The sequence below is a fragment of the Enoplosus armatus genome, chromosome 11 (assembly GCF_043641665.1).
Source record: "Enoplosus armatus isolate fEnoArm2 chromosome 11, fEnoArm2.hap1, whole genome shotgun sequence".
NCBI classification, from domain to species: Eukaryota; Metazoa; Chordata; class Actinopteri; order Centrarchiformes; family Enoplosidae; genus Enoplosus; species Enoplosus armatus.
The window spans coordinates 18,853,974-18,998,152 of NC_092190.1; the positions used below are offsets into that span (position 1 = coordinate 18,853,974).

General features: G+C 40.9%; 6 protein-coding genes across 7 annotated transcripts in view; 2 read left to right on the top strand and 4 right to left on the bottom strand.

The window, feature by feature from the left end:
* The window catches only part of wnt10a (wingless-type MMTV integration site family, member 10a), a 22,316-nt gene extending 17,403 nt beyond the window's left edge, over positions 1–4,913 (top strand). Inside the window, exons 4-5 of the mRNA XM_070914907.1 lie at positions 4,350–4,525; positions 4,637–4,913. Of these exons, the coding sequence (XP_070771008.1) occupies positions 4,350–4,525; positions 4,637–4,913 (453 nt within the window). The remainder of the gene's footprint in view (positions 1–4,349; positions 4,526–4,636) is intronic.
* Positions 4,914–50,879: 45,966 nt separating this feature from the next.
* On the top strand, positions 50,880–51,767 carry cdk5r2b (cyclin dependent kinase 5, regulatory subunit 2b (p39)). The gene has a single exon (XM_070915154.1). It carries the CDS (start codon positions 50,880–50,882, stop codon positions 51,765–51,767), a length of 888 nt encoding a protein of 295 aa, XP_070771255.1.
* An 11,186-nt stretch (positions 51,768–62,953) lies between these two features.
* fev (FEV transcription factor, ETS family member) lies at positions 62,954–65,532 on the bottom strand. The gene is made up of 3 exons (XM_070915132.1): positions 65,484–65,532; positions 64,774–64,845; positions 62,954–63,495 (listed from the first exon to the last, which is right to left on the bottom strand). The coding sequence occupies exons 1-3, from the start codon at positions 65,530–65,532 to the stop codon at positions 62,954–62,956; spliced, it is 663 nt and encodes a 220-aa protein (XP_070771233.1).
* A 4,127-nt stretch (positions 65,533–69,659) lies between these two features.
* LOC139292139 (beta-crystallin A2-like) lies at positions 69,660–72,041 on the bottom strand. The gene is made up of 4 exons (XM_070914320.1): positions 71,884–72,041; positions 70,633–70,774; positions 70,257–70,399; positions 69,660–70,006 (listed from the first exon to the last, which is right to left on the bottom strand). Exons 1-4 carry the CDS (start codon positions 72,039–72,041, stop codon positions 69,859–69,861), a joined length of 591 nt encoding a protein of 196 aa, XP_070770421.1. The 3' UTR covers positions 69,660–69,858.
* A 10,247-nt stretch (positions 72,042–82,288) lies between these two features.
* umps (uridine monophosphate synthetase) lies at positions 82,289–88,346 on the bottom strand. Its single transcript, XM_070914874.1, has 10 exons — positions 88,197–88,346; positions 87,440–87,593; positions 86,990–87,114; positions 86,626–86,813; positions 86,407–86,504; positions 86,003–86,163; positions 85,802–85,919; positions 85,531–85,706; positions 85,332–85,446; positions 82,289–84,507 (listed from the first exon to the last, which is right to left on the bottom strand). Exons 1-10 carry the CDS (start codon positions 88,344–88,346, stop codon positions 84,329–84,331), a joined length of 1,464 nt encoding a protein of 487 aa, XP_070770975.1. The 3' UTR covers positions 82,289–84,328.
* Positions 88,347–89,531: 1,185 nt separating this feature from the next.
* On the bottom strand, positions 89,532–120,908 carry LOC139292900 (fibronectin-like). 2 transcript variants are annotated; one of them, XM_070915300.1, is made up of 49 exons: positions 120,625–120,908; positions 119,490–119,615; positions 119,213–119,350; positions 118,728–118,859; positions 118,435–118,572; positions 117,499–117,657; positions 116,717–116,914; positions 116,372–116,554; positions 115,812–115,988; positions 112,748–112,903; positions 112,088–112,216; positions 111,515–111,658; positions 108,074–108,195; positions 107,762–107,930; positions 107,249–107,434; positions 106,902–107,030; positions 106,544–106,633; positions 106,225–106,419; positions 103,930–104,208; positions 103,388–103,651; positions 103,153–103,247; positions 102,588–102,756; positions 102,351–102,437; positions 102,066–102,257; positions 101,162–101,434; positions 100,417–100,531; positions 100,191–100,267; positions 100,012–100,101; positions 99,564–99,830; positions 99,342–99,458; positions 98,988–99,152; positions 98,701–98,856; positions 98,434–98,547; positions 98,049–98,318; positions 97,645–97,856; positions 97,038–97,125; positions 96,678–96,863; positions 96,435–96,524; positions 96,017–96,208; positions 95,815–95,904; positions 94,547–94,652; positions 94,155–94,374; positions 93,465–93,635; positions 93,220–93,358; positions 92,773–92,940; positions 91,715–91,840; positions 91,316–91,422; positions 91,066–91,185; positions 89,532–90,893 (listed from the first exon to the last, which is right to left on the bottom strand). In XM_070915300.1, exons 1-49 carry the CDS (start codon positions 120,752–120,754, stop codon positions 90,825–90,827), a joined length of 7,515 nt encoding a protein of 2,504 aa, XP_070771401.1. In that variant the 5' UTR covers positions 120,755–120,908; the 3' UTR covers positions 89,532–90,824. The 2 variants fall into 2 exon arrangements, with proteins under 2 accessions (XP_070771401.1, XP_070771402.1); XM_070915301.1 differs by having other exon boundaries at positions 116,372–116,545; positions 116,708–116,914.
* Between the last annotated feature and the right edge of the window lie 23,271 nt (positions 120,909–144,179).

The following is a 144,179-nucleotide window of genomic DNA, read 5'->3' on the forward strand; positions in this document are numbered from 1 at the left end:
CTCCCCGACAGCTCCACCACCCAGCCCCTCCTCCACCGGCCCTGACTGTCCTCAGGGGCTAATTCTCAAGATCCACAACAAGGCAACAATAAATCACTGCGTCAGTTTTCTTCCTTTTTTCCGCAGTAGTCAAAGTTCAATATCGCAAACACCGGCGAGACAGACTCACAACACTTTTCTGTGCTCTCTCTCTCTCGCTCTCCTCTTTGTTGCACACTGCCATAGCCCCAGGTAGAGATGAGAAGAAACGGGAAGGAATCAGAAAATCACAACCTTTCATCTGATCATCAGTTAACTGATCTTGACATGGGAAAATACAGCCAAAATGTTTTGATTGATTCAACAAGTGAATGATCTGAGCTCACTGCTCCAATGTGTTTCCTTGTTATTGGATTAAAAACAATTTCATGCATTTAAACTGGCAAACATGTTTCGATTATTTTGTCAGACACTTTAAATTTAAAATGTAATGTGGCATTTACTTTGAATTAAGTTAAACCAGGTGCTCATTTGTAAATGTTTTTCTTTTTCTGCCTCTTGTGCAAAATGTACTCAACTAGTGTTTCCTCCAGCTCTTTTGCCAGATGGATGTCACACTGACAGACCACTTCTAATACAGCAAGAGCAGGCATATTCCCCATTTCCTATTACCTGTTAAGGGTCTGGATTGTACCTGTTTGACTTTCAACTACACTTCTAAAGAATATTTGACATTTCCCCCGCACACAAGTGCTTGTCAACCGCAGTTATGCTCTTTTGTTGAGGTTTTAGGAGCCTGCAAACTTTTCTTTCAGTCAGAGCACAGGGTGTGCAGCATGCCTCGAATGTTTTTAAATGGTGTGGTGTTCCTCTATAAATCTGAAAGGCTGTTGCAGGCCTTGCCATTGGTTAACAGGTTGGACTTTAGCTGAGTAGGTGTAAACCTAATTGGCTGTGTCTGACAGAATAAATCAAACGTATAGGATGCAGCATTATCCATTTATAGTGACACATAAGGCGTTACAGGGGCAAAATTAAAGTTTTGCAAAGCCCCGCACCCCTTAGTTACTGTTACTACGCCTGTCAAGCTTTCTGTTCCCGCACAGCACATATGCCGTTTACAATTATAACAGCGTCAGATTTATCAATCAAAATTCTTAGTACTTGAGTCCCTGATTTCAGATAAAAGTAGACAAAAGCTGCATTCTCAACACTATAAATTTTGCAGGCTGAAATGACAAAAGTCACCGGCAGAGTTTATCAGCTGTAGTGAACTAGATAATTAAGCTAATGCTAGCTCCATGAGTAGATTGAAATCACTGTCTCCGTTTTTAAATGTGCACTTGATGGCTACATACATGATATTGGACTAAATAAACTCTGATAGCATCCAGGTCCAGGGTCCACACAGTGGGGAGATTTTACATCATATATATATATATATATATATATATATATATTGTATAGTCGATGTGCTAGTTGTGAATGATGCTTTTTTAACATAACCTGTAGCCTCACAAAATGTAGTGAGTGAATGATTTGCTCCTTAACCTTGGTAGTAACACTCTGTTATTACTGTAGGTAGTTAAGCCAGTTAGCCGGACAAGCAAGACACTGAACCCTAAGTTGCTCCCGATGGAGACCAGCACCTTGCATGGCAGCTCGGTTGCCATCAGTGTGTGAATGTGTGAGTGAATGGGTGAGTGAATGGGTGAATGAGACTTAGCTGCAAAGCGCTTTGGGAACCGTGAAGGTTGAAAAGAACTATATAAGGGAGATCATTTACCTTTTACACACTAATTTTGTCAGAGCAGATTAACAAGCTGTTGAATCCATTGTGTTTTGAGTTTTGGAAATGCTCAAACAAAGACAACACCCTTTAAATGCAGAGTTTCGCTCTTACTACACGCATGTACACACACATTTGGCTTGTGGAGAAATCCAAAGCCTGTTGGGCCTGCCATGTTACAGTTGCTAAGCTAAGATTGGACAATCGCTGTTCAGGGGAGGGTGTTTTGTAGGCATCACAGTTCATCTCCATGCTTTTTCTGCCTTAGGAAAATACTTTTATGTAAACTACTCTGCTCTGGTACACATAAAAAACAGTTCCTCCCAACAGTTTGGCTTTTTATTTTTTCCCATGCACACCCCACAATATGCCATTAGAAATAACACTTTTCCCCTGTTTTTGTTGTTTTACTGTCCTTTGAAACCCATATCCTGCTGTGAATGTACCTTCAAACAGTAGCAATGTGGATGCAATTATAACTGCTAGGTCCGTTTGTCTCTTTAAGGTTTAAGTGGGTTGGAGAGTTTTATGATTACAGACTTTGCTGTGTGTTTAAGGCCAGCACATTTGTGATTCTGGGGTAGCCTCTGTGTAAAAACTGAACCAAACGCTGCCATCTGAACTCAGCGCAAGCGCTGTTTGAGCCAATATAATGTTGTTTACTATAAAGTCTTAGAGGCCTCTAGTATCTCCTCACCACTGATCACAGCTTCACAGAAAACTCAGCGCTCTCAATAGCAGTAGAACCATGTTTATCCAAAATGCATACTTCTAAGTCGCTGTTCTAAGTAATGCATTCTTTGTTACTGTTGTAATACACCATCAAAATGATTTTAAGCTGCATCACTGTTCCTAACATTTCTTTTAAATGCTCTACATTACTGGCGGGTTTGGTGAATGATAGCAACATAATCTCTTAGCAAAAACATATATTTGCAAAGATTGTATACATTTGTCTAAATAAGTAAGAAACCATTACTTATATAATCTAACCCTTACCTCTATGAACACATTTGCACTGCCTTTAAGTTTGAGTAAAACAGTATTTCTGTAAAAATTGTTGCAGCTCTAGATGGATGCATCATAACCTTCCCTGCTCTACAGCTTTTGCAACCATTTTTTTTGTTGACTGGTCACTATTAACTTTGACTCGGTGGCAAACAGGAGTGTTTTCTTTTGCTGCTCTTTTTCACTTGCTCTAAACAGATGAGTCAAGTGGTTCCACTTATCACTATTTCATTCTCTCATCCACCTGTCCGCTCATTCATGCTCCAGAACAAGGAAACATTTTCCCTTCTTTACTCTGCATGGCTTGCTCAATTGGGGAATTCACTGTACTTTATCCAAGAACTTGTTCTTGCTCCTTTTGAGAAAGATGGAATCAAACAACAAAACAGGAGAAGTAAAATATTTGATTTCGGTCCAAATTGACCTTTACCTGTAGTCCCCCATTTCTGTCTCGTTCTGCGTAGATGACAGCGAGTGTGTGGGTGACAGTCATATTTTGCGCGAGTTTGTGCGTTATTGCGAGCACATGTCTGGAATGTGTTAAACTGTGCAAGTGTCCAGCATGTGTGTGTATGCGTGGGTGTGTGTGTTGATAGGGGTAGCAACAGCAGCAGCATCTGTCAGTACTCTGGGTGGCTTGGTGTTCCTGTGGGTAATTGGATCTTAAAGTTCAGAACAGGTGATGACTGATAAAAACATGGACACACACAGGCACACACACACACACACACGTACCCTTGGGGAAATATTACTGGGATGGACAGGGTTTGTGCTATAGGATGTAACTCTGTGTGTGTGTATGTGTGTGTGTGTGTGTGTGTGTGCTGCTGAAAAGGGTGAGTGTGTCTTGCAGTTTTGGTCATGCTCTAACAGGACATATTTTGTTTATGTATGCAGACATACTACAGACACCAGAAACATTCTTTTAGGTTTTAAAGACCCTATGTGAGATTTCAATTGTAGTACTTGCTATATCAGGACCTACAGTGAGCCTAGTTAGTTAGTTAGTTGAACAAGCCCATCTTGTGTAAAAATGGCTTTCACTGAGTCATACTTTTTCCTGTTGATATCTGTGTGGTTCCATTGTCCAGCAGTTAACCAGTATAGTGAAAATATGTAAATGCTCCCATGCCTAATGTGCCCCTACATGTGTGTCATGCTTGGAGTCATTACCTGATGCCAAAAGATGAATAATGACACTCTCTGTTTGGGTAATGCCTGCATCCGTCAGTGTTATTTGATATCAGTATGTTTGGCAACAGACAGAGTCAGACCACCTGGCTTTTTAAATACGGGACCAATATTCCTTCAGGGCACTATGTGTCATTCACTATACGGTGGAATAGTGGCTTGCTTAGAAGAACAAACACAAGAAAGTTAAGCCAGTATGAAATATGATGTGCAGTCTGCATCTCTCCCTGTACCTGTACATATCAAACTTCAAATGTAACCAGAAAAAAACGAATTAACCTTCTTCTTTTCCTCCCCTCCTCTCACTTCCTCGCCTCTGCTCACTTCCTCACTCCATCCCACTCTCTCTTTTTTGTCTGTCTCCGCCTGTTTTTTTCCGCAGGTGGTGCTCGACCACATGAGAAGGAAATGCAAGTGCCACGGGACGTCGGGGAGCTGCCAGCTGAAGACCTGCTGGCAGGTCACCCCAGAGTTCCGGGTGGTGGGCTCAATCCTCAAAGAGCGCTTCCACATCGCCACGCTCATCAAGGCTCACAACCGAAACACCGGACAGCTCGACCACTCCCACAACAACAACAACCACCACAACCACCATAACCATCACAACCACCACAACCACCACCACCATCACCATCATCAGAACAACCACCACAATCACCACCACCACACACACCGGCGGCGGCCAAGCATCAACGAACTGGTTTACTTTGAAAAGTCGCCAGATTTCTGCGAGCGGGACCTGGGGTCGGACTCGACGGGCACGCAGGGCCGGATCTGCAACAAGACCAGCCCCGGCATGGACAACTGTGAGAGTCTGTGCTGCGGGAGAGGCCACAACATCCTGCAGCAGACGCGGAGTGAACGCTGCAACTGCAAGTTTCACTGGTGCTGTTATGTGGTGTGTGAAGAGTGCAGGATAACAGAGTGGGTCAGTGTCTGTAAATGAAGAAACACACACTAAAAGACTGTACACAATAAAGAAAACAAAGAAAAAGAGACATTTTTAAACCAAGACTAATTAATTTGAAAGGGGAATATGACTGTAATATATGTGCCCCATACCTGTTTGCGGTGGACTGCTGAATCCCAGAAGAACAAGGACAGAGTGTGAAGCAGTTGAGCCAGCAGAGAGATAGATGTGCATGTTGGTAAAGAGTGTGCACATGCGGCATATGTCTAAAGCTACCAGAGAGCTTGGATGTTTACTGCCTTCCTCTTGAGACAAAGGAACATAGTTATATGAGAGAAATATCTGAAAGCTCCAAATATGAAATTTGGGCTCAGCATATGTTGACTGACATACAGCTGCGTGAGATTCAGGTTAGCGAAGAGGAAGTTGAGAGTAAGCAGTAGATTGCATGCAGAAAGAAAATGATATTGCTTCGTAGCACCAGCAATACATAAGGTGAAAAGGCTGATGTCTTCTTCCCATGAAACTTAATTTAAATGGGGCAAGACATTTGATATGTTTTTCAAACACATCATACATTATACAATAATGTCCCTCCATCACCTATATGATGACTTACAGCATAAACACAGTCATGTTACACAGTATTTGCCATGTCTCCTATCTTATACATACTGTACATGGACAAATATAAAACCTTTCACACATCAGGATTCACAATACACAGCACAACACACCTGGAGCACTTAAGGATTTAGTGCCTTGTTCAAGGGCAGTTCAGAAGTTTCGATATTTATAGCAACTATGACGTTGCACCTAAAAGTACATCAGGGGATTGTCTGGCTCAACTGACACACGGTAGATGTGTCAATATTACTATGTTGAATGCATTATGTGAAACCCTGCTAACCGTGATGACACCCCTCAATAAACACATTCACGCATTTTGGTTAAAAAAACAAAACAAGGTGGAGTCCAGAATTGAGTCCCACGACAGACTGGACTATTCAAATTACAAGACTGCATTAAAGGGGCATGCTTTTATAATGAATGATGGCCACTGGGATGGAGGACGTTACAGCGTGGCTGAAGCTGTAGTCAGTCAAAAGACCAATCTGAAAGGCTGATTGTTGGTGCTGCTTCCTGGGATTCCTCATATCAGACTCTTACAACTGAAACCATTTCCTTCCCTGTACAAGAGGGTGTTGAAATAAAATCTACACAAATCAGCTTCCAGTAGAGTAAGAACAAGCACTAGCCCTACACACTATAAGGTTCTTTTTGTGAATCCATGTGAAAATTGCTGCCATTGTGACAAGACAGCTGTTTAGAAATAATGTATTACAGCCTCCCTAAAACACAGCACAGGTACATTATCCTGAGTTACTTTATCCAAAATGTCCCATGTGTTGTTTGTGTTGTGTGTGGTGTGTAACGTAAGAGGACTGTCAGAGTACAGTGCACAGTAGACCTTAATTTATAGTATGGTTTTCATCATCAGCATGATCTGAACAGCATTGTAAATAAAGCTGAATAATGCTGTACAAATACCATCAATAAACTTAAAGTGCCTCAGAAAACTGAGCGCACATGAGCAGGCTTCAGTTCCTCACACTATAAACATCCTAAGCTGTCATCAATCAAAGTGTTTCCTGTTTTGTGATGCAATGTACTGTGCGCGACACTGTAAGCTTCTTGTGATATATCTACACTCACCTTCTCCACACTTCTTCGATGTATGCCAATAAGGACGTTCTGATGTCAACTTCAGAGTACATAAATAACAAAATTGATATGGACTTCTGCCTACGCACATTTTGAAGATCATATTTGGTCTCATGAAATGTGTAACAGTGAGGCTTCTCATCAGACAGTGTAATTTATTTCAAGCAAATATGTTTCTGTGTTGAAAGCAGAGAGAAAAAAAAACAATCTGGAATTATGTTTCCAGTGTAACAGATTATTTTGATTATGATAAGTAGTTTGCACATACAGAACTGTGTCCAGGAAAACTCTGGGAGAAAATCAGCAATATGCATTTTTTTCATGTCATAAATGTAATGTATGTATGTATTTTTATGTTTTAATATGGTTATTATCTAAGTTATTTTATTTTTGTGGATAACTTAATATTTGTAAGACAATAAAGAAAGACCATAATAAGCCGAGAATATGCTTGCAATTGTTTTGTGTTTTTTTTGCCTTTTAAGGAGATCACGTGTTAATTCTTCCATTATCTCGAAATAACAAAGCTTGTTTTCTCGTGATAGCAGGTTCATTTATCTCATAGTCTTCTCCTTAGATGACCAGGACTGATCTAAATGTTATCTCTCGCAGAAAGACACAATGATATTGTGTTAGACCTTGATTGAACTATAGTCTGATGTGTTGATCAATAATGGATACTCTTTGATTTGACATTTTCAGCTTAAATCAGTTGCTACAGCGGTCAAGACGCCATCTATGCATGCTGACATGGCACTCCTGAACTCTAATGAAGCTTGTATTCTTGAGGTAATGGAATAATTAACTTGTGATCGAGAGATAAAGGCATAAAAAAAAATACATTATCGCAAGCATGGCCGTTTTTTGGCTTCCGTAGCAAGGGGCTTTAATGTGATGAATAATAAAATACATGAAAGCAGTCTGTTCGGAACAGTTTTATCTTTAGTTTGTCACAAGTCAGCTGCCGTCAGCATACTAATGATGATGAATCTCTCAGTTACTGAATGCTGGTATATTTATGGTAAGATTACATCAGAGCTCATTCGCTTTCCAGTTTCCATCCCAGGGGAACACGCATTTCCTAATTATTATTGCTACTTTATTTTGTAACACAGCTATTTTGTATAGGTAGAAGAAGAACAGTTTGGCCATTGCAGATTACATATTTATTAGCTGATCTTTTAGTCACAAAGGAATCAGGCAAGGCAGTCCACCGTCAGAAACATCAAATCTCTAACATGCTGCATTAGGTACAGCTACAGAATGTACCTGGGATGGTCTAACATTTGATGTTTTTGACAATTTACTGTCTTGCTGTTTCTAATGCCTTTTGAAGGGCCACTCCTGAGAGTTAGTTCTGCACTTCCACTTCCTTAGCACACTCACAAGAGAAAAAAAGGGTCAAATTTGAAGCAGCAGAGTTTGAGATATCCTGACTTTTATCCTCAAGAATAGAGAGCCAAAGTCATGACATCACGTCCAGGTTAGCCTCTGTTCAACTAGCGTCTTTCCAAAAAAAAGAAGCATGTTCTTTGGGTTTACTTTCCATATTCTAGAACATATCGCCATCCACTACAGCAATTCTTATTAGAAACTGAAACCTTCACGATTGCAACAAAGTTAAACAACAATTACTGTATTAGCACAAAAATAACTACAACTCCTACAAGCATGGCAGGTACTGAGGTCATTGTGTCTTCATTTCATCCTCAAACTCACCAACACTCTGCTGTTATTACAGACATGTCTGAGTGAGCCGACTTGCTCATGGACTCTTTCTCCAAGCTGTGACATTTCGCCCATCTAGGAAAACATAAATACTGAATAAATTATATTTGATTTTCTCGTCCTTATCAATATATGAAGTGAGCCACACGACATACTGTAAAGAAAGGCTCTGTTCCAAGGCTGGGTTTTTAGTTATTAGTAGTAGTAGTAGTAATGAGGTTTTCTTACCTCTTCTTGCCCCCAAAACACTGGATCCTACATTTCCCATAATACAACCCAACAGTGTTGTTAGATCCTCCTTGCCTATTAAATGCTCATATATCTCAAACTCCACAGTTTCAGTTTGTAGCGCAGGCTTTCTGTTATATATGTGTAGTCTCCAAGCCCAAACCGAGATAACCCTTTTGACATCATCAGGGTTATTTTTTAGACTTTAGGAATCCCGTCCAAGATTATACAGCTGAATAACACTCTCTGTGGCAAGTAAACTGAACTCGATGTGAAACATTGTCCCTTTAAGGCCATACAGCACACATCATCTGCTACTGTCTGTGTCTGGGTATGCTATTTTTATGTTATGTAATGTTTTTGTCTTTTATTTCTTGTCTTATCGTTAAAATATTTTTATTGTCTTCATTTTATTTTCCATATTTATATGATTATAATCTAAAAGTATAATAAAAAACAGATACTTTATTTGACATATGCTTGTAACTGGTTGTTGCCCTCTTTACTGGGAAGATATACAGTATACAGTCTGGGTACAAGTGTTTCTTATGCTTTAAAGAAGGTCTTTGACAGAAAGCTCAGCCAATAAATGTCAAATCTGCAGTGGAGAAAGTGAGCAGAAGCTTTTATTCTTTCCACATTGACTGAAAAACCTACAAAAAAAGACCCATCATTAGAATAGTTGGCCTCCATATTGTAATTACAGTGATTGCTTTTGACTGCACATAGCCTGAATGTTTTGTTAGGAACCTTAAGATATACCCAGACCAGATAAGACCACAAGTCTGTGGTGGAGACCCTCCCTTACCAGTTGCTGCTTGCGTGCAGAGAGAAATCCTGTTGAGCGTCCTGAGTCACTTATATATTCCGTGCCCTGAGGGAAGTGATGAAGTCACCAAGTCAAGTGTAAGAATGCAAGAGATACACTTTCAAAGTAAACAGATGGCTGTAAAAAGGTGCTATTTCAGAGTCATGTGTTTCTATTCTTATCCAAACACACCGCTCACATTCAGGGAGAGAAAAAAAGAAAGCCTCCTTGGCCGCTCCAGCCTCTCTCTCTGGAGCACCATCTGTATGTTGAGCTTAGCGAGCTTAGTGCATCTTTTAGTGTGCTGATTTAAGTGAACATGCTCTTCATCTCCCTCTCCACATGTATAAATAGTTTATGTGTGGATGTGTCCTTGGGGTGACAACACCGTGTGTGAATTGCATGTGCGTGTTTGTTTACGCAAGCATGCGTGTCTCTTTTTCGCGGGTGCATGCGTTTAAGTGACATGGGGTGTGTATGCATGCTTGTAATATGTGTTGACAGCGACCTGATGCAGACGATGAGAAACCCTGCAGGACTCTTCTACCAGAAGGCTTCAATGGCAGCCAAATCAAAGTTCAGATGGTCCTCTATAGTATAATAAGAAGTAATTGTACGGAAATTAATCTAATGCTCACCTTTCTTTTTTCTGTTTTAATGATTACGTCTTGCATGGAGCAAGAAACAAATGCCAAATGGTCATATAAGTAATTCAGAACCTGAACAGATATAATAATCCTTGATAAATACTTGTTTAATATCAGATTACTCGAGAGAGAAAAAAAAACAAAAAAAACATTGATCTTCATGAGAATGGCTCTTGCCTGTGAAGAAACGCCAGGCCTGGACTTGTGTCTTCAGTTTATTTGAACAGTGGCTGTTATTTTGATAGAGAGCAGGTCCCAAAGTGACTGCAGGTTTGAGCTGAAACAACATTATGCTGGTGAATGAGATTTATTATGTTATGATCCCTTGGCATGAACTAGCAGGTCTGCATCACTCCTTTAATGTTTTCAAGGACAAGGTCAGGTTGTTGTGCAATGACGCCGAAATCTACAGTCACTACACATGTAAATACCATGTAGTGACATGTGTGTGTTCACTGTGCACAGTGAAATGGACTGTAAAAACCATTGCATTACCTTGTAAATCAACATCTGTAAGTTGAAATGTATACATGGAAATACTGTCATTCTTTACCTATTTGCATTAGTGGAGAAAATACACTAGTATCTCTCAGTTGTTTTGAAAATGAGAGGTTTTCCTAGGACACTGACAAGTTTAGCCCTTTGGCACTGCATACCTGTCAGCAAGTATATTAATGTTATCCTTAATTGCCGAATTGATATTGTTGTTTTCTGGTATGACTGCTAAAGAATGTTTTAAGTAAACAAACTAATTAAAATCATACATTTTGCGTATTCCTACAAGCAACAAGACCACAGCATGCAAACTGTAATCAGTGTTTTTGTAACTGCTGGGCATGTGAGTGTAAAATATTTGTGCAAGAGATAGCAGGAGCGAGAATACCTCTGTCTTTCTAGCATAGTGTATGTTTGTGTATGAGCATTTGTGCATGCAAGTGTTTATACATCATTTGTAGGCAGGTGTGCATTTGTTTGAGTGTGTGCATGGCTTTTCGTGAATAATCTTTTGTAATACCCAACAGATCTAGTGCCTGTTGTCTGTCCTTCTTGAGGTTTAAACCTTCAGACCCTGAGCTGTATCACTGGCCACATAAACGCAGGTTAGGTTGTTAGTTTAATCAAAAAAATGCAGAAACCAACCAAAAAGGCTAAGTAGGTGCATTACTGCCGTGAATTGAACCAATGCCCTCTTTGGTAACAAACTCTAGAAAGCAGTAAGGTGCAGAGACAGAGAGATGATCGGGCAGATTTACAGTACGAGCAAGCAAACAATATGATAAACAGTACAGTAGTAAGTGCAAAGATGGAAAGAAAGACATGTAGGAGGCTGAAGATAAGGAGACAGACAGGCAGCTAGCTGCTACAAGCTTGATGGAGGATAAATGTTCTCCTTGCCTTTTCCCTCAAGGGTGGATTGAAAAGAACAAATGTCAGGGACCAGTCCCTACAAGTAAACTCAGGTAAACGAACATTGAATACTGAATTATAACAGCAATCCACTTGTGTCTGGGTGCATGCCACATGCAGCAAACAGTATAAGTCATGCAAAACGACAGCAGCAGTATTAACGACTAGCAGTGCGAGCTGCAGTATCACAGTGTGTGACTGATCATCCTAAGAGTCAGCTGATCATTGTTGTCATGAATGACTTCAGTGTTTTTTTTCCCACTTTGAGCAACAAACATCTGCAAGTTTTCACTCAGATAGTAAGAGCGTCGTGCAAACAGATCCATGATTTGATTATCTGTAGGTTCTGTAATTTGTTATCAGTTTGTGAACCACCAAATCCTCTCAAGAAAATGATTGCTCAGAATACTATCAAGCTATATGGGGAGTTGTAACAAAGTATTATTAGCTAGTGCTTTTTCTGTTGCACGGCTTACTCCTAATAGATTGCTCATGACCAGTCACTCCAAATTCAGCAGGGATTGCTTAAAATGCATGTTACGGTAAAGTTTGGAAGCATTGCAGTCCCTGACTTTCATTTGAGACATACCACATCAGCAAAGATGGCCTTTATGAGGCTAGATCAGAGAAGACCACACAAGTGGACAGTTTAATCCAATTAGCTGAAGCAGACCAACGCTCTGAGGTTAAATCAGTTCGAAGTTACCTGCTATTGAGTGATTTGTTCACTGCCTTTAAAGATATAAATGTGCTCTCTCTAGAAAGCTTTCCTTTTTTTGTGGCTGCAAATATTCCAGTTTAAGCTTCATGGAAACAGCTTTTTAAAACTCTTTTTCAAAACATTTCTATCTAAAGATAGGTTTTGTGTTTTGATAACTAATTCATCATTCTTATACCTTGTAGAATTGCTCCATTCCAAATTAAAATTCAATGCGACAGGAACAGGGAACATGCAAGGCACATCCACATTATCTCACAGGACCTCTCTTGTATATAGTCCTTTCAGCTTCTTTACAAATACTTGATCTGCGCTAACACTGCAGTTTGATCTGTATTACTAATTCATGCTCTCTTCCACCAGGGAAGGATCGAAGAGGAAACAGGGATCATTTTTTGTGGGCCTTCTCTCATTAATTATTAAGAGCAGAGGCCAACGAGTACATGCTTTTAACACCATTTGCAACATGTTCCGCTCGACCTAAGCTGACACTTGCTCCACTGGATTTGAGTTCCATTTTCTTGAAGCCCGACAGGGAATGAGATGGTGGAGAGAAATGCTATGGCCCTGCTGACGGATTCACTTTAGCTCAAGCCACACACACACACACACACACACACACACACACACACACACACACACACACACACTGCAATCACATCCTTGTCAGCCTGGGAGATGGGGAGTGACACAAGGAGCAATTTCCTAAAATATTGATCAGTGAGGGTCAAACATTTCCTCACAAGAAGGGCTATATATGGAAGAGGGCTAACCCCTCTGGTCCAGTGGGTTTCCCCAGGAGGAACCTTTAGTTCTACTGATTCACCTAGAACTGGTTGAAATATTGCACTTTGAGCTCAACAAAGTAGAAGACAGTTTGCAGGTATTGAGTCATACTTGGCTAAACGCAGACTTCAGGATCGGGACAGTACAGCACTTGGGCAATGACTGTGTCTCATGTGTTTGTGAGAACAAAAGTACAGAAGAGAAAGCAGATCGAGAAAGGCCTAATTCAGGTACATATTGATGCATGGCTCAGTAATCATTGCCTTTTCAGCAGTTCAAAAAGATTCCTTACCTGAAGGCATCTACAGCAGGATCACAAGAAGGAGTATATTTCCCTTAATCTTTTCACATGGTCTCATCACTACAATAAGCAACGCTCATCTTTTTATTTAATTGCTGAAGTTGTTGATCCATTTAAATTGATTATTGCAGAAATTTGATTCTACAAAATGCCATTTGATGATTTGATTTGATTTGATGCCATTTGAACAAATAGTCCTGCAAACAACCTCCCAAAAATCACACATTTTTCTACGGATTAAACAAACGTGTTAGCACCAGGGTAGCTTGTCTCCCCTTTTCCATTCCTTCATATTGGAGGAACAGACATGAGATTGGTATCATTCTTCTATCTAACTTTCGGCAAGAAAGCTAATAAGTGTATTTCCCAAAATGTCAAACTGTTCCATTAACCTCAGAGGACTGGCCACAGCTGAATTGAAACACACATCTGAGGATGGCTGATTGACTGATTATTGCCCCCAAACAAAGGAATGTACTTAATGTGCCATTAATGTTTGGTCTTTTATCTCTGCATTCCTTCCTCATCTGTCATGCATTCTCTTGAATTGCTGGAAACCCTTTCCCGCCCAGCGTCCTGCACCACCACACGTAATACAGCCATCAAGAAAGTCCTCATCAACATCCATCTACTGTTTTCTATGTATCTGCAGAGGGCTTCTCTGCTGAATTGACATACCTGTATTAATCTCATACTATTCATGCTTTGTCCATCAAGAATCTCGGATTTAGAAAATTGTGACTCAGCAGGCAAAGACGCCCTCTATCCACCCACACTGTTGACAGCTAGACAATGTGCCTGTCTTAGGTAATGCCACTCAGTTCTTGTTAATCAATAATATTTTTCAACTTGGGTCTTAATCTCACAAATGTGGCCATTCTGACATTGAATCACATCAATTTTGCACTTTCCCCTTCCTCCAGCAAAATTAGTATATCAGGGCAAGCAGGGCAAGCTTCCCAAAGCTTTCCAAAACTTCTGTTTCCCCCATTACATTTCAACGTGTGCCTTTGTCTTGAGTTTTTTAACCCATTGGAATAGGAACTGCAACTGCATAGTAATCTACTTCCAGGGCAACTTGTGCTAACCACACTAGGTACCTATGTATATCTGCGCATGCCTGGTTTTACATGTGTGAAGCTGTGGGTCGCTGTCAATTTTGTGTGTGTGCAGCAAGGTTTGCTGACATTTTTGTAAACAAGGAGCTAAATCAAAGGGAAGAGAAAACACAAAGAATGGAGGCAAAAAGGCAACAGAGGACCATCCACCAAGACAACGTAGGCCTACCTCTGGAAACTGGTAGTGTTCCTGCAGTCACTGCTCTCAAATCTGACTGAGTTGGAAAACATTGCTTCAAAGAGTGGAACCTTTTTCTAGACATGATCCCAGCTGCTACAACAAAAGAATTTGCTGCTCTGATCAACATTGCCATGGTGGATCCTGTGCTTCACCTCCCCGAAATCAACTGGAAGAAAAGGCAGGCTGGATGTTCAGCTCTCCATATGGTGAGCACCAGCAATTATAGCCCACCCAATGCTTATAAAGCCTTTTAAAACATTATGTAATCTTTACCTCTTGAAATAGACTCATGCTACATAGGAAACAATAAGTAATATTACTGTATTACTGCAGATGAATGGAAGCTTGGCAGTTAAATGAATGGAAAGCTAGCTTTGCAGTTTTGGCAACAAAAGCTAACCCAATCTCATTTCTGTGATTATTTGCTGTGATATAAGTTGTTTTGGTTGAGGGGTGTTTCACGAATTGCAGATGTCGAGTGCAAATTTAGCATGACCCGTCGGTCAGAATGGCACAATCAATTTCCATATTGAAACACTGGAATCTCCTTTAAGCTAAGCACACTTGCCCCACTCTGTGGTCTTTAATTCAGGTAGCTAAAAAAAATGCCTTTTCTCATCAGGCTTCAATTTATTGATGACTTGACTTCACATTGATGAGTTAGTCACATCTTCTAAACTCAACTTTAACTGTCTCATACATGTACAGAAACCTTCCTCTCTCTCTCTCTCTCTCTCTCTCTCTCTCTCTCTCTCTCTCTCTCTTTCCCTCTGCTTATAGTTGTAAGGACCTCAGCCCTCCCCCTTTACGACCGAGGCTGGTGTCCTGCTTTGATCAGTTATCTGCCTCAAACAAGTTAAATTGCTGCATCATCAACCAAGCCTTAAAAACATCTGAGACAGTATAATTAGTAATTTCGGCATTAATAACGCAACGAGGGACAAGCAGCAGTACCCTTTAATCTTAAGCTTTTAAGAGGGTTGTTTTATGTCCCTTCTCCTCTTCCACCTCCTACCTTCTCCTTTACTTCTACTGACCCATGATAGACTGCAACCCACGGCCTTTTTAAGCCTCAGAGAAAGGGTGTGTATGGTTCTATAGACAGATCTGAAAACTAGTGGTTAGCCAAACGACTTCATTTGTGGGTGATTTCTCATTTGTAGTCTTGTAATGCCTCAGATATTCTCTTGAGACCTGTAGTGCATCAAAGGATTATAATGAATTTTAAGGATCAACTGAGGAGTTAAAGTAATTCAGTGGAACTGTGTCTTCTGCAGAGTTGGTGGTCTGGCCTGATTGGCTGATCCAGCGTAAATTGTATATTTTGTACCGTTGTGCTCAAGTTAGTGAGCCGCCTGTGGTCATGGACCAAGAGTTACACTGTGCAACCTTCATTATGCCATCAGAAACCATGCAAATAGACAATACATATGGGTGTTTTGCTTACATGTAGCACTGTGAAAACACAATTTGACTAATTCACGACCCCATAAGGATACAGGTATTGTTCAGGAAGGACACCAACATACCAACAATCATTTTTTTAGGGCAGTGCCATATAGACAATATGGTGCAGTTTTGCTAGAGATTCAACACAGCAGAGGAATTCCAGTTATCCGTTGCAATGAAGGTCAAAATTGTTATCGTCAACTTCATGGCCTCGGCCTCAATCATGGTAATTACCGAAACTGTTCTCAGCTGTATATATAGCCTTGATGAGGACTTAAAAGAAAAGAAAACTGAGTTTTCCTCCTTGTCTTCATAGTTGGTATATCAGAAGCTGTGTTAAAAAGAAATCTTAACAATTAATGCCCATGTCAGTCTCTACTTTAAGATGTTATGTCTCCTCCAATCCTCCTGTCTGTGAGAAGTTAGAGGTAGCCACGAGGATTCCTTTGCCACTAAGACCTAATCACAATCAGCTGGCTGCTGCCAGTAACGCTCCCAGTTGTGTCAGTGTTTTGGAAAAATACAATAACGATAAGCAGTATCAGTTCCACCATGAGTGAGGTTATTTCGATGGTTGAGGAGCTATGCACTAATCCCCCCCCCCCAAAATACCCCCCCCCCCCCCACACACACACACACAAAAAAAAGAGAGAGGACGGTCATGTACTCTGGGGACAGACTGGAGAAGGGCTATGCCCATTTACAATTTTGTAAGTCATCAGAAGCACTGTAAAGTCTGATCTGACATGGACAAGGAGTCAATTAAGTGAAGGTAAAATTGGTGTAACATGGTTAGATTCTCTAGTTTTGCAGAAACTCCAACGGCTTGCATTTCATTAGCTCTATGCACGTCTACATGCAACCCTAAGTTTTCCTTCCTGTGTGTTCTCTGAGTGCTGCCAAAACGCGGGGGACCTACAGTCAGTACTGTGCCTGGATGCATCCCATGTAGACATGGAGCACTGAAGCTGCTGCCCGCACTACACCTTGCTGCTCACGCTACCCCTCCTGTACAGACACAGTGTTCATAGAGTCTGACAGTGATGTCTGGGCTTGAGACCAAATAGTACATCTATTACCTTTCAACACTTTTCTTCCAATAAATTCTTCTAAATTGTTTTACTGCTGTTGAGATAGACAGATACATTCTTTCTTTTTTTTGATAATTAAAATCAGAGAGCTACAGATGGAGACAGAGTCAAAGAATGGGCGTAGGAGCTGATTAGATGTAATGTTAATCAGTAGCAAGTTCTTTGTGCAGAGGCAGAGGCAAAGATGTGTCCTTAGGCCATTTCTAGTACTTTACATAGAGTTCACTGCGCATGCTGTCTCTGCACAGACCTGCCAGGCTGAGCTCACCCTTCATTCCTCACATTCCTCCCTCCTCCGATCCCTCCTGTCCATCCCTCCTTTTTCTCTCCCATGATACCGCAGGGCAACCCTGTCTGCAGACTGTGGTACAACGTGGGCAGATATACCGGGAACAGGCTGGATAACCTGGCTTTATTTTACTTACTATGTGCTTATCCTCTTTAGTTAGTGCTCTCTCTGTCACTCACACACACACACACACTCACTGGTTCTACTTGTACTGTATGTTTATACTGTATAGTGCACTTTCTTACTTTCAATATCTGAGACTGTGAAATGCAGTCAATCACTGACGTCTGAGTGCACATCTCTATTGCTTTTTGCTATTTGTTTTCTTTTATTTTGTTCTGATATCACTTTTGCTGTTGTCAGAGGTTGTCAGACGTGATCTGTTGGCTGCAATGTCTATGCCTCTAGCTGCTACCTCTGAAAAACACACACTGTCCCTCACTCTTTTGCATACATACAGCATCTACAGTACATTCCATGTGTTTAACTAAAGGGAAGAGTGTAAGGAATGTAGCTTAAAACTTTCACCTTCTGTTTCATACAGGTGTGACAGGAGCTCACAACTCCCCACCCCCCCACCACCACTTGAACCTGCAGATGCTGTTCCCTGTTCTTCCAGTTTAGTTCAAAGGTGCCTTATTGACCTTTAGTATTAAATTATAGAGGCAAATTATATTAGGACACACAGAATGCCACTCCTCCCTTTTCTTTTTGATGTGACAGACAGAGGTGATCAGGTGCAGATTAAGTGGAGAATCAGTGATGAGGACAGATTTGAACATGTCAGACGGGGAGTGCCAAGGCTGCTAGCACAGTGTTCAAACCTGCCACATGCTGAGGGCGGGTGTGCGAGTGCACATGTACTGTATATGTGCATGTACACACATATACAATCATTTCCAAGTATGTATTTCTGCAGACCGGCGACCTCCCAGTGGATGAGACCTAAGCTAGGCAAAGTAGGCAGAGACTTCCAGACGCACAGCCTTTGTCTTGATTAGGGTGGTCATTAATAATGGTCATTAATGTCCACACAAAAGGGGTTAAATATGAAATGGCTTTTTTTCTTTTTTGGCCTTCCATACACACTAAACCAACTTCATTCCCACCCAAAATGGTACTTTTCACAAATGCATTTTTGAAATCTTTGTGCTAGACTGTGATGTGGACAGGAGAAACAAAGCTTTTTGAAAGTGTGGATATAATGCCTTCACGGAGTAGGTGCTGTGTAGGAGAATGTTAAGAAACAAACTTTCTGTGACCTCTGATTGTGATTGCTGCCATTATAGCGGCTCTGTGCTTACGGTATGCATCAGCATGCTAACATGCTCGGAGTGACAATGCTACGCAGGTATAGTGTTTACAGCATTCAGTAATTTAGTTAAGCATGTTGGCATTCTAACATTAGTCAATTAGCACAAAACACAAAGTACAGATGAGGCTGATGGTGGCGCTAGATAAAAAGTCAGGGGGTCGCAGGTCATCCCGAGGGGGACTTGAATGTGTGTAAGAAATTCCATGGCTGAAGCGGTGGACTGACCGACTGACAGACCAACCAACATTCCCAGCCTTAAAGCCAAAAAGTCAAAGCTAACTAACATCAACTGCACATCACACTATTATACACAATATTTGTATATTATTTTTTCAGTAACATAATGATAGCCTTATATTTAAAACAAATCTTGTCACAGTAGGACATTATAATCACCACCATTATTCATAGATGTCAAGTCAAAATGTATATAAATGTTTATGTGTGGAATAATGTTTGTGATCTCTAAGTAATCCATGTGGCCGGCCGGTCTCAGATGAATTAGTCATCATTACATTTTTTGAGTCACCATAATGGATTACCGTAATTTTGTTTTCCATTGCGTTACTGAAATGTCACGTATGATGTGTGTGCTTGTCTGTCAAAGAGAATGAGACAACTGATGTCATTGTGTGATGAGTGTTCGCGAAACATCCCCCTTCTTCATCACCAGCACCTGAACATGATGACATAATATTTGACCATGTAACCTGCACCAGATGTCTTATGAACAGCATTCCTTTTTGTATGCGGCAGCCACTGCTGGTATCTCACCACCTCTCTGCCACTGACATGATCACACCTTCTGGCTGGATGTGTGTGTGGGGGGGGATTGAGCGAGTGGGCATTCATCTTACGTAATTTGCCCAATACAATGATATACACACCAGACATCTGGAGGGCTGAGCTTTTATTGGGTTATGACTTAAAGAGTATACTCTTACATGGACCAACAAATGTCGTGTGTGTGTGTGTGTGTGTGTGTGTGCTCTTTCAGGTACTTGCATTTATTCACGGGTATTTGTGCATTTCCATTCATGTACGCGCGTGCCAGTGTGTAGGGAACAAAGAGATCAGACACACAGAGGGAGCATTTAAGAGTTCGCCTACCTCCCAGTGTCACAGCAATAGCCTTCATCTCACCCAGAGAAACCACAACAGAGGATCAGGGGGGATACCTCACTGGCACATGACTGATAGCTCCCGCCTAAAGGGGAATTCCACCCTAAAACTGATTTTACGCACAGGTGGGATATACAGCAGACACCTACTCTTTTATAGCAGCCCTTGTGCAGCTGGCATCCAAATTCAGTTTGAACACATGAAAAACACCATTGTATAGGAGCAGCTGATGTGTGATGACGTGACTTGAGATGCCGATAGAGTCAACTTCATCCCAGCTAGCTTGTAATATAGTTATAATCAATGATAACAGTAAACCAAAGGAGCAGGTATTTGGCCCGTTAAAGTTTACACAAGACTCTGCTTTACTATGTCATCAAAGGAAAATGAGTGAGAAAAGGTCTTTGTGGATGGTCATATCCTGTTTATAGTGATGATTTTACTTGCATTGAGTCATATTATCTCAATATTTAGCACTAAACCAAAGATTACGTTTGTGTAGAAAGGCTCAGACATCAAATGAGCCACTAAGCCTATTTCCTATTCATTGATGTTGTAATAATTTGTTTGCAGTGACAGCATTTTATCAACAATAAAGGAAGACTAGAGTATTAACTGAATTACACTTTTGTCCAGACATTCAACTATATTGCTCTGTCTGAGATAAAAACGATAAAGAATTAAAATGCAGGGTGGATTTTCATTTATACCTAAACTGATTTTTGACCTGGGGGATCTGAGAAGCTTTAATATCATTATACTGGCATGTATCAAATGAGTCTTTTATTGAACTTCTGTGGGATGGTTTAGTCATTTGGCAGTAATTCTGTGAGAAGTAATTACACTGTGTTTATGCGTTTTTGTGGTAGTGGAGTAGAATGAGTCTTTGTGTCAAGCTGAAACACAGATAACATAACTGCCAAGAAGAAGCTTTGCTGTTTTTTTGCTGCTGTCAGATCGAAAGAACAATTAAGAATTGATTTCCAGAGAAATCCATTCCATTAGTCACATATTGTACTTTGAGCCACTTTCAATTCCAGCTTTTATAAAACTGAATTAGTACAGTCTGGTGAAGGTAGTGTAGCTGAAAACTTATGGAGGAATAAACATAATATATCGGAGAAAAGCTGCCCTTTTTTGATTTATTTCAAAGAACAGGCAAATAGAACAAAAAAAAGATGCCTTAAGTAACCTTAAAAAAGAGCATGGAGTTAATTGAGTTTGGCAAATTATTTTATTTGACTAAGCGATGTACATTCATAGCTAAACAATTAACTAACTAACGTAAGAGAACTTCAGCAAGTAATTATCTTAGGTTGAGGTATTCAACTGATTAAATTCTGCCATTTATATCCCCTAATATTGGTTAAGTTGTTGGAAAAAAAGGGGAAAAAAGGGTCAAGCACAGAATAGTTTACTATATTTTTGCAACAGCTATTGTTACTAACAATTCTAAACCCTATGGTAAAGTTTAGGTAACTACAGCTACTTGCGTTATGTAAAGTTTGTGGTTGGAGTGCACTGGTACCCAAATTACAGTTACAGTGCATACCACATAACCAAAATGTCCCTATGAACTGTCCAATGAAGGCAAAATGTATGGGGCAAATGCAAAAGGCACATGTGGCTAACTATCTTAATACTTGCAGCAGTAACTTAGTATTACTTCCAAGGCCAAGAAGGAATCATGACATTAGCTAGCACTAGCTAACTATATTATTGTATGGCGTTACAGGTCACAATGGAAAAAGCCCTGTTCAGGACTGGCACACTCACTGGTTGGGAGTTGGTCCTATTCCGAGTTTAGGGTTAGCGGCTTTATTGGATTTGGGGAAGTATACAGAGTAATAAAACTAGAGCTGACTAAAATTAATTTTTAAATATCAAGCTGGCTAAAACTGATCAAATCTGCCAGCAACAGTCATCATTTCAGGCTGACAAATTGACAAATTGAGAAATCATCTTTTTTCTACCTCTGTCTGAAATCTAGGACCAGAAAATTGCGATGAATTTTGAGTGGTAAATGTAAATGTACGTGCCGTGCTACAATGCAAAGCTTGGCAGGTGTCTTAGTGAACGGTCAGTTCCCAACCTCTCACCACCATCCATTCATCCATCCATCCATCCAACCATCCGTTCATTCATCCATCCATCTAACCACTCACTGAGGGCATCCAGTGCAGTGCAGGCCTCTAATCTGTGGGCCTGAGCAGCTGCTGCCTTGTGGCTGACAGGCAGCAGGGCTCTTATTATTGTACACACATGCATGCACTCACACACATGCAAGCACACACACACACACATGCATACACCAAAGTCCTCTAATGTGGTAGGCCAGCTGCCAGTGGCGTGCCTTCCCCTCACCAGTGTGACCCAAACACTGCTGCTGCAGCTTCTGGTGCCACTGCTAAACTCAGGGGACTTTCCAATAGAGAAGTGAGAGAGAGTGGTGGGATCGAGAGATGGGGGATATTAAGGGATGTAAAGATACTAGGAAGAGAGTGCAAGGTGGCTTGAAGACAAATTAGGAGATAAAGAACAAAAAAGGGGGGGGAGTAGTAGTGATAGTGTAAGTAGATAAGGTGGGAAAGGACAGCAGATGAGAAAAAAAGGATGAGATGGAAGCAAAAGTGCAGAAGCATGGAGAGACATTTTTTGGGGAAAAAATCTAATATGTGGTTCAATTTGATCACAGTTGGACCCAGAAATAGGCAAAAAAATACCTATCTGCAAATGCAGCTCATATCTAAGGCAATATTCTGTGAATTTGTAAATTTGTAAATTATAGTTGTTTTTTGGTTTTAGTAGCTTTTTTTTATAATGGTCTTAATTGTTTTAATTATTATATCTTGATTTTCTACTTAAGTCTCTGCTATTGCACTATCCTGTATGCTGCTGTAACAATGCAAATTTCCCTGCTGAGGGATTAATAAAGGATTCTTTTATCTTATTTAGTGATGTTTGGCCAACAGAGGCAATGTGGTAAGTGACTGAGTCTTATTGCTAACTCTAACTACTCATATAATATGCTACAAGATCTGGTTGGGATATCAACAGAAAGTGACAGAAGTCAGAACTGAGTACAGCACAGTCATTGTCGTTACTACATTATATTCACCTCAATATGAGAAAGTTACTGAGCCAAATAATGTCATATTCAAGAGTTATACACAGACCAGTTATTTCAGGAGAGTGTTGCAGTCTAGAGTTTTAAATGTTGAAAATCCAGAGCTCAGTCCAGATCTGATAATACTGACATGGCTAAAACAGATTCTTATCTTTTTCCAGTGTAATGATATCAGTACACCGACATGGTGGATGCCATATTGTAAATCAGCCTTACATCCTCTGGCACAGAGCAAATACACATTGATCCAGGCCAGTGGTTTTCAATCATGAACAGTTGTCAGGTAAACACTAAACTTCCTTTCTAACCATTACATCACTTTTCCTTTGTCGTTTTTTCAACAAATCAGGCGAATTTCCACCTCATTTCAACATGTTCAACTTATACAAATTAAGTTTTTCACGTTGCTGATCAGTCCTGCGTCGCATGGAATCCCACAATGCCTTGTGGAGTGATTTGCTTGTATCCCATAGAAAATGAATGGGTCGAACTTTGCGTCACCTTCAGTGAGTCATATGCTGTACAGATTGTAAATCCCCTTGAGGTACATTTGTGATAATAAGTTATATGAATGGCTTGATTTGACTTGACTTGACTGGGGTTTAAGTGCTGCATAGCACGTGTGGTTAGGCCTAGGCTACTAAAACACTTGGTGGTGGTGTTTTTGGTTAAATATTGAAGAAGTCAACTCGTTCCGTCTTATGCTTCAAATCAGCGTTGACGTTTTCAAATATTTAACCAAAATAGATATTTAGTGATTTGATTTTGCTAAACATAACCATGAGAACAACAACTGCCAGGAGTGGACGTTGCAAGGAAAACAAATATGTTGACAGTGAACGATTTGCTGATATGTTCAATATATGAATATTCGTCTCAGTGGTGTATTGATATAAAATGCATACGCTGTTGCATTGTAATATGCGCCCAGATTAAAAGCTGTTTATTCTCTTTATACTTTGACTCGCTCCTCCCCTCTGTGGTGCTGCGGCCTTTTGTTACCCCTCTACATTTCATCAGCCTTGGTTCTCATGACAGTTCACATCCCTCTGAGAAGTCCCTCTGCCTGTCTGTGGTCTCACTTCAAGTCTTAACACCTGACCAGTTGTTACACTTTCTGTTAACGTTACATTGTTCAAGATTCAGCTTGATGAAACATATTGGAAATTAACATGATTACATGTGCAATAAGGTATTCAAAAATTGTTATATGTGTAGTATGTGTAATTTCCCTTATAGCAGTGTTTGCTAATACAAATTAGTTGTATAGGAACATAGTTTTAGGGAGATAGTGTTGGCTCAATGGACAAGCTGCTCCTTGCTTCAGAAGTTATTTACCAACCAGCTGGATTTACCATTTTGACTAACTTTCGGATTTGAGTGACTGACACCAGGAAAGAAGTAATCCCAGTTAGGCCTTACTGTGAAAAGAGGCCTAACTTACTGGGTTACACATCCCAGATTCAAAAAGCATTGCCCCATTTGGCTTCCCCTTCCTTTTCCACATACAGTTAGCATTGCCTGTCTTCACCTTTGTATCTTTTCTGAAGCTCATTAGCCTGCTTTCCTAAACAACCCTAACTAAAATATTCCCCTCCCTCAGCATCAGTGAGCTCGCTGACCGTTCTGTTATACATAGACAGGCTGAATGACCATTAAATCACAAGTGTTCTAGCAAGATGACCACTCAATTATAAGCATGCTAACTAAATGGCCATTGAAGAACTTGGATGGGAACATCCATGTAAATGCATCAGTCCAACCCGTCTCTGCCCAACCTTGGCCAGCCCTGCCCAGCCAGCAGGCTGCACATCTGCTGGTGAGGTCAGCAATCTCTTCCCATCGCTGTAACACAAGGATGATGGATGCTTTGGCCACAGAGGTTTTCTCTGTGGTTTCTTCCTCTATGGAGCTCAGATCCAGAGTCACTCTGTCCATCTCTCTCACCTTCTCTGATCTCTCCTTCACTTATCTACAGCGATGTCATTCTCAGAAACATTTTGTTTATTATTTGCTCCGTCTCCTAATGCATGTCTCTGCGTCCCTTTTTTTTGCTTGTCAGGTTTGGGGCAGTGAGGAAAGCTTTGGGCAGGGCTAGGCAGGGTTAGGTCTATATAAAGAAAGCCGGGTAATATCTGTCATATGTTCTAAATCGTCATGGGTTGGCAGTGGCAGCAAAGGGTTTTTAACAGAGGCCCAAAATTCTCATTAGGGCTGAACTGTGAGAACTGCTTACTGGTTTGTAGCACTGTAGACTTCCACAAGGTCAAATATAATAATATTGTTATTAAACTTCTCTTCTCTTTTCTGCAGTATACTTCATGGCTATTTAACTTTTGTCTCTGTCGTATCTACGCGAGTGATCCATGTGTTATGATGACTTTTTCAGTGTATGTGCTCATTGAGTAACTTTCATAGGAATGAATTTGGCGCCATCTTTGAACGCAATATCCAGTTCTCCTTAATACATGTATGGTTGTAACTAGTGGGCTCAGTTGCAGGTTCGTTACCACCACCCTCTGGTCATGGAAAAGGGCCAACGCTGAGTTGCATGTAGACTGGAAAAACCAAGACGGATTAAATCAGATTTGTGATCTGGCTAATATAGACACATTCAAGTGTAACCAAAAGTGTGTTAAATTGCATGTAGATTTTATCCAGATATGAGACACTTGAAGTGACAAATGGAAATGGGGGGGGCTTACTGTATCATAGTTTACTGTTGTTGTCTTATTCAGCAGAATGAATAAATGTTTGAATTGAAGCATAAAATCAAGGCCACATGTTGGTATTAAACCCCATGAGCAGCAGTGAGTCTGTGCTGCTCCGTCATGTTCTGTGTGTTCCACATTCCAACAGCATAATGCTGCGTTGAGGACAGTGTTTACAACGGAACAGAGACCTTTGTATCTGGTTACAGTATGATCGGTGGTAGAACAATGTGCAGATTTGTAAAAGCTGAATCACTGGGGCCAAATGCAAGCTGACCATACAGAACTATGACAACATCTGGTAAGACTAACAAAACAGCTCATTTGTCATAGGCAAATGAAGCACACTGCACAGATATTCTTTGTAATATCTCTTGTTCTGATTCCTTGATTAAATGAATAATGCGTTGCTTTAAATGTGCTTTGTTTTGAGGCTTTTGTTGTTTATGAATTGAATGCAGAGAAGGATCAATGCACCATAATGTTTTGAAAAGGTCATTTTGAATCACACATTTTTTACCTGACCTCAGTTTCACTGTGGGGTTTGAAAAACATAAACATGACTTTGTAAAGGGTCAATGGGATGAGCACCCCCTCCCCCACACACACATACACACACACACACACACACCATGTATTAGATAATACAACCCACACACACATACATACAGTACACCCACCATGGCCAGCTGTGTCTGTTCATGGGAGGTGATGGTGAGATCAAAGCAGTCATCTTGTCATCCCACATCAGAACTGATCACACACACACAGGCATCAGGATGTTGTTAATCAGTAGCAGTAGGAGCTACTGGGGAGGGGAAGGAAGGAGAACTAACGGAGAAAAACTTTTTTTCCTGCGATGTTTACATGACTGTTTTATGAAGCCTGCAGGCCTTCAGGTGTCAGTAGTCACTTCTTTTTACCCTGTGCACACAAATTAGTAAATGATGTTCTCGAATTAATAACGCATGACACAAATGCAACAATAAATGGCTTTAACTACATTTAACTACATCCAGACCTCAGGCAGCTTAGCTATGACAAATGTCTGATATCTGTGTATATACCTATGAAGGAAACATAGGAATAGAATGAATTTGAATGTTTTCAAATTTAAATATCCAAGTAATTCAGAACCCTACAGTCATATAGGTCTGTTGTATAAACCTACATACATTTCAATCACACAAGGAAGACAATGGCTGTAGGAAAATGTGTATAGATTTCATTGAATCTACAGATTATATAAACTTTAAATACTGTTGATAAAGAGCAAAGACACAAAACTACCAGCTACCCCACTGGATATTAAGCCAATACCCAAGATCCAACATGAGTCACAGGCTTGTGTCTGGAGGGTCACCACATGAACAGTATGATTCAATAACCCTGTGTCCCAGGATGAGACTGTATTTCCCAAATATAGGTGCCAGATTGAAAAAGTTAAGGAAACCTTGTGAAAAACAAGTCTTCTGCGCGCTGATCATCTGCTTTATTTATGAAACTGATTTTTGTCTTGTTTTCTCAATAAAATCAACTATATTTATGCTGTGTCGCCAGTCTAAACCTTTCTGACCGTTAAGATGCCTTAAATGGCCATAAATTGCCCTACATGTGGGGCTAAGTCTTTGATTCTAGGGGCAGACTAAGTAATGACTTGGGAGTCATTAGATGAAGAAGTTAGTACTGACCCGCAGGGGGAGGCTATTTGCTGTAGCTAAATAATAGGGTGAGGCCGACTCCCAGGTCAGGTGAATGAGTGGTTGTCACTTTTGAGGATCAAGAGAAAATTATTTGTTAAATGATCTACACATGCACTCACAAACACATGTGTGCCCACACTCATTTGCATGAAATCAACACCGTAAGCACATAGTCATAACATGCTGAAGGAAAATGAGAAAATCTCTATAGTTATGTTAATTGAGTCATTTTCTCTGCTAAGATTACCAATCTGCTAAGAATAGATAACAGCCTCTCTCTTTTCACTACTGGGAAAATTACAGGCATTTCGGTACAAAGAGGCCGGTGTACCATAAACTATTTTCAAAACTTTTATAATGCTGCGCTCTAGGAACGATCATGCTGTGCTATCATAAAGTGTTCCTGATGTATAGATATTTGAAACCAGGTGATTTTACACAAGCCAAACATGCTTTTTCATTAGTGTTTCCAGTAAATCTCCTGCAGCTGCTCTATGACATCCAGCACTTCTAGCAGCTCTACACAGTCTCACTTATTTGAACATGTTACGGGAACAAGAGCCTTGAGTTACGGTAAGTGTTTGTGTGTGTCTGTGTTGAGTCACCATTCTTGAGCCAGTCACAAAGTGAGGTCAAAGGTCAAATGAGGTTCCACTTGCTCTGGTGGGAGCAAACTTATTTCCTTCATTCACCAGCTTCTTGTGTGGCTCTTGAGATTGGATACAGAGGAGAGGGAGTCAAGCGAGGAATGGATTGAGAATATAAAAGTTAATTTCGAAGCCTTATCGTCAGGGTATTTAACAGCCCCTCACTCACAGACAGGAGTCGGCTGTAATGACACAATTGTATCCAGATGATCATGAGGGGAGGATCTCTTTAAAGTCCTCTCTCACAGGAACTTTTTTACTTGCTGCACACATAGACTTGACAAATTGGCTCAGAGCTTCTGATTGAGATAAGCATGATTATTACGCTTTCATCATCTGTTGACCAAACAGACTGAACCCATGTTACTACATCAGGGTGTCCAGAAGATAGCCTCAAAGGGCAATGATTCTTTGATTGCACTATTGCTGAATTTGAATCAATTCATTTTAATTTCTGCCAATTCAAAATTCTCATTGGAGCTACAATTTCCCTGCAGCTAACTGCTTATAGTACCTGAGTGTCTTGAAATACAAATCAAAGAAGAAATTCACAGTGGATTGGTGCTTTAATTTCCATTAAGTTTCCATGACTTTCTTTTGAGTCAAGTTGCTGTTTTCCTCAGAGATTTCTGCTGACCCTACCCCTAATCTTGACCAAATTCTTTAAGTGGTTTAAGGTTCTTAACCATAATCATATCTTTCACCAAAGTTGTTTTGACTGCATAAGTGGAGCCTTTACACGTAATGAAGAGTTGAAAGTGGCCTGTCCAATTCATAATGTAGACATATAATCCCTTCATGCAGGGGAATCATAATAAGAATATTTTCTGTTTCAGATTTGATGCGCACTTCAAAACTTATTTTGACACTGCGGGACTGAGAGAATCGTGACATTTCATTTAGGCCCTCTACTGAAAAACAAATTTTGCACTAACTTGGAGTAAAACATACCAGCCGTAAGCCAGCCGTCTAGCGTAATTTCCATCTTTTCTCATTTTCTCGTGTTATTTTGAACTTTAAATCACTGCACTGGAAAGAAGAACAAAGCTGACTGTCTCTGAAATATACAGTCACTGGTTATCATGATGTTTTTTTGGTCTTGGATCTCTGCGAGGGTTGGTTACGGTTGAAATCAGGGCCATTCATTGCCATAGCAACCATACAAGACAGAGACGCTGATGAAAATGCGATCATGGCTGTGTGTGTGTGTGTGTGTGTGTGTGAGTGTGTCTGTGCACATGTGGTATCATGGGAAGGTTTTATCGAGCAGACAAGAGGTCCAGACTGAGGGGTGAGACGTTGACAACTTGGTCAATATTTCCATTAAGTCAAACGGTTACTTCACTCCACACTGGCCCGACATTCAGCTACCATCAGTGTAGTGAGGTTTTGTTCCTGGAGTGCTGCCAGCTAACGGAGACCGATACCTCAATACATTTGGGAACATGTAATAATTTTATATATAATATAAACTTAATAATTACTACATACAGTACAACACAAACATAGCATATCACTGTTATACATAAAGACATGGAAATAGTACAGTTTTGAAGAATGTCTGCTTTCTATGTTTATGTTAAATATAATAATGTCAAGAAATATAGTGCGGATATTTTAATCATTCACCATCAACCAATTGTCAAATTTGTTTTTATTATAAAAATTAGTCACCAACCACTTATTGTACTGGAGAGTTGTAGAGTTGGTTTCAGTCCAGCTCATTATTTTTCACTTTTTCCCTTCAATCTTTCCTGCACTCTGCGCTACACACTGTGTAATAAAGTAGAAATATCATAATCACAATGACAATATTTTTTTAAGGAACACAATCAGAAAATTATAACGATTATGTCTTAAACAAACAAAAAAAAATCTTAAAATCTGCATAATTATTCAGTTTAATTTAAGTGCATGTGGGCTGAATGTGCATGACACAAATGAATGAATAAACTATTACATATTTAGAAATAAACTACATCTAAAATCATTTTATAACGTGTACGAAAACCATTGTCCATAAGACATCTACATCTGCCCAAAGGCGGCACCTGCATGTTATTGGCCCCATAAAGCCACCATTAACACCCTGCCACCATCAGCAGGTAATTTATTGCTTTAATTACAGACAGAAAGAATACCAGAAAGAGTTTATAACCACTCTAATAGGTATGACCCCTGCAGGTCCTCTACAGGGTCGAAGAGGGTCACCATCACTCTTCACAAAAAGAGTTCATGGCCTGGGAATCTGAAGTGGATGCAAAGCTTCAGAGCTTTGAGTTTGAGGTGCTTAAAACATCTGCAGAGGCTAAATGTGATATTGAGTACTTGCTTTTTTATATCTAAATGATAAATGACATGAAGGACTCCCTTGTAGAGATTAAATGAAAAGTTTTTACTTGTTTTGGTCTAAGTTACCAGAGAGTGTTAGAATACCATTTTCAAATGTGAAAAATGAAACCAGGTGTAGCTCATGAACACATCCATGCAAATTAATATAAAAGGTAGACGCTACAGCAATATTTCAAGCATATACTTGTTGTTGAAGATAATTATTAGTGGCATTTAATAGTGAGTCAGGAGACCCTGAGATCTATAGGATAATATCACACTTTGTGGTTCTGTAAACAATATGGTTAGTTAGAGTTAACTACTGTGATATTCTAAAAATATTGAAGATAAAGTAGCTGGAAAATCACATTAGGGTCTTTAAATGAAAGAATATTAATAAAGTAAGTCGAATCTGGAGAGTCCTGCAAAACAGAGCTTCTGTCACCGAGTCAAGAAATGGAACTACAACACAGTAGCACAAGCAGCTGCCGAAAGCTCCAAACAACATCCATTAAACATTTGAAAAATGGTATTTAATGCTTGTCTTTGATGACGATTCAAATTCTAGCTGCATTCCTTTCCCACGACATTTTTTTTAGATTTCCGAAAATTTCCAAAACCAACCCAAACCACAGTAACATCAACCAGATTCAACCAGCAAAAATGTCTTAGTTGGAAAAATATTATTGGTTTGAACCCCTGCATGGTTCCATATGTCTATGGTCAACCTGAGCATGCAGCCTGAGCGTGCATCTGTTTGTGTGTGTGTTTATGTGGTTTGTGAGTGTGTTTGCATATATGCAGTTAAAAGTCCTGTCTGTGTGTGTGTTGTACTTTCATTCATGTTACATTTATGTTACAAAAGACTCACAGACGTGTGTGTGTGTGTGTGTGTGTGTGTGTGTGTGTGTGTGTGTGTGTGTGTGTGTGTGTGTGTGCTTGTGTGTGTCTTGGATGCTGTGGGTGAACAGGGTGGGGCAAAAGACCCTGATGTGGTTGCCTCTGCGCTACTTCAACACATGGCGACGGGGGCATGAGGCTCCACGCATCACCAAGAATGTCTGGGAACCTTCTTGCTGTGTGTGTGAGTGTATATGGGCACATGTGTGTGTGTGTGTGTGTACAGTATGATTTTTGATGGGCCGATGTGGCCATACTGATCATTATGTATTTGTGTGTCATGACGATGGCCTGGGAATATTTGCTCCAGATACTAGGAACAGCTGCCCTGCTAACCCCCAATGGTACACCGCCATCACTATCAATCTTTGTGGGAATGTATCTCTCTCTCTCACTGTGTGCATATGGATTTCTCCTTGTATGTTCATGTGTTTCTCAGATGTGTTTTCTGATAAGAATTTTCCTTTTAATACGTTACACTGCTCCTGTACTAGTATTGTAGTGTTAGGAGTGTCTAAATAGACATTAAATACAACACAATAAATCACAGTAAATCTATATTGCTCTATGTAGCGATTTATGTCAATTTCACAGACATAGAACAAAATCACCTTCCTTTTTTCTTTTTAATTCTCTATCTTTCATACTTAACTTTCATATTTCACTTAAATATTGTAAATGTGTATATTTCTATTTTCTATTTCTTATTTTATATATTTTGTACATACTTTTATTTCTAAATTTTATGTTACTTTCTACTCTTGAATGGGAGCACCGGTACTGTATAATTTCCCCCGGAGATCGATAAAGTACTTCTTATTCTGATTCTGATTCTGATTAACAACAGTTTGCCTGGGTCCTATAAGAAAACAGCGCAGTAATGTCTTCCAACATTACTGATTCGATTTCAGTTGGTAATATTTTTCACTCATTCCATTGTTTTGCCTTTTGTTTAGTTGTGTTGTGTTTCCCCATGTAGCAACAGCATGACTCAAGTACAGCTTGTGTTAGTTGTGGCAGAGGTAGGTATGACATCCCATGTTATAATCCCTGGATGACTTCTTTTTTGTCCCACACATTGTCTGTATTACTACGCTGACTTGTTTGTTTAAAGTTTTAGTTGTTGTGACTCTGTAAATGACATGTGCATACACTCAAACACACTCTCCTTGGTGAGCTTTTTGTAATACAAATGGAACATTAACAAACAGAAATGTACAAGTACAACACGCACATACAAGACTTGTAACTGTACATATATACAAATACACTCACAAATTTAATAACTAATGGAGGTTTACTGTTTTGGGGAAAAGATCTACATAACAGCTGTCATGTCTGTATTGCAAAAATACACTCTGCATTACCACAGACCAGTGGGACTGACTGATACTGAGTGTATTAGTCATCCATAGTGGATGGAAACCAAATAACAGTTAGTAAGTCATGACTTTCAGTTAAGCATTTGACTACATCCTGCACTTCAGCGAGCAATAGCATCCCTGTGTGTGCTAACAGAGTGCACATTACAGTGTGCAGACTGAGTCCCATTCATGTCTGGGTATACATGTTTGGTAAGGCCTCAAGGCATGACAGTGTGATGTGCAGAAAAGAAATTGAAATTACTGCAACTGCATGTGAACGAAAGCAGAGAGCATGCTTTAATGAGAAACTCCACATGGCTGCAGCCAAGCTCGTAGTTGGTAGGACTTATATACCATTTCCAAAATAACTTTGTTAAGTGTCGTGGTATCATATATCTGTTTCACAACACACAACTCTGTAAATTGTGGCTATGACACATGTCGAGGTTCTCCACGCGGTTCCGTGGCGGTTCCCCGAGCGGTTCCTTGAGCGGTTCTCGTGGTGTTCGCTCTCCGAGCAGCTGCACAGACTCGGGGCCAATCCGCTGCTGACTTGACTGTTCTGCTTCCAGGAGTCAACCAACCCAGGCAAATGGAGTTCAGCTTTTCCAGGGATCTCGGGCTCCCGGGATCAAACATCGTTGCTAACAGGCGGCCCCGGCAGGCAGGCAGCGGTCACCACAGCACCGGCCCCTGGGCCAGAGGGAAACACCCTCCCTGTGGCTTCCCTCTCCTGACAAATATTAAAGACCTGGCCTTCCCCTTTGGCCATTTCTGCAATCCTTTATTTGCGTGCCATTTTGTGGTGGCGTAAATAAAATAAAATAAAATCTATATAATCTTGCGCTCCATTATTTGTGTTTAATATCTAAGAATCCGTTGAAATCCAAAAATACAACAAAAACAGAAACACATTGAAGCGTCAACATCTGTTGAAACACTTTCAGTAGCTCACTTTTATTGATTTTTTCCTGTTATGTCTCCCAACCGTTAAAATATGAGAATGCTGAAAAGGTTTAACAACAAGCATTGCAGAGTTTTCCATCATCGGCTACGAGTGAGTGCTCTCTTGTCCCTTGTCTCTCTCCCTCTCTTTGCCTTGCTGTCCTTCTCCCTCTTTCCTCCCTCTCTTTCTCTGACAGGGTTAGGGGATTAGTAGCTGTATCTTCAAAGGCAGGGCCATATGCGTGCAGATTTACTACAAACACACGGGGGATAATTGCACCGAGAGCAAAGGATTTACACTCCAACAACCTAGAATCACAAGACGCTTCACTGACTGCTGTTAAAGTTTCATTGTTACCTTTTGCCGGCTTGACAGAAACCCACATGTAGCACTCTATCCATTGTTCAAGTTAAGACTAATTTTCTCTCTGAATCATTATGTGACTCATAAAACATTTTGTGTGTGGCAACTCCCTCCTTCTCTCCATCCCCCCAAAAGAAAAATAAACTAATTACACAATTCAGCCACAGTGCACTTAGGTGCTGAAGTGTATAAAAGAGGCATTAAAAACAAATACCTCATCATTGTCAGTTCACGGGGCTATATTGAGCGTGGAGAGGGCATATGGGAGGGTGTGGCGTAATGGAGTGATGTGAAGAGGTTCCCTTGTGTCTCTCATTCAGACACCAGGTGATGTTTCAGTTCCTTCACTTCACCTTCGCTTCCAGCAGCTTGGGTATAATAAAGACTTGTGTAAACAACCATGGCATGAGACAGAAAGTGAGAGGTGAGAAGAGAAAGGAGTGAGGGGAGTTCACGAAGAAGGTTGCCTTTGTGAGAGCGTTTTGGGTTTTTTTAAGTATAGTAAGAGAGAGAGAAAGAGAGAGAGAGAGAGAGAGGCCCACTGAAAGTACCACAAAGTTTGAAAGTCGAGCTCATTTTCTCCTCTTGCGGAAGAAGACATGTGGAGAGCAGGTGTTAGAGCCAGCTGTGGTAGAAAGAGGAGACTGTGCAAGAGCATAGGGAACTGCCCCCTCTACAGGTCATTCAGAAGCATTGCAGCTCAGCGTTGAGGACAGGAATAGGTCAAGACATGCCCAGGCAAGGACCATTCAGTGGAGGGACTGATCGCCCCCCACTAGGTAATGTGAATCAGGTGTCAAATAGACCTAAACCAAAACATGAATGAAGATCAAAAAGGTCATGTAGCATCACTATGCTGAGCGGTTTTGAAGAAGTAAAGCATAGTGTGTAGGCAGCCTGGTCCCAGTGCCTTATGGGGAGTGTAACACCAATGTGGTAGCAGTCAAACTGTGATTACACAAAATCTGATTGTTTTAGTTTGAGATGCTATTGACGCCAGAACTGGCTGTCACTGTGAGGGATTTAATGTCAATGTTATACATCCCACCAGAGGGAAAATATAACATAAAATGGAGTGCAATGTTGTAAAACACAATGGAGCATTTTTTATGGCTTCATGAAAAATGGCTGAATGTTACGGGCATGTGGCCTTTCTGCCTCACGCCAGACCTTAGTTGATGTACACTGTATGGCACTGGAAAATGGAATGAACTATGTTGGGTGCTAAACAAAGTCCTTTTTCCCCGTTCTGTTTCCTTTATCATGAACATGTCTCGTTGCCCTGGCAGCAATGCTGAGACACAAGCAATTCACATTAAAGTCATGGTGAAAAACTATCTCAACATGATACCTAAGGTTGGTGATTTATTCCATCTTGTAAAGATTTCATCCTTGTGTGTGTGTGTAAGTGTGCTTGTGTGTGTTGTTTCTCTCCTGTACATATATATGTCATGAAACTGGTGAACACACTTAGTTTCAAAATGCTGTAATATGTGACTACGATACTTTTTAAGCAATCACTGTCATAGCATCAAGTATAAGTGAAGTCAGTCTTTTGGACTTTGTCTTTTTAACAATGAAACTGTCACATTTAAGCATTCAGAGTTACTGTTTTGTTGGTGGTTGTGTGAGCATGCGTAGGTCCCCAGACAAAACAACAAAACAGTCATATTCAATCATCCAATTATTCCCTTTAATAAGTGGTTTGTGATGGTGGTTTTGGTCAAGACACACCAGCCAAACATTGAGCCTTTTGTTTTGTTAATGTCTGAATTTGGATATTTACAGTGTGCAAAGCAGAAAATACATTGAGAATATCTTGTTTTTTATGGTTGCTGACCACAATATTCATTCATCTGTTGAAGAAAACCCTCAAACTTACAAGGGAAAGATGGAACCAATTTAAAAATTGAAACGATCATACACACAAGACCTCACATACAGAAAAAAAATAAGGACATGTGATTATCCTTCCTGTGTTATGATCAGTAATCTATCTAGTATCTAGTATTCAAAGCTCTAAACCTGACTTTTTCACTGTACATCACAGAGATAATCTCCAGATGAAGACGTCTTAGCAGTAATTATGTTTAATCCACTCCTCAGTATGTGTGGATAATAACCCTGAAAGTTTTTACTGCTCATTAAATACTGACAGTCAAGATGTTACAACAAAGTGCAGTGTGTGTGTGTGTGTGTGTGTGTCTGTTTGTGTGTGTGTCTGTGTGTCTGTACACACCTATATCACAAGTACAAGAAATACTTAAGGGTATATATTATATATTTTGCAAATCATGTCTGCGCATATATGTCTACGTGTGTGTGCCTCCGTACGTGTGTTTGTGTACGTGAATTAGTGTGTTTGCACATTCCTGGGCCTCCGAAACCATGAATAATAAGCTTTACTTTGACGTGCCCTAAAGATGAACTTGAGAATCAGCATCGTTTGACTTCTTAGTTTTTGACATGGCTGCCAGTCAGCATCAGCGGTTGGATGAAACCAGAGCTGCTGCCCTCAGAGGATCTTCTCTCACCCTTTCTCTGTCTCCCTCCCTCCCTCCCTTTCCCTCCCTTTCCCTTCCTCTCCACTCCCTGCTCTGGCCAGGTAAATCTGTTTCATATGACTTTGCAAAAGGGGCCCTCTGCAAAGGATAACAGCAAAGGTGGAACTCCATACTCGCAGAAAATTAATCTATACCTTCAGCAAATTATTGATTCGTATCTGATCTAATGTTGAATCAAAAACAACGCAGTTATGCAAGATAATGTAACATAAGCACGTAACCTAAAACAGAATATTCATCTATACATGTTGGGTGCATTTGACTCACGAATCCACACTAAATTTGGCATTTCTTGTGTTATGAATACTTGAAGAAAATCTTTGGAAATGTGCATTTTTCCGAGAGTTAGATGAGGAGATCAATACCACTATCATGTCCGTATGATAAATATGAAGCCACGGCCAGCTCTGGTTAGCTTAGCTTAGCATAAAGACTGAAAACAGCTAGCCTGCCTTTGTCCAAAGGCAACAATATTAACACGTTAACATTAGCAAACAAGATATTATGTGTTAATTAGTGAACAACTAAGAAACTCATAGCAAGAATTTTTTCTTTGGACTTTGGACTCTATATGATGGATATACTCAATATTTACTATTATAGTATTTGTGTTTGTTTGAGCATACATTTGTGGGTTTGTCACTGACGCCGTTATGTGCATTCCTGGTTATAGTATATCTTAATGATCCCTAAAACGTCCGACCTGTATACGTTAAACAGTTCAAGCAAACCTCATAATCCAAACAGATTAGTTTGGATTCTCTGTTTTCAGAGATTTGATTTTCCCCAGCCATGAATTGGCAAATGGGAGATGATAGCTGGCTGTTGCCAAGTTACAAAAGGTGAAAGGTGGAGGAATGCCTCTCCCTGTGATGGTGTTTTCAGAGAACACCAGTGAAAGTACTGCTCGCTCCTTAGAACATGCTTGTCTTAGCAAGAAATCAAACAGTGATGATTTGGCTCTGTCTTTAGTGGACTCTCGCGCTCTGTGCCTTCTCTCTCCCTCTCAAGGTTTCCTCTGCTTCTTCATCTCTGGTGTGTCTCTGTCTTCACTTTCTTTCTGTCCTCTTAACTGCCTCACATTTCACTGGTTCAGTTGCTGCTGTGTGCTTTAACAGATTGTTCTGTCTAAAATAGTCTACTGCTATGTGAAAGCCAACAAAATATTACTTGTCCAAGAACATATAGGCGCACAGATTTGATCGGGTCGGATGTTCATTTATTTTCTTAAAGGGCAAGCTGACAAAAAACCTGAAACAACCACACCTATAACATCCAACATCCTAGAACCAAAAAAGATCTTTGGCAGCTTTTCTCTGACCAGAAAATAAATGACATTTAGTCCCTGCTTGGTGTCAGGTATCATCCACATTTCACTGATCAAGAAGTTAAAGTTATCCAGAAGCTCATCTCTGTCTTCACATACACACAACCTCTTTCTGCTTCTGTCACTCTCCCTCTCTATCCATCTCTTTTATCCACACACACACACACACACACACTCACAGAGATCCAAGGTCATTATGGAGAGCCACTGAGCCAAAGACGATCAGAGAACCCATGGCACCAAAAAACCCAAAGAGCATGATAAGTAGCCTTTTACATGGTCTGATATTATCATGTTCATGCCTCATTCATAACAGACAAACTGATCAAAAAACCTCGAGTTGTTCCAAAAGGTCATCTCCGGGTTCACTGTAGGTCAACCTAACCCATGAAAGCCGAGGGTCATGGGAAGCTGCAGTTCTTGGCTCGACTGGATAGGAACTTCACTGACAGGTTCTCTTGGAGGATGTTTGTAAAATGGCCGACCACTGATACCACAGCAAAGAGCAGCACTCGGTGACTGTGCCGTACATCCTGGGCCAAGGACATGGAGAGCACATCATGACCAATGATCTGAACCAGGGAGGAGGCACTGAGAAAGGAGTGGAAGAGTGTGGCCTTTACTCTGGGTTTGGAGTAGGAGACGATATGTGCGTGTGTGTGTGTGTGTGTGTGCGTGTTTGTGCGAGGGAGAGCAGAGAGAGAGTATGTGCCTGTGTTTTAGTGGGTTGAATTGGTTTGATTACATTTGGAGATAGCAATCAGCTCCATTCCACTTGCTGCTTTATTGTGTTTGATGTCCGATGGGCATCCAGACGGAGCAACTCAACACGCATAGCCTGCTAATGTACACACAGACACGCACACACATGGTGGAGAGGAATCTCAGACAGGGCACGTATTCTGAGTGAGGTCTCATGTTTTCTCTCCATGATGCCGACACTTTGTATGCGATGCTAGCAGCACAGGTGAAAAGAGAAAGTAGATGCCATCTGCTAGCACCCTATCATCTCTTTTCTTGCTTTATATTCTCCTTATTTGTCTGTATCAGACTTAATATCTCTCACTTTTTGGTGGCAAGTGGTTTTCTTTGTAAGTAAACACATTTGGAAATGCTGTCACTGTTTAGGGTGGGAAAGAAGTGTGTGTGGTGTATGGGTATGTCTGTGAGTGATTGTGGTGGGGAGGTACAGCTTACACACACACACACACACACACATGCAAATGTTTGACTCGATGCCGTGGAAACGGGCGATGTTTGGTCCTGATAGTTTCTCTCTCTCTTTAATTGCGGGGAAATGGGTTTCAGATGTTACTGCGCGACTGATCACTTTGGGCCCCGCTCTGCCCCGTCATGTCCTCCCAAACCACATCAAGGAGCCCAAGGCTGATGTGGGACGATAGCAGCCCAGCGAGGGAGGCCCGCTGTGGGGCTAAAATGCTCCTCTGGGTGCCCTTGCAATAACAAGATCCACATTAGCAGTAGCCGTGTGATATGTCTGCTAAGCTAGGCTGTGTTGCTGCCTACCGCGTGATATGTGATGCTACTACACAGAAACAACAAATCAAACATGATTGGAGCAAATGCTTTTCGGCTGTAGTGTGTAGAATGTAGCTTGTTTCAGATGTCATTTGCTCACATATTTGTGATGTCTTTGATATCTGATGAGAATAGTTTTTGATGCAAAAAAATTATGCTGGTGTTGAGGGCTTCTTTGTTTGCTTGCCTGCTGCACAGGAGGGGTCAGATCAGGGTAATCTATAGAGCTGTATATCAGGAGCAAGTGAGCAAAATGACATTTAAGCCGGCCAAATACTTGACCACACAGGAGACCTGAGTGTAAATTTTACTTTTTAAATGTTCACTTTTGTGGTGTCAGCCAATTCAAAAAATTCTGTGAAGCTATATTAAAAACTTTATGAGTAAAATCAAACTAATGAAAACTGTTCCACTCCACATATTTTCAGCACCTGTTGAAGAGATGGTTGATCACTGTGGGTGTGACAAACCCACATTCCAGTTATAGAGCCTTTTGGTTGCTTTGGTTTGTTTTCCTCGGATGACTCCTCACCCCTGGGTGAGGACTCTGGTAATTCACATGGGTGAATGTAGGGGTTGATGTCATGTGTTCCAGCACTGAGAGCGGGGAAAAGAGAAAGACACAAAGACAGAGAAAGATGGGAATTTGGGAAGCAATGCTGCCCTCTGCTGTTACGTAACGTCTGACTTCTGGACAAAGAAAAAGCTTTTTTTTACAAAATTATGACTGGCTTACCTCCCGTGCACAAAGCCCATATGAAAACTAACACAATGTGTGTCACTTGAGTAATTACCCTTTATTCTTTATTCCTCTGCTGCATTTCAGAGGGAAATATTGAACTTTTTACTGCTCTACGATTTTACTTTATTATTTTATCTTTAGTTTATAAAATACAATGCATTTCTAAAGATGAATCCATTGGTGAGGACCACAAGTTATAAAGCATTTCATTATTTAAAAACAAATTGTTCAATAAAGATATACATTTGTGTACAAATTAATTTATTAATCTATAAATAAATAGACTAAATTACAAAGCAATTCATAATTTGATATAAATGAATTAGTTAATTCAATTTAGTAGTCTCCCCTGTAAACACACCTGGCCAGCCTGCTGCTCCTCTGGGCCAGGACCGGAGAGAGAAGACTGACCAGTCTGGCCAGTCTGGGAGGTACCGGTCCAGGTCCAGGTCCAGTCCGCCAGAGAACGAGGCACAGAAGTGCTAGGTGTGAGTGGAATTTAATTAATTAGATTCAGTTTTTTTAGTTTGAGTTAATTCCATTTAATTTGAGTTGATTCAATTAGATTTATTTCAGTTTGTTCAACTCAATTCATTCTAGTTATAAGTCAACTTGTTTTTTTTTACTAGATTCAATTCATTTAATTTGAGTTAATTCAATAACATTTTTTGGAATAAATTGAATTTATCTAAATTATTTGAGTTGATTGAATTTAATATGAGTTGATCCAACTTAATTAATTTGAGATTCATGCTTTGTATTTCCTTGGTAATTTCCAAGGGGATTGATTTTCATCTATTACACCAATCTTTCTACAGTAGGAATTTCATGCCACTTATTTGGCATAAAATTCATGGGTCACCTTGGCAACAGGATGAGATAGGCACCTGGGAGGTGTCGTCCCTCAAGAACGAATTCTCTATCTGTCTTGGGGGCTCCTCCTTCCATGGATCATGCAGTCGTGGACCCTCCAGAGACAACTTGACCCATATTTTACCTCATGTTATCTCTTTCTCTCCCAAGATTTGTTCTCATAGATTGTCATGAGTTCATCTGCAATGCATCTCTCTCTAATCAAAACAAATGTAATCTGTAGAAATAACACTGAAACACAAGAATTTTATTCAATAATCATCATTTTAATGCACTCATCATGCTTTCTACTGAATATCCGCCTTGCTCTGATCTCTATCATGACAGCTTACACACACCAACAGGGGTTTCAGAGGAGGCCGGTATTGTTCAGCCCGAGGATGATACTTCTAAAGTGAGCGTATTCCCTCAGCTAGGAGGTTTTTCCTGTATGATTCACATCCACAGACACATGGTATTTGTCTATGTGTGTGTGAATGCGTATCCCTTTGTGTGTTTTTGTATTGATCTGATAGTGGGGAAAAAGGGGGTGGGGGTAGGAGGGAGGGGAAGTTAGATAGCCACCAGTTGATAGAAATGTATCAGCCAGCTGGCCAGCAGCCGCAGAACTGTGGAGCTCTCCCTGATCTCTGGCTCAGAGAAAATACAACAGCCAGAGGCTAGAGGGGGGCTGGAAAGGGTCTATTTGCATTGAAGCTCACAGAGCAGTTGTGTTTTGTTGCAGTTAAAATGAATATTACTACAAGAGTTTGTGAGTTTACAATGGAAGAGCTAATGGTTTTCTAGTTTGCATATGCAACTTTACAAACGTGATACTTTGTGTGGTGAGCCCTTAATGAATGTCTGACATACAATAAAATCCAAGTCAACATTCTTTACTCAAATAAATATAATGCAGAATCTACAGTTTTTGTCTGTTTTATTTGGAAATTTACACACAAATTCACAAAAACCAGGACAGATCACAGTGCCTCTGCCCTGTGGGCATGATAAGCCTAGAGACAAAAACATAAAACATCTGTTACCCATATTTTGTGAACCCTCCAAGAGGAGCGATCCGAGGTTACTCTAAGAAGGTCATCATCACTTCAATCTCTGTCTCTCTGCAACTGAACTCTCTTTCCGTCCTCCTCCTGCTCTCTTTCAGTAGCTCCTATTGAGCATCAAAGCCTCAACACTCTGGTCCTATGGAGCAGGAATCTCCCTACTGTGTAAACAGCGCTCCAGTCCTTCCCAACTGTGAAACAGATTGAATTTGAACCTGCGTGTGAACCTTAACATCTATATTGTACCATTCAGCCAAAGGGAAATTAGGGTGTGGGCGGAAAGAGGTTTATCTTCTTTTGGGTCTAATTTATCTAAAGCACAAAGAAAGCAGGGGTGGAGACTGATAATCAGTTTTCAAGACAAGATGTATGGTATCCACATCCAAATTGTAATGTACTGGAATGGCTCTGCAGGACAGATACACACAATTCATTATACAGAGATGTATGTTTGAAGATTTCTAGATCAGTCATGGAGCATCCTGTCAGAAATATTGTAATTTAAACTGATTTCTGATCACTGAATATTTGCTGTGATCACTGGGGATGAAATAGACCCTTCTGTAAAGACAATAAAAAGATGCTACTAATTGTCACTGTTATTTAATCTGTATTAAATAATCGGGTTATTATTACTTAATTTTTGAAACAAAAAATTGACCTTTTGTGTCCTCCATGTCTGTCTTCCAAACACAGAGGAGAGGATGAGAAGGGAGGAGAGAGGGGTTTATTTTGGAAGAACAAAGAGGGGTTGGTAGGACTTAGACAGCATGCCTTCAAAGGCAGGGGTTGATGACAAGGAGAGTGTGTGTGTGTGTGTGTGTGTGTGTGTGTGTGTGTGTGTGTGTGTGTGTGTGTGCGTGTGTGTGTGTGTGTGTGTGTCTGTGCAAAAGTAAGGGAGTGTGGTTTTGTGTCTGTCATGGTACTATCTACAGTACGTGGGCACTTTTATGAAGTGTGGGTTTTGTCTAGCGAGGACTTGGCATTGAGGATCAACCATGTCTATGAATGTACACACGTCATGCACACAAGTGTACAGGTATACACACACACACACACACACACACACACAAGGCTGTGAGGCTTTTCCTGATAGAAAAATATTGCTAAACAGCCAGACAAGGACGCAGCCTGGTGGGTATGAAGGGTAGTGTCACCTAATCTGCGTCACAACATCTGCACTTGATGAACTCCAGGGCTGAAAAGAACATTTGCACAGTGAACACTTTCACATCAATTCTCTTTCATTTTCTCTTTAAATTTCTACATCAAGTCTTTCTCCCTTGTATGACAGTATTTGCAGTATATAATGTGTCTCCTTCAACACTTTGTTAAAGATAAATGGTGTTTAGGATTTACATAATCTTAGACACATTTCCCATCAATTCATCTTGAGAGTTTAGTATCTTTGGAAACTTTGGATCCTGCCTAGAATTTCAAGTTCTGCAGGCTTGCACAATGCTTGGCCACAACATGGGTTTGTCAAGATGGAATCACTAGAGGATCCATCAGAGGTTAATACGTTAAAATATAATGTTCACTCCATACTGTACACTATAAGAAGGTCATGAGATAAGATCTTTAGATCTTAAGGGTTTCCATACCTGAAAAAAATGACATTATATCATACAATCACATTATTATGTGATGTTTAAGTAAAAATATAAAGATTTATTTGGAATTCGGGCATTAATGAGTGATAGATTAGCTAATATTTCTGTCTGATCATAACAGACCACATAGTCAGCTTGACATTGTACAGTAAATATTGTTGTATTTTAAAATTATTCCCAGATGAGCATGTCTGTTTCTGTCTGTCTGATTTTGTGTGTGAATATGTTCCTCATCATTATGCAATGATAATACATTTAGAGCAATATATTTTTTTATACCACAGTGTGTGTGTGTGTGTGTGTGTGTGTGTGTGTGTGCATGAGTGACTGCTGGCTGCTCTAGATAAGAGCATCAGAGCATCTGAATGCTTATCGTCCCTTGTTCTAATTATAGCAGTGAGCCACAACAGTTCAGGACAAAACTGCAGGCTGGTTATATGTGAGAGGAAAGACTTACATCCACCCGTAACTGTGTGTGTGTGTGTGAGAGAGAGAGAGGGATCATAGCCTTTGATGATCTGCCTGTGTTTAATTGAATTGGTACAGGGTTAAAGCCTTGTTTTGATATCGCTGTTTTTGTCTTTTGTTACATAATTCAACAGGAAGCAGCAGGTGAGCTTGTTTAACACCAGATGCTGCTTTTGTGTCGTTACATGTTACATGTGCCGAAGAGGGTGGCCGCATTAGCTTTGTCAGCCCCAGCTTCAAAGCCGGTCATTTGTTTTTCTTTACAAATTGTTAATATATCCAGCTGTGTACTATCGTAAAACAAACCTGAGCATTTAGTGTGGTCAGAGCTGCTCTCTGTTATATGTTTCGATCATCGTGGTGTGTTGGCTTGCATTCGTCCTCGCTGACTCAGAAAATCAAAGTCCTTTCAAAGCAGAGCCAGTTTGCATCTTGTTTGTGTTTTCTCAGAACAAAGTCAAGCATCAGACCAGCAGAGCTCTTGCTGCTCTGAATATGACAATTGAAAAGATTATACGTAAAGCCACTACGCCTTTGTGGTGATAGAAGGACTTTTTAGATCATTACTGAAGCAGGAAGAGTAGCATCAACACTGTAAAGAAAATACTCAATATTCACGTTATTGAGTAAAAGTATATCAGAGAATAGAATGTACTTATCAAAAGTAATGCAGACTGATTAAGAAGAATGTAATAGTATTGTATCTGGTATGTATATAACTGTGCTACTAATACTGATACATTAAAGGTTAGGCAGAATTCATGTTGTAGCTGGTGGAAGTGAAGCTAATTCTGACTACTTTATACACTGTGTGATGGTTTAATCCAACAATGCATCCTATTTCAGAAGATCATCATACGTTTCATCTGTAAAATCTTTATCTGCAACCTAACTTGCAACTATAGTATAGTACAGTAAGTAGGTGTAGTTAGTTATTTTCCACCACTGTGCTTTTTCCTTTCTATGGCATTTTGATGGCATGGAGATGCAGCCATACAGCTCAGCTCAAACATATCTTCTCAGTAAGTGTATGTTAGTGTACGCAGCTTGACAGAGCTGCACTGACTACTTGCATATTTCCCAATGAGAGGATGACTCTTTATGATATATGAACTGCCCCATTCAGTGGTGTTAACAATCCTGCTTTGTTATGGAGGGGAAAATATGTGAATATCTGGTAAGGGCGTGTGTGTGTGTGTGTGTGTGTGTGTGTGTGTGTGTGTTTGTGTGTGTGTGCACCATTATCAGTAACTCCATGGCCATGCAGCTGCAGACAAGAAGAGGAGAGGCAGCTCTTTTACAAGTCTGCGACATTCACAGTGACCCACCTGTTTGTGTGTGTCTGTGTGTGTGTGTGTCTGTCTCTGTGTGTGTGTTTGTATGAGCCCACCTGCCTCTCTAGATTGTATTTTGTCTCCACCTGCCCGTGTCAACCGTGCTAATCCCTCCCACCGGCTTTGACAGACATGTCTGCGATAAGACACGACACCCAATCCCTTTACTACTGTTTGATCTGCACAAACACACACACACACACACACACACACACTGAATGCTTTCAGGCAGACCAAAACAGTAAAAAAAAATCTCTTCTCTTTAATTTACTGCACTTTCATCAATATTTGTCCAAGATTGTCAATTACTTACATGACTGTAAAACAAACAAACAAACAAACAAACCTACCGATTCCAGCCATGTTTTATCAAATGATAAGGGCAGATGCATGCTGGGAAAATCTTCTTCAGAAAGTCAACCTCTCAATAAGAAACAAAAAATCTTTTTTTAATCTCTTTTTTGTGTGAATGTATATGCATGACTTATATGCAGTGGTTTACTTTGTTTCTTACTGGGCTCTAAACGTCCACTTTGGAGCCGATATTCAATCATAATATAACAACATTTTATTCATACTGTAAGGTTAGGCACTGCACTGTGAATGAATCAAAGGAGGTACACGAAATAACTCTTTGTGATAAACCAGATCTCTGTTGGTTAATTTCACCTTGTGCTCGATTTTGCTTCCTGTTTATCTTGTTTATGCTGACATCATTGTTTTGTTGTTTTTCCCTTGACAACATTGTAATTGTGAATATATAATTTATAAATGATAGTGAAGCATTCTTGCATGAAATGTTACCATCATTTTTCTATTTCTATTGCATATCACAACCATGTGTACAACAATGAAACACAAAGGACTTAAAGCAGTGCGGTATCTTTTCCCTGCTCACTCCCACTGTCCTGCTGGCAGACCTTGAGCTAGTTGATGGGAGAATTCTGTCACTGAAGCTAATATTAGTCAGAGGTCTCAGAAACCTTCACTCCTCCTCTCTTCAGTCATCTGCCTGATATGTCATCCCACGGTTTCACTAGAACTAATTAAATGCTAGGGCGAGGTGGAGAAGACACCTACTGACAGCAAATGTCACCAGCAAACCCCTCATGACAAATATTTCCACTTTGCAGTCAGCTGGATGTGACTGCCCTCCAGTGGTCAATTCGTTACTTGTCCACCCCAAATTTACAGATTGAGAGTGTTTGTTTTAGATTGGTTTGCTGTTTGAAAAAAACATTGCTCTGCTTCCAGTACTGATAAATCATAACAGATTCTGAAATAGACTAATTTATAGGGTCTAATTTGACTGTGTTGTGTGTGTTCAAAATAAAATGTTTTAATCAAGCTTTCAAAAACCACCTTTGAACTTCTCAAGGTACTTTTCTTAACTTAACTTTCTCTTACTCTCTCACTTACGTGTAAATCATCTGTAAAAATGTGACATTTTTATAAAAATTAAAATAAATATATAAATAAATAGAATATCTGCTTGGAGATCCAAAATGGAAGCTTGAAAACATGAAATTAATTTTATTAAAACAATCAAGCTGGTATCATTGGTGAAGGAAGTACCCTAAAAAAAGTGTATCTAATTACACATTTTGAAACAACAGTCACAAAGGTCTTTACAAAAAAAGTGTTTTTGAAGATGCTTTTTTCTAAATAAAGATGAATTCGAAGTTCAATGAGAGGCCATAACATACCATTTCCATGTTATGCTGGCAACAGTGTGTTCCAACTTTGTGCAGCATAATATGATAAACCAATAAAATGCTACATCACTATGTTTTGTGTCGCCCTGCTAAGTTAGCTGAGGTTTCATTTTCTAAAAACAAGAACCACAGGCTGAGATGGATTTTGTGACACATCCAGATAAAGTGCAGTGATTTGAGAATGAATGTGTTATGGTCAGATCAGGTTCAAATACTTCAAAATGTAATGTTGTTGCAGCTTCTACAGTTGCACTAAAACACCACCAGGAGGCAAACTTGCCACAGGAAATGTAGAGAGAGAAACATCCGAATGTCCTGTCCTTGAATATGCACATAGCAGCTGAAATTATTGACGATGTTTTGCTCTTTTTCCATTCAGCTCAGTCAGCAGTAGACTTTGATAACCAAGGCAATACACCATAGATGAATTTGATATTGCTGTTGTGCAATATGCAGAAGTCATCCCATTTACATATTGTGGGATAAGACAGTGTTTCATAAAGATTTAATGAAAGAAAATATTATATTTACATAATTGTTTTGGTTTCCAGACACAGCAGGCAGCAAAAAGCACTGATAAACCCATGACCGTACCAGTCCAGTACCAAACAGTAGACCAGTTAGAGACTAGCTGGTGAACATATGGAGCTTTTAGCGGCTAAATAGCCAGAAATTACCTTCAGGAGTTGGTAGAGACAAAAAACAGAACTACAAGGAGACTTAGATTATACAACTCTAAATAAATGGTAATGTCGCTCAGTGTCTGCTGGATGTAAATGTCAATAGGCAATTGTTTGCTATGACATTCGCTATAAAGGTGATAATTTTAATAGCTTTAAACTTTACATGCTTTGTACATGACATGCATCAATTTAATATTCAAAACATATACTGTACAAGGCTTTTAATTACTTAACTAACCATTCAACGTCCCATGACTCTACTAAGGGTTTGCTTTGGTATCTAAATACTGATATATAATAGAGGCAGAAAAGCCGGATGCCTCATGTCTAATACATTGAGATTATTCCTCAGCCACATCCTGTGGCGTTTTGTTTGATTTGTGATGAAAGAGTTTCTTTTGTTCCTTATCTGATTTACGATGAGTTGGATCAAACGTTGGCATGATCAAAAGAGTTTGTGTGAAATGGGTAGCACTTTACAGTTTTGGGACATTATTGTTTTTCATCATAATTTGGTTTAAATGACCTCCCTTACTTCAGTCTGTCATCTTGTCACAGCTGTTTTGGTTGACAATTTTAACCTGTGAATCAGCTATAAGACAGCTTATAGATGACGACTTTCAGGCCTGTATTGAGTTTGATCATCATTGTGATAAACAAAAGAGGATGTTGATGATGATTAGATTATGCAGAGGGTGTCGGTTGTGGTAACTATGATGACGATGATGACAATAATAGTTGGAGGAATGTGCAAATGATTTGTTTTTATATTGTTGGAGCAAAACTATTAAAATCCCCAACAGATGTGACAGACCATCACCTTCCTACCTCTTCTGTGTTACACTAAACCAGTAAAGGCCAACACACATGATTTAACTCTATTGTGCCACCCATATTTCTCCTGTTTGTAACTAGACCTACTGTGTGCAGCTCATAATATGTATATATTGTATGATCCTTGCATCCAATTGTAGTGTTTTTACCAACAGAAGCTTTGGACAGTTCGCTGGATCCTTTCTTACCTTTCAACACGACTGTGTATATTAACTGCTGCAGATTTTTTATTTCACATTGCCAAACTGTTAGCTGTATTGTGCTGAACTGCACTGCATCTCTCGGGCATCACAGTTCCTCACTATCCACTATCCAAACTGACACAAGATCAGATACAAGTTGAGGAACTCAAACTCCACAAACTCCACAAAGAATGACATCAGAGCTCAGGTTTACTGACTTATTTATCCCTTAATCCTTCACAATTCAATTGAGTAGCAAAGCCCATTCCAAAGACTCCATAGACTTGCAATGCTATTTGTATCTGTTTCCATTTGAAGCTGAATGGAAAGATCAGACTGCAGTCATGTAACTTAGAGGATGGGTGCCAGTTCAGCTGAGGCTAATTGGATCACCCGTGGAGTTTCCTGAGACATGCATGCTCTGCTACAGTAGCTGGGTGGAGGATTAAAACTGGTCTTTACTACTACGACATCGCTACTGCAGCACGTCAGCTGTGATTTCATGGTAGATCAAAACACTTTGATATTATTTCAGTAATAATAATAAAAGCTTTGCAAACCAAATCTTGACCAAAAGGGATATTTAGGTACAGGCAATCAGCCATGAAATAACTTAATAGATCAACGTTGTTGAAACTATGTAATGCCACCTGTTCAGTGATCATACAGCAGTATTTTAACATTTTGAAGGTCCAGAGAAGTCAAAGATTACAACCTGAGGAATGGACAACAAGTGAATGTATTGCAAGTAAAACAGGTGCAGGTGATGTTTCTGAAAGTGCCTGGCATCAGGAATACTATGCATAGTTCACATTCTACTTTTGGTTATCCCAGAGCTGGCAAAACACTTGGCGCAGATTTATTTCCAGCAACTCTTCAGGGAACATTCTTGTATTAACGTTTGGGTCGAAGAGTGCTTATGTGGTTTCAAACATGTTAAAAATAATAAGTTAGAAAATTGTAGATCCATAACCACTGTGTGACACCATTCCCAGAGTTGTTTACATTTTGATTTTATGGAGAGGTTAAGGATATGTTTTTCACTTTCAAACTAATTAGCTTGTTTGTGCATTAACACTTTTTAGGGACATTGCAGTATGTGACAGCTACTGTCTCCAGTCCAAGAAATCACTACGTAAACAAAACCAGTGGTGGAGCAATTTAGTTTGACCACTGTTGGTCAGTGATACCAGGAGGTTTTTTTTTTTTATTTGAGCTTTATTTAAACAGGTAATCTCATTTAGACACAGGTCTCATTCTCAAGAGAGACATGGTAAAAGGTGGCATTAAACCTGAATAGTGTATAGTTCCACAAAGTGTCACTCTCTGCCTGATTCTCATGCTTGATTTTCATGTGTGAAAATATGTGAAATGGAAGAGGACTCTGATTTGAACATACCTGTAATGAACAGGTCTTAACAGTGAGCAAACAGGCCAGTGTAGGTACTCCACTACACAGATGGATACATTAATCATTCATTAATAGAAAAAAACAAGCATTAAGGACACCAACTTAATGACTGATAATGTGAGGTAAAGTCAGTGAATAGGCCTATACATCATTCACCATTGTTTATGAGTTTGCGGATCTATTTTGCTGATTAGCACTGAAGATTAAAGGGACCGGACTAGTGGAGAAGAATAGCACAGGAACCGGAATAGTGCTCGTTACCTGTGCGCATACAGGCCATCAATGGCAACCTAGAACTAAAAACAACACCCCTAATGATTGGATCATTGATTGGCTTTCTCATTGGCTGGCTCGGCTGTCAGTCAGCGGCAGCACTTGCTGGTTCGTTTAAACCCATGATTTACGCAGAGCGACTAATCTTCATTGAGGCTGCAGCCGTAGGATTGTGTCGCAGCGTTCCCCTGCTGAGCATCTGCTGGAATACAAGTTCACTTTGAAAAACCAGCTCCATCGTCGTCCCCCTTTGCCGCCCAGGAGACACCCAGACGTGTAAATGGAGTTTCAATCATTGTCGTGACTGTTCTTCGCCGCCTCTCACCCTGCAGAAGACTGCGTTGAAGTTGCAGCAGCATCCATACCCCCGCGGCTCCCTCCTTCCTCGCAGACATGGGAACCGTCCTCTCTATATCTCCGGCGACGAAGAAGGCATCTATCATGGACTCCGAGGTCGCGGGAGACGGACTCAAAAACGACAAGAGCCTCAAGCGGCACTCGATGTTCGTCTCCCTCTCCTGGAAGAAGCTGGTGGCCAATTCGGCCAAGAAGAGTGCCAAGAAAGTGACCCCGAACCCGCTGCCCGCTCGTGACCTCCCGTCCGGCCAGGTGGCTCAGCTCAACAGCGAGAACATCAGGAAAACGCACCAGACCGAAGAGAAGAAGCCCAAAGCCCCGATCCCGGTCCCGGTGCCCACGGTCCCCACGCAGAACAAGGACGCTGTCGTCCCGAACGGGAGGCTTTGCTCGGTCCAGAAGCAGCCCAGCAGCCTGTCTCTGGTGTCACCGAGGCGGATAGTTATCCAGGCTTCAACCGGGGAGCTCCTGCGCTGTCTGGGGGACTTCATGTGCCGCAGGTGTTATAAACTGAAAGAGTTAAACAGCGGAGAGGTGATCCTCTGGTTCCGGAACATTGACCGGACTCTTTTGCTCCAGGGCTGGCAGGACCAAGGCTTCATCACGCCGGCCAACGTGGTGTTCGTGTACCTGCTGTGCGACGACACGGTGGCGGACAGCATCGACAGCCCGGCCGAGCTGCAGGGCACCTTTCAGGCTTGCCTCTACCTCGCCTACTCCTACATGGGCAACGAGATCTCCTACCCGCTCAAGCCGTTCATGATCGAGGCGAACAAGGACGTTTTCTGGGAGACTTCGCTCCGGATCATCAACAGGATGAGTGCCAAAATGTTGCAGCTGAACGCAGACCCGCACTTTTTCACCGAGGTCTTCCAGGACCTGAAAAACCAACGAGACACCTGCGAGTCAAACCTGGACCGCTGACATGGAAACAGCCGAGACACTGGTGTGTTTTTTTAAAAAAAAGATGAATGTTCCTGCAAAATCACATAAAGGTGGTTTTGAATGTAAAGGCCAACGTGGAAGGCTTCTCACGTCTGGGCTGAATATCTCTCTAGTTACACAACTTCAGTGTGGTGTTTAGGCTACAGTGTTGGAGATTTCATAAATGCATGCCAATGGTATATTGTCCTCTTTCGTCTTGTCCCTTGAGAGACGCGGGGGTTGACTTGGTGGCACTCAAATCCCCCGTTTCGTTCATGATTAGCCTACTTTCCGGTTAAAGTGCGTGGATGTCGCAGTGAGGTGATCTTCCAGGCGGGACCAGAATAGATGCGTGTTTGTGAGGGTGCCGAGAGGCGGAGCTGTCCGAGGTGCTGACCTGTGCAGCCATTTCTCGTCTGCTCCCTGCTATTTGAGTCACTTCGCCACAACAGGAGCCAAGAGTGGCTTAAGAGGACCAGAGTCAGCCCAACACACCCTCAGCACATAAGCCTAAGCCTTGTGAGAGGAGGTGTACACTATATTGTGCTTTTTTAAATTCTCTACCAGCTGATAGTTAAGCTGTTAAACATGCAACATATATCAGAAGCATGCTTCTTTAAGGGGACAAAACATATGACTTGGTAGAACTGTAGATATTCCTCTAAGGGTAACAGGTGGACAGCTAGTTTCAATCTGCAGACTTTGACTGCAGAAAAGCATCCTGCTGTGTATGTACAGTGTCTTCATGCCTGGTTGGAATGTAACTGTTTTCAGCTTCTGTTGTGTGATTAAAACCACCAATTTCTTCATATAAATCACCTCATTTTGAATTAAAAATAGCTTTTTTTTCTTTTCTTTTTTTTACCAGCATGACGTTGTAGGGATGTACCTGTAAGTGAGCCGTTGGTTCAAGTTTAAACATGAGGGTAGGGAGCAGAAATGTAAAATTAGTGTGGAATGTGGTAAACCGCACTAAATGGGCCCATAGGTGGCCATACAGCCTGAGTATCAACCCAAGGCCTCTGTCGTGTATTGCTTTCCAATACATTGCGGAGGCCAACATAAGTAGAGACTGACTGGAATGTACACTTTTTCTCATTATGTGCCAACTATTTAATACTCTTGGCCTGTAACTATATGGTTTACATGTACATATCCCACATTTTAACTTTGCTCTGTATTTATTTTCTCTGCCTGTTTTGAAGGTGGCTGTATGTGATGTAGTTCAAGCATAACACAACAAAAAAACAACTAGAGCTTAATGGTCAAATGGTATTTTTGCCCTGCTCTGTAAATGTGCTGTGGGCATCAGTTTGCTGGGTTCAACTCACTCTCAGTGCAGTCAATTCAGGAAGGACGTCTCCTGGTGATGGAAGTATTGAATGTGAGGGTCTCAGAAGACTATCATTTGCGCACATCAGTGCAGTTTCTATAAGCTTAACGTGACACTCTGAAACCAGGTTTATAGGGCAAACCTGATCGTCATTATTCAGTATTATGCTCCTTCAAAGTGATCATTGTGATGTTGTGTTGTGAGCCCATTGCTTGGAAAGTGGAATATAATGCTGCTATTTTGCACAGTTCTGATCAAACCCGTTGATGTTTTGCACAGTGGTATAACATAATGGTCGTGTACCGGTGTTTCCTTTCAGGCACTGGCGTGTTTGCCATTAAGTTTGCAGTTAATGTTTCTAGGATGACCATCTGTGAATTAGATCTTTTGTACAGTTCATTTTTCCTATATGTCAGCTACAGAAAGTGATGTGTGTGTTGCCTGTGGTGTCGCACCGCAGTTGCATTCATTCTCTCCACATGTTAATAAAAGGACAATACAGTACTTGTTTATGGTGACCATGATGAAATAAATCCAAATTTAAGTAGGATCTCATCTCTCTTGCACTGTTTTGTTCATTTAACACGTTGTCTTGATGTTTAAGTGTGGGTGCACTACCGTGTATACCCTTAATATATATCTCATGCATGCAGCCCATCTTATTTTACAAACCTTGGAGTTTTCTGGAGCAGTAATTAACTTGGACAGCCTCTCATCCACTCACACCACCCACTAATCCTTTGATTTGCAGGGAACTCTTGAGACATGGTTATGCAATAGAAATAAGTCCATGACGAATATGCTTACTGGGATGATACCATAGGTTGCCATGAGACTGAAGCTCATGGGATTTCATTGGTTGCCATGAGACAAAAACTCATCAGATAGAGGTATTCATACATGGAAAAGTTTACTGAGCCAAGAGAGAGAGACTGACTCAAAGGTAGAATAATGTTTTGAGGCTTTATATCCTGACTGGTTTACGGGTGTATAAGCAAGTGGCAGAGGTATATCTCTAAGAACAGCTTCGTTTCATCCTCGAGTATGTTGCAGTTGATGTACCTGTGACGCACAAGTAAGCTGACACATATAGAGGATATTTTTTGTATCCTATCTTTGTGTCCTGGATTTTCTAATTGGGGCCACATACTGAAAATGAGAAGCTGAAATGGGGACACAGAAACCAAACAGTAAGAGAGTAAATTGTAAAAAAAAAAAAAAGAATATATATATATATATATATATATATCAGGAGGAATATGCATGCATCAATCTGCACACACATATTGATAATGACTCTCAGAGATATGCAAAATTGAGGAATTTAATATTAAAATATGCCTCACTTGAGTTGCATTTGACAATAAAATGTAACATGAAGCTTCAGAAGCTTCCTTAGTTTGGAGCATGGATGCACTGATGATATGCTGTGTGAGAGACTGGATCTGGATTGACAAGGGTTTCCTCCTGTTTTTTATGAATAAGCCACATGGGCTGGAGGGTTCTTTCATGTGATTGGTTAGAATCTGCTGCAGTCTCAGGACTGTCTGTGACTCTCTCTCTCTCTCTCTCTCTCTCTCTCTCTCTCTCTCTCTCTCTCTCTCTCTCTCTCTGTCAGTCTGTCTGTCTTATACTGTAGGGGCATGCAGTATCTATTTACAGAACAAAATGAATAAAGGCAGACAGAAAATGACTAAAAAAAATCACGACAGAAATGGAACAGGAGTGACATAGTTTGAGGGGAAGGCAGAGGTAGAGAGAGTGGAAAGAAAGTGGAACAGCGAGAACACAGAGGGATAGAGAAAAAAGAGACAGACAGTTTTTCAGTTTCATTCATTTACTGCCATCGAATGTCAGTCTGGTGACGATAAAGAAGAGGGTCAAAGCCTCATTTCAATAATAAATGCTATAAGATTTATCTAGAATGACCAGAGGTGAAACGTTAGCCACATTTAGCTTCACATTGTTGCATATTTTGTACCAGTTTGTTGAAGGACAATAAACTTACATACTAGTATTGCTTCTGTACAACAAACTTGGCCGATCTATTTTTAGTGTTTTAAGCAGAATATGATACGAAATTCTCTAAAGTTCAAAATCTTTTATCTGTTTGTCCCTGCCATGTTTTGTTAAACAGTTTCAACTTTCATGTGAACTGAAGGGTTACACACTCAGTCGGATGATTTGTGAGGTCAAACAGCTAATAGCCAAAAAATAGCTTTTAGTTCGGTTTTGTTTGTTTTTACAGGTTGACTTCACGGCAGAATCCTGCAGCAGCGTTATGTAACAGCCTCCCAGTGCAGTGTTGTGAGTCTTCTCTTTATTATTAAGATTCAGCCCGGGTCTCCTGCATATCTGTCTGCCAGCCTGCTTTCTGCATTCTTCCCCTCCGTGTCTCTATAGTAACGGGTAGGTAAGTGAATGAGAGCTGGACAAAGTGAGCTTGTGTGGGACTGAGCGTGGGCTGAACCACTGCACAGCACATACACACTGCAGTGATCAACAGAAGGCCTGCACACAGTGTTCGTGAGCGTCTGTCGGTGCAGGCGTGTTCCCGACTCCCCCACATCCAGCCGCTCACTGCCTTTTCTGCTTTACCTCTGCCTTGGTACTGCTGCACTCCTCTGGATTTGTGATCTGAAAGAAAAGAGCAACAGTATAGTTTGTCCTCTGCATTACAGATGTCACACTTGCACTTCCATTTAAGTCTACAGATCATCATCTCATTGTTTATCATCGTATTTTTTGTTTTACTGAGGACACATGCAGACTGAGATCAGATGTTTACATGCCTCAGTATCTGGGTTATATTCCATTTAGGTTTCTTAAATCCAGGATAAGGATACATATAATGATGTTTATGAGCACAAACACATAACCAGAATACACCAAAAACATGATAATAACCAGGAAATTGAGTTCAGGCTGCAGTCACTGTACTGTCACTGCATTCGTATTTTGTAATTTATTTAATACAGCAAGTCTCTCACATAAATGTCTTTATGTGTTTTAGGTTTATGTCACACAGCCCTGAACTGGAGTCTGCAGGCTTCAGGTATCTTGATTGAAATGTTTGCAACATGATGTAAAACAAAGCTGAGCATCTACTGTTGCCAGAACTGCATGTGAAAGACAGAGGTGGTAATTAACTAAGTGCATTTAATCAAGTACTGCCCTTAAGTACAACTTAGCGGTACTTGCGGTCTTGTGGTCAGATTTCAGATTTCAGTCTATGGGTTGTTAGCAGCTCCACCAAAGAGATATTTCACGTCTAAACTCTCAGATGGTTTCATCTAAATAACTATTAGACAAAGAGTTAACATAATATTACACAAATATACACAAATAATAGAAATTCGAGAAAAGTCTTAAAAAAGAAATACAGATTTGTGTAGCAGAACTTTGTTTTGTGTTCTTTCCTACGTCACGTTAATAATCATCTCATGACCCCTCAGATTTATCTGACTGTACTCTCGGACTGTAAACAAAGTAGTTAAAACTAGCTTCACGTCAACCATCAGTAAAATGCTGCTTATGCACTGGTGGATCAGTATTAATAACCTAATAATATCACAGTCAGTTACAAAGGAAGTTTTACTGCAGAACCAGTACTTGAGTAAGATGCTTACTGCAGAACTTTTGCTTATAATGGAGTATTTTGACATATTGTATATTGGTACTTTTACTCATGCAAATACTTCTTCCAGCACTGGTGAAAGATTAGGACAATGGAAAAAAGGTATAAAATGTAAATAAAAAATAAAATTAAAATAATGAAAATAAGTTTGGATTGTTTTGTAACTCGATTAAGACATCACCTTTAACAGTGTGCATACAGTCCCGAGTTTACTTCACTGTCTCTTGAAAAAGGATTTGTCAGCTTCACCCAAGTGGAAAAAAGATCAAACCTCGACCAACTGAGGAAACACCCTATAGGGATTATGTCTATTTTGCCTTGCTACATAACCACCCGGCTAATCTCTTTAACTAGATTACTCCAGCATCTAGTTGCAGTGAGAGTCAGTCGCTCACCACTTCTACATAGCAGGGTGAAGTCAGTAGGGACCAAAGAATTCACTTCATGGTACAGTTCATTAAAGAGTGATATGTTCAATACTGTATATGTTATATAACCATATAATGTTGTGTTTATATGACACTTATTTAAATTTAGTATACTAATTCCTCCATTCACCACACACCTACTCAGTGTTCATTGTTATTTTCTCATCTTAATTTGCCAGTGAATCACTTCACACCACATGAATCTGCATGATTATTCATCCATTTAGTTTTACGTAACAGCCAAAATCTAACACTGGATTTTGAAGTATAGAGGCGCTTCAATCCAAGACCATTATCTACACTGACAAATTAACATGTCAGAAGCAGACCATTACCTGTTTCCTGTCCTCCTGCTTTAATATTTGCCACCTGTGAGACACTTTTATCTCATCTTATGCCAAACTATTGCTTTCACAGTATGTAGTCTGAAGGATTTTTGAAAATGGTTTAATTCATATATGGAAACAGCCAGAAATACAGTCTTGTAATGCTGAACAGCTCTAGAAAAGCTTGTGTTGTATGATAGTTAGTGCCATCTCAACGCTAACTGTAGTCATAGTAGGGAGGTTGGGTAATTCTTGACGGATTAAAGACACCAAATAAATTAAACTCCTTAATCATTCAACCAATGCTAAAAAATGCCTAAAACCACTCAAATTAACACATCCCTGAGTTTTTGTCTTGCCTTTTCCACATTTTCCACACATCAAAAGCATGGAGGATGAATAAACACAGACAGGAGGTTGATTTTAACCAGCTCACAGAGTGTGTGCCTATGAAAAAAGGATAAAAAAAAACTATTGGTCTAAGTTTACTTTTACCTCTCTGGTTTCTCTTTTCCTTACCTCTTTGAGTCTCTCACCTTTTCACACACCTCTTTCTCTCTCCCTCTTATTTTCAAGTCTATTTCAGCACCTCGTAGGTGTGATGTTCTAATTTAGCTGAGCCTTCATTACCACTCTCTCCTGCTGGAAGAATGAGTCACCGACTGCAACACATAAGGCAACATGAAGCCCACTGACTGCCTTACCCTGTTCTAATAATGCACTGTTGTGGGACTGAGAGAACTGAACATGTGACTCATGTACACCTGTCAGGGTAAAATGCAGTGATAAAAAGTGAACAAACACCCTGGAAACAGTTTCTGTTGTTGTCTGCGTTACTTGCAGCATTTCTATATTTGGTTGTGTTTTCTCTATTTGCTTGTGTTATGTCTATTTGTCTGTGTTTTATTAAGTTGCAGTGCGTTGAGCTCTCAGGGCCGCCATTTTTTCATGATGTCCTCTTCATTTCTTCAGAATTAGATTTTCCAACAGCGCAGCTCAGAGCCCGTGAATGCGGCATTGTGCAGCAACGTACTCTCAGCTGTAGAAGTCGGAGCTTCCCGCCATCACCTGAACGCTTCTCGCTGAAAGCTTCTGAGAAGAAAAATTAATGTAACTGCATTATCACACAACAGTAATGTAAGATTGACAGAATGTTCACTGTGATGGATTATCAGCTTTGAATGTCTTTAAGTAGATTTTTACACCCTACTGACCTGAACTGAAACCAAGAAGGTACAAAAAACATGATAACGTACGATATGTGCTTTGAAAATGGGTTACAACATCGGTGTAGTAAATTGCATTGTGTCAGCGACAAGGCCAAGTCCTGAGGACAGGTTTGAGACAGTCTGTGTGCCCATAGACGGCCTATGAATATATCCATCATCATCCATTCATATCCAAATCACTAAGAATGCACTCAGGTCTGTTGAAGTCGCTGATCTCCACAAACACCATTAATTTTTCCTTTTCAGTGAGACAGAAGTTTCATTTCTGACATAAGTGCTGCTAAGTAACATTAAGATATTCTTCCCTTCGGTCCCTCTCCTCCTCCTCCTCCTTTCCTTCTCGCTCCTCAGTCTTCTACATTCACACTGTTAATCCTGTGGCTTGCAATGAAAACACCCACCTAGTTTGTTACGCAATAAGAAGAGAGAGGATGAGTGCTGCTTAGGAGCAACAATAGGCGCTGCAGATTAGTGGCAGTAGCAGTTGGCAGAGAAGGCAGTGACGATTATGACGATTACAATATTGTGGAAGTGACTTAACCCCTGTGGAGTTTCCACAATGTTATTATGAGAAGCACAATATAAGGAGTCTAGAGGGATGGACATCTTTCTTTCTCTTTCTCTCTCTGTTGTTTAAATCCTAACAGACTGCTAGCAATCTCACACACACACACACACACACACACACACACACACAGAGGGAGAGAGAGAGATTCAGTTGTCAATAGCGATCCCAAGTCTTTCCTATTGATATGCAGGACACACACACACAAACGCTGCTGTGAATGAGTGACCCACTCTCTCTGTTTCTTTCACAAACACCCATTTAAGAATAATATAGAATTCATAAGAACTTGGCACAGGAATTTTGTCTTTTTAAGTTTCCTTAAGAAATACATTTGTTTCTTAGCTTTAATAATAATAATAATGATAATAATAATAATACGCTTTATTTGTGTAGCACCTTACATACAAAACATGCAGCTCAAAGTACTTTACATTTGAAAAGGAACAAAAACAGGAAACACACATTACATTTAAAAGAAAGCAGATAAAGTGCTTTGCGTTGCAGAGAAAGCAAACCATTTGAAAGATCAAGAAATAAAAAAGACATTTAAATGCATAAAAGGTCATTTAAAAACAGCATGTTCGTGCTCCGTGTGAAGCGCGCATATCGTAAGAAGTGGTGCTAGAAAAAGGCTAGGTGGAAGAGATATGTTTTTAAGTGGCGTTTAAAAATGTCAGCAGAGCCTGCCTCTCTGATATCTTTGGGTAAGCCAGTCCGAAGCCATTGAGAGCTTTGTAAAGAAGTAGAAGGACTTTAAAAGAAGATACAGGGAGCCAGTGCAGTGTAGCTAAGCAGCATGTGAGCAGTGAGCATGTCTTTTTTCTGTCAAGATGGCGCCGCACTAGTGGCAGCCTGTTGCAGCAGCTCTCGCTACCTTATCTTATGAATGAATTTCTTCTGGTTTGATCCAGGGAGTCAGATTACCAAGTGTTTTAAGCAGCTCATCCCTTTTGGATTTGGGGCTAACAAATAGAATTTCTGTCTCATCCTCATTTGGTTAAGAAAGTTGTTTATCAATTTAATTGCCGCCAAGCATGCAGTGAGGGAGCTTAAGGCATCTACTTCACTTGGCTCAAGGGATATGTACCATTGTGTATCATCAGCATAGCTATGGAAGCTCCCTTGTGCAACACCAGAGGTTATGTCATGTTTCACTGACACGTGGACCCCGAGACAAAAAACTGTTCTTCCCGTGATGTATGTTCAGAGCCAGTTTACACACACATTCGGGGAGGCTGACCCACTTCTCAAGGCGGTTTAAGAGAATTTGTGCGAGTCCAATATCCAGTATCATGGAGTTTTAATGTTAATATTCACCCCTGAGCTTGATCTTTGATGTGTAATTGGCGTATATACATTAACTCTGGTAACTATCACAATTTTTTTTTTTTTAGAGCATAGCACATTTTCCATATACACACCTGGACCACAGGAAAGAAAACAAACAATGAGTGTTTGAACCTCGTTGCTGCAGCTACCATTATGCTGTGAAACTATTATATGTAACAGGCATAACACTCTCATGTCCATTGTCTGATAATGCTCAGTCCAGACGTACTTTCATCTCTGTAGACACTTTCATAAAATGAGGCTTGGGGTTAATCTGCTATTTGCAGATGCTTCTATGTTCTACATTAGAGCACCTCTATCGCCTGGTTATGTAAACAGTGTTCTGACGTTGGAAGAGTTATGGCGCCCCCGCGTGGTTGATGAGGTTTACTGTCATATTTTGCCCATGAAAAGTTGACATAATAACAAGTAATGACTACTAATGAAATTCCTATGTAATACAGAAAATTATGACGTTGTTATTTGTACTTCTGCACTGTAGATTTGTTGTCTGATGAGTCTTATAGATCCAGACTTTTAAGCAGTGTGCTCAGTGATGCTTGGAATAATTCAGATTTTATTCTAAACAAAAAACTATGGCTGTGGATTTTTTCCTGCTACATTATGACTACCTCCAGTTGTAGCCCATTGCTTTCTTCAACAATGCCAATGCAAATGTATTAATAAGGGTGCTTAGGCCACATCTGCATGGCATCTGGATGTCAGCTTTGACCTTTCACATTAAACACTAAATGTAAGACTTATGGTTGGTTCATTATTATATTTTTTCTGTGTTGACAATCAGGATGAGGAACTAAGACCCTGTTAGGCCAGGTACACATTTACAGCTGACTTTGAAATAACAAAATGATATCCGTTTTGTTATTTTTGTTTTTGTTACAGCAAGATTGTCATTGTAGGCAAATAATTTGGGATGACTCTGCTGGCATAACTGCTTGTTTCAACTAGTGGCCAGAATTACACGCCACTGCGTTGGTGAATATCTAATTCTAATTCTAATCTTGTCATCATGATCATCACCAGTTTACTTATTATCATTTCAAAGGAATGTATCATGAATACAAACTCACTTGAGAGAACAAGAACGCTGACAGTGTGAGCATGGGTGGTGATGCGCCGAGTTAAATGTGACACAAACGTCTGAGGCGTTTGGCGGCTTTAGTGGCGTTTGGACTGAAGCAAAATGGCATCAACACATAATTCAAACACATACTGACAGAGACATTTATTCATAACAGTCTGTTTTTATTTACTTTTTTTTATTGGTACAGTTTTTTTTAGCTACAGTATGAAGCTGTGTGAATGAATGCAATATAATTCACTCCAAAATCACCTAAATTAAGCAGCGATAGCCTGAGCCTGTCTCTACCCTACATTATTTACAGAGGAGCTTCATAGTTTGTTACTATTCACGTCAGAGACTATTTCACACAAATTACAACCCTGTACCTCTCTACTGGTTTTATTTTTATTGCATGTAGGTTACGTTTGATTTTCCTATAAGGGCATGGTTATGTGTAATCTGATTTCTAAACAGTGATTAAAGTGACAACATATTTCAGGTTTTCAAGTGGTGATATTTAGATATTTAGTGAAAGAAAAAATGATGTCCAAGACGTTAGGCCACTCCAAAACCACGAGATGGCGCCAAAAGTCCAATAATAACCAGCGGTGTGGCGCAAGCTGGTGCAAATACATCCACCCGCATGTAGAAACAGCCACCGAACTCAAGACAGGAGGATGAGAGACAGCAAAGGAACAGAGAAGGATGGCAGCTGATAGGTATAAAACCGACAATCTGTATTTCATTATCTCTTTTTTCAAAATATTTTTTCATTTTTAAAACCGGTCTAAAACTCGCTAAATTTTGTTCATTTCCGATTTAATCTCACAGATTATGGCCCAAAGTGAGAAGTCTATATTCGGGATCTTTATGGGTCGAAATCGAACAAATATAATTACTAAAATACCGTGCGTAAAGGTTCAAACCATACTGCGCAATTTGATGGATAGGATTTAATGATTTGCTCGTGAAAAGATGTCTTGGTTTAAATTTTAAAATGGCTAAATGATTTAGTGTTTAGACATCTCGTCTCAGCAGGACTACTGACTACAGGTCCATAATTACAAGTTTAAATATAACCTACCCTGTTGACACAATCGTTACGTGCAGTGCGCGTCTAAAAACATTCTTTTTAACCAGTATAGGTTACCAAAACCGACCTCTCGGTGCTCTTTGTCATCTCTCCTCGCTCGTTGCCGTGTTACCTGCGGTGTCTATGTGTTCCCAGGTTGTCTAAAAGATGCATTAAGAGTCAGTTGTAATGGCTATTGATGTTAGTCAGGCTGTTGATGTTGTTGACACAGCTGATGTGGGACGGAGAAACGGTGCCGAATGGCCCCGTAGGCTGGAGGTTGTGGCTGTGATACAGAGCCGCCGGAGGGGAACCGGGCCAGTAGGAGAAACCCGACGGCCCCACGCCGGGAGCCACGAGGTTCAGTTTGGAGATCCCGGAGAAGGGAATCGGGGAGAAGTTACCCTGAAACTTGTAGATGGCCTGCTCCGTGGTGGACGGCTGGCACACCTGCGCCAGGCCGTGGAAATCAAACTTGTAGGCGTAGCGCTTGCCGTGGACCTTGGTCATGATGTTCTTGTCGTAGTAGTAGCGCAGCGCCCGGCTCAGCTTATCGTAGTTCATGTTGGGTTTGCTTTTGCGCTCCCCCCAGCGCCGAGCCACCTCGTCCGGGTCGATGAGCTTGAACTCGCCGTTGGTGCCCTCCCAGGCGATGCACGACATGTTGGCGCTGTCAGAGAGGAGCTCCAGCAGGAACTGCCACAGCTGAATCTGCCCGCTGCCTGCAGAGGGGGGGGGGGGGGGGGGGGGGGGGGGGGCATGGTGTTAAAGAGTCTAAAAGTAAACTGATCAAAGCAACGCAGAGAAAGATTAGAAAATGCATTCACTCAATAAATCAGTAACTTAATAAGACATTTTATGTGAAACCACATGAAAACCATGTCTGCGGCCCCCAGTGTCTTTTATCACTTTTATCAAATAATATACTGTCATCAGTCATAAACATTTTAGCAGATAAAGTGATAAATACATCTCTGTTTTTCAAGGCAAATTGCAGACTGATCGCTGATAAAACGATACGCATTTCGAGACATTTGAATGTACATGCTTTCAATTAAAACTGTCCAGATGTTATTTCAAGCGAACCAGTTTTGTATAATTTACAAAATCGCATGTTTCGATGCGTCTTGAGCAGATTGTTTTTCTTTGTTAGTCTATATGTTTAAATGCATCTTATAACATTATATATTTTAAAGCAACATGGTCGTCTTCATAATGTCTATTTTAATATATATTGTAGGAGCTCATATTGTCTTCAGGTCATTTACATTTTAAAAACAGTCTCTCAGATATTTTTCATATTCACTTGTATTTTTCATTTAAAACCGTCACACACGGCTATATTTTGTCTGGCTGTGTGAGGTGTTGATGTCGTTTAGCACTCCATCACAGTGTAATTAAATCACTGACAATGAGCTGTGGACTAACGGCAGATGGATTCTGCTGTATGGCAGTTTTTGTTTTATCTTATTTTAATGTACCCAGTTTAATTGATTTAGGTATTGCATTTCCCTCGATCTATGATTCAGTTTTCAGCCTAAGAATGGATGACACAAGATGATTTTGGGGTGACAAAATCTCTTTATTAATTGAAAAAAAAAAATCCCATATTATCTGTGGCCAGCAAACATAATGCAGCTGCAAGCTGAGAGTAAGAATGCAGAAAGGAGGTATATCTACTGCACACCAGTTCGACCTTTGACAGAAGCACAAATGAAATGCAATAGAAAATAATATATTTTTAAATATGAAAGTGAATATAGAATTATTTTTGTTACTATAGCCAGAAAATTAAAGTTTCCCTCAGAGGCTTTTTTTTTACATGATTAATAATACGACCACACAACAGCTATTTATATTTATTATTTATCATCATTATCAATATTTTCAAATATTGTGTTGGAGGGTTGGAGGGCTTTTTTCATATCATAATAAGCTAACTGATAATAAATAACTGTGCCCTATCGTTGTGTGTCCTGACAGGCCATTGAGGTTCTTACCTTTCTGTACTCCTGTGTTTATTGGACCCCAAGTTGTTCCTTTGCTTTCTTTCAACAGATTTTCTGTTGGATCTGAAATCAAAACAGAGACACTGTCAGGATCACCAGCTGCCTATCCTCCCGGCATGTTATCTGTTTCATATCGTCTATAAATAATCCGTTTTAGGAAGCCATTCAGGGTCATTTTAGATTCAAATCTTAAGAAAACAACTTCATTTTGTGTCCAGAATTTCCTAGAAATCATCTAACTAGAAGACACATCACAGTGACTAAAGGGTGAATTAAATCAAATAAACTCTAGATGGACTTCTTCTCATCTGCACAGCTGTTGTGAAATTGTTATTAGAGGCTGTGAAGTTGAGCAGAGCCTTGCATACGATTCAAGCCAAAATAAAATGTTAAGACATTTTTAAAAAATCTGAGCAAAAGTTCAAATTGATCAAAAATCCTAATTGTGTCCTCGTCCAGTCGCAGTCTAATGCAAGAAGCATGTCGTCTTTGCGGTCTCCTCTCCGGGAAGCCAGGAAACGCGTCCAGGAAAAAGGATTTCCGATTTCCGACAAAAGAGCAGACGGGCTTTCAGATTGAAAAGGCTCAACAATGCTGTGCCCCGGAGACGGAGCACCGCCGCGCCGGGACTCCGACACCCAGCACACTTTAAAGAAGGATTAGTCTTTCTCTAATTCTTTATACGGGACCAAATGACGAACCTGAGAGATACATGTTGAACATGAGGTTTCCTCCGCAGTCCTGTCTCATTGTGTTCAGTTGTTCAGAAAGGGTTGGATTTCATTTCGTTGGTGGCGGAGGAAAAGATTTTTATTAAACTTTATCTCATAACTGTGATCTGGAATAAATGCGGGTGGACAGATTGAAGTTTCCAGGCAACTGTCACTGGCCCCCATCTCTGAGACAATATTCAGACAGCAATTTCCCCTGGTGCATTGCTTTAATTAAAAGAGCAATTTACCTCTGTCAGCCCGCCTGGTGCCCACAATAAAAAGAGGCCGATAGAAATTCGGCCCTTATCAATCCGCCATCACAGTTTAATAAAGTTTCCGCGTTAAGATCTGAGTTTCTATGGTGAATTGAAGTGTTTGACATGGAAACCAGTTCAGATCCTCCTCACTTTTCCGCCTCTTTACCTCTCGGCAAACAACAAAGACCTATTTCATGTTGGAAAAAGAATATTTACCTTGAAAAACGCGCTTCAGTGCACACGAGAAAACAAGAACATTTCATCCCCCCTAACCTTCTGTTTGTGGGTTTAAGGTTATATAGCCTCAATCTGCGGGTAATGAGGTTGTAACTTTAAAACCATGGCTTCTGATGCCCACTGACCTTATCATGTTTTCCAATTCTAGCGGGGGGTTTTAGAGGCAGTGTGAAGCTTTGTGGGCTTTATTGGCTGTACTGAACATATTTGTCACTTTCTATAGGCCTACCTTTCCACAGTATATAGTCTAAACACCCTTTGAAATTATTAGTATAATCATTAAAGCTGTGGTTATAGCCTGGTAGTTTAAATGACTGACTCAAGCTATCCATACATTGTATTCACAAATATAGGCAGAACTCAACAAACATGTGATTTAGGTGCAACTAATGTTGGCATTACAGACACATAACATGAGGCTGATGATGCAGCACAACACTGTGATTAAATGTCATTTGAATCATTTTTATAAATCGATTTATATCACATCTGACACACAATCTCTAATATTGTTCCATGGGATCAATCCAGGACTATATCGTTATGATTTGAAGCCTATTCATGTAATTTATGAGTGTGTCAAAAAACCCTCCCATGATAAAGTTTTGTCCATAAATACCTAAAATGATGTGAGGTCCTTGATGATTAGTGTTTTAAGATGCGCACCATGTAAACGTGGAATACTTCTATCTCTCCCTGTGTTTTCTTCTCTACATCTGCATCTAATCAAGGCAAAAGCCCAATAAAATGGTAAAAAAAACCTTAAAAGAGAACATGTATGTGACAGTGATGTGTATGCATCTCTGCTGGGATCTTGTGTGGTTTAGCATTTTGCTTGCAATATCTGTGTCATGACTTTCATTTATGTCAGATTACACAGATTCTCATGGCCTTCCCTTGAAAAAGGTGAACATTTTGAAAGAAAATCTGTCAAATAAAATACATTAATTTGACCTGAAATTAATAAATAAAAAACAAATTAAAAAAATAAACTCACAACTTAAAATTAAATTACAATTACAATACTTTACCCTTTAATTCAAATCACACTTTGCATATCCGGCCTTCTGTGTTGACTGAACTGAAAGTAAATGCTCTGCTAATCATTCATCATCTGTTTTAGTGTTTGCTCTCTGTGTCAGCTGACTGAGCTCAGACATGCGCAAATGCGAACACACTGTAGAAACAAATGCAGTATACTTAACTGAGTATAGGCTATATATTTGTATCACAGGTTATCTTGTTTATTTGACTACACAGTTGTAGCATGCAAGTTTGTACATATAAGACCCTGTTCACATGTTCAGGCTTTGTAAAAACAGACTGTATAAGACTTGGATTGTCTTAGTAGTTTACATACGATGACATCTGATTTGAAGGTTTTTCTTCAAGACAAAGGGGCCTAAATCTTGCGTGACTGATCAATGCAATATAGCAAATAGTATATTTCCCATTAGTCCCCCTGGACTAAAAGCTGGGTTTTCCATTCTTCTCGTGGCAGCAGCTCCTCAGGGCTGGGCCTGTAGGTGTGTCTCTGGCGTCCCAGACTTGCTTTAGCTGCCTGTGTCCAAGTAAAAGTCGCAGGCAACTTAAAACAAGCCTCGAAAACTAGACTGTATCCATTGATGCAGTGGTAGATAAATAGCTGGGCAACCTCTGGTCAGTGATGAGGCAAGAAATCCACAGACAGAAAGAAAAAAACAAATACAAAATTACATAAACACAGAAAAGCATTCATTTGCTCTGTTTTGTTTTTTATTAATTCTATGCACACATCAATATGTTGCTACTTATTGATCTAGGCTATATACTTCAGAGTTTACGTCAAAAAAAGAGTTAAGTCAGCATCTGATGGTAGCTATCCCACAGTAGTAAAACTGAGGCATGTTCAACTTGCATAAATCCCATTAACAAACATACACACACAGTGTGTTTATATACTGTATATATAAAACATATTATATTTGCTTATACTTGTGTAAATGTAAGCCCTACACAGCGGCCTCTGTAGTCATTCTGTCACAAGATGGATATAAACATTCAGGCTAAATGGCTTCATTTGACACATTTCTCCATTTCAAAACCTACTGTAATTAATTTCAGTAAAGAACCCAACAACAACACCCTCATTAAATGATGGCTGTCACCAAGAATCAATGCAAAGTTCCCCTGTAAAGAACTTAAACTTACCTTAGGGCTCTGAACTGTGCAGCCAGAGGACCAGAGGTTGCAACTCACAAGACTACTGAAGCGTCACTCCTCTGTGAGTCGTGGAGCAGCTGCTTTAATCAGTCTGCAGAGGAATGTATGTTTGAGAAAGGTGTGTGTGCATGGTTACACATTTATCAAAAGATCCTGGTTTTTTGGGTGTGGGACTGTGAGCCGGTGCAGGCTTGTGGGTGTGTAACACGGAATCCAACGTCCTGGACCAACAGGAGGAGTGTGTGCGGAGGTAAACACACTCCAGGATCCCGGCGTGTGACTGTAAAATAAACATGATGGTGCCACATTAGAATAAGCAAACAAATGCTGAGTTGTGTGCAGGGCTGTAGAGGGGAAATACATGTTCAAGATGTGTGTAAGATGTATGAGTTTATGTCAGAAAGGGCCTCTTCCTGATGTTGGTTTTCAGTACCACCTTTGTAATTCGTAAAGAGCTAATACGGAGAATCAATAAGGGGTAGAGCTAAGGATTTTCACTTGGGTTAAACTAGTCAATGTGCTATGTTTTTTTTACCTCCAAACTTGGTGATTTTGAATTGTTCAGATAAACTGAAGGATTAAAGGTTCCTTAATGGGTTTTTTATACAGTTGACACTAAATAAATAATAATAAAAAACATTGGGATTGTCACAAAGGTGAAAACAGACCTGATTTAAGTAACTCACGGAAAGTTGTTCTGGACAGAAAAAATGGATACAACACTTACTGTCATCAATAACTAAAAACATTGCATGCATGAGGACCTCTGCTGGCCTCTTTTGAATTTCTTAAAGAATAATGAAACAGTTTGAATAAGGATGGCTGTGTGTGTGCGCTGACACCGTGGAGCAGCGGGAGTGTCTGCGTCTGTGTCAGCACACTGAGGTATTTACAGTGACACTGTTGTTTCTCTGTGCCTGGCTTTATTTTGGTCTTTGCTGTTTCAAATAGGCAAAGCAAGAGCAAGAGAACCTGAATTTGACTTTTATTTTCAAAAGATGATTCACATTAAGACAGGTGGTGCATGGTTTCAAAATGGCCACCCAGATTATCTGTTGCTTTACTGGCCATTTTGGCAAATTGTGATTGTAACAGTCGAAGAACAAATAATAAAAACAAATGCGATCTCGTGCTCTTGTTTATTGGAAATAAGAATACAGTCTGACAAGAACAATGTTACACATCCTAAAGCCTAACAGAGAGATTTGAATCAAATCTTTCCATGTGTGTTCCCTACAAGGCTATGTCCCTTAAATGAATACAAAGCAAAAGCTATCTGTGATAACAGCCTGCTCTATGAAGCTAAAAGGGGCTCTGGTTTTGCGAAGCTTGTGCACCTGGGCTATGACAGCTCAGTTGCTTTTCTGAGGTTTTTATCTTCATTTGTTTAATTAGTATGATCATTTTCATTGTAAAAAGAAAAAGGAATGCCGACAAACAGACTCTAGTTTTGAAGAAAAGCCTTTATTTCCTATTTCAAGAACATGCTTTAGCATGGCAGTAGAAGTAGATACTCAGATATCCATACATGCAGAGCCACAGAATGATAGAAAGAGTTTGTCCATCTACTGGTCTGTGACAGCGATCTGTCCGGGGGATCAAGTCGAGGAAGGGGTTCGGGGAGAGTTTTTTTTTTCAGGTTGGGTCAGGCAGGCAGAGTGAAGGCTCTAGTGCTGGATCCTACGGATGGACTGCACCTGGTTGGTGTGAGCCTGGGTGCTGTACTCGTTGTAGTTTCTGTACTCGCCTTGGTGTCTGTCTCTCTCCAGGATGTACTGGTAGCCACGGTAACCAGGGAACTGGTAGGCCACCCAGCTGCAGAGAGAGAGGGGGGGGAGTCAAGGTCAGATCAAATAATACAATATATCATTTAAACAAATATCTCAACAGCTAATTCAAACAGATTGTATACATCAACTGTTGGATGTCTTGTTGGTGATTTGACAGACAACATCTCCAAAGTGCATCCAGTCAGATCAGGCAGACCTGTCTGTGCACGTCTGTCCTAAATACTGCTTCCAACTACATTTCATGGCAGAATGTTTATGGCAGATGGATGACTTACGCTCCCGAGTTGACTTTGATAGAAGGCACCTCCTTGCTGCACCAGCCCATGGCCTGTAGGGAGGGGTAGTCATCGCACATCTCAAACTTACGGCCCTGGAAGTCCTCACACTCGTACAGGGTCACCTTGCTGTCACTGTGGTTCTGCAGAGGAAGAGAAAAAGCGGGATGGTGATGCTACAGTTGGGCAAGCTACATATAAATATTTAGATATAATTAGATGGAGAATCGGGGAAATGGAATACAGGGAGGAGGAGGGATAGGCAGTGGGCCACGTGAAGGAAGGGTGGGGCAGGGAAATAAGCCAGTTACAGCAGTTGACAGAGGCTGACTAGTAAAAAGAGAAAAAGGATGAACTGAAGGATGTGATAACTTACAGCGCACTTGATGGGTCTGAAGGAAAGCATGTGCTCGGTTCTGTAGCTGCTGTTTCCACTCCAGGCCTCGTAGCGAGGGTAGTCTCCCTTCTCCAGAATAAACTGCTGTCCCTGGAACTCTGGGTACTCATAACCCACCCAACTAGACAACGGAAAGAGGCAGAGGAGGGAGACAAGGAGAAAATAAAAACAAATGTTGAGGTTAAATGAGCAGAGAATAAGAAAGGAAATCAACTGATAGAAAGCAGACATAAAACAATAAGGAACCACTAAATGCAAAGCAGTTTTACTGCAACAACAGTGAAACTGTCATTTTCATTAAACAACAGAGTCCAACATCCACAAAATGGCCTGGAGTGAAAACAGCATGCAGCCTCTTTTGTCACTGGGAGCACAAAGCAAACATTAGATACTGCTGCTCCTGCTCCACCACCACCACATCTACTGCTGCTGCTGCTGCTGCACCCAGGGCTTTTTATCTGATCGCCAGTCAGTCAGTCAGCCAGCCAGCCATTCTGGCTCACAGCCGGCAGCTGCACACGGCCAACTCATATCACAACAGGGTTACACTTGGATGCATGCACATACACACACACACACACACACACATGCAAACGACACATGCCAACTGGCAATGCAATAACACTGTAGGCTGTCATTTATGGTTTTTATTATTCTTCCCTTTGTACTTGTTGATTAGAGTCTGTGTGCTTTAATCTGACTTCTTCAAGCAGAGAAAATTAGAATTGCAAGAGAAGGAAATAACATGATTTAGTACATATTGTTATGGGGCAAAAATGGCTCTTAGTTTCCCACCGTTTTTTAAGCAGAAATGTGCATTTAATGAAATATTTGAGGACGGCTGCAGACCAACATGCTGTAAAATGTAAACTCACTCTCAGTGTTACTCCAATACTATTTATGCAGCCAGGTCAGTCTTCTTAAAGATAACAATACAAAATCTTTATAGGGTTTACTTAAACTATTTTAACCAGATTCTAACAAATAGACTCAAATCTGCCTGAACTTAAATACGTAGGAACTTGGTGAAATGAATCTCATGCTGAAGGAGAAACAGAAATGGGTAAAACTCATGATCATGATCCACACAGAGGATGAAAACACAATCCAGAATAGGTGAAGGGATCAAGCTGTGAAAGGGAAGTGAATTCCATGATATTTGGAAAATGCAGAATGAGATAGATGGAGAGACCAGAAGGGGCAAAAAGAAGAACAACAATGGGGACTTACGGTCCATTCTCAACCTTGATGGAGCGGATCTTGTTGAAGCCCCTCTCCATGATGTTCTGGCACTCCAGCATGAACTCACAGCGCTTTCCCTGGAAGTTCTCCTCCTCCCAGACTGTGATCTTGAACTGGCCCATCTGCTCCATCTGTTGAGTGTTCATGGCTGCTGCTTCTCCCTTGGGGGTTACTCTCTGACCGAGGTAGAGGGTTCAAAAAAAGGTTCAATGTTCATAGATGGAGAATGAAATCAATATCACAACAAGACCTGCGTATCCTGAGTATCAAAAACACCAAGGAAAGTGAATGAATAACAAATGTGTCAAGAGAGCAAACTTCCTGATTACCCTCGTCTTGATTAAAACAGATACAAGAAATCAGACTTTTAACCCAATAAGCTGATGCTGGCGTTTATCTAAATCAACTTACTGCAATCTTTGTATTTTAGCTTGATGAAAAAGTACAGATTAATAAGGCAAAAAAAATCAATTTACAGTATATTATTGCACCTGTACTCTGGAAAGAAATGTCTGTTAAGGTCACTTTCCAAAGCTGTCACAAGAAGGGAAAAAATCCACTCATTCATCATCTCTCCACAGTACAGATTGGTCTCTATAAAGGAAATTCAACCAAGAACCACAGAAATCCCCACCACAAACTGTACTGTATAAAATTACTGTAACATTAAGCTCATGCCACAACAGCAGACCACTCATCTGTCAGCGATAGCTTAAAAGCATACGCGCTGTTTCCAGTACACAGAATTGATCATTTCTAACAAGAACTGCTCAACATTTTTAGTCCCATTTCTTTGGTTTTGAAGTTTAAAAAGAAAACAATGAGCACATTACTGGTTTGTTGTTCGTTAGTATGATTTTTAAAGGCCAAATACAAGCACACCAGTAAGGCATCATCTTGCCTGCTCTCCCTGTTAAAAGGGCTGCTGAGGTATACACCAATTTACCCTAAAAGCAGCTGTATTAAGTGGCTTCCATGTTTTTACTTCATAGCGAATCCTTTAGAGTGCATCTATAGCTGTCTATCTATCAAATACACGGTATGGGCAGCATCTTGGTGGCTGTCGGGCTCCACCCCAGTACACATAGCTGTCCCCTGATTGCAGTTTCTTAGCTGAGTCTGAGGCAGTGTGTTGATATACTTACAGACGGTACTGAGGTGGGACAGATCCAGTATAATCAATGTCGGGGAAGAGACCCTCGCCTGTGTTTTTATAGGGCCGGGCCCCCTGGACCTGCGCCACTCCATTTGCCCAGCAGCCTTGCACACTCAGCAGCTGAGAGGGCCGGCTGAAAGGGGGGCATTAGCCTCGCGCTTTGTGGAGGCTCCAGAGCACCATTGTCCTCAGAGCCCCAAACTGACTTAGTCATCAATATGGCAGCCATGGTCAGTGGCAACCTGACGCAGGACTATACAATGGTAACGCACTGACACAACAGTTTGATTGGTGTGGCAGGATAATAGACACATTCTGGGAGCTGATCCCCTCTCTCTCTCTCTTTCTGTCCCTCGCTGCTGTAGGTAAACTGGATCCTAAACTAGAGGTGGGAAAAGGCCCAAGGCATCCCACACAGTGAGCACAAGGACATGTGCCAATTCCATCTGGAGGCTCGTCTCCTTCGTTGATCTGGAAAGAATCGACTGGATGAACCGCTATAATAAAAAGCTACAGTAGCAGTAGTACTTTGTGACCAGGATGGATGGGAAACCTGGTCTATCATTCCCTTGCATACCCACTTTTACGGCTTTGAAACATGTAGTTTTGGCTATAGAAACGAGGCACATCACCCCCCCAAATATACAGTATGCTACACAATGTCATAGGGCTCATATAGGTGGGAGTATTTTACAGTATATGCTCCAAAGAAAGACATTGGTTTGCTCTGTGGCTTTGGTAGCCTGCTACACCAGTGCTCTGGTAAATATGATATAGTCTTGTAAATAAAAAATGTAAATTAGAAACATATTCTATTGTAAGAAAAAGAAAATAAAAGGCTTTAAGCAAGAATAATCATGAGATTTAAATACACAAAACACAAGTGTCTGAATGTTTATGTTGACATGTCTAACCATATAAGTTTCAGGTATATCATAGATGTTTCTCAGATCATATCTAAATGTGTTTTTACACATTTCCTCCTGTGTTTTAAATAGTCACATCATTTAAAGCTTCATAAATAAGTTAAAGGCTGTACAGTGTTAGTCACTATATTAATAGACCTGTAATTCAAATAAGGAGTGATACCAGGTTCCAATCCTGTGTTTTGAATTTCAGTGTTGGGGTTACCGTTTCTACATTTGATTATAGATTTGCCTTCATTGTCACATTTCGGCAAACAGCTACTGAGAAAGCTCAAACTTCTAACATCATGAATGAAAACCGTCTCACAGTCATGTATTATATTGTTCTTTTATGTGCTTATTCATCCTCTGTTGTTATTGTTGCTTCTTTGTCTTTGTGTTTATTTCTGATACATATTTTAATTCCTAAAATATGATATATAATATAGGATTGAATTCAGGAAACAAACAAAATGAAACATTTTATTCATATATATGATAATGTGTTGTGCAATGACAAACTGTATCCCCATATAGCTGACTGAACGCTGGTAAACCATCAGTTCTGAACCATATTTACAGTTTAAAAATCAGGCTTTCCTTGTCAGAGTAAACACAGATTTGTTATATTCTCATCCTGTTATTTTGTCTTGCACAGTTTGTAAAATTTTTAATACACCAGTATTACAACACTGTCCACAGCGTTGTATCGAGCAAGAAACAGTAGATTTCTTTTCCTTCATCATTGGTGACATCTAGTGGCAGAGGTATTTATTACACTCAGGTTGTCAGAGACTTGAAAAAATGGCGTGCTCTGTTTAAAATAATGGTTCATTTTATAGTCATGCTGGGATGGACATGGAGTTTCGATGAAAGTGTCTAATTCCATAAACATCGTCGACAGTGACAACAACAATCCAGCCACAAAACATTTACAGTAAAGGACTTGGCTAGTTTGGTTATAAGAGAGAGAGAGAGAGTGTGTGTGTGTGTGTGTGTGTGTGTGTTCCACCTGTGGGCATGTGTGAGCTGTTTACTTGTATGAACAGCTTTCTCATTGTCTTCTGTTAACCCATTCATTGTTCTTCTCTCTCTTGTGTGTGTGTCATCCTGCTTGTGCCCAGAGCAGGTGATGGGCAGGTGAAAGGACAGGCTTATGTAGACACAGATGTCGTGTGTGTGTGTGTGTGTGTGTGTGTGTGTGCATGTGCTACTACCTGAACTACTTAGTGTGTCTACATACATAGAAAACGAGTGTGTGTGTGTGGTGTCTTTGTGGGTAGATGCATGAAGAAAGTCTTTCATATTTCTCCACTGTCGATCCTTATCCTCATGTACACACACACACACACACACACACACACACACACACACACACACACACACTCAGCTCATTTCCCTGTTAAATACAGCTGGAGAGATTTGCATGTGTCAGTGACAATGTAGTCCAGTAGAGAGCTAGTACAGTTCTACTTTGAATCCTTATCTTGCTGTATCAAAAACCCATTCATTTCTTCTCACTGGTCACATGACACACTTACTGGTCACGTGTTTCATATCAGTGAGGAAGCAGGATCACAACTTTTATTGTGGGGGGCAGACTTGTGATCCACCAGAAAAAAAGGTCATTTTTCTGCACCCAGATAGGTTCATGTTTGGAGGTCAAATGTTCATCTCTACATTCGACTCAGGCAGTCAATTAAAAATAAAATGAATGGTGGGTTTCTAATGGAACTGGGATTGTTATCTGATCTGCGTGACCGTGTAACGGTCACAGAACATTAGATCACTTTACATTACCAGGTTCACCCTACAGTATTGTGCAAACACTGTTCCATCATGATTTTTTCTGAGCAGAACCATTGGTCCTTGGGAAGCTCTGGTGTTCAGAGTGCTGTGTCTTATGTTCCTCAAGCTTTTCCATCTTTTTCCACCACCCATACTCAGTTTGAGACTCAAATGACGACATCATTCTCATTAGTTACATCATAATCATACAACTTTTGATTTTTTTTATTTATCAATCCAACCCATACAGTGCATGCACATTTGAATTTGAAGCCCACACACTTTCACACAAGCCAGTGTACTCTGCTCAGTATATATCGTATTTTGAAACGTGCATTTTATTATAATCATGATGAAATGCTGTGTGCACAACATGCAGGCATGCTCACACATCATCATCATCATCATCATGTCAAGGACGTTATCTAGAATTAAAACAACAAAGGCATCCTTTTCTCTTAATGCAAATAAAGGATGCAATATTTAAGTATATCATGTGATGTTCAGGTTATGGGGTTTTTATACTTGTATAGATTAGTGACTGTGCAGGTTGTGTGTTAACACTGCTGAGAGAGATTTTGTTTTCTGGGTCAGTGTGAGTCAGAACTATTTGAATAGTCGGTGAATGCACCTGCACACACACACAAACGTGTTTGCATGCGAGTGCACACACACACACACGACTGTTTGTATATCTGCACACTGACACACATAAACACACACAGTGACACACAGATTGCACTGAATAAATGCCCTCCTTCAGGTGGAAGGTTACCGTGGAGACTAATCCAGGTAAGGATGGTGCGAGTGGGACATCTGCTCGTGCCGCCTCCACTTGTCCCCACTGATCTCTGCACAGACAAACAAGCAGCTGGATTTACCTGCAGGAGAGACGTAGAGAAATAGTATGTAGAGTTTCTGTGCTAGTGTCCATGAACGACGGGCACACAGAAAGACAATTGAATTGTGATGACAGACACACACACACACACATACACTACAGTTGGCAGTTAGGTGTCCCAAGCTGAGTTAGACAGGCAAAAGCAGGAATCTTTGCTATTTAGTTCCTTTTTCTAAAATAAAAACAGCACTCATAATACTATCAGGTAGTCAGAGAGCAAAGGTAAGGAGTAGCCAACCTGGAGAGGGAACAGGCCTCGGGCATTTGCATGATTCTTCATTATCAGTAACTGTCAGAGGAAACAGCATACATCCTACAGGCAGCACACACACACACACACACACACACACACACACACAGCCTCTGGGAAGCACTCGCTTCACCATTTACAGATGGTAGCTAACAGTTCGGCAGGCACCACAAATGTAATCATGTTCCTGCTGTGCAGATATAAACAGTGGTCTTAATGGTGCTGATACAGAAGGGCCCTGCAAAGCAGAGCGTGTAGGGTCACAGCCGGGGCAGCAGGACTCTTGAAATAAGAGAAGGCGAGCTTTGGGGTTTCCTGCAGGTGAAGTCACGTGTTGTCAATTTTCACACACTCATACTGTTTTTTTGAGTTGTTTGTTTGAGAATGTTTCAAAGGATGATGCTGGATTCAGTGTTTTTGTTAACTACTGGGATTCCTAAAACTGCACTAGAACCAAATGTCCTCACAACAAAGCCTCCATGTTGAATCCTAAACAAATAAGCTGCGTGCTAATACGGCTCCTGGAGCTGGTAAGAAGGGTGTAGCAGCAGCAGGACCAGTTGGGACAGTCGGTTTAAAGTCGGGGCAAGGTAACCAGGATACTGAGGAGTGTGAGCTTTCCCTTCATCTGGCTTCAAACAAATATTGACTAGAGCTTCAAGCAGAGGCAAATAGGCTCTCAGGTAAAGAATGACATGCAGGACGGGCTTTCACATAATGTCCCTCTTAAGGTGATGATGCCTACATGAGATGTTTCTTTGAGATAGCAAAGAGTGGTGGCGGTTTACCAGGGAGACAAAAGCAATGTTAAGGGAATAATCTGCAGAAGGGAGCAAAGGTATTAAAGATATGTACATCAAACTTCAGTTTAATGCTTTAATGATTGGAGGAGGCAGACGTGCTGTACTGTGGACAACATATTCAGCATTGTATACATCAAAGTCACAGAGATCCAAATGCCACAGATGCACCACTCAAAATTATTTTTAATTGTATAACATAATGAGTTTAATTTTCAGACATAGTGATTTATATTTTTCAAGCACAGAAAATGAAGCATGGTTTTGTTTTACTCATGTCATTCTTGGCTTATATGTACATAGATCAAATGTTTACATCTTAGAGCACTTGTGTTTAAACCTAATCTTTTTCTTATAAATTGATTCAGCAGACAGTTTCGTAAACAGTTGGTTTATCACCGTCAGTGTTTAAGATGGTCAGGGATTGTATGTATGGTTCATGCGTGTGTTTCGGCACTGTTACTCTGGATGTCGTTGTTATTTTCCTACTAGATGAAAAAGGTGCTTTTGAATGAATTTATCAGTTTGAATTGGGAATGCAAAAAAAGCAATTCATTCCTTAGACACTGGACAGTCTGGCAACACTGGCTTCATCAGTTTATTGTCTCACATCATCAGAGCTGGATTTAAAAAAAACAGCAGATCCCTTTAAACTACACACTAAAGCACTGAAAGGCAGAGACTTACACTTAAGGAACAATAAGTATAATGAATGGTAAATGTGTGACGGCTGAATGCTGCATCATATCATCCAGATGGTCCATATCAGATGTCTGGTGTGTATGTGTGTGTGTGTGGTTAATGTTTAGTTAATGATTAACATAACCTCCCATTAAGCCCATCTCTCTGCTCCCTGCTGCTTGCCTGCAGCCTCAGTTCATGACGTAGGAGATGGACAGTAATGAATAGGCCCCCAGTGGAAAATACACGCTGTCATCATGAATGTGCCAATGGGAAAATGATTATCAAAAAAGCACCAGAGGGAGATACGGAGATTATCGTCCCTGCCATTGTAAATGTCAACCTTTTCAGGACATACGATATGATGTCGTCCCGGGGGAAATTCAAACAGGCACATAAAGACGAGGTTGTCCTCTGACCGAAAAATAAAGAGTGAGGGACCATCACTTGGGCACTTTCCCAATGTCAGTTACAGGTTTATCAGTAGTGACACTGAGCCGCTGTCTCATTTGCATTATCATTACTGACCTGAAGTGACAGGTGTGTCTGTTAAAGGCGAGCAGCTTTGACATGAACATATGAATTGATGAGAGACTGCTTTTATCTTTTCAATAAAAAACGGAAAATACACGCAGCATTTAAACTGGAACTTTTTATCTATGAACTTCCTGCTTTTACAACTCAAATCATCTCAAATTCACCTGCAGCAAGCCTTCCTTTGCTTCTCTTTGTTTGACACAGACACACTAAATTTGACAAACAATCTTTAATTGAGTCAAATGAGTCATTTTCTTTCTCTCAGTTAACTTTTGGATAAATTACTGTGACTCCTGTAGTCAGGCAGCATGTTGCCCAAGGCTGACATGGCTTTCTTTAGAGCTCTGCCTGTTGCCAACTGTATGCAAATAAGGCAATCTATTCAGAGAAATAGTCTATACACCTGGTGCTTCAGTTACTGAAACCATGTTGTTATGAAGTCGTCCCAGAGCAGTGGTCCTGTACAATGCAATGTCTTACACGTCTTTGAAGACTTTGTTTGACTTTCATTAGTTTGGCTCACTTGTGCTGCAGTATGGCAGAAATAACTGGCCTTACCCATCTGCCGCCCTTAAACCCCCCATCTTTTAAAATAACCCCACCAAAGTCAACATCCCATCATTTGTCTGAACTGCGGCTTGACAATGTTTACAACAGTGATGCTCACGTAACGAAAAAAGCTAAATTTGTGCCTTTTCCAGTTGCCAACCCGTACCTGCGTAACGCGAGCCGAACGAACAAAACTTCATCTTCAGGTATTGTGCGTGAGGCTCAACGTGAAGCAAATACAGACATGAAAAAGTCACAAAAACGATCATATGATGATCCAGAGAGAGAGAGCGAGAGAGAGGTGGCGAGCGCGTAACAGCTGGCTTCTCTGTTGTCAGGTAACCTTTGGAGGGAGATTTGGAAAAGTTAGAACACCAAGCAAATGTACACCTTTGTAAGAATGGACACTCTGAAGAACATGAATGAAAAGCCTTACAGCCTACCTTCAGAAGAAGCACAGCAATAGAGGTGAAGATGCGCGAGCTTGGTCAGGTTTGGCTCACCTTTTACGCGCACTGAATGTGTGCTGTTTGTGACAGGTATACACCTTTTATACCTCTACATGCTCTCTCTCTCTCTCTCTCTCTCTCTCTCTCTCTCCACCCCTCGTGGATGAATACGACAGAGAGGATCCTCAGGGCACGCACAGACACCTGTCGCACGGTGCGTTACTCTGATCCAATATTGACATAAAGGGGGAGGGGTGCGCACACACACACACACACACACAAAATGAATTATTCCTACCAACCCTTTTCCTCCATCCAAAGCTCCCTCCTCCTCCTCCTCCTCCTCCTCCTGTGTGCCAGGCAACGTGTCTGACCTTTGTGCCTGCGTTGATCTGTAAGAAGCCGCATTGTAACGTCGCTACCTGCCGACTCCATTTATCCTGTTCGGCGCCTGTTCGGGCATCATTTCCATATCATATGCCTTGCAAATGACTCTGCTGCTGGGTGGCTCACCTTGCCGAGCAACTTTGGGAAAAAGCTGGCTGTGGAATCCTCCAGGTGTTGTGGAAGGAAACGTATGGGTACAAAGTATAGACCTGCCACTAAAGGGAAAATCCCCATGAGGAAACATTGGAGCCCATATAAACGCATACATATTTCCCCACACAGGAAACCAGAGGATCAAGACATGAATTAATGAATTGGTGACATTATCTATAGTCTTTAGCTATAAAAGCTGTTAACCATTTTAGTCTGAATGGCCTCTGAATAAGAAAGTCATGGAATCTGGATATTTTTTGATTGATTTGATAATCAGTTAATCCAGTGTGCATTCATTTATACATCAATAATACAGAAAACTATAAGTAATGTTTTTGTCTTTAATGATTATAAAAGGAGCTCTAATTAGCCAACTGCCCACAGAAGCTATTCCACACAACATGAACAATGACAGCTGGCCAATCAGAGATCTTGCTACTGCTCTGTGGGTTGGACTTGGTTGCAAACTTACTGCATGTCTTCAAAGGGACACTCAAAACTCAGTTTACTAGTCATGCTTGGTGCCACTCAGCATGTGTAATGTTCTTCTGTGACTCTGGAGAAAATAACATTGGTGTTATCTTACGTGAAGCTTGAATCTGACAGAAAACCTGCGTAAAAAACTGGAGGCATCATGGAGATTGACAGACGAGAGCGTTTAACAGGCAGGAGGAGAGGTCACATAAAAGTTCCAATTGCATTTTGGGAATTGTAGGATCCAAGCTTGACTAATAGTAAAATACTAAAAGTCAGGATGTCTCAGCCACTGCTGCTTCAATTTTTTCTTTAAACTTTATTGAGGAAGAATACAGAGAAGACGAGAGAAAGTTAAAAAAGAAAATAAATGAAATGTGACATATGAAAAGAAACAAACAAGAAATACATTTTTGGCAAACCCATTTAAAGTTTATTTTAATAGATGTTATGGATTTTTCAAATGCATCTATATGTTAACTAATAATCAACCAGTCTTCACTCTGCATTGAACATGATCTTGAGATATACACTGTAAAACCAACAAAATAATACATCCGTATTAACATTGTCATACTGAATACTAACCATATTTCACAGCTGCAGTGAAGGACGACTGGGAAGCCTAAAGACAGCAACAAACCACAGAAACTTTACTTTTGTGAGACTCAAAATTCAGATCAACAGTATTTGTGCATTTATTCGATTTTTTTAAAGAAGCAATTGTTTCAAACTGGAATTCTGTTCTGGCTCACTATCAAAGTATAACAGTTTTTTTCATTCATAATTCACAGCTCAGTAGACGTATCTCAGAAACTGACTCAGCGGTATCCCTTATGGAGTGGATATGGGGTTATATAGATCAACAGTGCTTTCAATTTACACTAAGGATGAAATAAGGAAACAAAAATGAGTCTAAACACAAGGAGGAAGAGACTCTCCAATAATAACTTCAGAGTTTATTTCAGAGTGCCTTGATTGTGCGTTTATTAATTTATAATTGATAATTTGATTATTATAATTCTCCATTTGAAATACAGTATATCCTGCTAAACAGTGTAGCAATGGAGATAATCCTGGGTAATCTCTTACAGTATGTTCAAAAAGCAACTGACAAAAGATTAATGTAACAATAAAATATATACTGTATGTGTAGACTATTACATGTGATTGTAAGTTGATTATCAGCATTTAGGTATGTCTAATTGAGTATGAAAACAATTTACAAAAGGTAGAACATTTATCCAGAGGTGCCTCACTTCTTCCACCTCAAGGATGTGGAAGTTTAAAACACAAAACAATAACTGTTAAGCCGATAAAATGGAGAAAAAAAACATGTTTTTTGATTATTTATTTGAGCATTTATTTTCACGTTACAAAAAAGCATTGCATTTCTTCTTAAGAGTCAAAAAAAGAAAGCATATGTTGGGGAAAAAATCCAATCATGGTCTCTGTAAGACAAGAAACTTTAAATTCATCCATAAAACCAAGGAGGACAATAGCATGGAGCTATTTCACTGCATGCAGGCCTGGTAGTGATCGCACAACTGTCACGGCTACACGACACACTGTTTGCTAAATTCACCTTCTGTCTACTTTTACAGGGAGGTGTCACAAACTGAAGGCCATCCTCTCTTGTCTAAACAAAACCTGTTTATCAACTCTCTTTTTGGAGAGACAGTTGATAAACAACGGAGAACAACTGGTTCTGTCGGATCTCTGATCACGTCACATTATAACTGAATATATATATCTCTGTAGAAAATGGCGACTCACCTCAGTAGAGCTGCAATGATTAGGCGATTAATTGATTAGTCGATCGAAAGAAAATTAATTGCCAACTACTTCGAAAATCGATTTATCGCTTCAGTCATTTTTTCAAGCAAAATGTCAAATGTTTGCTGGTTCCAGCTTCTTAAATGTGAGAAATGTGAGCTGCTTTTCTTTGTCGTTTAGGACAACAAATGATGAGTCTTAAGGTTTTGAACAGTTGTTTGGACAAAAGAAGACGTCGCTTTAGGCTTTGGGAAATTGTGCTCAGCATTTTTCACATTTACACAGACTAAACGATTAATCAATGAATCGTGAAAACAAATCGTCAGATTAATCGATAATGACAATAACCGTTAGTTGCAGCCCTACACCTCAGTATCTGTCATTTTACATTAAGCAATATGGACGGCAGACATTGGACTTAAGACAATTGTCAATCACAATTCCCTGATCTTGTAATTTTGAATAATCTGTGGAGCTACACACTGATCATCCATAATCAAACAACTGCAGCTTTTGAAAACAGTGGAAAAAATAAATATCAAGCAGGCCGTTCGCTGTTCAAATGGTCCACGGTTTTGACAGATGCACACAACGTAAAGTGTCCCTTTAAAAAGCAGTCATGGCAGGATCACAGTCAAAACATTATTTGTAACCCGTTGTCCATTACTGAACTGCGATTGACCAAGTTGTTCCATTTGCTATGAAATGAACTTACTGCACATGAGTTTAAATCTACTTAATACTGAGTCAAAATGAATGACTGTGACTGGCAGATATTTGTTAGAAGGTGTCACTCATTCTTTGGAGGAGTTTAAGAGATTGTTTCGCAGTCTGTGATCTTAACATCCTGATTGAGCAACTCAAAATACCCTCGAATGTGTTCTGGAAAATGCCCTGAATTTCAACCTAAATATTACACAAAAAATAAAAAGTATTAGCCACCCACTGCTAGTTCTACTACAAATCTTAGTCTAGTATTTCAGCAATAATGCCACAGCATACACGGGAATGGAAAATGTTCACCCTGACTGGAAGCAGTAGTCTTTGTCAAGGGAATGACACCTCATATTCCTGCTTCCACAAACAAATCGTCAGGGGACTTTAGCAGCCACCTCATTAAAAAAAACTAGTCTAGGTCATCCACCACTTACCTCAAACTCTGCATGGCTTAACTCAGCCTTAAAAAGGAATACTGAAACATTTTCCCAAAATCAGTGTAAACCTGGTCAGAGGTACCTTAGCAGATGGACTTCAGGTAGAGATGTGCAGCTTGTTAATAGGAGGGAATCAGGAGGACACATTTAAAAGCAGCTTATTAATAGGACAGAATCAAAAGAACGCATTTACGTATGTTCAACTGTAAAGTGTCCCATTACCCACACCTGCCAGGTACCCCGTGTAAACGTTAATAAACTGTGGAGTTGTGTAGAAACTGGTGTGCGTTTTGATGTGGCAGTTTGGTGTGCAGACGCACTTGTCTACATATGTTTCTATGTATAATTATGTGCACGCTGGTGTTCCTCGATAATGGAAAAAACACATGTCCAGGTCATCCGCATGTCCTTTTTAGAGCTGTAGATTAAATGTGAGATCAGATCGTAACGATGCAGATGTCGCTCCTGAGGTCCTATTGGCCGCTCTGGCCCAGTCTCTTTGTGTAAGCCTCCCAGCCTGACTTTCTGTATGACTCAGCAGCTTTCAGCCTATCAGGGGCCTCCAGGATACCCCGACCGACGATGATGATGTCAGAGCCTTTGTTGTAGAGGACTTCCTCCGGAGTGGAGTACTGCTGGCCCAACACATCACCTGTGAGAGAGGGAGACAGAGAGGGGTGGGTGGAATGGGTGAGGAGGGGAGTCAAAGAAAGGGGGAGGTTGTGGAGGACTATTGACAGCAGGCCCAGCAATCATTTCTTGTACTATAGTGCCCCCCTGTGGTAAAGACAAGTCTCAACACCAAAAAAAGAGAGCAGAGTGAAAACTCATGAAGTTATTTAAGTTAAGTTTAACACATTGGATTTCAAATGAAGTACTGAAAATGAAATCAAATGTATTGTATCCCTTTATATTACACACATTATGTCCAACTTTTAGGGCACCTAAAGTAACAAACTTAAGTTAGTTTTATTGCAAATTGCTGTCTATGACCTGTAGTCATCAGTAGATGCCTGCTTGTCCTGCAGCCGTGTTCACTTATTAGTTGTCTTTAGGGCTTTTTGCCTTCCCGCTTAAGCAGGTGATGCACATGCTCAGTTGGACACAGTTATTGTTAGACCATTGAAATTCCTTGACAGCCTTGTCTGTAAGTTAACTAGAGTACAGCATGTGCCTCTTCTAGTTGAGACACAGCAGGTACATGAGAAAGTACATTATCACACAAAATGCATCTAAAATCAACTCCAAAAACTAATTATAGAGATCAAAGATTAATTATAATGAAGATGGAGTGCGTACATACAGTATGTATCTGTATTGGGTGGAATTTTCCTTCTAAAAACACACAATTTCACAGCTTGCTTTTAATTACATGTTAATATAAGCTTGTCAATGTAAATTAACATTTAAAACATTTCGAGGAAAACAAATCACCTAAATTCAAAGAAATTACAATCAAAATGCAGTCAAATTTACCTCCAGCCTGCATCTGCACCCCGGGGGTCATGTGGATGAACTCTGGCTTCTTAGAGATCTTAGAACCACAGATAAACCCGATCACAAATTCTGACTGCTCCTCTGCCATCTTCAGCTGTGAAGTAAGATAACAGAGATAAACAACTGGTGACTCTAAATGATGAACTATATTTGAGTAAACTAAGAATATGCAGCTTACCGCAGTCTTTGTGTATTCACCAGTAGCCAGAGACCCATGGGAGCTCATCTGTGCTATGAGCAGACAGCCTCGGCCCAGAGGCTTTCCCACAGCACTCAGGCCCATCACAACCCCGGGCCCCGGGACCGCATGGGCATTCACTATGTGGGACCAAGATGAAATCTGGTACAAACCACCTGGAAAAAGGATACCATGCGCCCAATGTTAAGCTACTTAAAATATTAAAAACAGGCCACATTTGGAATAAACATGTAAAAAAAAATCCTCTCACCTTCATACTGATGCTTGACTGTGTTCCCAATGTCAGCAAACTTACGATCTTCAAAGATGAGGAAGTTGTGTTTCTCAGCCAAAGCCTGCAGTTTCTGGGTGAAGGCCACTGTGTAGTCCTGTTAGCACACATACGAACAGCATTAAATTATTTCCCCTGAGTATACTCCTCTAGTAAAACACAGACTGGTTTCATTCCAACCTTTAGGATGTCTACATGGGTCTTCAGCATGCAGATGTTGGGACCTATAGAGTCTGCCAGCTGAAGGAGCTCCTCGCTGCTCGTCACATCGGCGGACACGCAGAGGTTAGACTGCTTCTCCTCCATGATCTCCAGCAGCTTTGAAGCCAGAGGGTGAATGTCTGCAGACAAGAGGAGGAAGAAACTGGATGAAGAGCTTCATTTCCAACATATCACTATTTAAAATGACACCACCACCTCTTAACAATGTTTAACGCTCTTTGCCAAGAGTGGGAAGTATTTGTCTGGAGCACCATCGATCAGTACTTTCAAAACTAGATGTAACCTTGCAAAGAAACATTGTCAATTATTTTTTCATTGCCACACTAGTGCTGGCCATTTGACTAAGTTGGAAGACGACATACTTGGTAGTTTGGCTCTGGCTGCATAGCTCAACTCCAAGTTCTGCTCCACACACGGCTTCTTGGTGGCAGGAACGTCATTGCCATTCTCCTCCTTGGGCCTAAAAGAAGCAAGTTCAGGTTGTAAGAGTTACTTTGCGATTGTTACATGTAAGGTATGTACACCGCTCCAACTATATTCACCATCTTGGGGGGGGGGGGGGGGGGGGGGGTGGACTGTACCTGAAAGTGTTATTGTCCAGGATGAACTTGCGGACGCTCTGGGCGGTTTGGGCGTCGATGCGTTTGGCTGCCAGCAGCACATTGAGCAGCTTGAACATGGAGATGATGGGATGGAGCTTGATGCCCTCAGAAGCCAACATCTCCACACCGCCTTGCTCTCTGTCCATCAGGACTATGGCATCTGTCACCTTGAACAAAAAGATTTCAAAAGACAATCACACTCACTGATTGTTGTTTTAAAAGGACTACTATTTTGACATCACTGCTGTACTTGATGGGCCTCTATAACCTTTACAGTGATCATTCAAACAAAAAGCATCTATGTTATCTTGTTGTCCCTAGTGTAATTTTTTTGATACTGCACCTTCAGTCCCCCTTTGTAGAGCACTTCAGCAGTCTCCAGGATGCTGCTGCCACTGGTCACCGTGTCCTCAATGATCAGACATGTGTCCCCCTCGCGAAACGAGCCCTCCACCAGACGCTTGGTTCCTAGCAGGGTTAATTAAGGAGGCTCATCAGTCCCTATTCTAGACAAACTGAATTTGTGTCACTTTCACTCTGATTCAAAGCCTTGGCAGAGTCATCTTACAGTGGAGCAAACATTTCTGACACAGCTGATTCACAATCACATAAGTGTGGCTTAGGGGAGAGTGAGGATCTCCGCCTGTAAGACAAACATGATTTTCTAGAATTGTCTTCAGCTTTGTAGGGCCTTAGGACAGTCTATGTTTGACAAACAGCTTTGCATAACATAGCTAACAAATGCCATTCTTGATGTTTCTCAGGATTTACACCCAGCCTTCCAGCCACTCACCATAGTCCTTGGCCTCCTTTCGCCTGATGAGCATGGGCAGTTCGTGTCTAGAACAGATGATTGTGGCCAGAGGCAGGGCTGTGTATGGAACCCCACACACCGAGTCAAACTGGAGCCCCTCGTCTTGCACTCGCTGGTAGATGAGACCTGACACCTGCACGTAAAAACAAGGAAAAATTAATTAATTAAATGTCCCGCCATGCTTACAAGGTTTACCACTTTTCTTTTTTCGTGCCCCTGATCATGTTTAGACTCTTTAAAATGGTTGTTAAAGAGTAATTGGAATCCATTCAGCTTGTACAGTAGCAGTATTCACCTTTCTTGCAGACATCTGTAAAGATGATGTTTATAAAGATGATGTTGACACAGTGTACAAGAAATAATTCAAGAATTGTGGAGGCTTTAGAAAGTGTTTTTGTATTGGAGTCCATTACAATGATTGGGGTTTGTTATTACCATTTACATACACAAGAGGGGCAGCCAACATATACAGACAATTCAATCTTGCATGGGTCAGTAGCTGCAAAACTATTAAAGTAGCAAGTGTTGGTTCACTGATAGTGTCACTGTGACTGCTGGACTTTCACACTGCTGATAAACACGTGCGCACCAACACCCCATTCAGCAGACACTCCAGCGTGACTATCACAGCTTCCTGTCTCTGAATAACGGAGGGGACTTCACAGTTGTCCCGTCACCACATATTAGTTCATAAAGTTCATCAGGCTGCGCGGCGGGCGGGACAGCACGTGTTTACCTGGTTCATGAGCGCTGGGTAGGACACGAGAACTCTCAGGTCGATGTAAATGGGGGTCAGCAAGCCGCTCTTCAGCTTGTACTCTCCGAACTTCACCGCGTTCACATCGTGGAGCTTCAGGATTAAACTGTCAATGGAGTCGTTTTCCATCTTCTCGCGTATTCAGATTTTACGGGAGTCCTCTCTAACTCGTATCCCACTCGTTGCTAACTCAGCGGCGGCAACGGAAACATCACTTCCGCTCCGAGTTCTTCAGAATAAAAGCGTATTTCGACGCACGCTGACAACCAACGTCCAATACAATAATAGGTCTTAAGAGTTTGTGGTGTTGTTTTTTTTTTTTTTTCATGGAACCTACAGAGGTTAGCTTATTTGTGGCTAAAGTTCAAGCCTCAATAGGTAGGCTCTATAGTTGAAACAAATTATTGTTATTATTGATCCCAGGAGGAAAATTTAGAATTAAAGCAGCACAAGAAGAGGACCAGCGAGGTTGATATGTGTTATCTTTCTGACACTATTAGTAATAGCTTAGCAAGCTTTAGTGCGCGACTAAATATATAATTTATTCAATAACGAGTTTCCTGAATTTTATTTTGAAGGAAAGACGCCTTGACCGGAAATCTTCCCAGCAGAACCAATGGCAGGACGCATTTTGCTTTACACGACCCCGTAAGGCAGAATTACTTCCGGTCTGTGAAAACTGACTTCGCATGAAGTTTTGCGTCCCCCCTGACAACAGGAACAGCTAGTGTGTCGGTCCAGTCCAGCTGAAACACACTGCCAGTTTAGGGAAACACTCTGCAGATACTACAGAGAGGAGAGATGACGTGACACTTTACATTCTGCATTTATTGCTCATCACTTCTTTCACAAAGCCGAGCTCTCGACAGTGAGCACAGCTGCAGCTGCTCTGCCTGGCTGCGGTGGTTGAAGCTGTGGATCTGGTTATTGCTCGAGACTCCGGCTGCATTTGTGGTTAAATCTGCGATGATCTGAAAATGGTCGCTGTAGCCTGCTGTGGCTCGTCTTAACTACCAGTCTTTCTCTATGGATCAGAAGGAATGCGGTAAAGCAACATCACGTTACGAGGGAACGCAAAAGTAGTTCTCGTAGTATCGCAAAGAAATGTATGTCCGATTATTACATGTTTTACTTATATTTTCTTCTGGCAAACAGCTCAGATCTTACAAAAGCTGCAACCACTTTGTTCCTGGAAGCATGGTATAAAATTAAAGTCTGTTCATCATCATCATCATCATCACCTAAGAAACACTCATCCTCCCTCAACAAAAAACCGACAACGATTGGCTTGGATTGTTTTTTGTTTTTTTTCAGTTTATTAAAAAGATTCAGTCCACAGTAGTTCAGATTTTGGCACCAACAATATAAAAACAAGTTAATCAAAAATAAAGTGTACACCCCAAAAAAGCATTGAACAAAATGCCTGAATAAAAAGGGATAAATAAAAGTAATGAATTTAAAAAAATACAAACATTTATGTAATTAAAATGCATTTCATTTGGAAATAATGGTGAATTTTCCCCCAATACATTTCAGAAATAACATTTTGGTCAGTCAGCTTTTGCTTTATAGATTTTATAGGTGCATTATACCTTATGTAGTTTTAAAACACCCACATTACAGATCACATAATCACAACTACATGGTGACTTCAAGAGCCTAGACTGTAATAATAGCAAGGCAACGATTTTTACTACCACACAGTGCTTATCTTTTTAAGGAAAGTTTTGTTATTTTGAATTTCTTGTATTTCAGGAGAGAGAAATCTCACTGACCTGTTGCTCTGCTCATCAAAACAGCAGGACACTGACCACAGACAGACAGACGGGACACGTACAGTATTGTACGCTGATTCAAGTGAATAAAAAGCTGTCTAATTGATTTTATTTAAATCTGACTGTCATGTCTGTCTTGGTCAGTCATGCTGACACAGGAGGAAATACTGTATGGCTTTGGAATTCCTTTGCAATAAACTCACACTCTCCTGAACTGGAAATGTCTTAAGGACCCAGAAAATGCATTCTATGATTACCTAAATATTTTAGTCACAGTGAGACTCAAAGTCGAGGGAAATGCAACAAATGTGACTGCAGTATTTATCAGGGAACATAATTATATAAAATCAGACACATTTGAAGTGGTGTGTTTTGTCTTGGTCAAAGGAAGAAAACTGTCATGGAATGTTTTAATAAAAATAAAATAAAGTCTGAAGGAAACAGTAAAAATACACAACAATACTTCATCTGGTGTGTGTGTGTGTGTGTGTGTGTGTGTGTGTGTGTGTGTCAACAGTATGTTTGGGGTAGGCAAGTTTGAGGTGATAAAGCAGCAGGATTTGTGCTCTGATGAAGAAATCCTTGTTTCTACTCAAGAAGAAAGGATCACAGCCAACATGAAAAGTTGGGCAAATCTTTGAAAAGGCACAGAGGTTGGTGTAGAAAAGTCTTGTTAAGGCACTTAAATTTGGTGAGGGGGAAACCTTTAAAAAGGCACAGATCTGATGGAAATGTCTTCTTTGAATGAAAACAGGGGGAGGCTTCCTTCGTGAAGCGGTAACAACGCTGTAAGGGGTCTCACTTCTTCATCCTCCTTTACTCACACTCCCCTCTACTCTGAGGGGCTGTGAGCGTCTGCAAGCAGCTCCGGCCTCAAACATTCAATCGGACATTGGATGTTCTGGAGGGCAGAGAGGGGCGGGGCATAAAGAGAAGGAGAGATTGTGATTTATTAATTTTGACTGAATTTATAGCAACATCCTCTAAATTAAGGAGAAATTATAAATCTATAGATATATGCTGACTTTTTATTAATTTAAGATTAGTAGTAAAACATATAGTGAGACACTGACCAGTTTGCGTAGAGCGTTTTCTCTGTATCGGTCGAAGGCATCTGAACGAACAGGCTGAAGGAGGTCAGCGTCCACATCAGTCTGTCCTCCCGGCCTTCTGCAGTTCTCACAACGCCAGCCCTAAAGAGACATACACAAACAGGCTGACCACAAGGACTCCATAACGCACTTCTGATAGAAGGCATACACACATACAAAAGAACGATAATTTGTTCCTGTACTTTTTAACATTATCCACAGTGTTACACACCTGTTGTCCTCCATAGCAGGTACAAGTACAGATGGCGCCCAGGTATTCCTTCTGCCACTGGTTTCCCACCTGGTACATTTTCCCATCATCATAACATGTCGACTCATCTGGAGGGTGAGAGTTACATATCAAAGATCATTCTCAATTCATTTCTTAACATACATGAAAATGAATTTAAACATCCATGAGAAAGTATTAAAAGAACAAGTAATAAACACACTACATAGAAATATTTGATACTATTAAATGAAAGCGTGAATTTATTTTGTGACACATGATATACTAAATTAAACTGCGTACAATAATCCTGTATCACAACACTGCAAGTCTGACGTCTGGATGTGGATAGGTCTAGCTGTGTTTGTGTATGTATGTATGTGTGTGCCAGTTTATACTTACGGGGTTCACATTTGAATTCTCCCTTGCCATTGCCCAGGCAGGTGCAGCTCATCATGTGACCGTTCTCAGCGCGGCGATCCCACTTCTCGCCGATGCGGTAGTTGTTATTGTTGTCATGACACCACTCTGAAAGAAGGGCGGAGAAGTAGAGAGAGAGAGAGCGAAAGAGAAGATAAAGGCGGGAGGAGCAAGGGAGGGAGGAGAGAAATGCATGAGGGTGGCATGGAGGAGGAGGAAGGTGAGTGAAGTGGATATATGAGAGAGGTTCATCAGTTAATGTGGAGAGCAGCCAAACAAAAATTCAAGTTCAAGATTCAAAGCATTTTACAGAGTTAAATCCACAACCTCAGTAAACACAGCATAAAACACAATCTCTAAAGAGGGCCAAATAACAGATCTTCATTGTGCAAAATACATTTGTACTTCAAACATGTGATGACATCCTTTAGATTAGACAGGGCCTGAGTGAGTTGCACTGGTTCCCAGTTAAATGTACACATTGTCCCAGTGGACACACACATAGACAAACAGACAACGGCAAATGGATGGTGATCTCAGTTTCTGGTATTGTCATGTTAGCTATATGGACAACACAAATAACTGAGACTGACACTGGCCAGTTAGCTTAGCTTTAGCTTTCTGCTGTCTGCCCTCTTACTGCAATGTTTCACAGTTTACAGAGGAGCAGAGAGACCAACATGGGCAGACTACAGACTCACACATAGTAAAGAAATTATCTTTATGAGTGCAGCAGTTTGCTGTAAATCATGTAGTAACCAGTGCCGAGGCTGCCCATGTCGTCATTTTATTACTGCGTGTTGCTGCACATAGAACACAAACTGTACTGTCTGTTCTATGGCTGAACGGTAGCTAAGGAATTTATAATGTGTGTGAAATGTAAAATGTTTTTGTGTTCCACATAACTCCAACAAGTCTTTTCAGTTTTGTCTACACTATATCTTATAAATTCCTCTTGAGTAAATCACATAGAATTATTTGACTCTAATTCCATGGTGTGTTTGCAAAGCATGCTGGGATGGGGTTATTAAGCCACTCACTGGATGAATCACACCTAAAATGGCCACTGCCCAGCCCCATGCAGCGGCACCACAGCTTGAAGCCCGTCTCAGACATGCGCTCCCACTCTGCGCCCACCTCATGGTAGGTTTGTGTGAATGTGTCATAACACACGTCGCGGTTGGAGGTAATGGGGATGTCACCTGGAACTATGGGATGGAAGAAAGAAATATGTTTACAACAGAACCAACGGATGGGATTAACCCATGATGAAGAAACACACAATACGCTCTATCATTTGATTTTAATGTTACATCTATCAAATTATAAATGTGTTAACATTTATCACAGTGTCTATATGCAATTACTATTCATGTTAAGATGATTAACTAGTATTTGTGTATATGTGCTACGTAGGAATGCATATCAAACTTTAAACATAGTAAACTTTATTGTGGCGAGAGAGAGGTCAGTGTGGACTACTGTACCAGCGTTGCCAACGGTTACTACTTCTTCCAAAACTTTCTCTTTAGCCCCGCCCCTCATGGCCTCTACTATGACATTATAGGACGCTCCAGATGTTAATCCGATCAGTGTGGCACTGTTGGAGGTGCCAGGAAGACGCATCTATATGGAGGAAGAGAAAGTTAATAAGCAGCCTTTACATCTCCAGCAGTAAATATGTGCATTGCTATGTGTGTGTGTGTGTGTGTGTGTGTGTGTATGAATATACCTGGAAGCCCCTTTCCTCCAGGTGTGTAATGGGATTACAGGACACCTCATACTCTGAAGTCTGAGGAATGGGTTGCCAGGAGATGGTTGTAATTGTCTGTGCTTCTTGGGGAAACTCTGTTTCGTTGTCGGGGAAACCAAATGCAAGACCTGGCAGAGGACCGTCGCTCACCTACAGGATCAAACAGACATAATGTGAGGTCATGCAATCATGAAAAATGTTAAATATACACTTTTCTATTCAATATTAAAGGATCAACAGCTAATATTTTAGCAACCCTGCTGTTTAGCTTCTGTCTAAGTTCTAAAGAGAGAAATCACCATGTATTAAAACTGCATATCTTAACCATCCACCTTTTTTTCTAGGATATAAACAAAGACAGTTTAAGTTATAAGGTGACATCAGAGCAGAACATTGATTTCAGATGAGCTGAGAGATTTAAATCACAGTTTCATGTGGCCTGTTGTTTGTCAGCTGCAATCCTTGACTCAAGATAATAAAACATTTTATGACTTATCAAAATGTACGTACACGCTATTACCTTAAAAATATTCACCAGTTAAGTAACTTGCGCAGAAGCTTAGAGCAAATCTGAATTATAGTGGGTAAATATAATATTTTTCACAAAAGTATCAAGACAAGATCATGAGGTAAATTCGATTTATAACAGATCATTTAAGTCTCACATACCCTGACCAAGGGTATTCTGTTTCCATCAGGGCCTGCTACAGGAATATAGACCAGAGGTTCCCTGAGAGTTGGTCTCTGGCCTTCTTTGGGTCCACCATAGGGGCCATGAAGTCCGTTATTAGGGCCTAGGCTCTGGTACTCTGTATAGATGTGCTGGCCCTGCTGACCTGGTTGGTTCTGGCCACTAGTACCTGACAAGTGAACATGGTTGGAGTCGAAACTGGAGAGAGAGAGAGGGATGAGGAAAGAATAAGAACAAGAGATGCGATTGGGAAAAAGCATGGACAAAAAGAGAAAAAAAACTGTTCAGATCAAAAGTACTGTTTGACTGCACAGAAATTTGCGATTTTGTGCTAAATTAATAATTTCAGTTTGATTCTGCAGGTTCTTACATCTTGTCATTGAAGGACTCTGGAACATCCAGTATGTCAGTGCTGGGTCGGTGAGGAACAGGAAGCTGTGGCAGCTCGGGGACAAATAGCTGATCTATAGCTGGCTCTGATAGGACAAGAGACATACGTACACATGTATGCTAGCTGTTAGAAGCAAGGAAGGCAAAGCAAATGCACAGATCCACTAGCTGAATTTTGAGCTGGTAAAAACACATTATGGTTAACAGGAAACCATTTAACCCACACACCTCTGACAATGCAATGCACAAAGGAGAACTTTTAATAGTCAGTTATCAAATTCATCTCAATAGGAAAAACAAAATAAGTGAAGACTTTAAGGGTCAAAATGCATCTGATGGATCCATACAATTTGTGGCTGCCCAGACACAGAATGATGTATGGTGGGGTTTGTTTTAGTTCTAAGTTCTAATTTTAAGTTACAGTTGGGGCCCACTTGGTTGTATAGTTGTTGATAAAGCCGCCTTAGGTGGATTTAATTAACAATTAGATGTTTTGCCCCTCCTGAGATGTGTGTAGATTTTCCCACATCTTAGCATCAGTGTTTAGTATGGAAGAATGTAAATGACAATCAATGTCAAGGGCTATATGCTGTAATTTTACTTTAGCAGCAGTTAGACAAGAAAGCCAGCAGAGGGCAGCAGAGCATAGCTCTCAGACATAGCAATTGTTAATATGCAGCAATTATTACTTATTACTTATTACTTTTACAATTTGGTTGCTAACAGCAATAATTTGTGCCGTTATGGCTTAAATTTCTGGTGTAGTTAAAAACAAGCTAATTGAAAAAAGGGAAGTTATTCGTCATTACAACAATCATGACAAATAAGCATGATCATAAATAAGCAGACGAGATTACTTCACCTAATTAGAGCAATTCTTGGCACAACTCCTGAAATTAAGTAATATAAAAACTCCCCATAATGTTGTATTTTATGGTTTTATCAACATTTTTGTGTGAAGACTTAATAGCAGTTAGTTATATTCTTCCACAGCACCAGTAGTATGTAATACCTTCAGGATGTCATCATTTAATCTGAAAGGATGATACAGTTTTCATCTTTGCAAGAGAAATGTTCAATGCCCTGTTTCTCCAATATGACAGAAGAAGGGAGGATAGAAACTGCCTTTTGATATCATCACAATGTTTTAAATATTTACATAAGAGCAATCTACGCGTTAATAAAAGTGAATGAAAGATCTAAAGTTTGCACGCGCTATTCATGCTATTGTATGATGGGTGTACTTACGTGTTCTGGCTTTGCCCACAAGAGGTGCGCTTCTCAAAGCACCCTGCAGGGCGACAATCTTAATGACATACTCTGTTCCTGGTTTCAGACCTATGACCGAACACAGCAAATACACAAAAAGTTATGAACATTTGTCATTTACCACATTTTTTAAAATCAATGTATTTGTCTGTGTACGCTAAAACTCGTGCTCCACACTCACCATTGGCAATGGCGTAGATCTCGCCTGCATGGGGTCTGGGGATAAGTTCTCGAGGCAAACCTCCGGCCTCCTCATAGGTGACATAATACCCAGTGACCCCTGGACTGCGTGATGGCTCCCAGGTGAAGGCGATGCTGTTCGAGTTCAGGGAGGTGAAGTGGATATTGTTGGGCGGGACGACCAGCGGTTTGGCTGGAGGAGACAGACAAGCATGTAAGTATAGATAAACAGCAGCTACCACACTCACACTAACTACACCTAATACTGAAGCATAACATAACATCTGCAACTTACCAAAACACAGGTTTATATGTATTGAATTTTGTCCGATTAACATTATGTAAGGGTACACAAACTGACATATATGTGTATATATATATATATATATATATATATATATATGGAGATTAATGGTTACCTGTGGTGGCAATGAGTGTGAGAGGTGCGCTGCGTCCATTCCCTTTCACTGTGTAGATGTTGATCTTATAATTGGTGCCTGGCTCCAGACCTGAATGAAGACATAGTGACAGGTTAGTGAGGGATTGTGTGTGCCAGTGTGTAGTAATACTACGAATGTGATGTTATGATTGAATTATATTATATGCAGTTTTACACTACATCTTGTATCTAATGTGCATCTAAATGCTTGTACATTCTCTACCTGTAATGGTGTATGAGCGGGAGTCAGGGCCGATGGTCTTTTGAATGGGTATGTAGCCTGGAGAGGAGGAGGTGGGTGTGGCCTCAACCAGGAAGCCAGAGATGGTTTCTGTCTTGGAGCGCCAGGTCAGACTGATGGAAGAGTCGTTAACGTCAGAGATACGTACGCGACGAGGAGGGCTGATATCTTGAGGTGGGTGAGGAAAGAGAGAGAGAGAGAGAGTAGGGGTGAGAAGAAACAAAACCAGTAGTGAGTATGTCTTTTTTAATGATGGGACAAACACAAGATGACATCTCTCCGTTTTCAGGTATCATCAAAACAATGCATTTATTTATCGGAGTTTATGAGTTAGAGACTCACTCTCCAGAGTGGTGACCTCTCCTTTGACTGGCCTGCTGGTCAGAGAGTTTTTCAAGGCATAAACATGGACTTCATAGGTAGTTGCAATCTAAGGGAAATGGAGAAAAAGAGAAAAAAAGACTTCAGTCTCTCACAATGTTCCACGGGACTGAGTTTCATTATTTATACTGGCTGCAGCTACACTCAGAACTGTTTGTGCATGTTTATGCATGTGTACCCACAGGTATGAGTCTGCTTATGTATTTCTTTTTGTCTGCCACTTATGATCAGTAAGTGTGCATTCTTCCAAGCATGTGTGTGTGTGTTTGTCACTGCATGCGAGTGTACATGTCCAGTGTGCTAAAGCTGAGGCCGGAACAGCAATTTTTTCCAATTATTTCACTATGGCATAAAAATCCATATAAAAACTCATGACATGTATTACAATATAATCTATCTGTGAACACGGCACAGTTTTTCTTGTTGCAAGCTAAGAAGAGACAACATTCACTGCATTTGGTATGCAAAAACGCAATAGTGTTACTACACTTACACTCACTTATAACTTATTTTCAAGAGACAAGAACAAACTAGAGTCCTTCATTTGTACTCACAGACCCACACTCACCATGAGCCCAGAGATGTGTGCCTGTGTGGTGTCTGGGGCCAAGTTCATCTCCTTGGTAGGACCGCTCTTGTTCTTTGGGTTCACCACCACACGGTAGCCCGTGAGGCCCTTAAGGCCATTTAGTCGGTTTTCCTGACCCGGCACAGCCCAGCGCATAGTGAAAGAGGTAGGGCTAACCTGGGAGAACTGGAGGTTGGTGGGGGATGAGATGGCTGGGGGGGTGGAAAGAAAATGAAAAGAGGGTTAGAGGGAGACGCTCATCAAAAACTGTCAAGTACGGAATAAAGGATTTTACACCTTTATAAAAAATCTGTTTGGCTTCTGAACTTTCTTTCGCTTTTTGTTATCTCTACCATATTCTTTACCTCAAAAATATAACATCTAGAACTCATTTCCTTCCATACCTGTAGCTTGTGTCCCAACCAGCGGTGTGCTGGCTGTGTCGTCATGCAAAGCGATGACCTTCACAGTGTACTCAGTGCCGGGTTGCAGACCATAGATAACAGTGGACTCGGCATCTCCTCGGGGGGCAGGGCGCAGCTCTCTCTCACCCTCCTCCGGACTTGAATACAAGACCCGGTACGATGTAACAATTCCCTCAGGACTGTCCCAGGTGATTCGCAGTGTGGTGGAATCGATGTCTGAGAAGGTCAGGTCCTTGGGATGGTCTACATCTAAGGGTGGCAAGGTAGTGGGAGTGGAGAAGAGCTCAGGAGGCTGTTTTTCAATTTCTGAAAGTTTGGCAGACAATATTTCACAAATCCGTCTTTAGAAAGAGTAAAGTCTTACTTGTTAAAGCATTCACCACCAGTGGAGAGCTCTCTCCATCTTGTCCAAGAGCGTACACACTCAAAATGTATTCTACTGTGGGCATCAGTCCTGAGAACGTAATCTCTGTCTGGTCTGGAAAAGGGAAGGAAAAGGTGAAAATATACAACAAAAGATTAGAGTTTACTCAACTGAGAAGCCAGGAACAACACTAAATGTTTATAGCTAATAAAGCTTTAAAATACAGACAAAACGCTACATAGTGCGAAGTTAAGTCAAACACCGTACCTGGAGCCACCACCTCAGTGAAAGATGGTCCCTGTCCATTTCTGGGGACCCCAGTCACCCTGTATCCCTTGATTGGGCCCTGGGCAGGGCTCCACCTCACTGTGACACTGTTGTCCTTCACGTCCATAACCTCCATCTCAGAGGGAGAGTCGACGCCTAGGAGAGGAGGATGGAGAGATGAAGAGGAGAAAGCTGTGAGTGGAATCAGAAGGAGGTCACTAAAAAAATAGGTGACTTGGTTTTGCCTCTGTGAGCGAGTGTGTATGTGTGTGTGTGTGTGTGTGTACCTGTCTTGTGTGTGACATAGATTGGAGTGCTGGAGGCGGGGCTGTCTCCTCTACCAGTTACAGCGTAGACAGTGACAGTGTAGTCAGTACCAGGCTTCAGGTTATTGATTGTGGCAGTGGACTGAGAGCCAGGCACTGTGAACTCCTTAGGATTGCTGTGACCTCCTGGATAAACAGTGACAAAGTGATACACGTTAGAATAAAAATATTTAATAGTGGATACAGTGAAAGGGATCTTTACTGGAAATGGAAAAGAGCAGACTAGTCAATTCCAAATACAAATTTACACAATAAACGAACACTGTTTGAACTAGAAAAAGAAAAAAGTATCTTATGCCATTATTAGTAGCTCACCAGACTCTCCATGAGTGATCCTGTAGTAGCGAACAGTGACAGGGGGGGCATCCCAGCGGACGGTGATGCTGGTGGGGGAGGAGTCAAGCACTTCCAGGTCTGTGGGAGCATCCGAGACTGGAGAGAGAGTGAAAAGCCAGGGACAAAAATAAATAAACAAATAAACAACATGATGATGATAACATGGCGAGTAAGGAAATGAAATATATCAGGATCTCGTACTTGTCTTCTGTTTCCCACTGAGCGGCAGGCTCTCCTGCGTCCCGCTCACTGCGTAGATGTTGACCAAGTACTCTGTGTCTGGAGCGAGTCCTGTCAGGGTGAAGTGGTTCCTGGAGGGGGGCAGCCTCTCGTCCTTGGCCCTCCCGCCGCTGACCATCTGGTAACGGATACGGTAACCGGTGAGTTTGCTCTGGGGAGCGAGCCAGTGGATAGTAAAGGAGTTGGTGAAGATCTCAGAGAAACGCAGGCCAACTGGTGAATCCAGAGCTGCAGATGGTGGGAGATACAGGAAAGGATACATGAAGGTCAGGGAAAAACACTTTTTGAAAAGATCACCCAAATACTAAAATTAACAGCATCTGTTCCCTGAAAAAGAAGCGTATTTGCTTTTAGATACCTATTTCTAGACTGATACTCCTGTTGTTAAATTAGATCAGGTAAGACTCACCAGTTTTCTGGGTGCCGACGAGGGGCGAGCTTTCTCTCTGCTCATAAACACACACCACGCTCACCAGATACTCGGTGTCAGGCAGCAGGTCTGCGGACAGTGAAAATGACATAATTATAAATGTAGTCGTCCGTGTGTCTGTGTGTTGTTGTGTAGTCTTTGTTTTTGCTATAACTTACTTCTTAGCACCACGTTGTTACTCTTGCCTCCTACACTGGTTTCTGTAATGTCATCTTCATCGTCAATGGGGTGATACCTGAATAATAAGGAGACCAACAACAAGGAGTCATTTCTGTTATGTTTCCTACGTGTGGGTGTACTAACATCAGCGTGTATTCAAGGTAACACCTGAATCAGAAATAAACAACATTGAGCTTTAAGAACATTTTATGTTTCTTCTCGTACCTAATGAGGAAACTGCTGATGTCGGCAGTGTTGGGGACTCGGGGGGTGACCCAGGTGATCTCCATAGTGTCTGGCCCAACCTGGCCAAAGCCCAAATCAGTAGGGGCTGGTACAGCTATTGAATCGAGAGAGCAGCTTGATTCAGAACGTATTCAAAAAAGGTCATGGTAGATTTATAAGGTTTGTTATTGCTCAAGTAAAAGATGGTCATCGAATTGCAATAATCCTAAGAAAGAGTGAGGAGTCAAATAAGGGGAGAAAACAGATTAAATGAAAATGACTAAAAGAGAACAGTATTCAGGCTGCCATCTTCTAAAAGGGAAGAGTCTGTGCTTTATGTGTATGTGTCAGTGTAAATCCATGTCTGAAGTTTTACGACATCTTAAAAGTGAGAGAACAAGCAGTGTTTGCATTGGGGGGCAAAATGAGCCTCAGCATGATAAAACACAACTAAAACCAGATGGTCCACAACTGACAACACAGCATGCAGTGCAATTACATCAGCAACTTTAAAGGTTTGCTTTGAAGAGCCATGTCTTAGGGTTAATAGGAACCGTATTACATTATATAATCTCAGCACACACAATGTGATTTGTGACTCCCCCGCAGACTCAAATCCATCTACATAAAAGGATAGTATTATTATTTATAACTGAATGGCTCTTCCAATAAGAAAATATATGTGCTGTTGAAGATATTAGTAGAAAAGGAAATCTTTGTGGTTCGGTGGGAACACGGATCTTACAGGTCTGCTGAGTGACTGTGGTGGGCTCGCTCTCTCCATTCTCCGTCACAGTGATCACACTAATGTCATAGTCGATACCAGGTTCCAGTCCGTAGACAGTATAATGACCAGTCGTTGGCAGGACCATGTCTTCAAAGATGGGCACGCTCTCGCCGGCTGCCACCACCGTGATCCTGTAGCCAGTGATGGCTGTGGTGTTGAGCGGTGACCAGCGGAGGCTGATAGTGGTGTCGCTCACGTCCTTGAAGCTGAGGTCTGTCAGCTGTGGGACGTCTGGGTGGGTGGAGAGAGGAAAGAAAGAGAGAAGACAACAGAAACACCAAACAAACAAACCAGAGGCAAAGGTAGAAGGACAGAGAAGGGGTTGGACACAAGGGCCAGAAAGAGGAAACCAACAGAGAAAAAGACAGAAGCAGTGGTCAAGGCGAGCAACCAAAACAGACTTCCAGTCGGGTGAGATATTCCAGCATATCACACCAGTGGAAGAACTAATGCAAGGCTGCGTTTCCTGGTATATATTACTTTCTTGTGACGTTTCAACAGCTATTCAATGACGTGTCCGCATTGACAGTTCTTAATATATACACAGGCAATGTCGCATTAGTGTTGTAAGTCCTGGTACTGTTTTGCATAGTTCCTCAGCTGCTGGTGCTACGTTAGAGCAGCGGTGCTAACAGAGCAGAGCTAGTATCTGTTAAATGTTGAAAGCTAAAGTGTTATTTTAACATCAACTTTCAACATAATATGTTAATTTGAAAATGGGATTGTGTGAATGACAGTTTGCTCTTACCTGTCTACATAAAGCTATCATGAAAATCAGGCCAGACTCATGTTGAATATCCATACCTCATCGTTTCAAAAACCTATTAAAAAACACAGGATTATGAGTTTCTCTCTCACTCACCAGGTGTAACGGTGGTTGATATAGGAGTGCTCTCCATATCATCCTTAACAGTAACAACACTGATGTTGTACTCCACTCCTGGACTGAGGTTCTCCAGGGTGCAGGAGTTCTGCCCTGCCTCCACAAACTCCTCCACGCTGTTTCCTTGCTGCCCATTTGTGGGAGTGCAAGTCACCCTGTAGCCAGTGATGTCTTGGAGGGAGAGAGTTGGAGAAAGAGATGCGTTCAGTGTGACTTCGTCTTTGTTTTTCATGCACATCTGGGCATGCAGGTGTGTGTGGGTACCTGGTGTACTGGCCCCATTCCATTGGACGGTGAGGTCTCCGGTGCCTGGGTTAGACTCCAGGTTGAGGTCAGTGGGAGGAGACAGAGCTGGAGACGAAGAAGAAAAAGAGGAGTCAGAGGAAAGTGAATAAGAGTAAAAGACAGATAAAGATAAAGAAGAAGCATTAAAGGAACAAAGAAAGCAGCAGCCAATAAAATAAAAGGTGAAAGAGTCATTATTTATTCGTTTATTCTTACGTGTGACAACGCGGCGTGTGATTGGGGTTCCCTGCTCATGGCCGTTTACGACTGGCTGGACGCTGTAGGTGTACTCCACTCCTGGAGTCAGACCAGAAACGTAAATACTTCCTGAGTCAGAGGTCACGTCTCTGGGGGCTTCTCCACCCTGACTGGGACGCACTGTCAGCTGAAGAATAAATGTACACAGGGTCAGAGAGACAGCAGAGACAGAGACATAGATTGGGGGTACAGGAGGTAAAGGTCAGAGGTCAATGTTTTCCCAAGAACATGGAAGCCAGCAGAACATTCTCATCTCTGGTGTGACATATTCTGACCAATCAGATTTATCCCTGAGGTCTGCAGTTCCCATGTTATCTAACCCCAATGGGGCCTACACTAAACCCAGAATAACTGGAATGTGCTTTTCACAGCAAACGGAGGGAAATCATTTGAATATGAAGACAATCACACAATCCAGTTGTCGATTTTAAGGGACAGAATGTGAAACATGGTCAGATATATGAATGTGTGGGTGGTAGGATATAAAAACACTTTGTATGTTATGTATAAGCAGTGAGTGTACCTTGTATCCAATGCGGGGAACTGGAGTCCAGGAGATTATTATGGAGGTGTCGGTCACATCAGTGCTGAAATGAGGAGCGTTGCCCATTGGCGGGTCTGCAAACACAAGGAGAGTAAAAGTGGGATCTGATCAGCTTTTGTGTCATGGTCATGTGAGTGCTTGCCTAGAGCAAGATTGCACCCATCTTTCCAAGTTACTGAGTCAGTACTCATTTGTATATACATCAGACACTCACTAGTGGTAAATACAGCAGTCTCTCCTTCACTCAGTGTATTATCTTGCTCTGCATGTAGCGTAGCAGAGTACTTTGTATCAGGCTTCAGGTTGAGGAGGGTGTACTGAGTAAGACGGGCAGGCAGGCGCAGCTGCTTGGGGTTAGAGCCCTCAACGGTGAGGAAGAGACGGTAGCCAGAGATCTTGGCACGGGGGGCATACCACAGCATCACAGCACTGTCCTCAGTCACGTTGGCGAAATGGATATCTGTGGGAGCATCAGGCTCTAAAAAGAGAGACGTGAATAAACACTGTTACACATTGACAGTTTGAATTAAAAAAGAAAGGAAAATTGGGCTTTGAGGACCATATCAGTGGTTTCACATGTTTAGCTCATCATGTGAAAATCACATATATTATAGATGACAGAAAACCATTTTCCAAAGCACATCAAACGTTTCTAGATTGCTTTCCAACCTTCCACATAAATGCTAGTATGAATTCATTTCACTGTGGTATAAAAATTAAAAAAAACTATTCCCTGCAGGCATCTGTCGTACTCACTTGTAGTTTGCTCCCCAATAAGCGGTAAACTCTCCTCTCCGTTGTGAATGGTGTAGACGTTGAAGCGGTACAGTGTTCCAGGCTGTAGGTGTGACACCTCAATGTAGGAGTTTTGACTGACAGGCAGAGTCATCTCCCTCTGCGGAGAACCAGACTCATCAACCTGGACGACGGTGACCCGGTAACCTGAGACGTCACTGGCTGGGCTGGTCCAGGTCAGAACAATTTTTTTATCTGACACCTCGAAGAACTGCAGGTCTGTAGGAGAGACCACTTCATCTGTGGACAGGAAAAAAAGTTCTTCATTATTTATTCTTTCATCTCCATTTAGATGACAGAACTTGGCCAACATTTGGAATAAAAAAATATTCTCATGCTACTGACAGAACTGTCCCACACTTTGCTTTGATGGAACCGACAAGCACAAGTATTCATGTGTTAAACATTGGATAATGTGTCCAAACATGGCATCCCATCCATTCCAAAGAAAGTTGCTCGTCCAGTGGCTATGGGTACCCATAATGCATGCGCATTAATGTCATTCCCTCTCTAGCTAAAGGAAAAATGCATCGGAGAGGATTTATATCAGTGCTGAGTTAGGCTAAATTCCAACTGTGAATGACGACTGTCCTCTCAGTGAATAACTGGAACAACTCTTATGCAGCTGTTAGAAATTAAGTTAGTGAATGCATGGAGAAACATTTATGAGGGAAGGACGAAATGTGAGCTTAGATAAGAGCATGCTGTTTGGATACTGTAGGGACTATGTCTTGTGTATGGATATAAGACACATCCATTTATCTGCTACATAGTAAAGGGATAAAACTGTCTCTTACTACCTTAAAAACAGACAGTAAGATGGAAAACTCATCGGGTCACATTTCAAATATTATCTGCTAAACAAGGTAAGGTAAATTCAAATACAGCTTAAAATAATTCCATGACCTCATGGCTGTGTTTTTATCTCGCAACACATTGAAACCATGATTTAAAAGCCTTTGATTAATTGAATACCTTTTCAAAAGCAAACACTACGACTTTTTGCTTTTATGTTGCATATAATCAAAACAATCATTGGTTTATAGATACATAATTACACCAAGTGTGCAACCAGCAAAGTGCCAAACCATTACACTGCTTCATATTTTGGACAGATTGGATGGCGAAAAAACACACAAACATCGTCAATTAGTAAACAGCTATAAAGAAGAGCTGGACAGAGAGCAAAGAAAAGACAGAAGACCTATTTGGCTTGTGAAGAGATGAGATGAGAGAATTAGACGAAGAGGGGGAGGAGAGAGAAAATGAAAAGAAAAAAAGAAAGGTTGGAATGAGTAAATAGAGCTGTCTGGGCTGTGCATGAACCTTTTGTCATTCAAAACCTTAAACAAACCTTGTTTGAACTTTAACCCTGTTCACTCCTGACCTTTCCAATCAGATACAGCCGTTTCCAGAGATACAATATTAGTTCAATTTCGCGTGTATTGGTTTGGTTCAACAGTTTAAAAATAATATGATAACATAATAACATATCATATGATGATATATGGAGGTGAGCACTTGGCACTGACCACTTATCATATGTAGACTTAGTCCATTTGTTATAGTGTACATCTGCCACAGGCAGAGGGGGCTTCACTTGTCTGTCCAAAGCAGCAGACACTCTCAACCAGGTGAAATATCTTTATCACACACTTTTCCAGCATCTGCTCGACTGGCCCAGCAGCATGTTCAACCTGGCAGACTGAGAAGTTTTACGTAACTCCAGTCGAGCAGAATAAGAGCGCTACAGCTGTGAACTCAATGACTTCACTTTCCGTTGAAAAACTCCTCATTTCTAGTATTGAGAGTTGGAAACTTCTACATAAATCACTGAATAGGCCACAGGATGACTTGCAGGTTGATTCTGGAGGGTGCCCTTATGACAAAGGTAATAACTCAAATTTGTATGAACGTACAGCAGAGGGGGGGGGGGCACAGGATCAAATGATGATATTTAAGGATCACAATCACAAGACAGATAGATTCTTGGTCACTGCACACCAACTCCTGGGACTAACATAAAAAAGGCTTATTAATATCTACATCTCTGAAAGCACCCACAACCAGCCAGATATTATGAAAATGATTAGACCTAAGGGCCTAAGAGATGCATTTTAATCTCTTGAAGCTCTTTAAACCAATACTAGACCAAAACATTTGTAGATTGGTTCAGAAAAGGCCACCAAGATTCAGGCTTGCTGAGTTTTCCAAATAACAATTAGGTCCCCTTTGTTTTACAGATCTCAGTCTTACCTGGCAGTGGATCTCCAGCGGTGTTGACCTGTACAAAGACAGGCTCACTCTCCAGGCTGTCCTCTACAGCGTAGATACTGATGTTGTACAACTTCCCAGGTCGAAGGTCACTCAGAGTCACAGATGTTGCTGTGTCAGGGAGAGTCAGCTCCGTGCTTTCACCTTCTACTGATGGTGTGTATACGACACGATAGCCTGCGTTGAGGAATAGGCCACACAGTTCATTGTGTGTAGGTAACCGATGAAGAGGCAGAGGTTCAAATTAGCAACAGAGCGGTGACAGATTTATGTGGTGGCTGACAATATTGTCATAGCATACCAGTGATGGGAGCCAGTGGTTTTTCCCAGCTGATCACAATGGAACTTTCGCCCACATCCTCCACTTCATGCTCTGCAGGAGCATCAGGTGCTATGGAACAAATGGGGTGTGAGAAGTGTGAGAAGGAAAACTACAACCACTGCTTTTATACTGGATCACTTGATTCGAAGTCCCTGGCACACATTCATTCAGCTGCTTGCAGGTCTGGGATTCAAAACAATATTTTAGTCTAGCAGCTGTAATGGGAAAGAATATCGGAGAAGAGAGATGGGAATATAAAATGAGAGAAAGTGTGTCTGTGTGTGTGTGTGTGTGTGTGTGTGTGTGTGTGTGTGTGTGTGTGTATGAGCCTACTAACCAGTGGTTTGTGAAGTAGTAAGAATGAGGTTGTCCTCTCCACCATCTGTAACCTCATAGACGTTAACAGTGTACTTCCTCCCAGGTAGAAGCTCATTAATGTTCACTGAGGTAGTTGTACGGGGCAGGTCTGTTGGGAAAAATATGTTGTATTAACACATTGGTTGTCATAGATCTGAATATTTTATAATAGCTAAATAACAGCCTTTTTATCTCTGACAAACTGACTGTCTTGTTGAAATGTCCATTATTTTATTATCAGGCAATCAATCAATATTTTTGCCACCACTTCAATACAAAACCTGTATTTTTCTTTGCATATGTATTCATGTGGATATCTGCATTTACCTAGCACCATGGGTTGTCCAGTTGCCTGTCCCTGCTCACTGAGCTCATACTCTACTCTGAAACCAGAAACAGTGTCGGAGGCAGAAACCCAAGAGATGACAAAGCTGCTGGAGGTAATTTCGGTCACCGACTCTGAGGTGTCGACCACAGGCGGAGGCTGGGTGGTCTCGCCTTGTGATGTAGCCACTGGAGGAGAAAGACAGAGATGGAGAATAAGAGAATTGGCTACTTGCTGCCTCTGAGATCAGAGCTGGCAACACTGCACAGGACACTCTGGAAAAACTCAGTAAGTACTTCCTGGTTCAATAAAAGTTAACCAAACTAGAACCAAACTGAATAGAAAAAAAGATTGTGATTTCATGATGTTGTAAGAACACTCCCAGACCCGTCTTTAATATCATCTTCCATATTTTGTATTTTGTAAACCAGTGCACATTTCACAGTGACGCCAAAACTTAAACAGTGATACAGCAATTAAACCAGCACTGAGTTCTGACAACTCCCTCAACTCACGTGATCCATAAGTGGTGGTGAAGTCAAAGCGCGTGACCTCTCTGCGTCCAAACCGCAACACGCTGATTAGCTGACCCTCGTAGGTGATGCCTGGCTTCAGACCAGAGATGGTGTAGGAGTTAAGATGGCCAGGGATCAACACCTCTCTCCATGGGTTTTGAGTATTTTTCTGTAAAACATGATGGCGCATGTTAGAAAAAGAAAGAGATGCGAGAGTATATCAAAGCTTAGCATGCTGCGTCAGCATCAGGTCCAGTGCAGCAAGACGAGGCACCATCTTTGTTAACTGTGATGCTCAATAAGAAAACTCACCACTTTCCATTTGAGGATGTACTGGGTGATGTGAGCAGACTGTGGAGCATTCCACTGAATTGGGTGGGAGTTGGGTTGGTTTCCAGATTCTGTTATGATCACCTGGACAGGACGGTTACCACCTGAGAGACAGAAAGGATAAAGACAGAGGGGTAAGCTGTTACACAGACCAGACCAGACCAGACCAGGAGTTTCTCTGTCTATAGTAGAGTAAAGGCAGCATCATAGTGTGATATTGTGCACAGATTTTACAGATAGGAATGTTGGAAATATCAAATATCTTAGTTAAATCTTAACTTTGCCAAACAGACACAAAATCTAACATGGCGAGATTGTGGTTCTTCTACAGTCTGAAAAATTTCAAACACTATAACATTGAGTGAGTATCAGTGTGGAGTGTGGAGCAGTATTTTCCTGAACAGAACACAGAAAGAGAGGAAAAACTAGCACATCCCTGTGAGATTCCAGCCCAGATTTCAACAGCTGGAGGGGAGAAAACTTTTACTCTACTTTTTCTACTTTTTAACCTCCTCTATTTCATCATTTTTTCTAACCTTCCCTGTTCTCTTGGACAGAGTCAGTTTGCTGCAGGAATAGTTCATTTGTAAAAGAGCAGCATTTACAGGACACTTTACAAATAGAAAGTAGAAATATAGTAGTGACCTATTGTCAAATATACCCTGAAATGTCATGGAAATGCTTGTAGGCTATGTGATAGACATGGATCGGTTTGATAAAACACTCGGCGAAGCATCACAGAAAGGAATATGACAAAGTTCTACAAACAACAAGAACCCAAGAAAAGTATGCTGAAACAATAAAAATAGTTGGAAGCAATGAAGTGTGAGAAAACCTCTCGTAAAAACAATAAGGCAAAGCTGATAACAGAAAATCATGGAATTTATTGTGCTGGAAAAGCCCTTTTCAGTCCTAGAAACGTGGGCTTTGATGCTTAACTGAGCTCCTTGAGTCTTGCTACATGCTGCCAAACAATATTTAACAGCTGCCCTACGTCTGTGCACGTCTGTTAGTGGATTCCTTGGAAAATCTTGCGGTGGTGAGTTTTGTAGCCAACAGGAGCTCCAACGTGAGTATTGTGTAATGACTACATCTGACAGCACACTGGATAAACTGCTGTTCTGTATTGCAAAACGTGGCGGTCCAGTGTATCAATTCACCAGACAACGCATGGAACATGCAAGCTGAATATTAAAGGCTTAGCAGGTTAGCAGATACAAAAGAAGAAAATGACATCAGCAGAAGCTCAAAATTGTAGTATCTTTACTGGTTTCGGAAATGAGAAAAGGGTATCAAGTTATCTTTAATGTAAACAGAAGTCATGTGGCGAGCAGACTCCTGACATAAGCTGTGCTGATAGAAACTGGTAGCTTCTATAAAGAACTGAGGTTTTCTAACCACTTTTCCAAATAGCAGACCTGTAATCAAAGTTTCTGAGCAAGTGGTTCGGTTAACCAGACGTTGCAAGCAGATACACAAACCTCAAAAACAATCTGGGACCAATTACTGCCTATTACAGACCCACAGGCCACTGGCGAGGGTAAGGGTTACAAAGAATCAGATGTGGGACGCGCATGAAAACGGATGCACACTTGCAGTGGATGTACTGCATATACACACACACACACCCTCCCAGTATTACATCTGTGTAACAACTACAAGCACAAACACATACACGCACACATCCCCCTTTACTTTGTGCACATAGACACAACATTCATTCTTGATACAGACAGATGCACAGCAAAGTGGCGATAAGGACCACAGTAAAGGGAAGTAATGCTGAGAGTCATCCTAACAATAAGAAATGCCCCGAAGATTAAATTACACCCCAGACAAGGAGAGATAAACCTAGACGGCAGAAAAGAAAACATTTTTTTTAGAAGATATTATCAATGTGGGGCTAAATCTGAGACTTGTGAAAACCTTTTAAAAAAATCCTTCACTTGGGTTTTCCATTTTTACCTTTTATGGTGTTTTACCCAGTAAGCCAACTGACTTGGAGTCTGGATTTGGTCCTTGCTGCCGTTAAATCTTAGCATGCTGTATTTTGTATGCCTAGACACACACACACACACACACACGGAGCAAGTTCACAGCTGGTTGCTATTATAGCCACTTACGGCGGAATAGTGCCCTACATTTTGTGTCCCCCGTCAACCTGCTTCACACAGAGAGCAAACAAGTAACAGTTCAACTGTTCCTTTACGTAAGACTTGTCAAACTTCTGTTACTACTAGCATAGCTTCACAGCCTCACTTGGAGCTATACTGACATATTAATGTATGCCGTGGGGGATGTGAAAATGCTTTGTTCCTCAAAATAGCAAATATATAGCACAAAAGCACTTCATACTGTGCATGTGCATCACTATTTTTTACTAAGAATTAGGGGAAAAGGGAACAACACTACATGTGGTTTTATTCAGGGATGCCTTACAAGAACACAATACAACACAAGAAACCAAGGCAAGACTTAACAGGGTCGTATCTAACCCTGGCCGATGGAAAAGTCCAGCAAGAAAAGTACCTGAGAATTTGAACAAATTGCACACTGGCTAGCACAACGTGTTCAGTTGTAATGACAAAGGGGGCAGAATGCTAACAAGTAAACAACAAAGCCTGTGAAGGAACACAGAGCTATGAAGTCAGGTGTGTGAGAAATGTGAGAAAGATTCTGTTGTAAAAAGTTGGTGCGCAGTGATGCCATCTAGCCAAGCTTGGTTTCAGGTCATCAGGAATGATCTAACAAAGTTGTGCAGTGAAGCCTGACTTTACTCTGCATTATCCTGGCTAAAGGCTTAATCTCTAAGCCATGAGGTTAACTTTTAAGTGATTGCTAAAATCCACAAAATTTAAAACTGTTATTTAACAGGCTTTTAAAGTGTGTATGTGGTAGGTGTGTGTGTGTCTGGGGGGTTGTATACACACACGTGCACTGTGGTGTTTTGTACAGCTGTGGCAACAGCACAGGGGATGTACCACATGCTAGCAAGAACAAAGGCTCAGAGGTGGGGGGTGTATCTGTAAAAGAGGAAATCACACCCCCTCCCATTTCTGTCTGTTTCACATCAAAGTCAAGGGCCTCATTTTCAAGGTGACCTAAACAAACATTCTGCTCCTGTGAACGTTTGGTCCATTCATTATCTCCTACTACACCAGATAACAACATATATTTTGATATAGTACATTGTCTGGACACGCTTTTATGGACAGTAGTCCACAGTAAATTTGGCTAATCCAGCAAATTAAATACAAATAAAGAATGAATAAATATCGATCAAGCTCCTTCAACACATTCATGCAAAACCATGAAGCAGTCTCGATTGACATACGCCCAGGTACCCCCTATATAAACACCCTGTCTAACAGTATATAAAGTACCAATACATCACTCAACCTAAATGTATATTTAAGATCTTACCAGGGTATGACTGCTGGGGCTCGCAGCTGAGCTCTCCAATGCCGTTACCATAGCAATAGCACTTGTACATGATTCCATGGATGACTTTATCCCAAGACTCTCCGATCTGATAGAAGGCTCTCGTCTCCGGCTCCTGGCACTGGTCTGAGGGCAGAGTCACATAAAACCAAGAAATACAAAAAGGGACCATCAACAGTAGTCTTGGAGCTGATACAAATGCTACTGTTGTGAATTATCACCATTTCCAACAAGCACTCAAAATTTAAAGGGTTCGTATCTCTGTTAAAGGGTGGAAGTGAAGCAACCACTTTAATATACAGAATTATCAGAATTACTAATAAGCACTTGTGTAGCTAGCGTAGGGATTAGTCTGTACAGGATGACTCTTTTCTCTTGCCCATTTCCATTCATGAACCTTCTAGACAGCTATTGAAGTCCAAGTAGATAGGAAAAAAACATAAGACACGTTTTGACCATTAAATCAAATATATTTCAACTGTTCGGTGAAACTGAAGGAACAGAGACAAAATTGTGCTGCCTGTAAGGTGTAATCCTGCAACATGGTAAACTCACCAATGGCATCACACTTCCAACGGCCACGCCCCTGTCCAAAGCAAGTGCAGTTCATCGAATAGCCTTCCTCGTGTTGTTTGGTGAAAGTTTGGTTCACCTCATAGGTCAGACCATCCACAATACACTGGTCTGCAGTAGGCGCACAAACATAAAGTGTATAAAGACATGAACGAGCAAATGCAATTTTTTTTTTTTTTAAGTACGTCTCTGCTTTTGCACATCTGCTCTTCTGAACTGGGTGTGTATGTGATGCAGGTGTAAGTAAAGCCTCATAAAGTGCAGGTGTGCTGACTCACTTTTAACCTTTTGGGCAGGTGAGTGATTATATATCACATGTGACCTTTCACCTCTTCACTCAGAGAATTCTAATATTACTGTCAAAGTATTACCACACACACACAAACAGAGGAAGAAAAGGTGATTTAGAGTTGCTGTCACGGCACATTTGTCTATGTAACCTATTCTGTCTCTCGCTGTTACACACACAGACACACACACACACACACACACACACACACACACACACACACACACACACACACACACACACACACACACACACACACACACACACACACACACACACACACACACACACACACACACACACACACACACACACACACACACACACACACACACACACACACACACACACACCTTTAAGCTGGGAGTAAGCGACACAACTCCATTCTCCTCTGCCATTGCCGACGCAGGTACATCGCATCATGTGACCCAGGATATCATGCCGTTTGTCCCACTGGTCCCCCACACGGTACATCACCCCTTCACTGGTCGTACACACTTCTTCATGGGCTAGAACACACAGGACAAAGCCAGTTACAAAAGCACATACTAATATGTCGACTTAATGCTGCTGAAATGCTCGATACACTTTTCAGAAAGGTTTTTAGGGAAAAACTGAAACAAACTCGTACACAACTTAAACACATATAAGCACATCATACACATTACTTGTTAGTAACACAAGCAGCGCATACCAGCATCAAGATAGAAACAGACACAAACACACTATAATGAATGATCCCCCATTGAGATCACTGATTCTACCCTACAATTACTAAAAAAAAGGCTGTAGAGGATACAACCACCACAGAACACCTGTGTCCATCGCAAAGAAGATTTTCCAGGACTGAAAGCCAGAAACAGCTGTCCTTGTGTGTATGAATGACTGTGTGTGTGTGTTCGCCATATGTTCTCCTGTAATTAAAAGAGTAAGTAGTTTCTATCAGGAAAGATAGGAAGTTTGTGAAGGTGGGTGGGACGGGCAGGGACCCGCATCTATGTGTGTGTGTGTGTGTGTGTGCCTGCAACTTCTCTCTATGGAGCCATGTATCCTCACTACAAGCCTGGTGTAAAAAACTTATTTCAGTAGCTTTTCTGTGAGTGTTGACCTGTTTCCAAATTAAAAAGGAAAGAATACAGCACCAGAGCTTTTTACAATGGTGGCAAAAACTAGCATTCATTGTTGAAACCTACAACCGCTGTAGGGTAGTTATACTGATAAACTGATATGCGTGCACGCCAGTGTTTAACTCTCCACAAAGGGTCGTGAGGTGGAGATAAAGATAATCTGCTGTCTTGGAGCCCAGCCCGGATTTTTCTGTGCTGGATAGAATCTGGACCAGAGTCAGACCATCTGGTTCCAAGGAGCTAAGATCCTTTGGACTTGGTTTGGTGGCTGTGCACCAAGGACATGGTACAGAATAGTCAAATACCTGGGCGGTGGTTTGTGGTAGTGGCAGCGGTCAGGCCTGCAGTTCTAGCTACTTTAGGCATTTGAATGATCAGAGCTGGTGAACTGCATGCAATCCCTATGATTTCATATTGTTCAGCAAAAATAAAATATGATGCATTTTAAATTAGAAAGGTGTGTGATAAATTGAATAAGAACGCATTTCAAGCTAATACTCCTCAAAGACTTTAGATAGAATAAAATCCAGGTTTTCTCTTAAGTGTTAACTAAATTGTTCACGTGTTACAGCATTACAGCCCAATATTATGTGCAAAACGTGTTAATTCTGTGTCATAGTACATTGTCTCTTTAATTACTGCACGGTGCTTCTCTTGTGCTTTGTATGGCTTGTGTTTAAAACGACTGGAGGCCATGTCTGGTGTGCATTCACCCCATCCTTTCCAGTTGTTTAAATCAGTCTGTTCAGTCCTGAGTTTAAAAGAGGGACTGATATATAAGTCATTATGGTCATGTGGCTCTAACAATGGAAATGGTGCAGTCTGCATAATGGAGGTGTGCCCTGGATGTGGGCTCACAGCTGGAGACCATCCCAAGAACACATGGCACCAGACAGCAGATTAGCCTATCCAGCAATCTTTCCAGAGGACTGCCACAGGTGGAGGAGAAGGGCCTCCAGACTATTACGGTTCTTTAAACACCACCATTAACATCTCAAGTACCATGTTTGTTTTGACAATCCCTGTGAAGTCATTAATGTCCATATCAAAGACACCCTGCTGCTTTGACTGCTGGACTGAGTTTAACACAGACAACCTGCTCCGACACTGGCTAAAGGGCATGAACGCTGTGTTTTTTCCTCTTTAAATCTTGACAGGGTGTTTTTAACGACAGGGTGTCGGCCCATAGGTGGGTCCCAGGACTGAAGGAGGCATATAAAGGAACTCTGAAGAAAATTATAGCTTAAAACAACAACTAAAAATTAGCACAATCTGTTATCCCATTACTTGCTATGCGCTTGTTAAGTTCATCATAAAAAAAGCACAAGGTTTACTATCCTATAGGATGTCTACATGTGCATGCGTCAACTGCACGCACTCACATTTGTAGTGACCACTCAGCTGTTTGTATTAACTGACTTTGGCATCTACTACAAACTTTGACTTACTGCCTAACCACCGAATTTATATAAAACCAGACATAATTGTGTGATTTACAAATTAGACTATTGAGCTTATTTTGACATCAACACACATTAGCTCTAATATCTAAAGAAGCGTTCTAGATATTCATAGTTTGCACTGTACTTGTTTAATGGCATGTTGGTATCATCATTACCAATTCATTAGTCCTCCACAGACATTAGTGCAGTGTCAATGACCCCCTAGTGTTTAACTGGCTTCAGCCTCTTTTGTCACCCACGGAGAACTAATTGACACCTACACAACACAACAACACATTTCTTACAAGGCAACAGTGACCTCAATGTGAATTTGGCTATGGTATAAATAAAAAAAGGTGTAAGACCTGTAAATTAGATAGTGTCTGTGCCATCAGCTCCGACTGCTTTTTAACATCACTCTGATAATTGCTTTATGTAAATTAAACAAGGTTACCCATCAAATCTTTTCATCGTCAAAGAATGTGCTTAATACAAAGGCCATGTTAACTCTTTGATTCAGACTGGGCGGAGATACATTTTACTCAAGACAGGGAGGGACACTGCAATTAGCCATGCTAATCACATTCACTCCCATAGGTAGCACACTGCTGCCAGGCTGTCCACAGTCATGCCGATACATTTAAAAAACATTTTTTTCCCCTTTATTTTGACCATCGAGCCACATTAAGTTGGCATCTGTAACCTCTGAAAATGTGTTGTTTTGTTAAGACTAAAGTAAATAGATCTTAAAACATCTGTCTAATGTTGTAGTTTTATTACATGATCTCAGGAGTCTCATTGCCCAGAAACTTTACTGTTTACTAAAATAGACACACAAACAGACTTACCAGCCATGGGACAGAAGCCAAAACGCTGTTCTGCATCATAGTCTGTTGTGGTGCCACACCACTTCATGCCATCTCTACGTCCCTCTGCAGTACAGTCAGTGTAGTTTCGGCCATTGTAGAGGAAGGGGAACTGGCACAGAGCACCGTTAGAATTACCGCCTCGTGTTGTCACCATTACTGTTAAAAGAAAGAAAATATCACTCTGACTTATCAAAATCCAAACCCCAATACAGATCCTGTTTTAATGGTATATGTACATAATAATAATAATAATAATTAAACAAGATTAATTGGTACCAAGCATAATCACAAACTTCAGATGTGGTACAGTTGCTTCTGGCTGCCATGGTTTTGTTTTAAACTAGTCAGTCAGACTAGTCAGTAAACACAGCTAGCTTTTTATAGAGATAATAACTAATTTATCTTACATTACATTAACTACAGCTCAGTTAATTTTAAAGCACTCTTCCAAATCAAGATTTTAATATAAAAACAATTGTTCATCACTTCTCAACGCCTACACAATTTCCGCCTTTGTAATAGTCAACACATCCGCTCACCATTCTTCTCTGTACAGAAAGAATATTTCTCGTCCGTCTCAAAGTCAGAGGAGGTGGAACACCAGAGCTGTCCATCACTGCGTCCATCAGAGGTACAAGAGTGGTAGGTCTTCCCCTTGTAGACAAAGGGGAACACACAGGGCTGACCTCCAGAGTTGCCACTGTACACTGGAGCTGGTCCATCTGTGGGAAGACAGTTAATACTAGTTGCATTCACGTGTTGGGTTGTGTGCTCATTGCTCCTCAGCCTAATCATATAGCTCCACAGGTGAACAAAATTATTATAAATCAAGGCCACTATTGTAAATGTGCATGAAATTGTAAAGACAAAAGAACATCTCTTACCCCACTGTTCACAGCTGACTCCATTGCCAAGACAGGTACAGATCATCTGTTTGGTTCCCTGGTTCTTAATCCAGCGCTGGCCGATGAAGTACGTCAGCCCTGTATCTGTCCGACAGGGTCCCTCCTGGGGAAGCTCAGACACAGTGGCAGGCTGGTAGACTGCAGGCTGGATGTTGGTGATCACACGAGAGCCAGTGCCTGAAATGTATCATTGGATTGATGAAAACCTCCCAAATGAAAAATGATGATGTAGCTAAAACAACACAGAGTTGAATTAAACTTCAATTAACACACAAGAATGAACATCTCTGAACAACTGTCACAGCTCTGTGCATGACTACAGCTGAAACAACATGTAGTTACACTGTGTGTTATCCTACACTATAAAGTTTGGCTTTCATTGGGACTGCAGGAGGACTGCACCGGGTCATCAATGATTGTGTCCCATTTACAAAAAAAGAAGCACTCCACTTGAGTTTTTTTTACTGTCCCTGTGTCACGATGAGCATGTGTTTCTGTCTCACACCCAATAATCACTTCAGACCACTTCAAGCACATTTCTCCCACTAACTTCCCCATGTTTCATTTCTCCCTCTTCATTCACTGTCTGTCTTTCACATGAGGTCATGATCATGAGTTACAAGACATGTCTTTCTCACTTCAGCACTTGGGACACTTGGCACTTCTTATCTCTCCCTCCTCACAGCATCTGTCTCTGGTATATATTCTTCTCTCCACACCGAGAGAGAGAAGGGGGGGGGGGGGGGGTTATCATTTCTCACCCAGGCCAGTGGTGTGAAGTGAAGCATGTCGCTCACACTTCCACTCCCCTCGGCCGTTCCCTGTGCACAGACACTGCAGTGGGTGGCCTTGGGTGTCTGTCTTGGTCCAGGTATCTCCAATACGGTAGGAGGTCAGAGTATCCTGGTCGTTACAACGATCTAGGAAAGAAGGGAAGGAGAGGAATTATTAGAAATAGACAGAAACTGCGAGACAACAACAACAACGTCGCCCTTTTGGTACAAACTTTTAGGTGGGAACAATAGTAAAACATTTGCGTTACTGTACTGAGTGCATGAGTAAAAGTCTGCAGTGACTCTGTGGGGAATGATTCCACCTGGCCACCAGCTGTTTCCATGTTTGTGCTTTGCGACTCTGTTGATAACTTGCTGAACACATGCATGATGACAATTTAGTGATGACCTCCAGTACAAAAGTGTCCAAGGCCACCGTGAAGTCTTGCATACAACAACAACCCAACAGGGAATAACATTCATTTTCATCCGTTACATCAGCCAGCATCATTAAGGATGCAAGTAATGGCACTAATTGGAAACACGACTGGTAAACATTTCCTCCACAGCATGTTCAAATCCAGCTCTAACAAATCACAAGCTACACTTGACTTTAGTTCTTTAGAGAATATCTGTGTGGCAGACGATGAGGATTAAGCTGATTTGTGTGTTGACACATGTGACTTGTTCAAAAACAGCAGTGTTTCAGCAAGAATTAATCTAATTTTCTGCTTGTGCTTAAGATCCAGTCTGTTTTTGAACAAGTAGAGTTATATTTGTGCAGAAAAAAATGAATTGTCTGGAAGATAGTCAAAGTGATGCTGCTCTGTATAGACACAGACAAGTTTAATGGGAAAAAAGGAAATATAGAAAAATTGGGGAGGTGAAAGCTTGACACACAGAAAGAAATAAAGGGTTTCTTACTTCTGGAGGTGCATGTGATGCGTCCACTTCCCTCTCCCAGACAGGTGCAGTCCACCACCATCCACCCCTGGTACGGCTTCTCCCATGTCTCCCCAACAACATAGGATGCTCCCGCCGTGTTGTCATAGCAACGCTCGGCTGCAGGAAACAGACACTCATGAACTACTTCTTCACTTAAAAATTTAAACCTTATGTACACAACACTCAGAAAACACATTTCTGGCAAACTTACAAGCAATTCAGCCAGTTCAAATACAGTCATCTGTTAGTCAGTGGCTGTCTGAATGACTCACCGACAGGTTTGCAGGTCCACTCTCCCTTGCCGTTACCCAGGCAGACACACTCCAACATGTAGCCTCCTGTTTCATGGGGTCTCCTCCAGGTGTCACCTATCTTATATGAAGCCCCGCCCTCATGACAGCGATCTGGGGAGACAGAAGGAAAAAGATTTTAGAGAGAGATTAACATGCATGTGTTTGTTCACACAGAAAGAAAGCAAAGGAAAAGTAACAGAGAAACACAAACACATGGCACACACAGGCACTTCTCCCATTATCTAAACACCAAGCTAACTGCCAACAGCTGCACAGCTCCAGTTGCTAATCAGCTGTGGGGAATATGGAGATTAACCAGTTTACTGGCATCAGTCTGGGAAAACAGGATTCAGAAACACATGAGCTGGGATGTGTGGTCTGGGGTTGGAACAGTTAATGGCAGCAGGGCAGCTCCTTGTAGAGGAGGCACACATAACAAAACACAAACAAAAACACAGACTTACTGGCAATGGTGCAGCTGATCTTGCCCCTCCCAGACCCGATACAGGTACAGTCCCAGATCATGTTGTCCTTGGGTCTCTCATAGGTTTCTCCCACAGTGTAGTACTGCTGGTTGATCTTATCGTAGCACCTTTCCTCTGCTACAGGGAGAAAACAACGGAAAAGAAGTGTGTTTTATTAAAAAGGAGCAGGGAAATGAAGATGGACTGATGGGAAATTATGCAAAACATGTGCTTTGTGGAGACAGTTAAAAAAAAAAAATGAAATACACAAACTAACCTTCAGGTTTGCTTTTACACTTGATGCCAGCAACTCCATGGCAGGTACACACCAGAGTGCTGCCCAAATACTGCCGTTCCCACTGGTCGTTAATGCCATAGACCTGACCATTCTCTATACAACCATCTGACAGGGGAGAAAAAGAGGACAGGAAAAGATGATGAGACTTTGGTACAAACTAGAATCAGGCAGCAGGTGGTCAAATACAAAGCCCCCCCCTCTTGCTGCTACACCAAAACACATACAGTATAGGGAAAATGTGAGGGAGAAAAAAAAACACACACCCTACCCGAACACACCCATAATCACTGTACCTTACCATGTCCCTTTTTTCAAAGTGGAAAGATAAATGCAGCCACTGGAAAATAGTCCAGCCCTGACCATAACGTCAAAACACATAGACCAGTATTAAAAAGACAAAAGCTTTTTTTTACACCAAAATAAACAAACTTTGGAATAAACAGTCTATTGTGGGACAAGACTTCACCCTGGTCTGTGAAATTGACCCTGGATGTGTTAACTTGACTTCAAAAAGGCCCCCAGGGCTGAGTAATAAATCAGCTGCACAGAGTGGAGAGAATATTATGCTCTCTCTCTCTCTCTCCCCCACCAGGCATGTTCTTTGTTCACATCTCCTGACTTCACAAACCAGGGACATCCCTTTTTTTTTCACCAACTTTAAAATTGAAGCCAAGTGTTTTTATTTTATTTATTTTTAACTCTCAGAAGCTTTGATCCTTAGCCTTCACGCACAGATGAAGTTAAGAAGATCAGAAAAGTTGGTGGGGGTTGAGGTTAATCCAGTGACTCCAAAATCAGAGATGAGCAGTCGATTATAAATGTTGTGGCGTTGATCAACCCAATGCAAAAGATATAACGTCTTGCAAAGACGCTCAAACACATTCACGTTACGCCAGATGGACTTCAGGGACGCGATCTGAAAAGATGTGTCCTGTTAGACATGACTATGTACATTGTTTTCTATCTCAACAACTAAAAATGTCAAACACATGATCGAAATTAACTCAATTCATTCCTCAGACTCTCTGAAGTCCCCTAAGTGACCTCTGGTGGCCCCCGGACCCAGACTAGGGAACCATTTCTTACTACAAGAAATCAGTGTATGATAACTTACCCTGAGAGACTGAGGAGCCGTGATGCTGCTGCGCTTGTCGCCGACCCCTGCGCGTCCCTGGGGGCAGGCAGTTCACCGCGCTCCCGATGCAGAGCGCAACAAGCACCCTGGCTATGGTGCTGCCGGACATCTTACTGTCTAATGCGAGCCGCCCGGTTACAGCAGAACGGGGTTTTACAGGTGCTCCTCGTGCAAAGTTAATTTCACTCAGGGACGGAGAGAAGTCGGTTCCAGTGCAACTCTTCTTTTGTGCCGCGCTGCAACCTCCCGTTCAGTCCGCTCCTCTCCGGTCTGCGGCCCCAGTGTGCAGGTTACCAGTCCGGGGGAGTGATTTATCTGGGCATGGCTTACTTTCAGCCAGAGGAGGGAGGTCCAACAAAGAGACTGACGACCCACGCAGCACGTACAAGTGAGGCGGACAAAGTTTTTTTTTTTTTTTTTGCAGAATAAAGATGTTTACGCAAATTTCCAGGTCATAAAGTCCGCTTCTTACGGTTTCTTTTAAAACTATGAGGTCAAACAGAAAGATTATTTCACAAATACCGTGATTGTCTCCATGCAACCTGCAACACTGAGGTAAACAAACTTCAAAATATCTTTGAAATCATGATGCCGAGGCAATGCTTCATTAGCAGATTTTTATTACCCCACCAGTTTAAAAATGATGTAGGACCCTGGCCCCAGTCCCTCCTCTTACTGTAAGAGTTTAGGGTTTAGTCTCATCTGCTCTCTCTAGAAATGTCCTCCAGGGATTCAAAGAAATCTACCTTCAGTAAACTACTCAAACCTCCTAAAGGTTTCCTCAGTCACTTGTACAACCGTCTACCCAAACTGTGTCTGAAGAGTCCCAGGTGTGCTTGAAAGTTGATTTAAATTAAGTAAGTGATTGTTTTGTGCTTCAAACAAACAATGTATTAATGCAGAACAAGGCATATAGAGCCATGTGGCTCTTGTTTTATCCTGTTAACAGGGCAGATGCTGCATATTTCTCTGTTTCCAGCTGTAAGACCACATTTAAGACCACCCTGCTGTCCCATCATGACAATTCACCACATGTGAAAGAATGGGCTATTTTAATGTAATTGTTTCTTTCACTATAAGGGAAGCCATTTTGCACAGATTCATACCTACCATCAAAAAGTCCCGGGGTCTGTGTCTTCATTGCTCAGTGGTGTTGCTTTATTGCTGGTTCATGTTGTTTCAGCAGCACAGAGGGTCGATGCGTTGCTGCGTATTGTTCTATAGGTTTTACACAGTCCGGGTGGTGATCTGCAGGAATTAGGTCAATGGCGTCAGTGTCTGGAAAGTCTCCAGTAGCCTAAAGTTTCAATGTCTGGAAAGTGTTTATACGTCCCTGGGTTTTATTGAAATGATTCCTCTGTGATACAAGTTAACTTCTGTAATGTGCAAGTCCAAGAGGTCAGTTTTTTGTTCCACTCTTGCTCTTCTCCTCTCTCCGGCTCGCTCTCTGTCAGTTGATTGCTTTCTCTTGTACATGATTCATTGTCATCGGCTCATTTTAAACCTGGCTGTCCAGTTTAAGTCTTCAACACCATATAAAGCAAGAAGAGCGCTCTTCATCTGTCCCCTCTTTGCTTTCCCTTACTGACTGCTTTGTTCAGTGCTTCTTTGTGTCACTTACTGTTAAAATGTACTGGGGTACATTCAAAGCTCATACATTTTTAGAAAATTCCCTTTTAAGTTAGTTCGGCATGTGGGTTTGGTTTTGTTTGGCATTTTGGTTCTCTCGTAAATATTGTAAAGAGTGACCACTTTGTATTTGGAAACCTACTGTAATGCTTCTGTTTGGCTAATCACTCATTTGTTTTCCCTCTCCATGTGTGCAAACTTCCTGCCATGTCTTTAGTCACCTCCAGACAGTTTTGAGGTTGAAACACTCAGTGTGGTGAGTCCTTGAATTTCCTTTCAATAACAGAAACAGTTGTCCTGGGTGTCTCTTGAGTCAGCCAAGTTTGAAAATAAATGTCCCCCATAATGATGACGCAGAAGCACATGGAGGAAATATTCAGATGAGCTATTTCACATTTAATGGTTTTTCATTCATTTGAAGCAAAGTCACACTGAATGCTCATGTGAGACATGAAGTTGCTTTGAAGTTTATGTTTAACAGACAGGAGATGACATACAGTTTGTGGATAATCAGCTGCTAACAAGTTTAGAAGACAAATTCTATTAGTCCTGCAGAATTGGACTGAGTTAAATGTTGTCTGCAAACTGATTTCATATCATTAAAAGTAATGGCTGAGACGTTGACCTTTATGATCATTTACGTTTTTGTCAATCAAAAGACAATAAAATGTTAGAAGAGGCAGGAGGTTGGCTTTTATTTGGATTTGAATCAGATATTACACATATTGTCGTTGACCCTCGATGCATGCTTCACATTCTAAAGCAATTTACTTTCAGAGTGATCCATGAAAAAATCTTAGAAACAGCACACAGGGTGTCCTTATTTCTGCTGCAATGTCATGAGCTCAACTGTTACAGCAGTAAAACAGATTAATCATCAGTCAGCTGGTCAATTAAGCCGTGGAGTGCAGGCTCTCTAACTGAGGCCATGTGGGTTATCTTATGTGTGTCAGGAAATCTACAGAGTGTGGACACATTTCCGAGGCTTTAGAGAGATTTGATGTTGGCATCATTTGGCCCGGCCGTGACATTTGTCTTTTATTGAGCATTTGCTCCACACCAGTAGACAATGATCAGTTACGGTGGAAACTTATTTTGGTATGCCATAGTATAAGGACCCATCTGTTGCACTTTGTTCCATGCATGGGAAATCTACTGGCATGCGGACATGCAACACAGACTGTCTGGGATTTCTAATTCTTTTTTCTTTGTCTTTTTTTTGTTTTACAAATGTACCCAGTTCAAGAAGTGAGGAAACATCAATTCTGAGCAGAAATGTTTTCAGTTACAGACCTACAGTGTAAATGCAATCTGCTTGTCTATCGGTCTACATATACAACTAATCTTCCTGTGACAGTTATCCTCACTCTTTCTTTCTTTCTTTTGATGTATGGACATGTTTGTTGGATGGCGATGTCACGTGAAGGTGAGGAGGTGAAAAGGTCATCTGATATACTACTGACAGCAATTTTACACCTCCAGTGCGTTTCGCATTATCCGTGGAGGCACTGACAACATTATGTTTCTGTGTTGAACTTGAACTTAGAGCTCGTGACAACAGAAAATTGGAAAGTCTGTACCGCAGAGGGACAATCAACCTCAGGCCTCATAGCAGTGGAGAGGAAAACAATATGCGTCTTTGCATCATGCTGTAATAATGATGTAATCCTAGTCATATCAATCTTATGTAGTGAGATAATTGTGTTAGATGAAAATGCCGTTATCCACTCAACTGCAACCAACTGAAGGCGCTAACCACCAGATTTAATATTTCGATGGGCGGTGGCTTCTCTTAGTGCTTTTGAGTATTTCCTCTATAATAATTTCATACTTTGAAATTCTAAGTTTGTCCAGAAACATAAAAAAGTAAATAATTTATTTGCAACAGTCAAAGGACTGTGAAGGGGGATAAAAAAAGATATACCCCCTTTCATGACGACCCCAAACCAAAATCATTTCCCCGTGGTTACCAACTCTAAAACCACTTCTGCTACTGCAACGCTGTGATGAGGGATGATGAAGCCGGAAATCCCAGTTTAAAGCCATTATCTGGTTATTGTGCAATCTGACCGCCCGCTGTGGCTTCACGTGTAAATATACAAATATCCTTATGGGTATAAAGACTGGTTTTAAGTTGTAATTTGCCATTAAAAGCGAATCACGCAGGATGGTCATAATAACAACTGCGACAATCATTTCCAGTATGCAACTTGGTTAAATTGTTGAAAGGGGTAATAACTCCCTGAGGCAGGAAAGGACGTCAAAGAGACTGTACTGAGCTTCTCTGCTTTAGATCCTACATTGTTAGTGGCCTCATGCAGAGGATGTAAAAGCCTCTTGTTGTACAGCATATACAGTGTATGAAATAATAAGAATTAAGTAAGTAAGAATTTCTGCCTTTTGTCTCCAGTAAAATTCTCAACTGGGATTTAGCAGAAAGTTTGCAGTCTTGTTCTGGATGGTGATCTGAGAGATCCTCCACTGGGAGGAGAAGAGAAGAGGAGCAAGAGCGAGAGGACAGAGAGAGCGCATGAAAGGAATCAGGAAACGGGAGAAAGAAAGTTGTAAAGCTGAAAGTTTAAGTTGAAAGAAAAATTGAAAGGAGTGAACGGATGAGTAGAAATCTCTGGAGAAGGTTTCAATCTGAATGCAAGGCTGCGGGAGGTATGAATACTCTGAACAGAGTAGTGAGTAAAAAAGAGGCGAGATGATGAGAGTTTGAGTAAATGGAGAGTTGAGAAATTTGGGCAGAGCTAGTGAGGTTTTATGCCGATGTGTGGAAATCACAGTCAACTTTGTGACTGCATTACACAACACATTCAGAAACATCATCCTGAGAGGGAGGACAAGGGTGACGAAGGAGGTCACAGCTGCAAAGTCTCAGCACAGCTGCCGTATATTTTCATCCAGCTTTTTCTTTCTAAGCCTTTCTCCAAATCTTCTCCAAATGTTACTCTGAAACTCTTTTGTGCTGTCTGGTCTTACCTTCTCTCCCTCTCTGTTACTGTGGCTTAGCATCATGTAGTGTTCTTGCACTGAATGACTGGCCATTCCTCACATATTATTGCAACATCCCAGGAGGAGTCTCCGCTGGCTTGCTCCTCTCGTCTTACACTCTCGTATTTCCATTTTTAAAATGTCTTAAATTCGTCTTTCTGACCCATTCACTGCATCTTTAATGATCTGATGTGCCTGAGGCTGATGGGAATGACGCTAGTCTTACCTTATGAAGGCACTAGAGTTATTAGTATTCATCCTGCAGGGAACATGAATGTGTGTAATAAAATTGCATGGACACCTATAAAATAGTTATATATATTTCATTGAAACCACAAATGTCAACCTCATGGTGGCGCTAGAGGAAAAATCACCAAAGGAGTCAGTAGACTTCATCCTCTGGGCACCATGAAGGACTTTTGTGCCAATCCATCCAATAGTTGTTGAGATATTTCAGTCTGGACAACTGACCGATCAAAATTGCAACAAGAACATGTTTTGCTCCTGTTGCTGGATAAACGGACGTCTTATGAATACCTGAATATTTAGACTTTGCTTTTTACGTTGTTTTCCAGTTGCCCATCGAGTTTAGAAGTGAAAAACACAACTCATAAACTTGTGCTGTCATGGGACTTTCCTGGTTTACCACATACTCTGCAGTTCAAAGGCAACTTCCTAGTAAAACTGGAAACTTTATGAGTTGACCCCCCCTCCGAGTGCACGATTGTTTTTGTTTCTGTAAGGCAAGGGGTGGGAACCCACAACGACACTATGGTGAATCCTCTGTAGACCGTTTGGAAGAAGGAGAAGGGCTACGAGGAGGCACACACTTTCAATTCTTTCAAATCTACACGGAGGAGGCCCACAAATGTTTCATCTGTTTCTGTGTCATGCATTCACTTTTATTCTTTAATAGCGTGAAGTAACAGGGTCTGTTTTTGCTGGACCTGGAGTATTTATCTGTAGATCTTATAATTTATAATAACTTATAAATCTTATATGTGTCTTAAAAACTTTATTGTAGAATTATAGAAAAGGAAACAAATACATTTCTAATCTCTGTCAGCATCCCCTTCTGTTTTCCTCCCCCTTGCTTTCCTCTCCTTTTCCACCTCCTCCAGCCGACCCCCTCCTCCAGGGAGATGAGGTCACATTCTGAGGAAAGATGGAGTGATTAGGAGTTCAGACTCCACAGTTTTTCTTAGCTGGATTAGTTCTGGTTATCTTCAGAAACATCTCAGTATATATAACAGTATTTATAACTGCTTGGACCTGGTTTGAAATGTAGCATAAATCATTGCGTGGCCGAGTTGGCTAAATTGTTGTCGCGTTATCCTTCATCCATACGGTAGCCACTGGAGCAGCTACACTGTCAACAGTCGTCTCAGTATCACAGATGTTTAACAGAGGCGGTCTTTAAACATCTGAAGATGAAGTTGCTTAGCAGTGGTTAGCCGACATGTATGAGAAGACATTACACACAGGCAATGTATGTGTGTTTAAATACGCACATTTAACTTGCATGCATGATACAGATGCTTTTAACTCTATTCAAGGACACAAATTAAAGAGCTGAAAAATTATTTTTTGTGTGTGTGGATGCTACCCCCTGTAGATTCTGATATCTGCCCCCTCTGTGTGACCTCACTCATCGCCATTTGCTTTGGAGACGTGCAGGGAATCACAAAAGAGCGTGAGAGCACCATGGCCCCTAACCACCTCCGCAACCATTAGCTACAGTACAGTACACCACAGATATGAGTGATTCAGATCCCTAACCATTGAATTATTACGGATAGACAGGAAACTTCCAAGTGTGTCATGTACACCTCATGGGCCTCTGCCACTATTATTTTCATGGAGATGAGGATTGTTCTTTGTTTTTTAACCACGTGGAAAGGAGTCCCAATCATATTTCTGCATTGTATAAAAAGACATAGGCCTGCAACATAGGCCTTCATTACATCAGAAACTCGCCTTTACTGTAGATGTTGATGATGGTCATTATTCTTTAACCTAACGTGAAGCTTAGTCAGTAGTAATTTCTTGCAGTCTGTGCTTTCTATGTCACGATTTCTGGTTATGCAAATTAAATGAGACATAAGTCCGTACTTTTCAGATGGAAATTACAAAGTGTTCTTACTATTTATTTTATTGTATGTAGCACAGTTGGTATGTATTTTTCATATCATTTCCAAGATATTTCTTATGAGTCACTAATATTTTTCACACAACAAATACACTACCCGTGACTGAAATATGTCTTTTCTGGAGGTGAGTTATACAGCTATCCATAACTGTCTCCCTCATGTAGAAAATATTTCATGACCTTTTCCCCGAGATTCCCTCGGCTTTTTGGAGATAACCCAAGCAGGGCTGACATATCTGTTAACTTCACAGAATAATACACAGATGGAAGCAGCACTTAATTGAAAAGCTCATCTATAGACTAAGCAGCTGTGTTCTGAAAGCAAACAGTGAATAATCGCAAACTGAGTGTTTGATTATTCAGTGAACATACTGTGGGCTAAACAAACTGAGAGGGCTAAAGTGGGTTCCATTTGCTTATTCAGGGTTTATGAAAGCGTCCTGTTTCATTCTTTCTCCTTTCTGTTTCAGCTTCAGACTGCCTCGCTCTTTCTCAACGCCTCACTTTTCTAATGTTCCCAATCTCCCCCTCTTCCTTGATCCCATCTCCCCCCTCACCCCGCGTAAACAAACAGACAGATGATGTCATCACTGCAGCATTTGGTTTATCTCCTGGTGACAGACCATAATGCAGTGGGCTGTCGACCCCCGCAGGGAACCCAAGCTGGATGGGAGGAAGTTAGAAATCACAAGGGGGTATGGTGGTCTCTGTGTGAGTGTGTGTGTGTGTGTGTGTGTGTGTGTGGGGGGGGGGGGGTTACAGCCAACAGATCTCACAGACAGATGCAAATTGTGCTGTATCCTAACAGCACCATAAAAGTATATTCTCCAGTTTCCCAGCAGTCCTCTGTGAGGCCCATTGAACACATTTATAGCATCTAATAATGATCAAATGGATTTACAGCACTGCCTCTCAGAGCAGCTGTTTTCAAACGTTTCCTCTTTATACATAGTAAGCTACAACTATGAAAAATCACAACTACATGTGTGAAATGATTGAGCTACATTCGCACAATGCATGGGTGTGTCAGTATGGTGTTTTCCAGTTTGCTTTGTATAACCTCTTGTTTGTAAAACATGGAGAAGAACATTCATTCCCCAAATTAAATTCAAAATGAAGCAGTATCCAGATGAGTACAAAGTGCTTTGTAGTATTAGTTTATAAGATGGTCTCTCTCCATTTAAAGGATAGTTTCACGTTTTTCTTAAAAACTTCTGAAAACAATACTCACTTTCCAATATACACTGAAACAGGTTTTGTTTGTTGTACTTGTTACTCCTGTCCATACATCTGTTTCTAAAATAATTTCAATGCAAGTGATGGGGGACAAAATCCACATCTCCTCTTTCCCAAAAAATGCTTTCTGAAGTTCAGCAAAACCTAATATGAGGCTTCGGTAGTCGTAGTCAGTCATATCAAATGAGTATCTTCTGAAGTATTTTTAGTACCAAATTTCCTCTTTGTGTTTCCACAGACAGGGTTCCCTTTGTTAATCTGCGGCGGATGGACAGTAAAAAAGAGGTAATTTGGATGGATTACTTTGTGATGTGAACGCTGTATTTCTACAGTTTATCTCTCGATCGTCTCAATGAAAAGCTCAGTGCAGTGTTTCAGCGTCTGAGAAGCGCTCAAATTCCCAAACATGTTACTCAAATTGGACTTCCTGGTCTCGCTGGCAGCAGCAGGCTACCGCAGCCCTGTATGTTCTTTTTAATGCAGGGCTGATTTTGGTCTCAACGCTCACTAAGTCAGACTGCTGAAGCCTCGTATCAGCTTTGGAGTTCGTTTCAAGTTAGAGGTAGAGTCAAGTTTCTGTGCTTCCATATCAATAAAAATGTTTGTGAAAGGCAGCAGTGGTTTTAGCATGTGCAACTCTCACTCTATCTGCTTACAGCAATAACACATTGTTACTGACCATATCGATCATTAAAGTACATCATGTAGGTAAGATGAGGGCTGTTTGCTTGGCAGGATGGCAGGAACGCAACAGGCTACATAAAGGAACTGACCCCAGGCAGTTGCAGTAAGGACTCAGCCTTACTTAATGGTACGCACTCTACCAGGTGAGCTACCGGGGCACCCCGTAAATGTTAGTTTTAAGGTGTTGCAGTCTGCTACTTGAGGGTGGTGCTAATGTTCACAGAGATGCTGTTTTGTAAGTCATATGACAGCCTTTTGGTGACATTTTCACTTGGGGAACATTCTCCTTAGAGCTGTATCATCAGTTTAAATAAAGGTATATAACATTATATGTGCCATTTCAAAAAATAACTTGGGGTCCAATTTTAACTTTACTGATGGCCTGTTTTTAGGTCAGACCCAGACTCTGGAAAAACACTTCCCTAACTGATGTGCACAGGTAGAAAAGGAGTTAAAAGGTCTATCTGAAGCACCATCACTATATATGGTAGAAGTACTTGTTTCCATAAGTCTGGGCGCATGTTTGAATTTTGGGTGCCTCTACCTCTGGTTTATTTTTTGTATTGATTCCCAGATTAGGTGTCCATTTCCACACAATGCTAAATATCTCCTAGATGAAAATGGTATGCTTTTCCTTCCTTTGGTTGTTGTGGTAAATAGAGGGAAAAAGGGGTCTGGCTTGTAAACGTCTTGGCAGTTTGAAAAATGTTACTGTGTATTGGTGGTTGAATGGACAAAGTGCCCTTTAGACTACTTAAGAAAGACGTATGAGCCCAGAAAATGACCCGTCTGACCCTGCTGCCCCCTGTCTGACCTGGAAATATCTAACATCCTCATCTGCATGTGTGTCAAAATGAGCAATTATTAAGATAAACGAAAGAAACAGTTAAATAGAGGGGATTTCACACTCACCAGTATTGACTGTTTTCTTGTGAGTATATGAAGGTATAACTCTCATTTTTGTTACCAAGGGAGATTCCGATTGGGGTTTCCATGGTTACCCCATAACACTGGTGAGGAACTCCAGAGTCATAACTTGATTGAAGCTCCAAGAGGAAAGGGAGGGAATGAACCAGACTGAATGGAAGGATGAGGGAAGATATAAAGTGAAAGAATGAGAGAAAGAGGGGGAATAAGGAAAGCAACCTCCTTCTGCATTTTGCACAAATGTGTTTGGTTGAGTCATTATAATATACTAGAAAAACAGTTACTAAGCACAGAAGGCATGGAAAGTCAGGAGAGCTGGGAAATGATGACTTCCCTCAAACGTCTGACTCATACACAGTCATGTTCTAATTAGAGGTATATAACTACAGATGGAGATGTTTGGGAAGAGTCGTGTATGTGTGTGTGTCCTGGATGTAGCAGCGAGGGAACCTATTTACACGTGAGTTTTTCATGCTCTCGGGGCAAAGTTAAGTATCATGACTACATTATGTGCCGAACACTGCGATGTGGGATCAGAGGTTGAGGAATATCTTCCTTTCTCACATCACATTTTTCCTTCCCCCACAAGGGAAAACAGAGCTACAGTTTGTAGATGACACAACGAAACTGGTGATGATACTCAATGGACTAAAACATATTTTGGTAACGTCTTATTTATGAATATTTCATTTTTGTGTGTATTTTCGTTTATGATAGAAACACCTTGCACCTTTACCACCTTTTTAAAGGTGCTATTTTAACTTCAATGTATTGATTTATGAAAGGAGCTGCAGAAAGATGAATCAGTCCTACATAAACCATCAGCTGTCAAACAAACTCATTCAGAACTGAGCTAATCAGTTGAACACTTTTTAAAAAGGAGTTTTACTGAATTTAGACATAAGTCACATTGGTGTTACAGTGCATTCGGAGTAAATATCGGGGTGAATCGGTCAACACAGGCTTTTTGAAGACAACACAAAATGATTCGTTCTCTGTCGATGAACTCATCTTTATTGATCCTTTAACATACAACACGTCCCATTTTGACAAGCAAACACATGAAACCCAAGATCATACCCAAACCCAGAAAGCTAAAATGTCCAGTATAAAAGCAACAATGTAATGGCCACCTTTAAGGGTTAGCTCACCCACATTTCAGAAGAAGGCAGATATTGTCCCTAAAACTGTTAACTACATGTTCTGTGCAGAATCACTTTTTCTGCTTTTGAGTTTTCTTTAAATATTGTTCTGCAAGCGCCACAAACAAAAGTGAATTTAATGCATTGGGGTGGCAAAAGAAACAAAACTATCTGCATGGATAAATACCAGTAGAGGTAAGTAGTTTTTTTGTAATATGGGTGATATGAGTGAATGATGTTTAAGATGCAGACTTGAGTTTATTTACCAGGGTCCCATTGTCTGGTACGATGGTATTGAACCTGTGTTTGATACCTTTTGTCATACATGGGGTTTGTGAGTGAAAGGAGTATGAAATGAAATTGCCTTCTACCTCTTTCTGAATTTGAGTGTTACATCATAACCTGCATGAGTCAGTTTGGTCTGAGTGGAAACCAATGAATGGAAATAGACTGAGAAATGCGTACCCATGCACGCACACTTCCAGATGGCTCTATAGCACTGTACTAGACACAGTGTGTGTGTGTGTGTGTGTGTGTGCTTTACTGTATCATGAATGCGACCAAATGTGTTATTGTTACGTTGGTGGTCATATGAACTTGTATTCTCTTTTGACTTTATAAAAAAATACTGTTGGTTGTGAAACTGTTACATATTCAGTTCCTTTTCTAGACATCTGGATATGCCATAAACAGTAATAAAATCTTTGTTTGGTGAGAAAGAGAAAGGGAAAGAATGAAGACAACGAGGGAAAAGAAGGAAATACATGAACTGAGAGGGAAAAGGATGGAAGGAAAGGGTGATAGAAGGAAGAATGGAAATGTTGAATAAACTAAGTAATAATTGGACAAAGATTTGCACATAAAAATATCATAGCAGGTCCTCATTGTTCTTGAAGAGGATTTAACTGTGTAGATCTTTGTGTGTGAAAGTGAAGAAGTTTGTGTGCATGTGTGTGCGTGTTTGCAGTAAATAGAAGAGATCAAGAGAAGGCTTTTGGTTCCTTTCATGTCTTTAGAGGATCTACATTATTAGAGGAGCCTCTGTTCCTCTGCTACCTGTCCACTGAACCAGGACAGATAAATCAGGTCAGTTCTTTTGATGTTGTGCAGTGACCTGCCCTCAAATATCTGCTCTGCTATCAGAACAGAAGAGGGACTGTTGTACTTGGCCCACTCTCCTGAAAGTCTTTATTAATCCTTCTGATAATATATGGTGCAGAGAGACAGGAAAATGAGAAGGAACAAACGCCACATCACAGATGACTCAGTTGTGAGGATCAAGTGCAGCTACAACAGTAATTTTGAGCCACTCCAAGAGTAAACGTAGCTTGCATGCTAACACACTGGGAACAGGCTAGTGCTAGTCAGTCTCTCCAAACATCTTTCTATTTTCTCTGTACTGTGCTGTTTACTCCTTCCTGGTGTTTTGTTCTCAGGAATGTACATCATTTCATCCAAGGAAGACACTGGAAAGGGGAAAAAAGCTCTCCAAGCTAGCTAGCTTGCAATAAGTTCACACGGTTTGTTCAAATGACATAGTTGTACCATCATATCCTGTCACAAAACTTTCTAAAAACCATTAACAACTGTTTTGTGGAGTAGTTTATACTCTGACCAAGGAGGGTTAAATAAAAGTGGGTGGTACAACACAGATAATAAGCTAAGATATCTTTCTCTAGTTTGGATTACGTGGCTCTCTCGTTCCTCAAAGGTCAAGTGTCAATACGGCTCATTGAGAATGTGGGTGTCAGAATTCACCAAAGTCAGTCTTGCTGTGAAAAATTTTACTGCTATATGTTGCAAATTAGTGGTGAGTCAGCCATGGACAGTTTTAGTAGTTTTAACAAAACAACACAGTTTTAACCAGCTTTAGCAATTTCATGGTATCACTGGGTGTAAATTAAAATACAGGCCAATGCTTCCTGTAAAATCCATCTACAGTATTGTAGCCATGTTGTAATCATGCACTTAATTCAAGTAAGCAAATATAACGTCATTATAAAGTCAAAAATATGTTTTTGACCTCCTTAAACTCCCTCCTTAAGCAACAAAAGCTGATTCATTTTCCTGTTGCATCCACCCGTCTTGTCTTCTACGTTCTTGCTGGTTTACATTTCGAAATACATATGTGACCCATGAATTCACAAATGCAATGCAATACGAAGAACAAAAACAAATTGGTACCCTCTGTATCACATCTGTGATTGATACACTAGGGTAGATGAAAGATTTAGCCAGCGGTTCACACTCACTCCCCACTCACTGATTCCTATTTATTTTTGAATCACTGAAGCACCAAATCACAGTGTGTTTTTTGCTTTGTAACAGCATTTTATGATGTCATGCATGTTTCCTTCCTGCAGATTGTAAAGCTGAAAGAGTTTTTCCACTTTTTAAGCCCCTAGACTGTATTAAACTAATGCTTGAAAGCTTCTTAGTGTATGTGTGTATGTCAACAACCAACACCAGATTGGCTACAACAAAAAGAAAAAAGGTTTTAGTTAGGAGGAAAAAAAAGAAAACAATGATTCACCACTTTTTCAAATTCTGGAGACTCTGGAGCGCTTTCCCCACCATAGATGGACATAGTCTGCTGCTCTGGTTGTGTGTGTGTGTGTGCGTGCGTGCCTCAGGCATTACAACATTATTGCTTTGTTTTTTGAAACAACATATGTCCATTGTAAAATGACACTCATTCAAAACAAACTTCTCGCTTTGCCCAACCAACTGTGGTTTATCCAAATTATTTTACCAATGAAAAAGAAAACCACACACACTGTGAACCTCCACATTGGTCACTGGTGTAGTCCAGAAAGTTATATCTATCTTTTCATGTCAGAACAAACCCTAAATACTAGGGGATTATCATAACATTGTTTCCTCTAATGTGTAATTGTATGGGCTTGAAATAGACTGTGAATACACAACAGTGGCTGTCCAAACAGTCCCAGTGACCTGCTCCAGGGTTTCTGTTCCTTCAGAGTTGGAGACACTGAAAAACGCTTCCAAAGCAGCAAAGAAAGGATAACATTCAAATCTGTCAGCAGAAGGCAACCAGAAAAGGTTTCTCAAAGTATTGGTGCAGGCTGCCGTTACAACTGATCCTACACATGCAAAGATGATTTAATGTGCTTATCATTCAAGTACATATTTACACACAGGCTGTCTGTTCTGTTTCCAAGACCTGAATGAGACAACTGGCCTGCCCCAAATGGCACCTTAAATCCTGCCAAGGCCTCTGACACATAAAGTCGACCTCAAAGAGCTACTGTTTGTTTTACTTTGAGTCACGGCGCCCATGTTGCCCTCCATCACCTCACATCACAGCTCCTCATGACAGCTCACATTGGGTAGTACAATTATGCTTGGACACACCACCTGAACTGTCAACAACAGCTGATGTGTGGCAGAGTAAAGATGGACATGAGTTGAAGCACCATTAGTCTTTGCCTCTCACGTGGCTCCAGAACCACGAGAGGCAGAAAACATGGGAGGGACACACTTTGACTATATGGTGCCATGCTGAAGACAAGAGGACTGATGCAATTAGACAAACAGCAGAGTCAGACCAGACGAAGGCATGCTGCAACAGCTATTAATTATGTAATGCTCGCTGGTATTTTCAGGAAATCATTTTCTCTCTCTCACACACTTCTATCTTTTCCAGGCCAGATTCCCGGGCCAGCTCACACGGTTTCTCCCATGAACCTTTTTCTCAAGAAGCTCATGCACTTTTTAACAAACACCCCCTCCGTCTGGTCCAACCTTAATATCATCAGTTTATCTCGCTGACGCAAATACAGGCATTATTTTTAACTAATAAAAATGAGCAGTTTTTATAACCTGATCTTACTCCTTAAAGCTGAGTAGCCTGCAAATATAGAATACACTCATGGTGTGTTGTTAGAAGTCCTTGAAGCCAAGTGGATTGCAGTAAACATTTGAAAGAAGTTAAGATGCACTTCTTTCAGGAAACTGGCAAACCTGTGCTTACTTGGTCAAGACAAACCACATTCAAAAACCTGAAAGGACTTGTTTTATAGTTATAATGTACACGTATAGTGTTTGATAATTAGATCTATCCAGATTGTGTCTAAGATCCAGATGAGAGAACATCTGGCATCAGAATGCACCTGATACGTGTTTCAACGTGTCCGATTTTGCCTCTCTGCTCACATTTGATGGAAACTGCCACCGTTGCCAACCACAACTCTGCACACATTTACAATCATCCACACAGCCACACAGGAGGACTGCAGTGACTTTTTGGGTACTGAGGTACTAGAAATGTGTCCAAGTTGTCTGGCAGAGGAGTGGCCATGTCTTTTTCTTTCTACCCTCTCAAGCATCTGTTTTTCTCCTTCTCCTCTGCTTTCTACTGCAAATTTCCTTCCTCTTTGTCGTTTATTGCTCTCGTGAAGTTCTTTCCCACTTCTTCATATTGTCTCTCTTCTGCTTATTTCAATCACTGTCCACACCCATTTTTTGTATCCATTGTCTCTTCCTCTTCTTGTCTGTAATCAGTTTCATCCTCCTCCCTTTCTTGATGACCCGAGATGATCTGAGAGCCGCCATGTTTTTATTCATCCCTCAGCTGAAACCTCTAATCACTCTATCTGCCTTACAGTCACTATAAAAAAACATGCTCTGTGTGGATGTCTGTGTGTGTGTGTCTGTGAGTCTGTGTGTTATACCCAGTTAATACATCATGAGAACAGCAGGATTGGATCTAGTCCTAATGGAGTTACAGAAATTGTGTGATGCTTTATATGTGTGTGTGAGTGTCTCATCTAAGAAAACATCACTTCCCGAGTTGGCCATTAGCCAATAGAGATAAACGCTTAATTAGCCTTCTACTGGAGTTGCTAGGCAGAAAGCAGACCTCCCCTTTGAGACTTTCCTCACATCAAAGAGAAACAGATGCTGCCCTTATTTGTCAAGTTTTATCTTCTTTCTCCCTTTTAATCTATTGTCTCCTCCCCTTTACTCTTGATTTCTCTCTCGCTCTCTGTCTCCTGTTTCTTTCTGGGGCTTCATCTTCTCCTCAATAAACAAACTAAGACAAACTGTTTCCGCAGCATTATGTTAATTAAAACCTAATCTGAAAGTGATATCCACTGTAGTCCTATCATGTAAATACACCAAAAATAACAAATACATTACATGAAATAATCTACTTTCATGTCTTAACATATTCTGACATTCCATGAAAACAGTACACATATTTATTGTTGTGTGTATCCAAGCAGAGCTGCAGGGCTCTCAGGGATGCCACAACACAAGAATCATCTAATATAACCAGAATAAAGATTCTTTACTATTTAAGTTAAAAGGTTTTACCCAGCAACAATCATATGCACACTCACGCACAGACAGCACAAGTGTAACCGCCCCTAATGAGCATAATTGCGCTGACCTAAAACCATCATTCAGCCCTCAACGAGACTTTTAGATGATGCAGATGCAAAAGAGAAATGAGACAATTACCAGGCAAGCAAGCAAAAGAAAAGAGATGGGATTGTTGTACAGTTGAACTTGGCAACTTGTCTGAGCGCGCAGAGGGCGAAAGAAAAGAAAAGAGCATGAGACCGAGCTTGGCTTTCTCCCCTTTTCACAGGGCAGGAAGTTTGCCAGACTAGCTCTCTATCCACAATCTGTATATCAGAGTCCCTTTCCTCCTCCTCCTCCTCCTCCCCCTCCTTCTCCCACATTACCCATCTTCCACATCCCTCACCTCCTCCTTCTCTCTGTCTTTCTTTTTCAGGCATCTATCTTATCCTCAGTCACTTCCTCTGCTCTCACCTCCTCTCCCTCCTCCTTCATCTCTTCTCTGATTTCATCTTCTGCCTGCCCACACCTCTCCCTCCTCCTTCATATCAGTCTCAAAGATATGGAGTCAGTTAAGAGAGGCCTGCCAACTTTCTTTGTGTTCAAGAATGTTCAAGACACACAGAAAGAGTGTACAGCGTACAAGAGATGCTAAAAAGGAAAGACAACATCCTGTTTTCCATGGACAAAATAGTGAACTAATTTTCTTTCAGTCAGTGAGTAAAGGGCTACAAAGAAGAACCTGCCTCAAGGCCCCTGTGACCCTGATAATCATGACTGATGTCAAACAACTCCAGTCACATAGCAGATTAAAGGAGGTGTAAGACGATTGTGAGATTGCGTAAACTGAATACAATTTTGTACGTTAATCCTTCTTCCAGTTACACATGTAAACTTAATCTCTCCTTAGTTTCAGTCCTCATGATGTCAGTGAGAATGTGAGAGCCTTTTGAGAGACCCAGAGCTGGACATGGTTCATTTATGATGCTAAAGGTTTCATGAATCATAGCCAGAAAAAACAAACCAAAGACTCCCTCGCTGTGTTAAATACTCCGATCCCACTGTGGGTCATTAGAGGGAGGTTTCATATACGTAAGGCTTGTGTCAACACTGAATTGAGTTCACGCAGAGTGGAGAGAAGGAGATAGGTACAGAGACAGAGAGGAGACTGTGTACAGACAGAAAGGATAGTGATGGAATAAAAAAGAAGAAAGAAAAAATATGTTTTTTGGACAATTGAGAGGTCAAAGGGGATTTTAGATGACTCGCAACTCACCACGCATACACATATCCAAATTCCCAGCTTTCGTATTAAAATAATACACTTTTAAAAAATGTTCAATAATAAAAAGAAAACAGTTCAATGCATGTGTCATTTTGAAATCATGCAGCAGGCTTTCAAGGAAAATACTTAAAATACTAAATTGACATGAACTTTCAGCTCAAGGAAAAATTGGATTTGGAGCACTAAAATGAGCCGTCATGAGGTTTTCACTCGCAGCATGTGTTCGCTCATGTTTTTGAGATGCTTTGGTTAAAGAAAATAAAATCTGAAGTGCACAAGATCCCCTTAGAACTTCTTTTCCATCTGCATCTAGTCATCACTTGTTCTCCTCGTGAACCTCTAGGTGTGGTTTTAGTATCACTCCCCCTCTGCCTTCATGTTGAAGCAGCTGACTCTACTTTCCTCTTTGCCCTCTGTCTAACCACCGCTGTGCTCACGCTCTGTCATTTAACCATACCGCACTGGGAAAAGCCTCATTTTTGATGGGTCTACCTCTATGTGTGTGTGTGTGTGTGTGTGTCTAATGTGTTCCTCCCAGAGGGAAGGGAGGAGCAAAGTTTTTGAGTCAGATAGGATGCTGAACCAACTGAAATGCATGGAAAGAAACATGCACAAACACACACACAGGCACACAAACGAAAAGCAAAATGAAACAGAAGAGTTAATGCCACATTCAGCTCAGCAGTTGAAGTTATGTCAATAATATAATATATACTAATATGTTTCAATACATATGTTTTTTCCACATAAATCAGAGGCAATCCAGTGTGTTTGAACAGGGCAAAGCAAGTGGATGTGGTGTTATAAAAAAGAAAAGAAAAGAAGGTAATATTTAGATTCACTATTGGCTAAATGACACCTATCTCCTTAGGTATCTGGTTGACTTTGCGCTTCTTAAACATGCATTAATTGATTTTATTGCCACTTGGGGGCAGCACAACAAGCTGTAAACACAACACTGATATATTATCATCATAGTTGATATGGTGAATGTGTTCGCAGACAGTTCCTTATGTACTCATCCAGCAGAGATGGAGCAACATTAGCAGTAATCGTGGCCACAAACACGATTCTGTCTGATATTCACTTTCTTTTAGCTCTGTTTTGGTCTACACTGACTCCTGGGAGAAATATCTTGGCTTTTTAGCTGTGAATGGTTTTATGTTCACCACCTAGTCAGCTAACCTTGTCTGCCGTTTGGTGCTGGATAGGTAGGTTGTGTACAGTAGGCTGCCTGCTCCGAAAATGACACTATGAGAGTGTGAGAGTGAACCAAAACAGTACAACAGAAAGACGATAAAACACTCCGTTGTATGATGTTGGATGATCTTTGAGTCTTTGAGGGTTTGTCATAAGCAACCACTTTTTACATTGCATATAGTCATTTGATCAATTGTTAATATGAAGATATTGAGCTTTAAAAGATTACCCTTGTTTAACACCATTTGTTTGGCCATCATTTCAATCGGTAACAATAACATTGTACTTCCCAAGTTAATTACAGAGATCTGGGAGTGCGGCTACATCGGTAAAAAGAAGTTAAATGGGGCAAGAAACACAAGCAGTCAGATCATCATGCAGGTTTTAAACAAACCCACAGGTTAGCCAAATGTATTTGGAGAAAACAAAGACAAAAAGTAATTTATAATCTGGCTAAACCATTGTCTTATTTACAACCTGTATGATCATCTAAGAGCTCCTGTTTCTTGTCCCCTTGGTTTCGTCGTCACCGTCAAGCGATGGCCGCAGCTACAAGAGTAAGATCAACGTTGTACTAAACCAGAATTATTCTTTAACTAAAGTCAGACAGACAGACAGAAAAGGGGAGTGAGACTGAGATACAGACAGTGTGTATAGACATAAATATAGGAAGAGAATCAGATAAGGGGACAGGCAAGCAGTTAGACATTCAAGGTTTTCCCCCCTCATTTGACCTCCGTGAGCCGATGGCAGCTGTTTTTCAATGAGCTCATATTGGTGGAAGCCCAGTATTTGTCATGTCTGCTTGTGTGTGTGTGTGTGTGTGTGTGTGTGTGTGTGTGTGTGTGTGTGTGTGTGTAGACCTACCCGAGTGGATTTCTGGGAGGTGAGTCACAGAAAGTGGAGATTGCAGAGTCAGGCAGATACATATCCCCGAGCAAAAATACACCCCCACACCCAACTACCTTTACACACACAGACACACACTTCACATATTAGGCCTTTATATTCCCTGAGGAACATTGGCCATCTGCAAAAACCCTCCATCCTCTCTGGTCTTGTGCCTTTCGATCCTGTCTCGAGCTGCTGGTATGAAATATTATACTGGTTGCAGCTTTCACTACACAGTAGCGGGAGAAAGTCTTAGGGAGGAAGACTCTTCAGTTTCCCAAGCTAAAGAGAACATAATGATGTACACGGTTTTCCATGTCTGAATCCTCTGACACCTACACGATCTAAGACACACAGAACAGACACATTTAGAAATCACTTTTGTATCAGATGTCCCACATTGGGTGTGACTGTCACTCATATCCTCATGGAGGATCTAGCTATAATACTATGGTAGCTACAGGTGTAGGAAATGTTTCACTTATTGTAGTTGCTGATAAAACTGTCAGATCACCTTTTTATAGGTTAGTACTAAGTTAATTTAAAACCACATTTGTTTTACACATTTCGAAATAACTGAAAATAATGATTGTAAATTCTGTCAATGGTGCTATTGAAATGAAAAGTGTGTTAAAAGTGTTAACTTACTTTCCAACATGCATTTTTTTATGCATTTCGTAATTCCAAACATAAAGGCCCAGTCTCAACATTTTGATAAGTATTCATCAGAAAACCCAAATGAAGTGATGAGAAATACCTTTACTTAAACATAACTGTTGGCTCATCATTCACAAAAACACATGAAAATGGTAAAAGGTGAAGCCTTCTGTAAATGAAAGAAAGATTGCAAAAAATATTTTGTTGGAGATAAAAATGTTCTCAAAAAGGTATTTTCCAGCTGTATTATGCTGAAAGGCATAAAATACATGATGGCTGGATAGAAAGGTGATTGATCAGACATCATGACTGATGAATCATCCTGGCAGCTTTGAGCAGACATTATGAGCATCAAGGTTCACTAAAGATAATCATCCAAACCCAGCTGAGACTATGACTCCACCACAGTGATTCAGCAGATAACAGTGCCAGATAGCAGAAAGGTTGCATATATTGCCTCTAACCAGTTTGTAGCATAGATACTGTTCATTAAAATCAAAATACTGAGGGTCCCAACAAGTTGTAGACAATCCAATGTCACTTTTTGGTAGCAATATGAGCCTCTGGCTTTCCTAAAAACAGATGACATAAATTCATTGCTATTAGTGATGACCGCAGACAGTGCTGTAAAGACTGGACGGACAGCTGGAAAGTCTGTTTGGTGTTTTTACAATAATATCCTCCTTCCTAACTTGGCAATGTCCATCATGACAACCAACACGTGGGCCGAAATGGAAGAACAAGGAAGTGTGTGTATGTCTTTACTACAAAAATCGACAAAAGAAGCTATACAGAGTTTTATCATTGTAAAATAGTTCTCTGTAAACTTGCATGGACTGTGTGTTGTTAAGACAGTGGATTTGGGATTACTAGTAAAATTAAAGACAATTAAGACAATTTTTGAATTAGAATTAAACCGTCAAGTTTACATCATTACTTTTTGGACAAGAAAATTCCCATATTCCCATATTTGTCACATCATTTAGTCAGTGAATGAAAAATAAGTAGTTCTTAATCCACAATAATTGATTTTTGGCCACGAGAAAAACACCAAAACAAGGTTGCAGATACACAGTCACTGCATATCACCAGCCTACAAAGTTGTTATGGCTAACATGTTAGCAAACATTTGCCTACTTACACATGGAACAGAACACCATTAGCATTCATCTAGAGTTAACAGAAACTGCAGGCTCAATTTGGACCCAGGATGTCTTGTTTCTAATTCAATACATCATGATTAGAAAAGAAAAAAGAAAAGATATTTGGATGGAAACTCAGCTACAGAGACAGACATAGAATATTAAGTCACTGTTTTGGTCTGACCAATCCTGTGGTAGATAGAATCATGGAATCAGAATTAGAATTCTATTAGTATTCCAGAACTGCCTCTATTTCTATGAGGGAACTCTCTCTGCCTTCTACGATTGACCTCCCAGCTGTGGCACATGCATTCCTATGTGGTATTAAACACACACGCGTCTGGTGGTGAAGTCTTAAACGGGGGGACTGGACTGGACTATTTTAAGGCATTAACACCATATGTTTATGCTGTACAGTGGGTATACCTGTGTGTGTGTGTGTGTGTGTGTGTGTGTGTGTGTGTGTGTGTGTGTGTGTATTGCTTCGTGTTTGTTTGTCTTTGTGTATTGCCATCTCTGTAAACAAAAGCAGAGCTGCTCCTCCATCTGCACCATCATTACATGACATCATCCACAGTCAGGGCGTCTGTTACAACAAAAGGAGGCCCCAGGTCTCTTCTTTTGTCGGTATGGATCTATTTGTCTATATGCTATCAGTACGCGCCGTGCTGATCCAGCCTCTGATTCATGTCAAGGGAATGGTGAACATGAGTGGGTTTGAGTGGCTGTTTTGTGGTTACGGCTGCAGTTTGAGTAGTTTGAGTGAACAGCCAGATCATATGGGGGGGTGAATCACTGTCTGACTTTGCCCTGGAAAGAGGGGGCAGACGGGGGGATGAGGATGACAAAAAGAATCTGTTTAAGAGGTCTTTACTCATTACTATCTTTTTTTTTTTTTTTTTTTTGCCCACCCCCGACATCTTTGCTGAATAAACCAGACATTGACCCACAAAGGATATTAAGGATCACTCCCCTTTCTCTCCTTCCTTCCTCCTTTCTTTCTTCAGTATTCTTATAATGAATTATTTATTTTTGTTTTGTAACTTGGGATATGGGTGAGTAGAATACCTCTTTTTGGTCAGCTTTAGTACTTTCTCATAGAAACCACGTGTCCTCTCCAATACATACAATGCCCATATGTAATAGCTTTCTCTAAGATATAATGTATATCATAATCAATATGAAATATATAAACACACAAATGATACCCATACTTGGAATTGAGAGAAATACCAGAATACTTCAAGTTGATGTCAATGTTTACAGCCCTCCCTATCCCATCATCCATACCTTACTTTCCGCACCCCAGACGATCGGATCCTCATCAGCACAGCCTCCCAGAACTGTGATGGAGATTTCATCACCATGTGTTTTTGCTGTAGAGCCTTCAAGAGATGCTGTATCAAAAAAATGAAAACAGCCATTCTAGTCCATCTGCATGCCATCATTGTTTTAGGTGTCAAACGAGTTGTTAACCACAATCGCTTTTAGTTGACGGATATGTCCAAATTGGAGCTATCATTTAATAACGGCACTTGTGGAAGCAAGGAAAACATATACGCACATGTGGAAGTGAGCTTTTGGCAGGTTGGGGGTAGGGCATGACCTCAACAGCTGTGTGAGACAACTCAAACATCCAAAACCACATCAGTGAACGCTGTAACACACATATACATATACTACATATACAGCTGCATCTGGATGTATCCTTTCCTCCCATGTTAATGCTGATTATTGATTTAAACAAGGACCTGCCCAGCTCATGTGAATAAGATGTGTGTTCTTATATTCAGCTGTAATCCCGCTATCATTTGTCCGGGAACGCAAGGTTTAATAAAATATACGGTACCTACAAAGTGCTATTGTCAGCTGCTGACCCAGTATGCAGAGATCCTCCAGTTGAGTCCTGAGACCCAGGACCAGTACAGTTATAAGAATAACTATAATAATTACACTAACAATATGTATGCATGCACGTCTCAAATTCAGGGAACTCCCGTTTATCTCATTTAATCATCTTCGATTTGAGGGAAATAAATCAGGATATTTCAAGAGCATCAGTGGACTTGTGTAATTACTGATCCACCACTGATGACCACAGACATGCTGTAGAACACACCCTGCCCTGCCCAAAGGCTTGCTCAACCCATCTGTGGTGTGTGTGTGTGTGTGTGTGTGTGTGTGTGTGTGTGTGTTCTGCATTATTTTCTGCCTGAACTAAGAAACTGAGAAGTGATTTCGAGAACAACATGCTTTCCATGACTGTG

What these genes read in the sequence shown, in the direction of transcription:
- cdk5r2b (XM_070915154.1), top strand. Translation starts at nt 50,880, where the DNA reads ATGGGAACCGTCCTCTCTATATCTCCGGCGACGAAGAAGGCATCTATC.
- fev (XM_070915132.1), bottom strand. Translation starts at nt 65,532, where the DNA reads ATGAGACAGGACTGCGGAGGAAACCTCATGTTCAACATGTATCTCTCA. An exon ending in GTTCAACATGTATCTCTCAG is followed by an intron (nt 64,846 to 65,483) that starts GTTCGTCATTTG and finishes TTTTGATTTCAG; the next exon opens with ATCCAACAGAAAATCTGTTG. An exon ending in AAACACAGGAGTACAGAAAG is followed by an intron (nt 63,496 to 64,773) that starts GTAAGAACCTCA and finishes CCCCCTCTGCAG; the next exon opens with GCAGCGGGCAGATTCAGCTG.
- LOC139292139 (XM_070914320.1), bottom strand. Translation starts at nt 72,041, where the DNA reads ATGAACACTCAACAGATGGAGCAGATGGGCCAGTTCAAGATCACAGTC. An exon ending in TCAGACCCATCAAGTGCGCT is followed by an intron (nt 70,400 to 70,632) that starts GTAAGTTATCAC and finishes CTTCCTCTGCAG; the next exon opens with AACCACAGTGACAGCAAGGT. An exon ending in ATCAAAGTCAACTCGGGAGC is followed by an intron (nt 70,007 to 70,256) that starts GTAAGTCATCCA and finishes CTCTCTCTGCAG; the next exon opens with CTGGGTGGCCTACCAGTTCC.
- umps (XM_070914874.1), bottom strand. Translation starts at nt 88,346, where the DNA reads ATGGAAAACGACTCCATTGACAGTTTAATCCTGAAGCTCCACGATGTG. An exon ending in AAAGGAGGCCAAGGACTATG is followed by an intron (nt 87,115 to 87,439) that starts GTGAGTGGCTGG and finishes TAACCCTGCTAG; the next exon opens with GAACCAAGCGTCTGGTGGAG. An exon ending in TCTACAAAGGGGGACTGAAG is followed by an intron (nt 86,814 to 86,989) that starts GTGCAGTATCAA and finishes TTTTTGTTCAAG; the next exon opens with GTGACAGATGCCATAGTCCT.
- LOC139292900 (XM_070915300.1), bottom strand. Translation starts at nt 120,754, where the DNA reads ATGTCCGGCAGCACCATAGCCAGGGTGCTTGTTGCGCTCTGCATCGGG. An exon ending in CACAGTCACTCAGCAGACCT is followed by an intron (nt 100,532 to 101,161) that starts GTAAGATCCGTG and finishes TCGATTCAATAG; the next exon opens with CTGTACCAGCCCCTACTGAT. An exon ending in CACACATCTCTGGGCTCATG is followed by an intron (nt 97,126 to 97,644) that starts GTGAGTGTGGGT and finishes CATTTCCCTTAG; the next exon opens with ATTGCAACTACCTATGAAGT.